This window comes from Cygnus olor, chromosome 16 (assembly GCF_009769625.2).
Source record: "Cygnus olor isolate bCygOlo1 chromosome 16, bCygOlo1.pri.v2, whole genome shotgun sequence".
Lineage (NCBI taxonomy): Eukaryota > Metazoa > Chordata > Aves > Anseriformes > Anatidae > Cygnus > Cygnus olor.
Genome location: NC_049184.1, coordinates 10,182,245 through 10,326,423, shown reverse-complemented (window position 1 = coordinate 10,326,423; position 144,179 = coordinate 10,182,245). Strand labels below are relative to the sequence as shown.

Genomic DNA, 144,179 nt, shown 5'->3' with positions numbered 1-144,179 from the left:
ACTATCTCGTGCAGCACATGACCGGCCCTGGCCAGCGATATGTGACCGGCATGCCACCGGTCCCTGCTGCAGGCAGTTGACTTTGTTATTCAAACTATTTAGTGATGGGTTTTTTAATCCCAGGCTTAAGTTTTTCTCTATCTTTCTTTCTTTTTTTTTTTTTTCTCTTTCCTTTTTTTTTTTTTTTTTTTTCTCTCTCTGAACAAGGGAATCTCTACGCTGGCAGGATTCAGAGAGGCACAAAGGAGGGAAAAACAGTTTCAGCCAGAAGCGGGAAAGAAAGAAAAGGATGCTGTTAGCATTCCCTGGATGCAAGGGGCAAAACAGTTTTGCTGTGAACTTTAATTTAAAGGGCAAGTGCCACCAGCGGCCCAGTTACTGCGCAAATAAATCCTGGGCTCGGCCTTTCCCTCTCAGCTGTGAAGTTTTGGCTTTGCCTTAGGAATGGGACTGAGGGTGGGCAATGCTGCAGTGCCCTGTTCCCCTGGGAATGCCACTGTCCCGTGCGAACCTGGGGGACTCCCCACCTGTCCCACGGCACCTGGGGCTGTCCCTGTGTGTTGCTGTGGGGCGGGACGGGAGCTGATGCCAGGCTCTTCCCAGGCTTTGGTGCTGGTATTTATGGTGATGATGTGCTCCAGCTCACACTGCTCACAGCTCACCTGGGCAGCCCCGATGTGCTGGGTCCTAGGGAAAACGTGAATTTGTCTTGCAAATGACCGGACCCAGCCCTGGGACACCTGTGCCCCACAGATGGTGCTGCTGGGGCTGCCCTGTCAAAACCACCCCCTCAAAACCATCCCCCTCCAAAAAAAAAAAAAAGCATCCTTGCCACTCTTCCTGCATCCCTCCGGCCACGCTTTGCCGCACCAAAGCTCCTACAGCAGTGCCCCAGCTCCCACCCTGTGCCCGCCCTGGCCACAGGAGTAGAGCTTTTCTTGCTTCATACCAGCACAATGAAATGAAATAAATAAAGTAATATAAATAAAATACAAAACGGAATGGAATGGAATGGAATGAATGGAATGGAATAAATAAAATAAATAAAATAAAATAAAATAAATAAATAAAATAATAAAATAAATTAAAATTAAATAAAACAAAACTTTTAAGCCATTGCAAGGCAATTTTTAAGCACTTTTCCCTGCTACCCAGACCAGCACTCAGCAGTCCTGTGGACTTTCCTGACTTCCCCAGCACTGGGTCAAGGAGGTGCTTGGGCCCTTTTTTGGGGACAATGCACGTGTCCCTCACTGCCTGCCCTCACAGCCATTGCACTCCCACTTCCACCCAGGAAGCTTGCTGGCGGATTTCATTATTATTCAGCCCGGCCACAACTTCCCAGTCGGGCTCTTCACCGGCAGGAAGCTGGCAGGTTGGCTGGGCCTGCTGGTCTGATGTGGTTGTTTCTCAAAATGAGCCCAGAGCAGGGCTGAGAGGGCTCCAGGATTCCCGCCCGGCCTGGCGGGCTGGGTGGCGAGGGAGGAAGGAGGGAGGAGGCGTGCTGTGCTGCTTCTCAGCGCCGCTGGTTGCCCTCGCTTTCTGGCAGTTTTGGCCACCTTTCAGGAAACCAGAGCCAGCTCGATGGAAACTCATCACTCTTTTCACTTCGAAACGCACTGGGCGCTTTCTTTTCATCAACAAATGGCTCTGAGAGGCCTCGGTCTCCCTGCTGGCTGGGGGAGAAGCGGGTCCCAGGTGCAGACGGCGGCCACGGAGCCCAGCGGGACCTTGCTGCGGCGCGGGGACAAGAACACCGCGGGGCCGGGGCTGGTGCTCCCCGGCAGCTCCCGGCACAGCCACCAGCCCTAAATCCTCCCCTACCTCCTCCGAACCACCCGTGACAGGGAGGAAAGAAGAATTGCTGAGCAATCCCCACCCCACAGGACTTCAAAGCCAGCGGCTGCTCAGGCCAGGCCCCTCTCCCGCCAGCCGGGCTGGATGCGGCTCGGCTCTTACTCCTTTGGCAGTCCCGCAGCCCTACACAGAAAGCAATTACTTAAAAAGGAAATAAATGTCACCCGCATGGCTCCAAGTAAAACCCCGGGCAGGCTAACAGAGCAACATCAGGCTCCACATTCTCATGCAACACGAACCAGGGAGGAATGAGCTGTTTCCATTCATCTAGATGGGCTGTTTACTCTGAGGCCTACTGATGACGTTGGACATGCCCCCCCATGTGCCTCCAGCTCCGCCAGGGCAGTTGATCAGACACAGAACCATGCTGCCTCTGCTTCCATCCCATGGCACCCTCTTCCCCCGTGCTGGCTTCAGGCATCATCCCCTGAGCAGTAACAAAGGTTGGTGCCAAAGACCAAGAGATGTCTTGGCACCAATTCTGCCGTAACCTTTGCAGAGATGAATAGATCACCGGCACGTTCAAATAGAATCGTTTTATTTACTTTTAAAAACAGATATTGGAAGTCAAAATCCGAAATCAAATCTCTAAAGCAGGATGGTGAGGTAAAGTCACACGTGGCCACAGGAGCAATGCTCAGGGGGTGCGGGTGCCCTGCAGCAGGCCCGGCGCTGCCCGCAGCCCTGACCAGGCCTGCCCGCCCCGAGGGAGCCTCAGCGACCCGACGCTAACCGAGAGAGGGCTTGGGCAGACCTCCAAACGGTGGATGGACTCCGTTTTGGAAAAAATAAAATAAAATCTTCCTCTGAGCAAGTAACAGAAGGAAAGGCCGCACGAGGTGCGGGCGCTGCTGCATCAGGATGGCAGCACTTTACCCGCTCTGCTCCACGCAGGCTGAGTGCTAGCACCAGGGTCGTGTGGCTCCAGCACGGTGCTCCAGGATCGCAATAGCCCCCAGCGCCAGAGCCACCGGTGACTCAGGAGATGCAGAGCCACCAACAGCGCATGGGACGTGTGTCCCAGCCCCCCGGCACGTTCATGGGCCAAGGCCAGTGCAGCTGCATCAGGTCGCTTTGCTACTCCCCCCTGCACTCCAGCCACGCAAACATGGTACCGTACAGTATCCGATCCTTTTAAAAGTTAAAATAGTTTATTGCTGTTCCTTGTAGAAATGCACTAACTTACATTGTCTTTTCTCTTCCTTTATTTGGCTGTTGCATTATAGGCATAAAAGGTTCCATTTACCCATTTGTTCAATGACTTAACACCTTTTTCCTTTTGCTCCACTCATGATATTCCCCTAAGCTTTGCTGGCCAACAGCCCCAAATCTCTTTACCATAAATACTGTAAATGTCTCCATAGTTTGCAGCATTGTAACAAAAAATCTACCAAAGTAGACAAAATGTTCGGTATTCTTGGTTGTTGGTTTTTTTGCATTTTAAAAATATACCTAAATTTGAGATAATCTTAACAGAGTAACAATTACAATAAGAAAATAGTACAGTGCGTTGACTAAAGGAATATTCTGCTCTCCTTCAAGCCAATATTCCCTTTTTGCATGTTGAAGTGATTCAGCAATTACTTAGGAACTTTTACCTACATACAATAATTTAGTAAAATGAGAATTAAACAAGGCAGATACTTACTTACTACTATTCTTCTGTCTGCAATTCACAGCTCATGCGAATAAAATCGCAATAAATATTAAAAAATAGTTTTTCTTTTTCTTTTTTTCTGTAAGGCATCTCTGAGTATTACAAAGTTTTTGTACAACCAAAAAATAAGATTGCTTTTCTCCATGTTCTCCGAGTACCTCTGTACCTCAACAGTAAATAAGAAGATTGCAGGTTTGATGAGGAGGGAGGGCTGGCGGGGCAACGGGCTGGGGGCTGGAAAGAAGACCATAGGTGATGGAAGCAGACTGTGATGTGTGCAAGAATCTGTAGTTTTCCTGTGAAACATTTCAGTCACTTTAAGAACATCTTCAAGACAGTATCTGTCCAGATCCAAAAAAAACTTACCCGAAGTCCTTTTTCATGAGCACAGTCAGACTGCAAGGGTTTGGGTTTGCCCTTAACACTATAAATAGCTTAGGTATTGATATGCACCTAAATAAACGGGATAAAGGGTCAGGGTGATTTTTTTTTCCTTTTTTTTTTGTTTATTTTGTGTTGTTTTTTATTTTTTTATTTTTTGCTGTTGCTTTCGTTGTCCTAGTCGTTCTCCTTCCCTCGCAAAAGATTGTCCCAGGTGGCAGCGGCGCGGGCAGGGCGCTCACTGCATGCGGTCAGGCTGCAGCTGCTGGGGCTGGTACTGCACGAAGGCGGTGGCGGGCGCCGCCGGGTTGCTGGCGGTGATGGGGGGCTGGACCGCGCCCGTGTAGCCGTATCCCACAAAGCTGGCAGCGGGGGAGGCAGCGTAGGGGTACTGGTCGTAGGCAGCTGTGGTGTACTGGGAATAGGCTTGGCTGGCGGCGGTGTAGTCGATGTAGGGAGACGTGATGGACTGCACGGGGGTAGGGATCACCACGCTGGGCTGAATGATAGCTTGGGGGTAAACATAGTGAGGCGTGAGTCTGCGGAGGCAAAGGGAGAGGGTCAGCGAGGGGTCTGCAACCTCCAGAATATGTGCCCGCCCCCCCGCCCCGAATTCACGTGCGTCGGCCGCAGGATGGTGCTGCCCCAGCGAGGGGTGCTGCTGCGGGGCGGGCGGGGAGGCAGAACTCCCCTAGAGCCCAGGGTGGAAGCAGCACAAGGCAAAGCAGGGATGGAGAGGGTGGCCACACGCCCTGCTCTCCACTCCTCCGCTCCCCATGGTGCTCCCCCCGTGTCAGATATCTGCTGCTACCCGGGCTGCCGGACCCCAGAACCCCTCCCCAGGTGACCACAGCACACAGACACCGCTCACCATCCCGTTCCATCCCTGGCGTGCCCGGCCTGTCCCCACCGGCCTCCAGCTCCACGCCTCCCCCTCCCTGTCCCAGCCACTCCTCCCCACGTCCCATTGCCGGGAACAGGGGAGGGCCTTCCCTGCTGTTATCAGTCACCACACATTGGGGCTGGTGTTTCCATAACACGGGATGTTTAGGGCAATGCTACAGGGTGTTTGTTGTAAAACACGAGGTATTAGTTCTGGCTTTCTTTCCCCCAGTAAGGCTCAAGCATCCCAGCTCTCGCAGCCGGTGCCTCCAGCGCTGCCTTTCTGCACCTGCCCCAAGGGTGCTGCAAAGAGGAACCAAACCACGCCACTGGGGATTAAAATTGAAGCATTCTGAGGTTGATTAAGGTCAGATTGCCCACTTATCGATAGGAAATGCTAACTTTTTTTTTTTTAACCAGCAAAATGGAAGGGTGTGTTTTCCAAAGGGCCCAGGGGAAGTCAGGCCTGAAGTAAGAGCAAGAGCTGCAGGTTCAGGTCTGTCCACCCAAACTGCCACGGTCCGTGGCCCAGACAGGAGGGGTGGGCGCTGGTGCAGCTCCAGGGCATGCACACAGCGGCTGCCCTGCACCGGGAGCTCCGTGGTGCGGGGCCTGACCGCTCTGGGGCTTGCAGAGGCGGTGGCTGGCGACCACTGAAGGGCAGAGCCACGGGCACCAAAAGCGCCTGCTGTGGGCAAGGGCTCTCCGGCCGGCTGCTTGCCCGACTGCAGTAACCAAAAGCCATCCTCCAGAGAGCCTCCAACCCCCTTATTTTGGTGAACAAAAAGCCAAGGTGAAACTCTGCACAGCACTTATGCATATTCAAACATTTGGGGATTTTTGTGTGGATGCGTGCGACAGCACATTTCCAAACACGACCACTTTTAAAAGCCTCCCACAGGCTTTTCACAAGCCGCAGGCTTGTACGTGCCTGAAGTGCTTCGCGGAGCGGAGCTCAGCTGCTCGGGGAAGGATCCGCTGCCCACTCGCCCATCTGATCCCCGTCAGGAGCACGAGAGGATGCGCAGCGCTGCCTGGCCGCGGGAAGACCCAGCCAGGAGCTGGAAGCTTCTCCTGGACCCGTCACTGGCCTCCCTCGTCCTGCCCAAGTGCCTGCCCCACATCTCAGCCAGTACCCGCAGCGTCCCAGGGCCCACCTGGGGCTGCTGCCCCTGTCCAGCAGCTGTGGGCTGTTCCCATTTGCTCCCCACCCAGCACTGGATGCTAAATTTAACCTGCTCTTTGGGCAGGAGAAAGGCTTCCCGTGAACCAGTGTGCATCTGAACTGGGTTTTCTCTTGTTTTCCCCGCTCACGCTTTTTTTTTTTTTTAGGCAATTTGCATTATGAGAGAATGACTGCTATCCTCCCCCCTCACAGCAACTCTGCCTCTGAAATCAGCATCCTCGGATGAAACGAGGCCGCCCAGAGGAGCAGCACCAGGGAGGGGGCAGGATGGATGGCACGCACAAACATTAATTGTAAGGCCACCTCCAGAGGCCAGAGCCGCCCCGGCGCAGCGCACAGGGGGGGAGCTCAGAGCCCTTCAGTCCATAAATACACGGCACCCGATATCACCCTGTGACTAACAGGAACGAAGTGAGGGGACAGAATTCACTGAATCATTTTTGTCGCAGCTCTGATCCAAGTTAAGGCCGGCACGGCTGAATCAGAACAAGAGCTCACGCCCAGGCTCCGACCTCGGGCCCAGCGTCTCGCGCCGGGCCGCAGCAGCAGGGGCCCTCAGCCGAGGAGCTGGGCACAGCCCGACCCCACGCTCCCTGGGCTCCGTCATCGAGCCCTCGCCTGCGAAACGAGCAGTGCTACTGCGGAGGCTGGGCTGACAGCCTCTTGGGAGCACAGCCTGAACATCACCCTGCGGGTTGCGTGCAACCAGGGACCCTGCACGTCGGTTCTGATCTTCTGCGTATGGGTCCCCCACTGTAGTTGCATGACCTGCTCCGAAAAGACAGCAAGTCCACAACATTCTAGACCACTTTTTCGTCAGGGAGGAAGAATGCCATCGCTTCGATGCCTCTCTGAATAGAAGACACCATTAACTAAGACGACAATAAGTATTCTTGCACTCCGTTTCCAGAAAACCCCCCAGCCCGATGCACACACAGGCACGTGTCTCACACCACCATTTGCCGCACTGAAAACACACCCTGCAACTCCAGGAGCTGCTCCTGTGTAAAAGCGGAGGCTCTTCTGCTCCGTGGGCTGTTAGTGTTTAGCTAGAAATTGCACTCGGGATATGACGCGGTTTGGACTTCTGGATTCAGTGGCCAGATGGCAACTCATTTATCGATCAAGACAAAACAGGCAGCCCAAGGTAAGGTCGCTGATTACTTGCAGCTACTGAGAAAACAGAAGCAGCGTGGTACGATGAAGTTACTGCTGGCTATGTTTAGCATCCACAGAAGGTCTTGAAATACTTTCCCCTCCTTTACTATTTCTGAAGATCTTTCAGAAAAAAAAAATGAAAAAAAGCTCTTTTCGAGTGCTGTCTTTTCAAAAAATCAGCAAGCTCTAATCTGAATTTCTACAGAATGAGTCACATCTGTTTTAAGATGCCTTCCCTCCCTCCCTGCAGTCCTCCTCCGGCTCCCACAGCGGGCCCTGCAAGCCAGAAGAGAACTTCACCTCCATACACAACGTGATTAGAAAACGGCCCCCAGCCATGGCAGGAGCTGGTTCTGCTGAGGTGGGGACAACTGCAGTCCTCTGACAAGAGGGGCACGGCACCACGCAAACACTCGGGAAACAAGGAGGGGCACAGGGCTCTTGGCAGCCTCACAGAGATCAGCACACAAATGCCACCACCACGACCAGCCCTTTATTCCCTGAAGAATAAAAGAAACAGAGCCCTTTGTGTCTGCCAACGAAGGCACAAACTGCAGCGTTTGAACCCCGGGAATTTGGCCTCCGTTTCCACCAGCACCGACCCGTCAGCTGCTGCAGGGACACCCACACGGCCACCACACGTGACGGCAGGACAGACGGATGTGTCGGAGCCCTCCGGACACACGGTACCAGCCAAGATGCCATGGGAGGCGATGCCGGGCTTCGTCTGGTGGGTGGTACAGCAGGATGAGCCGAGCACAGCCACAGCTGCGCACGACAGCGACACAAAACCGCCTGTGGTGAAGTGACACCTCCAACCACAGCCGGGGTGACAGGTTTGCAGAGAGGTATTCTGAAGCGGGGTCAGGAGTGTAAGTGCCTCAGACAGAAGTTGCTCTGGGAAATACCCCAGCACCGCCACGGAGAGCAGCAGCACTCCAGGAGCTCTCAGCTTCCGTTACCAGTGCTGCAACACCACCTCGGTGTCAGTGATGTGCAGACACAGCCGCATCCTGCCACAACTCGTGCCCCGGGAACATCATTCCTGAAGGACAACCCCAAGCCCTCGAGGAGCTGCCTGGGCACTTTAAGCCTGGGTGGAGCGTGGCGGTTGGGCAATACCTACAGCCACAAACGCCAGGCTGTAGAAACAGAGAAACTCAAGTCCTGCTCTCAAATCCAAGCACGATGCAGCGGCCAGGTCAGGCCGCGTCTGCCAACAAGGACTCCTGCTCGGAGGGGCCCCTGCGGGGTTTATTCACCAACGTGTGAATAAGCACAGCGCGGTGCACACCAGGGCATTCATTCTGCGCCGACCACTCCACAATCCATCAGCAGTTACTGACGGGGGCTGGGCTTCATCCACTGACATGACAAACCTCTGAATCCTGAAATGTCCCTATTAAAGCTGATTAAAGCATGCATTGAAATGTCAATGGGTTCTGCCTCATCAGCCAGCTATCTCAGCCAGCTTGAAAAAGGACAAGGATGAACCCTGCAGCTCCACGGTCCAATATTTACGCTCGCCTACTATATTATGACACAAACACAAAATAACATCAAAAAAAAACCCACAAATTTCTGCTCATCCTCTAACTAATTTGCCTGCCTTCTGCTCTTCCTCCTCTCGCCCTTTGGAAGATTTACACAGCAGCCCAGGCAAACAGGTACATGGTACACGACTGGGTTTCCTGCTTCCCTGCTGGGCCAAGGACTTCAGCGTACGGGGGGACAATGACCAAGGAACAACCTGCCATAACAGCCTGTCCCAGGTTGGAATCAGTACAAGAGAAAACATGGGTATATAAGAGGATTCAACGATAACTTCTACCAGTTGCTGAGCCTACAAAAATCATTGCCTGAGAAATACAAACGCCAACTTAGAGTACAAAAGCTATCCATGATTTCAATCTAATTTCATTTTGGCAGGAGAGAAAAAACGTAGGGCACAGGAAGCACTGCGGTAGCTGCGAATCTAACGCAGCCCAGCAATGCCATCGCTTCACAGCGTGAGCATAGCTCGACTTCATTGACGCAACAAACTAATGGAGGTGGATCCCACAGAAACAAATAAAAGGAAATGCCATCTACACCTTCCCCCAAGAAGCACAGCCAGTGTAGAGGTGGGGAAAAGGAAAAAAAAAAAAAAAAGAGGTTGCCTATCAAAGATGAGAGTGCATCTCCTCAAAGATCTAAACTTTTTTCTTAATTCAACCAAGAGCCTGAGATCAACATCCTGAGCTGGCCACCAGTTATCCAGGCTCACAATTTACAGCTTTATCCTCTGCATCTTGCTCCCCCACACCCAAAGGAAAAAAAAAAGGAAATAAAATAATAATAATCCCAACAAAGGCATGTTGGGCCAGACCAAAAATAGGCTGGAGAAACATGCTGAAAAACGCTCAGGTAGCAGAGCTGGAGATAACATCTGCCTGAAACAAGAGCCATCTGGCACCAAGGAAAAAGCCACATGGAAGTTTTACCCACAACTAGTCATCTATCCAGAGGGGTAAAAAGCCCTCCCCTTTCCAGTTATCAGCACAGCCAAAACAGACATGACTGCCAGACGAAATGGAAAGTGTCTCACAACCAATACACCGTAGCAGCCTGAGTCCTTCAGCATCAACGTGAGAATCCCAGGAGGACGCTAGATTCATCCTGCCCATGCAGGAGGAAAACAAGAGGCTTTCAGAGATTAATTCCCAGTAATTTCACCTTTAACTAAGCTTTCCCATTTCCTTCTGCAATTTGGAGGAAACCAAAGGCTGCAGAAACACCTTTAAAAACTTCCCAAGTACCTGACAAGTTTTGGTATAACAACATACATAAAGTTGTCTACTTTATCTGACTCAATTTTTTTAACAGACTTTTCTTTACACATGATTCTTCCGCTGATTTTTAAATTAAAATCATCAATACATCTGATTTACCAAAAAACTATTTCTTGGATCATTGGTATTTTGAAAGCAGAATGCTTTAACCACGGAAGATAGTTGAAATAGTTTTCTTTTATCAGAAACGGGTAACTGATAAAATAAGTGGTTCTCAGCCAAGGAAAGAAATTCAATTTTAAGAATTTCAGGGATCTCTACTGCCAGCAGTGCCTCTGTTGATCTAGAGGACCCAGGCACCCCTCTCCACCACCTCCATCCAGCAAAGCAGGAGCAGCCAGGGGTGCGTGCCAGTGGCACGGGAGAGCCGACACGCACAGGGAAAAGGGCAGGGCAGCGTGGTCCTGTCTGCAGGATGGATGAGACCGAGAAACAGGATACTCGGTTTAACTCTGAGAGTCCAAGACTTTTCATCTTTTGCAATCATAGAGTACTATTTAGCCTGGTATGTAGCCTGCTCCCATCTGCGGGGAACAAGTCTTCACGTAAGTCATATTTAGAAGTGACCCAGTGTCCTTGCCACCGAATTATCAGCACAACTGTCTGAGTTCCCTCTCTGGTGTCCCCAGCTCAGAGGCAGGCTGCTCAGAGCTGCATTTATCATTCAATTACTGGGCACGCGTTTAATACTACCAAAGTTAGGGACCAGCGTGCCAGCAGCTGCGCAAAAGAAAGATGAGATCAAGTACAGGCTGGACTGCTCTGAAAATTCAGGCGCGTGCACGGATCTGCCGCTGGGATTAAAGCGGCACCAGAACGGGAGCACCTTACATCTGCTGCTCCCCGGCTCCCTGCAGCCAGGGGAAAAGGACCTGGGTCGCTGCTCTGCAGAGGGCAAAGAGCAAATCCACTGAATGCCGTGGGACCACACCGAGGAGAAGCACTTCTCCTCGTGATTTCCTTTTACGTTGTTCTATAGGATGATACAAGACGTGGACACGAGCAAATTGTACCCAGAACCACAGTACCAAGCCCTTGGGTGCAATACCAGCGCTGCAACCTCGAAGTAAAATGACCAAGAAAACAACTGCAAAGCCGTTGGATCTGTTTTATAAATACACGTCTATTCTTAAAAACTAAAAAGCTCTCTCTGACTTGCAAGCGTTCGGTCTGAATAGCAGCGAGCATGCCTGAGAACTAGCAGCTGAAGCCATTTGGAAAATGGATTTGAATGTTACTTAGGAAATCCCCCCCCCGAAAGCTTTCATGTTATTGCACACGACAAACAACAGGTGCCGGGTGAGCCATCCCCATGGGAGCCGCTTGTGACCGGCGGAGCGCCCGGGTCCTGCAGCAAGCCAGCTTTTTGATAAGTGGTGAAATAGGAAGTGGAGCACGGGGGATGCCAGCTGACAGAGACCGAGCAGAGCAAGGACAGCTGCGCCTTTCTATAAGCATAACCACAGAAAAGATTAAAGTTTGTTTCCTTTTATTTTTAAACCCAATAGAGAAGTTTTAAGGATAAACAGCTGCAAGGGAGGGTGTGGCTGACACAAAGAGGGACTTTCTTCACTTCCTAGCTGCAGCACCATCAGTACATAAAATGTTAAACTCAGAGAGATTTAACCACTTCCAATGCTGCCTGACACCAAACACAGGCTGAAATAAGCAGCTACAGGCCGGGAGGTGGGGTCTCAGGAGCAACGACAGCCCATGTGCAGATATGGAAAGAGCTGGATCCTGCTGCAAGGACAGCGATAGTTTCCAAGAGCTCAGTCACTTACTCAGCCACGGGTAGATCTCCCACACAGATAGCTCCTTCGCTGAGGCACAGCCACAGGAATGCATCTCCCATGCACTGCCTGCATCCAGAGCTGAAAGCATGGCTGGGGGGGAGAAGAATCAGGGAATCCCCCGTTCCCTGCCCGGGCTCACGCCTGCTTTGGGTGCCAGGGGCCCAGAAGAGAAGACCACGAGGGGTGCACAAAGCAGCTCTGCGGCACCACCACGAACTCCTGGCCAAGTGGTCTACATAGGTGCTCCTCGCAGCTTGCAAGAAGTTTGATGTTTCTCCAAACTTCTTTAAAGGGACACTGCTGCAGTAAGAGACAGCTCCATTTGCAGAGTCTCTCCTCCTCTAGTCTCATAAATACAACGCTACGCCGGCCAGCAACTGCAGGCAAATGCTGTGGCATTCCCACCTGCCTCCAAGCAAAGCGCAACCTGTAAGCTACAGACTGAGCCCGCAGGCCTGATGTTGCTTCCCTTAACCCAGAAGCCAGATCTCCGAGTCACCCTGACACAGGACACATCCTTCGCCTTGCATTACTGTTAAGATCTCCTGGTTACGACAGCCTAGAGACTGCTTTTCAAAACAGGATTTACTACCGACCTCCGTGCTGTCCTGCCGTGCATGTGCCTCCCCTGCCAGGACAGCAGGAGGAAGGAGAGAGGCTCTTCATGGTTTCTCTTTCTGTTCCGCATACCCCAGGCATATTTACAGCTGCATTTGGGTCCCTGGGCTGGGGAAGCCTTCAGTTTTATAATAATCTTCACTAATGTTTGGGTAATTTTCATAGTTTCCATTCATTTTAAGTTTCACCAAAACTTGCATTTGTGGCTTTGTAGCTCAAATGGTGACTGGCCTGGTCTTCTCTCCTTAACTGCCTAGCAGTCCGCGGTTGGTTCATTCATTTCTTCCTGTGCCAAGTCCAGCTTGCACACCATAGCACCCCGTGCCCCATAACAATCGTCTTTCAGAAACTGCGTGCCAGTGCATGTGATGCAAACACTTTGCAGAGAGAGAAGAAACTGTGGGAGGGAGAGCCCTGCGAGTCTTACGTGTGGCAACGCAGACAAGCCAGAGACCTTTATTTGGGGAAGCTCAGGATCCGCCCCACAAGGTGCACAGCAAACGGGCAACAGCAGGTTGGTCACGCTTCCCAAGTCGGCAACAGACCCTGACAAACTCCTCATCTACCCTCAAATCCCCAGAGGGCAACGGAAATTGTGGCTTCAAGGGAATGAATAGCAGAGCCTGGCACGCTCTTACTTCTGCTGGTCTCCTGACAAGACAAAGAGGGAACCGGCAGCCAAGCTCCGCTGCTTGACTGAGCACCTGATGCTTTGCTCAGAAGCCACAGAGCAGCCCCAGCCACGGTGCTCAGTTAAACGGCTCCACGTTTGCCAAACCCACATTTCTAGTGATCCTGCTCCAGCAATGTCTGAATGCAATGAAATTCGTGTTTACCGAGCTTGCAAATAATGATATATAATCCGCTCCCTCCAGTCCTCCTGGTTCCTGTCTCTTGGCAACTGGATAAATAATTTACAGTGCTCTCTGCTGTATGTGCTCACTGCAGCTCTGCTGGTTTAATGACGGAATCAATGCCGGAGAACTGGAACAGTAACTGTCTAGATCAAAAGGAACACCTAGTCAGGTTGATCCCACACTCCTCTGTACATGAAACTAAGAGTAAACTGTTCAAAAGAAAACCCACGTTTTTTCACAGCTGCAGCGCTGTGGCTGCTGGGTAGGAACAGCACATGCGGGAAGAGCAGATTATCTGCAAGGGGAGCTGGCGCGAGCTGACGCTACCTGCCAGCACTAGGGGCTTTAACCCGCCTTCACCATTTTGCTCTTTTCTGGTGGGCATGCGTGGTAACCTCGTAACATGCTGGGTTTTTATCACAACTTCTATTGTGTGCTCTTGTGCGATTTGGAAAGCCCTCTGGTGTTTGCATCTTGGAGCTGCTGCCTGCCTCTGAGGCTAGAAAAGCTGCTGTAGCTCCCATGCGAGGAGAACCGTTGAAGAGCAGCAGCTTGTCTACCTGGACTATTGTGGCTCTTGCACCAAAAAAACCCTCCTCGTTCATGACAGATTGCTCTCAAGTCTTTCCAACAGAGCCGTAACCACTTAGGAAAAATGGCATGTTGAACCGTACACAGCGCACATACACTGTGTGTGCACTATTGGGCAACAGAGTCTCTACATCCTAAACTCATTGGAAGAGATTACCCAGGCAGTTGGCAGAGGAGCGAAAGTTTCTGTTTTGTTGTTAGCTGCTCCCCCCACCCACCCCCAAAAAAAAAGAAAGAAAAGAAAAGAAAATGCTATGAACAGAGAACAGGGAATGGATGAAATATTTCTGTTGACAAAGGCAAAGATCCCATCTATTTATATTAGTCACATAAAAACCACAACAGAGCAGTTCTCAAAAGCTTTAAAAAATGCACCTACTTTCTTAATGCTCTTAGAAAATAATAATAAAAAACCCTATCAATATTCACTTTCTGAAATGTTGGAAAAAAAAAAGAACTGCATCAATCATTAAACAGTTAAATGAAGGCAGTATGACAGTCACTATTGTTCTCGTGAAGCACACTTGTCTTTTCCCGAGCAGCTGCCAGATCCTATTAGATGTATAAAAAGAGGACTTTTCTAACCGAGTAGGGATGGTATAAGCTATTGAAAACAGCAGACAAAAGCCCACTTTTGCAGACTATTCAAGCCTTGTATAACATCTGTCCAAAATCAATTTTTGACCTAATGTTATTTTCATTAAGTAACAGACTTTGTTTCCAATGCAATTTGTTTTCTAGGATAAAACTGTACCCTAAGCATTATTATGTGGGAAACGGCGGAGAGGAAGCAGAAGATCTTATTTGAGAAACATGAGAACAGAATTTGCTTAATTGTTTTGACACCTTAAGTACTGCAATAGAGAAACTATTTTCCATTTATTTGAATTCTTGTGAATTCTTGTAGCTGGCAAAGAAGAGAGCAATGCAGTGGGCTTATTATGGCTAAGATTTACTGAGGATAAAGGAGGATCTTTGGGAATTATATGAAAGCTGACAAATGCACAAAACTTCTGAAATCTTCACCAGAAATAAAGTACTCCACACATCAACAACAGCTGTTGAAACTGTCCACTCCTTACAGCTAAGGCTTTTTCATGCATTTTAAATAATGAGGAAGTTGATTCATGAATTTGATTTCAAACTGACTGTTAAGAAATGTGTCCACTTACCCAAAGGGTCTCTGAATAAAGGCTGGATGTAGCTGCTGCACACCTATGGTAAAACCTAAAAAAAAAGGGTTCAAAAAAAATGTTAATGAACGGCATCCACCATATCATTCAACTCACAATACACACACGTAACTACACCTCGGACCACACGTACATCCAGCCTGCTATGCATGTGAGCAAATTTAGAGTCCCATTTAGAAGCAGGTTAATTTTAATATGCATATGTGATATGCACAAAGGCCAGATGGGAGTTCAGATTAAAGAACAGTGCTCAAGTGCTGTTATCAGAACAGACAATGGGGATAATACCTTACTTTACACCAGGTACCGTGTGTAAAATTAAACCAAAGAGCAGAATGACGGAATGGATCTTAGCGCTAATACTGACGTAACAATGAAAGAGGAGAGCAGGAAATCAGATCAGCCGTGGAAGGAAACAGCTTTAACTCAGTTATACAAACTTTGGTGTACAATGCTAGCATAAGAGGGACGGGTAAGAAGATAGGGAAAAGAGGTAACTGGATGACAGTGTCCTCAGTCGACAAGCAAAACAAGGGGGGATAAGCACACATCTGATCAGATGAACCCAGCCCGAGTAACTCGTTTCCTCGCCTTACAAGTTATTCTAATAGCGAGAGATGGGATCTCCCGGATGCCTCACCAGTTTGAATACTCCTTGGTTTTGCTCCCAAATACGCCAGGTTCACATTTGCTTTCCTGCCATCGATGATGGGGTTGGGGTCTTTGCAGGCTCTTTCAGCTGCAGCTCTGTCTGCCATGGTCACCTGGAAGGAAGCACAGGCTCGTTTGTGGCAACGGCGCTGGGTGAAGGCTCCGGCAGCAGCAGGCACCAAGCGGGTGTGTTTATCATCTATTTTGACCCGGGAGCCAAACGCCGCTTCTCCAAACCACCCTTACACAGCGAGACTGGGGGGACCTGGCAGAAAAGCAGCTCCCCATGGCCGAGCTGCCCGGCGGGGGCTTTCACCAGCGGCCTCCCCTCTGCTCCCCGGACTTCTCCAAGTTAGCAGAGCCGGTCCCAAACCTCCCGACGGCGGAGGCTGGGACGAGGCAGGCAGCACCGGGGGGCTCGGGGCAGGGAGGTGCGGGGGTCCCGGCCCCCCCCCAGCTTTGTGCGGGCACTGCCACCCCTGTGAGGGCTCTGCCTCCCCCGGCCTCCCCTCCTGCCTCCCCGGTCCGGGCAGCGCGGCGGCGGCCGGGGCGCGGCACTTACGAAGCCGTATCCCCGGGATTTGCCCGTCTGCCGGTCGGTGATCACCACTGCCTCCTCGATGTCCCCGAAGACCTCGAAGTACTTCCTGAGGGAGGAGTCGGTGGTGTGGTAGGGCAGCCCCCGACGAAGATCTTGGTGAACGTGGTGTCCTTCTGCACGGTGTGCATGGTGCCCGGCGGCGACAAACACCCCACCGGGACCCCCACCCGGGGCCCCCCCGCTCTCCCCGAAGCGGTGACGGGGAGCTGCGGCGGCGGCGGCCTCCCGGGGCCCTAGAGCGGGCTCATGGCCGCGCTTTGTCCCGTCAGCGCGGGCGGCGCCGCGCCCTCCCGCCGGTACCGGGCAGTAGCGGCCGCCCGCCGCCGCCGCCGCCTTTGTAGGGCCGCGCCCGCCCCGCCCCGGCCCGCCCCGCCGCGCAGGGGAGCCCGGGGCGCGTAGTCCGGCAGCGGCACGGAGGGTCCCTGAGGGGAGGGGGGGGGTTAGGGGGTGTGGGGAGGGGATATGGGGTGTGGGGGGGGGATATGAGGGGGATAAGGAACCACAAGGATGTGGTCGTGGTGGGGACAAAGTGACAAAGGGGTGGTCTTCAGGAGGGAGACTAAGGTCCCTAAGTTCCCTAAGAAGGTCAGGAGGAAGAGCTGGGAGCTGAATTGTTCTAAGGAGGTCCCTAAGAAGGTTCTGAGGTTTCTGCTTGTCCCTCCCGCTCTTTAGACTGCGGTGGTTTCAGAGCAGCGAGGTGTTGGTCCCTGCAACAACAGGTTCCTCTCCTGGTCCCTCCTGGTCCCTCCAAGGCTGGCTAAGGTCCCTGTCCCTGGTCTGCCCCACTGTCTAAAGCCCGACCTGGACGTCCTGCCCAGGAGTGCAGCCCCACAGCCTGTTCCGTGCTCCCCTGTTCCTAACTGCTGGAAAAAAAAGCTGAAAAGCTACTTAGTGCCTCAAAATCCACCTTTCAGCTGTGGATTGCTCACAGCACTTTAATTCCTCTCCCCCCGGTGCTGGTTGGAGCCTGGGGTCTGGGAGGGGGTCCCAGACATCATCTCATTGCAGTTCCCATCACCCAGAAATTCATCAGCTAGAACGTCCAGAATTGCCCCAGTACCTAGGTTTATTGTGCCTTTACAGCACTATCAATTCGCAGAGAAAGAAGATTATTTTTTTTTTTTGCCATGTGATAAATGCAGAGGTAACATTTTAACAGAAAAAAAAAAAAAGCCATTGAAGTCTCTAAATCTCCATCTACTTTGGCTTCTGAACAACAGATTCAGTCTCTGCAGACATTTTTCTTCCACAGAGCCCACAGAGAAAAGCCAGTTATTTCAAGAGAAAGGAATGCATTAATGTCTGCACTCTGTAGTTATTCATTAATATTTTCTTGCACCACTTCCATAGTTCTAAACACCCTATACTTCATAAAAGAAAAAAAAAAGCCAAGGAAAACCATTAAGCTTTTCATTCCTAAAGCACCAGACTTCAAGACTAGGACATGTTTCCATTGACTACGGTGGAAGAAAGATGGAGCTGGGCCAGCAGTGCCCACATCACCGCAACATTAACACCCCTCCGAAACAGGGACGGTCACATCGGGACCTCTGGAGCCTGTGCTTTATGCAGGGATGTGTGATGTGCAACCAGCAGCTCCCCAGCCCGTCACAGCAACAAGCCCAGAATATACCTTCGGGGCAGAATACAGCCAGAGGCCTGGGCCTCTGCACCACTGAGTCACACCCCTTCTGTCTGCATGACTTCCAGCGCAAACTGCACATCAGCTGCTTCCTGGGCTGCCCAAGCTAGTGACAACCCAGTTGGCATTCATTCCCTGTCCCTTTACAGAGCTTCATTCTGCTCCACATGATGGCAAAGATTCAAATCATCCACACGGACTCCTGCTCCTCTGCAATGAAGGCAAGGTTCCCAGAGTTCTCAAAAGCTACCAAAGTATTTCAGTTCTCAATGCTTACACTCGTCAGGAGAAGAAAAACATCACATACTTTCTTCCTCTGTTCTCTTTTCCTTGTCATTGAGCCCCATCTCTCTAAAAGGAGGAATCCCAGTTCCTCTTCCTTACTAGAGATAGGAACAGAAGCTCTCTTACAGGCAGAACAGAAGAAAAAAATAGGGTAAATCCTGTTCTTAGTGAACACTTCAAGTCCCACAGTACCACTAGCATGGCTGGGGGGGGAGCATGCATTTGTTTTGCCACGCCCTGGAAAGCAGGATGGGAAATGAAATCTCCTGTCTCATGGTACAGCTATTATAAGCACAGGCTCTGATGAGCTCTTACCACAAACACAGCAGGAAAGAGAAGAGAAAATGAGTAACGGTGGCTTTACAAGAGTTTATATATATAAACTACCTCTCTCTAACAGATGTATTACACTTATGTATTTACATTTTATATAATATTTCTCCGCTCGTTCTTAGGATAAGTAGTCATCCTCCCCAAAACACCAACAGATTAAATCCAACCACTAGATCAAAACCGCAGGAGCTTGGCAGAGCTAGTTTTCTGACATCTTCCTGTGCTTTTACTCTGATGAGAAGAGTACCTGAGAAGAGCACATTTCAGGCTTCTGTGGTCAACGGGAGCTCCCACAGAGATGGATGTAATCTCAAACTATGAAGCTGCCTTGGGGAACACTGGACAACGCTTAGCATGAAGCTGAGGGGAGGCTGCAAGCAGCAAGTCATGGAAGACAGGAACCCAGATCTGGTAAGTGCCACTGTACAGCTGTATTTAGTTCTGTGTAGGTATTAAGAACTAAAACTGCACTGATCAATCAACAGGCTGAGAGAAAAATCATCTCTGGCACTGTCCTTCATTTATATGATTTGTATTGCAAACCCAGCACATCCTATTCTAATACTGATCAGGCAGATTAAATTTAAGATAATTCACATAGTTGAGAGAACTCACTGGCTTTTACTCACATTAATATATTTTACTTACGTTAATATATTCCTTGAGGCTTATGCAAAACTGATACCAAAGGCTCCTTCTGGGGACAGACTTCAGCAGGATTATCCAAGACCTGACACGGAGCAGCTGCAGATCACCAAACCAGGCACCCTGAATTCTGCTGAAACATCTTAGCAAAGGCACCGTAAGACCAAACGGGTACAGAACCACATTGAAGTGGTCCCTGTCTAAAGGAAGGAAAACAAATTATGGCCGAGGGGTGTGCACACCTGGGAGGACAAGAACAGGATTAGAAAACAGGAGAAAGAGTAGCAAATTCATTGCAGGAGTAAAGCTAGCCCTGTTCCTTCTTCGCTCCATAGTCTTTCCTGTTCTTGTCCTCCCTTAGCAGGGAGGGTAGAACAAATACCAGTGAAGCTCTGTGGTGCTCTTTTCACATACGTTTCTGCTTCTTCCTTTGGTGTCTTTGGAAGAATGTTGTGAGACATCACATCTGGCTTGAAAGCCATTGAAGAATGTCCCTCATTTCTTACAAAATTGATGGACTTTATTTTTAAAGTGGAGCAGGGCTACTGTGGAGCTCTGACCTTTTTCAGTTTCTGCTACTTGCGTAGCCAAGACTTCATTGCTGTAGGGCTGTGCCCTTGGATTTTGTCATGGATACCCGCTCACTGGTTATTGCAACAACAGTAGATGAAACATCCCTCTCAGATGCTCCACAGTTAAATAAGTTAGCTGAAGAGCAAGGAACTTTCTGTGGGAACTGTTTGGTTTGTTAGTTTTACTAATGCTCAGTCTGGATGCTGGCCACCAGCTAGGCTGTGAACAGTAGCGTACCAGGGAGATCTTGAGGGAAGCTGCATTCAGTGGCATTTGGTTTAGGTTATATCAGGAAATTCTGCATCTGGGCCCTTTGTCTGATTTCCTGCTTCGATGCCCTGAACACACCACGACCATTGCTTAACTCAGAGCTGCTGCTGAAATGAGAATTAAAAATAAAAATTCTTCCTCTTCAGGCCACTTTTAACAAAATATTTGAATAGATGATGTTCTTAATCAGTGCTCTTCGAACAGGCTTCTGCATTAGTAGGAATCTTCCAATAGGGTTTTTTTTTTTTCCTGAAATACTTCAGTACTGGGGATGCTAAGCAAGCTGTATTTCCTTTGCTGGCTACACTGGTTACATAGAGCCACTAGGTAATGTTAGGAATCAAAGTCCATTGGATGGTAAATGACTTTCAATCGCTACTGCTGGGTGCTGCCACTATTGGAGCTCCCTCTGCTCCCAGCTATAAGAACAGATGAGCTGTGACAGTAAGATTCCCCACTGGTACCACCACCATCGCTGTTTCCCACAAGTTTCCCGTCTGGGCTCAGCTACAACCCCATGGCTTGATGCTCTCTCTTCCACAAGCTTTTGCACTTAGCGTACATGTTGCAGATGATGTTCATGACTATCCTGGTGGACTGCTGACAGAGGGAAAATCATCAAGACAAGCTTACCCAGGAATAAGAGCTGGGGAGGAATGAACCACATTTGGGACCACTGATGTTTGGGTCAGCAAGGAAAAGAGCTTCCACTGGGCTCGTGGTGAAGGTGCTGCAGTGCACCTAGAGTAGTCAAACCTACACATTCATCCATACTGGTATCAGCAAACTGGTGCTGGTTATTCTGCTCTTGGGGAATGTCTCCTCCATGGTCTGTGTTTGTGCTGTTTATTGCAGGTTCCCCCCGCTCCTGGGAGCTGTGTGTATAAATGTCCCAGTCAACTAGACTGTCTAGTAGTCTATCCAACTGGTAGGCTCAGGTATCCCAAAATCTGAAGGGAAAGAGATGGAAGGAGGAAAGAAGGAAGAGAGATAGAGACCAAAAGAAAAAGTGGGGGTGTTCCTCCCTGATTTTTTATTTTTCGTAGAAAATACATTTCGTCTGAGTCAAACTGCCAAACTTACAGCTCAGACTAGTTTCAAAAAATGTTTCATTATTTACGTTTAATGTTTACTTAGGGAAAATGTTAATTGTATCTTCAATCTTTTGTTAGCATTTTAAAAACCATAAACTACATTTTAAAATGAGGAAGCAGCGATTTCATGTTCTTTAAAGGAAGGAAGCAGAAATTTTCAGGCATTTTGAAATATTTTTTCCCAAATATTTGCTGAGCTGCTATGTTAAAACTAAGTGGTATTTTCTGATTAGGAAAAAAAAAAAAAAAGAATATGCCAGAAGGTTCCTAACAATCTTTACCAGAGCTGACAGGCCCACATCCCATGCCCTTTTCATGGAATTGCACGTGACACCACAAAACAAACTGAGCAGGAACTGTCCACCCACTCCAACCACAGAATCGTTAGGATGAAGTAAAACATTCAAGAAGATGTCTCAGCTCTGCACAATTGTATGGGCACAGAAGACATTCTTAGCAGAAAAAGAAAAGTGAATTCAGAGCTGGAACACATCAACAGCACAGGCGTAGACCTCAGGTGGGCCCTTTCTATCCTGCTTCCCACAGGTGAACATGCTGGGTCTCTGCCACCTGGATTACCTCCTTAATCTGGTGGTGTTCTCTTTCCCAGATTGCTGTATTATAGATGTTAATCATACAGACTCTTCTCCCTTGCCACATCTAATAAGATAAATAATCCATATGCCCCAATATCCCCCTTCCAAGCTCTGATACTTCCGGAGGGTATTTAATGCCTGCAGAGAACCTGCCAAGTTCAGAATACTGTACACAAAAAAAGTAGATACCAGCATGAGGCCTAATTAACCTTCTTCAGAGATTTGGTTAGAAACACTTAGAGACTTGTAGTTGCCATGTTTACTCTATTCAAACACAAGGCAGAATTGGATTGAACTTCAGGCAGAATGATTCCAGCTTCTAGGTAATCTTGAATGGCCTGAAGTATGCCTTTTTCAAAAAACCATTACCACACTGCCAGGGAAGGCAGTCACAGGCCACAGAAGGTCAAAGCTCACGAGACGGTATCATCCAGCTCTTTACAGTCCAACACTTCATTCAGTCTCCTCCAGCATCATGGTCACTGATGAGGGGGAAAAACCATCAACAGCTTAACAGGCAATTGCCAGCAACATGATGTTCTTAACATTGCAACAGGACAGCGACATCAATGAACATGAGAACTGAAACACAGGGCGGGGGGACATTTCCTGCTAAATCTCATGGACTAGTTACTATATCATGGTTTTAGGTAGTGGATAAGCACACAGAGAAGAGCATAAGGTAATAAAGAGCGTACGTTACATATATTCTCAGAGAGAAAAAGGTTGATAGATCAGTTGATCCCTATTTGAAGTAAATTCAAGCTCAAGCATACGGGTTAGCATTCACCAGGAAATTCCCCTTCTTGGATAGGATTTCCATTTTGCCAGCCAGGAGCAGCAAGGCAAGTCCTACCTCAAAGGAGATTTTCATCAGCCTACAAGAATTAAAAACAACTCTATTGTTTCCGTTACCTTAAGGGCAGCTTTGACAGCACTGTCCACAAAAACAAGGAGGCCTAGTAAGAGCAAGATAGTAGCAAGCAAGTTCTCAGATGACTCTGTGACAGGAAAGTTACTAGTGGGGAACTTTTCCCTGAACCTAGCCATGTTCACAATAGTTTGGAGAGTTCAATAATCTTCTCTTTCATTTCCCCATCGCTGCTGGCAGGACCACCAAATAAAGGTGCTCAGATGATGAACTGGATGACCTAAGCCATTGTGAAAGACATGGGTCAGCATTAGAGAAGGCCTCGAATGGCAGCACGCAGCCTGTGTTTGAACAATAGCTCGATAGAAGAGAAAGGGTTCAATGGAAATGGTTTTGCTAAGCTGTTCTCTTTTAACAGACATTTCCCATCTTTCTGTGTTTTTGTGAAAAGCTATTTCAATCCAGTGAATGCACTTCTGAAATGCTGCACACTGTTTGATGTCTGACAACTTTCAACAGATGTAGAAGTTGTTCTTTACATACAGGGTACCATCGCATATATTAAACATTAACGCATAAACAACTAATTAATGATGTTGACAGCTTTAGACCACGAATGAACTTATGTAGAAGGTTTCCAAGGAAAAGAGTCAGATGTCTGCAGAAAGCAATTACCTGTCAGGTAAGTGATATCTGTTCTTCTGAGTCCGTATAAATCCCACTCAAGTGTTACATCAGGAGCAGGGCAGACAACCATCCTTCCAAAATAAATAAATAAATAAATATTGTATTTTTTAACTCTAGTTTTCATCATTTGAAATAAACATCCTTTTCTACAGCAGGTAGACAGCTAGATTCCAGTTTGAGTACTTTATTGAGTACAATAATTGTGGCCTTTTATAAGCAAAATGCATCTCCCTCTCTTGTAGATTAGATGCATTGTAGGCCAGCAGAGAAAGGACTGAGCCATTTGACAGTGGCTCAGAAAAGAGCATTTGAAATTAAACCTTTCTGGGAGAAGGCACAACTGTTATTAAATACTTTGGAAAGGCTTGAAGAAAATCTATTGAGTTTTACTTACACAGCGTTCCCAGGAAGTGAACATGATTATTCTCATCTGGTCCAGCAAACCAAAGAATGCAGCCCTATTAATGACTTGCATTTAAGAAACATTAACGGCAGGAAGCATTCTGTATCAAACTACAAAACATTTGTTAATACGCCATAAAGTAAGGAGACAGACTCAATCGACTCAGGTATTTAACCATCAGTTTTCAGCTTTTTCCTATTATTACAACAGGCTCATTATCATCTTAGTATATACACATTTCACGTATATAAAGCTGTTAAAGCCTGCAAAATATATACTGGATAGTAAAGGGTAAACATTCCCTTTTCAGAATTAAGAGCACTACCTTAATCTTTTATCTAGGCCTGCTTTTCAGCGGCACTTGATACGGGAGCTATACGAAACACTTCCTTGAATACATAAAGCCAGAGATTGAGTTACACATGATTCAAGATCTATGCCACTCGTAAGACAAAAGCTCCTATATTACCTGGCACATGCCTGCTAAATTATTGAAGTGCCTCTTCAAACTGAATATATTCACTGGATAATTAGTCAACAGAAGAAAACAGTCTCTCTTTACAAAGCCAATGTTGACAGGTATTGTATCTTTTACGCACCGTTTAAATGAAATATTTGCAGAACTGATGCAACACAAACATTTGGAATTGCTCTACCAACGTGAAACTTCCAGAGGCACATGGCCCCCTTTGTGTTACTGCCTCAACCTCCCACCGCCTTACGAGCAAATCCTCAATAGCGTGAACATTTTTTAACTGAAGCAGCGCTATCCCCATTTCAGAACCAGGTAAATGGCAGAAATAAATGGAGGTTTGCTTTGCATTTGAGGAACTAGCCTGATCCAAGTGAAATAGATACTTGTAATCCTCACTCCAGTCCTGTGCTGTGTCAGACTCTGCTGCTGCGTCAGGCAGGACTGAGCTGGGGCAATGCAGACAGCTTGCTGCCACTTTAACTCGTAGCACTTGCAGCCGCAGTATGCCAGCGTGCCACTCCTGTGCCTGCATTCTCACGAGCTTGTTTCCTGCTGCAGGTTGTTGGGAACACAGGCTACTCCACGGGTGCATGTTGCACAAGGAAAGCAACTAGCATCTGTCTGCTGAAACCGCCAGGGCCAGCCAGCTGATGTTGCTTTGTTTATTTTGACCTGGCAAGGGAAGAACAGTAGCAGTTTCCACAATTAAAATGGCTGTCCTACTGCTGGGAGCAGTGTGGTGGTCTCTCTATTGCCTATACTTAAGTTTACCTCAAAATAAGAATTAGATGGCTTTCAGCCCTGGCTTGAACATGAGCTGTAGGACAAAACAGTTCTACTAACTCTGACTCACAGCCTACGGTGTGCAAAGACGACATTCTGTCAATGCAGACTTTTCTATTTTTCTAAACTTGCCCCAGGGGCAAAATAGCTATGTGATGTAAACAAGCAATTAAAACCAAATACTGTAACTCCAGACTATTCCTCCCTTTCATTATCTCATGCATTTGACAGCTTTGAAAATGAAAATCCTAAAAATTTGAAATTCAATGTCTTTGAAGTGCACTTGTTTTTAAATAACTCATCACTGAAGCTTACCTGTTTGGTTTTACTGAAGTATTTCAATTAGCTTTTTTTTTTTTCCCTTCAAGAGAACCAGTTTAGAAAAACTAACAAACAAACAAAAAAAACCATCTTGCCAGTTTTCAACCTAGAGTCTCCTTTTATGGTCGAAGTTCATAAAATCTGGCTTAAAAAACTAAATTTATTCAAATGTTTGCAGCCAGTAATCCAGTTGATATGCTTGCTCACTCAGCTCCACCCTCACCTAATTCTCAACTCCTTAAACTTCTGGTCTCCAAACATACTATCAACACCTTTAATACTACTTAGGTTGCCAAAACTCAGGCAGCCGTACAGATGTGTCTCTTAGTAGCTAAGGGAACACCTCATAGTTTGTTCTAAAAATGTCTTAGTTTACACTTACGGAAAGGTATCACGTACACACCTGTAAAACTCAAATTGAAAAGAAAACATTGTCATCTTCTTGCATTCTGTATTTTGGGCTACCTTGATATTACAAATAATTTTGAAGTTTTTTTTTTTGGGGGGGGAGGGGGGGGTCGGTTTTGTTTTCAGCACCAGACCTAAGATTTCAAATGCATTTCAGCTAATACAGAGGCAAGAACTGTCGAAGGGGCACCATACCTCATCACCTAGCTCACATGCAGTAGCTCTGCCTTTTCTGCACAGAGAACTTCGGCGGAGCCCAGCAGGTGTGCAGCAGTTCCGGCTGCCCGCAATGCTTCTCCTGAAGCCATCAATGCTGCCACCTCCTGGCATAAACGGAGATTTACAGCAACAGGTTTAAATGACATTTAGGGCATTATATGCTTTACTGCAACTGCTGGTACAGAAAATTTTGTTAGGTAGTTGTTTTCATTCTGAGTTTATTCCATTCGCTATTTTTTGTTGCAGTACTAGTGATGAAGCGATGGTTCTCATTTGGCTGGTAAGCAGAAAAACCTCGGAGAAATGTACATGGCAGAGCACCATTAAAAACTATTCCTTCTTTTTAAGAAAGTACGAGCTATAGATCTTTCATACATTTTGCAGAACTCAGCATTTAATCACGACTAAATCCGACCAGGCATAAGCAGCAGTTTTCCTAAGATTTTGCACTTTTATCTAACACCACCCCCAACCCAAATTCACTCCTGGCCTAGGATACTAGGTTGGAGTACTCACCAACTCATCTATTGCATTTCCATCTGATACATTCTAAGTTAAGACACTCCCTGACTACTTGCAACTCTGCAAGCATGTCTTGCTTTCATTTGTCAGAGAAACTTTTTGTCAATTGCTTAATAAAGTATATTTCAGAAAACTTATACGTCAGTGGTCATGCATGTCAGTTTATGAGACTAGCAGGAGGAAGGTTAAGGTAGCTCATCTAAATATGTTTATAAAGGGTCCTGGTGAGTTTTTTGGAGCTTAAACTGAGTTGCTCTTTACTCCAAAAATAAATTTTCTGCAATGAAAACATGAACTTTTAATATTAAATTTTAAAAGTTACTTACCACTTTTTGTTAATAAATCTAGCATTCCTATGGTTGGCTTAGGGTGCACACATTAGAATCTTACATTCTTCTTCAAGATTTTTGGACATGCAACTGCCAGTGAATAGCAAGTTAATACATTTCTAGGATGTCTGTAACGTTGAATTGCAAATGAATAAGCTCTCACTTATGTTTGAGGCTTGAAGGGATACAGCTGTGTGTACTTTACACGAGAACATCACAATAATTCCAGGAAAGAGTAAATTGCCAATGCATTCTCTTAACTTATGTAATGGAAAACAAACCAGTTCAAAGTTTGAGTCTTGTCTTCCCAATTGAATATATCTGATGTGAATATATCTGATGTGCATAGCAACGTAATGGAAAATATGCTCTTCTAAAATTAGTCTGAACGATTAATGCAATGACTAAATAATTCTGAAGCCTCACTGAGAGATAAAAAGAAACTGAATCCAACAGGAGAATAAGTACTTATTAATACAAACTCTACTACCATACAAGAGACTTACCACTGCTAGCTCTGTAAGGAAAATATATTTTGGCTAAACTCAGTATCTTCTTAAGCAGGTGCAACTCCATGGGAACCACTGTAAGTGCACATGCTGAACTAGGATGAATCTATTTTCTCCTGACTTCATTCACATTATGTATTTAAAACAAAGAAACAGAATTTTTAAACAAAAGACAGATGATACATTCCATTCTTCCCTATTTACACCAGTGGGAGTTCTGCACACAGAATTTATTCCTTTTGCCATCAACAGTCGCACACACAACCTTGAGTATGCTAGCTGCTTGCTGGCATTCATTTGACTGAGAAGATTGGAAAAATGTGCTAATAGCCAAAAACTACAGCATAACAATCAAAACTGAAAAAAACAACACCCTCAACAAAAAACAAGATAGGTTTGAGCCAACAACCAGCCACTGCTGCAGCTGCTGGGAACTCTTTGCTATCTTAAAGAAAACGAATAGTCTCTGAACGTGAAAACTAAAACCACGTAAACATAGAAGTAGTAGGAAAAAAAGGCATCTTGAGAAACAAAGCCCAGAAAAGAGCATCTTTAAACAACAGCAGCATGGACTTTTCCTCAAATATACACCAACTAAGCGATGCACACTAAGCAGGAACTGATGAACACTGTAAAGAAACAAGTCTGAAGTTAAGGGGCCAGTAAGCCAGAGATTTTGAAGACAGTTATGATTCATTTGTACTAAAGACTAATTGTCAGGTGCACGGCTGTTGCGATAGAAGGAATTTGATTCATTCTCATAAAACAAAAAGCCTCTAACACTAGTCCTCTAAATTCTTTGCGGCAAAACCACAGGAATGATTTGTAATGAAACAGCAACTGGAAGCTGCATTAGATTTCCAGATAAGGCAGTTAGGGAAGAAGTACTTTACTTTTAGAAAATGTATCTGAGCTGCAGTGAAAGGACAAGAAGCTGCTTTTAGAAGCAAAGCACACTAGCTTATCCATGTGATTATAATAGAACTATTCAATATAAGAAAACGTTTAGTAAAAATTTTATTTGAAACATAGCATGTATCCATAACCACGTGTTACAGCATACAGTTTCACAGAGAATTTGTACAATATGACAAGTATTTTTATACATGCGGCATCCCCCCGCCCCCATTTTTTAGTCATCAGACAAAAAGAGTTAAACAGGAATAATAAGCATTCACTTCTAAAAAGAAACTTTGGCATGTATACAACTGGATAGTTAAAAGTAAACAGTGGTAGATTCAAGTCAGAGACGCACATTGTTGTAACTTTTCTTCACAGCATTTTTGATCAGCATTAACCTCACCAGCACTATTTTCTAGTTAATACAAAAATGATTATTCAGTCCAGAACCCCCTGTTAAGGGGCAAAAAGAGTTAATAGAGATGTAAAAGAACCAACTTTTAACTCTAAAAATATCAGTTTTAAAGCAGTTCAGGCCATACATTTTGCACTCCTTGGTTTGGTCATGAACAGAACAAAACCTTTAATGGATTGCTCATATTACTGAACTATACATCACTTGGCAAAACTGGCAGGGTCTCCTTTGGACTAGAATGAGTATTGTTGGTTCAAAAGTCATGTGCATTGCTGGAGTGTAAGAATAAAGGAAAGAAGAATTTGCACTGTGCCCATCTTCTGTCTTGAGTTTCTGTCACTGCTATTGGTCACTTACATACCTACCAAATTCATCCAAACAAAAGGGAAAACAATTTGCAAGGCATTTCTTCCTGGCATACAGCAGACAGTACTTCCACTTTAAAAATCTGAAAACAATGAAAGGACTCCTAAATACTAAGACACAACAAGCCTCCTTTGAAAGAGCTACTTGCAATTCTTCAAGTATTTAGAAAAAATACAGTATTTATATAACTTCTCCAGAACTATTATAATTAACATATTTTTATGTAGTACTAATTGAAAACAAATACAGAGATACAAATGGGTGAGCTTCTAAGCAGGAGCAACTGATGTTTAAAGTTTGCTGCAATTTCATTATTGCTGTGGAATAGACAGTGGTTAAATCCTGTGAACAGTAACCTCTCTCTTATGCACATCGAAGTATCTTATTTGAAAAAATGTCCTCCAGCAAGTCAGAACACATCTGATACAATTTTTAGAGATCCTGCTAAATGTCAGCGATCCAAAGTTGACTGAACCATGGTGCAACAGGGCACAAGTGGCAGAAGAGCAGTGGAATAGAGGCATGAATGGCAGAAAAACAGTAAACACAAGTCAGACTCATACTCACTACTTCTTATTCCGAGGCTTTAACTCTTCTGCTGCATTTCGCAGAAAAATGTAGTTTTTCTTTTGTGGGTTATAAAATTCATGACCCTAAAAAAAAGAAAAACCATCTCTGTTTACTCTCTTCAAAGAGAAAATACTAACATTATAATTTAAGGGACATTTGTCTACAAATACAAAAAAATACAAAAAAACTTCATTAAAAAAAGAAATCAAAAAGCATCTCCAAGCTTTGATTCATACATGCAACGTAAGAGCTCTGTGCTTTTTGTTTGTGTCAATCTAGGCAGAGAAGAAACCAAAACTTTAATGCATACTTAGTTTCACTTTGTGTTTTTGTTCCTATCTTTTATATGAAACAAGGTCACATTTATTTACAAAATGAAGCCCAAGTTCTGCAGGCAACTGCAATGCAAATACAATATTCTGCATATTGACATTATTTACATACATATTACAAACTCAATACACAAATATTCAAAAAGCAGGGAGAGTAAACAGTAATAAAGCTGTTAAAGTGCAATGCACAACTTGAAACTTACCAAATCTACTTCATAGAAATGGTTCCAGAAAATGAACTTAGTACCTACTGGTTAACAGATCTGAAAGGTACTGTGGTACATAGCTGCCACTGTAGTCTACCCAAGCATTTAGAACAGAATTCATCTGCCCCAGCATCTAACAAAGTTATCTTACTTTGTGCAGCATTCATAAGACTAAATACAAAGAAGTAAATTTAAATTTTACTCTCTTCGTGGCATGCAATAGAGCTCATTTGTGTGATTTCTGCACTCATTTCAGTCAAAAATGCTGTAACTGTCATCCTCAAATTTAACAGCACTAGTTATAACTATTCCATTATTAACTATTCGCCATTCCATTAAAACTCAGTTACATTTCACCCTTGCAGTCCCCTTCTTAAACAATTAAGAATTGATTCTCCACGTTATGGTTTGTTGATTCTCTTGCACCTCGATGATTTGTTTTTGACTCAAGTTTGGAAAATAAATAGGTAAGTGCCACCAGCAAGGCACACTGACTGGTTCTGGAAATTTAGTATATGAAATTCAAACACTGGCTTAAGTGTTTACAACCAAAGCTACGGCTTTTTTTTTTCCCTCCTTTTTTTTTTTTTTTTTTTTAAGTTAAAAAGAATCTGCATAAGCAGCAGAGACATGCATTTCAAGGATTTGTGAGAACCTGTTAGCATGCCATATTGCCTGGTGACTTTCCCCACAGCAGAATGTGTGAGCAACAAGAATGACTTCTGAATCATGTAATTTACATTTTGTTCACCCACATTTGCAAAATAGCCTTGTTTAGCATTCTTACACAACTGCTAAAAAACAAAGAATGCACTGCTTTGGTGTTACATTTCATCAGATTTCTGCCTACAACGACCACTGTACATTTTCTTGCAAGCCTATGAAGCTAGAAAGACTCTACCACTATTTATAAAGAACAGTAAAAGCCTCCTGTGAAAAGGAATAGTCTTCTTAGTTGTTAACTGCCAATGTGAACATGCGTCTACACCTCTCTTACCTTTGACCAATCGTAACTGGAAGCATATGCAAATATATTCCCATTATGGTTGAAACAACAAGCAGATATTGGCTGGTCAAGTTGTTCCGATGTTTTTAGCTTTGTTCGTGCATCTTTATCCCAGAAGCTGAATCTACCATCAGATCCTACTGTTGCAAGAGTACCGTGGACAGGATGAAATGCTATCCCGTTTACCTGCAGAATCATACAAAATACCACGTAAAGCACCACACATGTACACAGATGATCAGAACACTCACAACATGTGCTGAATCCTGAAAGTAAATACAACTACAGATAGCTCTTATCTTTTTAAAGCGTTTCAACAAGATATGAATCAGAATCAGATATTTTTTGAAACAAAACACTGAAGCAACAAGGAAAGAATCTTTACTGTAGTACCTAAAACTTCAATGGATATTACAGAATATACTAACGATTGGTTCAAGAATCAGCAAAATTAACAAGCGTAATCTCCACCAAGATGATGTAATGAGTAGCTGATTTGGCTTTTGTTTTAAAGGAATTGCAAAAGTTTCTCTTTCCTCTTCAAGTATGGCCATGACTGCACTTTAAGCATTAAGTCTAAGATAACTTTATACAAAATGCATGTTGACGGAGAACAAATAATTCACAGCAGGTTTTACATTAAAAACATATGCTACCCTATCGACATATTCTCAGTACTTACTGCATAGATATCCTGAGGTGCTGATGTGTTTGTTCCATTGGAGCGATGACATTTGAAAGTGAAATTATCTTTTGCACTGAAAAGGAAAAAAAAAAAAGGGAAGTCTTTTTATATTCTTCACTGTAAACTGAGCAATAAATAAAGGATGATTTAATAAGCAATACTCACGGATTTGGGGGGTTGATATAATGAATAGCTACTCTTCCTTCAATACTTCCAAGGGCAAATCCAGTAGGTTTGTTCACTTTGTCTTTAAAAATAGCAACACAGCGATGCTAAATTTGAGAAAGAAAGTATTTCAGAAGCTTGAAGGACAGATCTTCTGAACGCTGTTTTGCACAGGCACGCAAAACGCTACGTACAACAATGCAAAGTAAAGCACAAACAGAACACGTCAAGAGGAGTGAGTCAAATTCTACTCAGAATTTGGGCCATGTTATTTACATTTCTGAATCCTTATGGAGATCAGATATAGAAACTTCCTCATGAGAAAAAATAAAGTCTATATACTTAACAACTCAAGTGAAGAAAAGACCTAAAACATTATGAATAGTAGATGACCCAAACTTAAAATCCACAAACATCTATTTTATTTCTATGTTTCATTCGAATACCAGATATTAATGAAATATAATCAATCCCACCTTCATGGAATACAATTGTCATTGTACTTGTAGGCTATAACTATTTGCAAAATTTCAAACAACCAATAAGAAACAAAATCATGAGTTATAATACAGACTCAATAGCAGGTTGTCTTCCAAACTCTCTTTCTAACTCTTGCAAAGGCCCTGCACAGAACGGGTCTGCAGGACATGACAAGACTCAATTTTAATGCTGTGCACATGAGTATATCAATTTATTTATAGCTGAAATAATTTTGCGATTCTTAGGCAAAATGTAGATTTGTATTAAATAAATTGTATTTGTATTAAATAAATTTGTATTTCTCTAATGAATGTTTCCGAAATTATTTGTACTTCGTATACAATAGATTTAGATAAAGATCAATGAAGGAGGAAGGAAAAAGGTCATCTCAAAACACTTTTGATGAACTCAGGGGTACTGCATGAAACTCGTTTCAATCCATGCAATCCCACCATGGGAAGCAAACAGACTCAAACGTGTAGGCAGCGGTATTTTATTTTAATATACCACCATAACAGAAGTCAAAGTAGGCCGTGTGCCATACTAAGATAAAGGACGCCATCTTTGAAACAGCTTTTTAGCAAAACCAGCAAGTCCAGAATTTCAATCTGTATAAATACACTTGTAATAAATATAATCATTTACCTGGTGTTTAAGAGGCGATTCTATTCTTCTAAATTCAGATGGTTGGTTCTCTAACTGATAAACTATCAAACCCCTTTCAGCAGTGGCCACAGCAGCCATAGGATGAACCTAGGTAAGGTTATAAAACAGGTTGGAAGAGAGGCAGTTGTGTTCACAGCATGACATAAAACTCACGACAAAGTACGACAGTTTATTATTTTGCAGAAATCCCTGAAGAATTTAAAGGAATCAGACTATTTTCGGGGCAGGTGGGAGGGAAAGTGTTCACCTATAGGCTTATTTTATAACAAAACAAATCAGTTCTTCCCTACCACTGAGAACCATATCAAAAATCTTCTAATTATTAGATGACTTTTCCAATACAAATTGCAATAGTGGTACACAACCTCATCCACAAATATGGGTAGGTCAGTTCTAATGTTGACTTGTCTTCGTGATGTTAAAAAGATTCCAAGCCTACTTTGCATGATGCAAGTACCTGTTTTCCAGAAATTTGATCAAGAACATCAACGTATGTTTTATGATTAAGATTACAAAGAGATCAAATGCTAGGTCTGCATTTAGCGCTAACCTACAGAAGCCTCAAAGACTACCAGACAACCTACTGACACCAGTTTACTCTATTTCATGGCTTACCACATCTGCACAGTAACATCTTTCAGGGAGCTGCAGTGTCATCATAGGTGTTGGTGAGCGGGTATCCCAGAACTGATGGAAATAAAAACAAACAAATTTAGGCTTGGAGTTGAGGATACACCATGCAAACTACTTTAGTAAAGAGGAAGTATTACCAAGTTGTTTCATTCCTGTCTATAGTCAGAGAGCTTACTTCACTCTTTGTGAAGAAAGCTTCAGTGTGTTTAACAAAATATTTTCACATTAGACTAATTTTCATAAAAAGATTATTAGCATGCTTTGTGTCCATTTGTTCATGTAAAAATCACACCTTCAAAGTTTTATCCCAGCTTCCTGTCATCACACAGCTATAATTTGGTGCTTTAATCCAGTGGATAGTCTTCACAGGAGCGTCATGCTGAAGAAGAAAAAAGACAAAATACACATACTAAGGTAACAGCCCACATTTCTTGTTTACGTTTCTCATATTTTTGCATGTATTTACACTTTTTAAACCATTCAAGAAAAACAATTATTTTAGTCACAGCACTTAGGATAAAGGTTGCAGGTCGTGACCTTACTGTGTTCTTTAGCGTTGCAAAATCATCCACAAAGGAAAAAAATGACTCCTGAAGCAAAGAACTACAAACAAGTCACCCTATACAGGAAGTTAATCAAAGCAGAAATACAAACTATGAAAAGAAGAATTTTCTATTTATTTATGAAGTACATTACCCACCATGTTAAGGAAAAAAAACTTTTGTTTTTTTCCTCTTCTGACAATGAGTACAGAAGAGAGGCCTTCGTTAATTAAACCAACAAGATTTTAAAATCAAGGATAAGATATCAGCAAAAAGCTGGTATTTGTGAAAGTAAATTCAACAGTGTTTTATTATTTTCTTTACCCTATAATTTTTAAGTGGAAAAAGGAAGGCTAAACCAATCTATAACGAAATCAGGAGATAAGCGATAGCAGGTACTAGGCACCTAAAACAATGCAAGATATCTGAAAAAAACATGTAGGCTCAGACTGTGTAATCAGCATGCAGCAGGGTGACTTAGCAACATCACAGCGGTGATGGAAAGAGATCTCAGGTAAAGTAGAAGGAACAGCTGCACAGGCTACTCAAATCACTTTGATTGCTTATCTCCCTATCTATAACCACTTCAATATCTCAACAAAATAAAAGGCATTCTGCAATCTCTTTCTCATATAGCAGTATCTACTTTGTAAGCACTAGACGTTATCTTAATTAACTAACAAAGGCAGCTTTTAATAAAAACAGAGAAGAGAAAAAAATTATACCAATTAGCTTGGGACTTACTTGTGCAATCTGAATAGCTTGATTACTATTGAGATCCCACATTTTGGCAGTTTTATCACAGGAAGCAGTAAATACTTTACTTCCATCCTGAAAAAACAAGAAACAGCCCAAGAGATTAAATATATCTGCATCATGCAATACCTACCAGAAAATTTTCAGGTCTTATTCTAATACAATAACATTAATGTGACATACACAGGGATTGCAAAACGAAAGAAACATAATGGAAATTTCTTTACAATACTTAGAACAGTTCAAAACAAACTTCAGAACAGGTATTTCTTCATGCTTACCCATTACTGTTTCCTTATACCTATAGAGCAGTAACAAAGATAAGGTAAAATGCAAAAATAATGCAAAAATATTCAGTATGTAGTTAGAAAGCTTTTTGGGAGGAGACGGTTGCTTTTGTTACTGCCTTTTTTTTTTTCCTTGTACTTTGAAACATTATGTAAACAGTCCTGATAAAACCTTTAAACATTTTGCTGGTCAAGTCATGACTAGCCAATTTCAGACTGTGTACTTTTGCTGTAAAAATACTTCTGCAGAATTCCATGGGCATGGTAAAATCTTATAAGAAACACATTCTATATTGTGAAAAATACACATTCAATGAAAATTCAGCTTAAAATACAGTTTCAGATTTAAGGTTCTTCATTCGAGACCTTTTCTAAATTTTGTTTTAAACCAAACAAGAAAACTGTGCTAGCTATTACCTAGCTTTAAATAAGTCCTTAAACACTTTTACCCATCTCATCTGCCCACATCAATCTATTCTATTAGAACATGTTTAGCACACATTTACAGTCATACAGGTCTATACAATAACCAGAGGATTTATCACACGTGGCACTTGTGTCTCTGGAAACCACATGCCAACTTATTCAGGTTTATAGTTAACACTGATTGTTTATTTTTAAATAGGGACATACATCGCTCCAGCAGCCGTCTAGTACAGGCCCTGTGTGCATCTGCTGAGCCTTTGGAATTGTCTGTCCATTATCCTGAACCTCCCAGCAGCGAACCTGGAACAGGAGACACAGATATAGATGTAACATATTAGTACTATCAACTTCTCATCGTGAAGATCCCAGCCTTAGTTTATTATATGATTACAAACACCAAACTGTTTTTTGAACCAACTGAAACCTTGTTTCCGCTATGTTCCCTTCACCTAAACAACCATCCACACTCAGCCCCACAATTCCACTGCTGAAGCGCCTTATGCGTGCCTCACGTAACACCTCACAGTGCTCTACTGGGGAACCCTTAACTGTTAGCTGCAAGCTGACGATTGCAGGGCACCAGCCAACAGACCAAACAGAACAGTTAAAAGCTGCAATCAATTTTTGTTTTCCCCTCCCTGATTGCGTCAGTTGGGATCAAACACTTGGATCCAAACAGAAATTTCAGCAAGGCTATAGGAGCTTAATTTTTTTTGAGACTATCCTGTCAAACCAGCTAAGATTTACCACTGCATGCATCGTTCTTCCACTGGGAAAATTATAACTATGTCAGTCTAATTCTATAAGAAAACGAAGCTGAGAAAGAAAAGTTAGAAAAAAGCAAACAACAAAGTAATAAAAACCTAACAGGAATAACATTAATTACATATTCTGAGCAGAACTTTAAAACCATAGGCAGAGGAACGACTTATACAAATATCACAACGCAGTCTCTCAGATAAAGCTGCTGTGTCAAAATTTTTAGTGCCTAGGCATTCAGAAACAAATCTGCAACTGCAGAGAAAGATCTTCAGTTGCCCTAGCCTAAGTCTTTAGGACATTTTGCACTTTAGGCACTAATGCTTTCACTTTATTCATCTGTAGGCCTCACTGCGAGTACTTACATCGTTTGCCCACGATCCTGCTATTAGGAAGTTACCCGGCAGTGTCGGTGGACTAAATGCTAAACAAGATATGCTGTCATCAGGTGGAGACGTTACTTCAATATCCTGTAAAGGACAGGAGACAAAATAAAATTAGCCATACTTGAAAACTGTGTCACTGAGCTCCTGTGACTCCTCCGGGATGAGTTAGGTCGCACTGCTGCGACACACCACGACGCAGCGGTGCTCCCACAGGGGTTAACACACGTACCTTCATCGGGTTATGGTTATCCGCAGTGGTACTGCCAAACATGCTGGTACCGCCCGTCCCGAACCCCGAGGTTGATCCAAAAAGACTCATCCTTGCTCTGCAAATGAGAAAACGTCCCTCTAAGATCCACAAGGCCCACGGGCACCCCTCACGCTGCGTCCCACCACAGCCACCACGCGCACAACACCCTTCACCCCAGCCAGGAGGCAGCCAAATATACAAAAACACGGGAAAATCCAAATGAGAAAAAAAGGCATTTCTGGCTGCAGCCGAGTCCCCGCCACCCCCCCGGCAGGCCCCGGCCGCAGCCCCCCTCCAGCCGCAACCCCGCCGAGCGCCCGGCCCGCAGCCCCCAGCCCGCAGCCCCCCTGCGGGGCCCGGCCTACGCCGCGGCCCGCGGGGCAGGCAGGAGGCCCCGCGGGCGGGACAGCGCCATGTCGCGGCGGTCCCGGCGCCCCGCGGCCGTCCGGGGGCCCCGTTAGAACCGGCCCCAGGCCGTTGCGGGGCTCGGGGCGCAGCCCGCGCTCACCGAGGGGCACCTCCCCGTGCAGGCCGCGCCGAGCCGCGCAGGCGCCGCGGACAGCGGGGAGGTGGCGGCGCCTGCGCCCAGAGCGGGCCGGGCCCGGGGGCGGGCAGCGGGGCCCCGCTAAGGGGGCTCGGGGCCGAGGGGTGTGGGAGCTCGGTTACCGCACCTGCGGGGGGGCCGCGGGGCTTGTGGGTGGGCTCTGACGCCGCGCTGGGCGGTGCTTTGCTTGTGAGGTGTTTGTTTGTTTGTTTGTTTGTTTGTTTTCCCCGAGGAGGAGGGATTTAAGGAGGGCAGGCGGGTGGAAGCGGTTCCAGCTCCGCCTAAATACTGCAGGGACACTAAATGCAGCTAGTGGTAGGAGGTGGGGAAACCCGACACGTTTAAATTCAAGTGGAGTTAGGCGGTGGGAGAAGCTTCTGCGAGGATTGTGGAAACTCACTCAGTGTCATGAAAACAGTCTTATATAAGGCCAGGTGTAGAACCACAGAATTGTTAGGTTGGAAAAGACTTCCAAGTTCATCTGGTCCAACCATCCCCCTACCACCAATGTCACCCACTGAACCATGTCCCTAAGCACCATGTCCAACATTTCCCTGAACACCCCCAGGGACGGTGACCCCACCACCTCCCTGAGCAACCCCTTCCAATGTCTGACTGCTCTTTCTGAGAAGAAATGTCTCCTCATTTCCAACCCGAACCTCCCCTGGCACAACTTGAGGCCATTCCTTCTAGTCCTATCGCTAGTTACCTGTGAGAAGAGGCCAACCCCCAGCTCCCCACAACTTCTTTTAAAGTTCTTCCCTGAGTCTCCTCTTTTCCAGACTAAACCCCAGTTCCCTCAGTGGCTCCTCACAGGACTTGTGTTCCAGGCCCTTCACCAGCTTCGTAGCCCTTCTCTGGACACGCTCCAGGGCCTCGATGTCCTTCTTGTACTGAGGGGCCCAAAACTGAACACAGCACTCGAGGTGCAGCCTCACCCAGACTACTTGTCTCCTAATCTTGCCCTCTTACAGCAATGACTGTCATGTTCTTGTTGCTTCTGCTGGTGTATTACTTGTGGATCGAGATTGTTTGTGCACCCAGACACTGGAAGTTGCTAGTAGGCAGTAACACTGCTACAGTGCAGAAAATAAAAGGGAATTCGAGTTCCTTTTGAATTGGATGCTGGTGGAGCAGTAGTAAAATATAAAGTCTACTGAAAATATTATTCGATGACGCTGTGGATCAGTTTTAGAGATATTTTCTATGTACTCAGTTTGGTTTCTTCATGTAAAATATGTTATACGCTTTAATCACTGCAGTTTCCGGCTTCTTTTTACTGTTTTAGGGCCAACTTAAAAAAAAAAAAACACGAACAAGGGATTTTGTTATGATGTGCATCATTAACAGGATTGTTTATTAAATTCTTAATCAGTAACATCTGCTTGCTTACTTGTTCATTGAAAACAAATAGCAGTTTGGTTGCTGGAACATTTATAGCTGCTTGAGATATGCAGTAATGAAGAACTATCTCTGACTTTTAGGTCTGAGTTTACAGTGAACACAAAATACCACAGCACTGTACTTAAAATTATTTCCAGAAGGAGACATTTACAAAAAATTGTTAACAAAGCCTTTTACTCTTCAAAAATTAAAAGGACTGTACAGCATCAATTTCTGCTTTAACAGAAGGCAAAATAATTCCTTGATACAATTTTAACAAGCAGGTACAACTTAATATTCTCTAGCTAGGAAGAACATACTTCAGTATCCTGTTATGTATGTACCACTGCATTTGAAATCATTAGTGCAGAAGGCACAGAGTGGAATAAACAATATTCTGTAAAAGAGTTGTAATTTCTTTTATAGTTTGAAAGAGAAAGAATAGGTAAGCATAATCTAGCTGTAATGATAAACTGAACAAGAAGTGGTCAAGAAAGTATTATCAAGAAAAACAGTTAATTGGCAAACAAGCATTCATAACCACCCACCAAATTGCAATTTGTTTGGTAAATAGACTCTGGAAAGGTAATCTGATGAAAGAGAAGTTAAAGCTTGAATTTCAGCCTTCATTTTAGATGCTGCCATAATTTCCAGCTAAAAAAAGAACAAAATTTGTGATGCTGTAACCACCTCATCTTATTATTTAAATAAGAATTACAGTTGTTGAATGTGAATATAGAGCTGTAAAGTTAGTATTACTGTAAATGGTGCTGCAAAATCCCTGTCACTGAGCTGAGATTATTTATGTTCATTGTGTACCTCATAGTAACACAAATAACTTATAAGGTGAGTATAAACAGCAAGGAGAAGGTACACAATACTTTTTCTTCCTTTCCAACCATTTCACACAATAGATGATTTAAAAGTTACAGGCAAGATCAGAGGACAAGTACAGAATAAGAAACTGTTTTAAGTGTTCCCCTATTTCTAAGTATGTAATATATTCTGCAATATTTAGGAAAACAGTAAAATCCCATGTACAGCTTATGATCATCAGATGACTAATAGCAGGAAGGCTAAAAAAGCTGCCAGTCCTGGCCTGTGAACCATTGAGCCCCAGTGATTCAGAGAGACAGTGAACATGAACTTATCAATCTTGCTGCCTTTTAGTGCTGCAAAACCTTTCTGCTATACTAAGAGTTTATAAAAATAAAGAGAAACAGGATTGCAGATGACAGGATTTGTTTTGTGGGGAGTAAGAAACAAGAAACATTAGGTTTATACATGCCTCTTTCTTCCACATTGGCTGACAAGCAATATAAGGCCTCTTCTGTATACTTGCTAACTTATTTTGATCTTGCTTTGTAAGTGGAATCAGGACATCTTTGCATACATTTAATCTGAAAAGTAAATAAAGTTGTTAAATTTTCTCATATTTCAGAAATACTGATTCCAATTTACTTCTTTATAATAAGCCAAAAATAATGTATGAAAACAATAATGGATGTCAGTTTTTTGTTTGTGCATTAAGTCAGATTGTATTTACTATCTATGAAATAGAAGAAGAATACTTCTGTTTCTTTTGGATAATAACTAACCTCTTCAGATCAGATGGAAGGAGACCAAGCCACTTTACAGATGGAACAGTGAGATGATGGGCCTCAAAAGACATTGACTGAAATAAGAAGAATCAACTACAACATTCAGTGACTTTTGTTTAAATCATTTGAGATATATGCCTTCCTAGATCACAGATTTTATTACAGAGGTGGTTAGTTTTATTATTATTAGTAGTAGTATTATTATTAGTAGTATTATTATTATTATCAGAATGCTACATGAGAAAATGGTGCAACTAGAGTTTACCATATCCCTTTACTGAAAATAGATTCTCCTTTAAGGCTTGCACTCTTCAGCCACAAGAGATTCTAGTCTGAATAGGTTTTGATTTTTGTTTGTTTGTTTTTCACAGTCAGTATGAGTCTCCCAAACAAAACTGAAGCCAGGAGAAGCAATGACAATTACAACTGGAAATTTCTGATATTTTCTGCTGGAAAGTATTACATTATATAAAAATAGCCCAAAGATGAGGGCACCTGACCTGGTATCATGGCTACAGTAAATATCTAAGGGAAAAGTGTAAAAAACAAATACACAATAAACGATACTTCTCAGAATGCTCCTCTTGCTCCCAGCAGTTTGTGACTCCAACTTTCTGGGCCAGAATTGGTGGTATAGTATTTAGTAGTGTTTGATTTTGTCTGATTGCTTTTAGAGTCCATGAAAACTTCTGAAACCTATAGCACACTACAGCAAAGTGGATCTGATGATTTTAGAGGTCTTCTCCAACCTAAATGATTCTGTGATTCTGTGATTTAAATTACACGTTGTGCAAAGGAATACTTCCACTCTTGGTAATGGAATTGGCATATTTGAGTTTCAGTTTGATACATGTGTTACTCTGTAATTGAACAAAATAAACTTTTAAAGGAACCTAAGGATTTAGTTTAATCCTGGAAGATGGCGTTCTATTAGTTTACATGCATTTCTAAGGCTAAAAGCCTGACAGGTCACCTGAAAACTTGGGAATTCTGGCTCCATGTATGTCCATGAGACATATGATATGACATATATTTGACCTTGGACATCATTGTCTGACAATTTTCTGAAGGGTTTTATGTGTTTTGTTTTGTGTGTGAGTTTTTACATTTGTTTGTTTGTTTTTAACTTTGGATGTTTTCTCCATTGGTCTCCCAAACAGTTCACCCATCTGCTCCTGCTCTCTGCCCTCCCCTTAGTCTGCCTGCCTTTCATATTGTCTTCTGTACCTCATCTTTTAGCAATGTATTACAATATGCGTTCTTATTCCCTTTGCTTCTTCCTCCATAATGTTCCACACTAAAACATGTATCCGTAACTTCTCACCCCAAAATAAAATCTTTACCAAGATAACAAGATTTTATGGAGAATCAAGCAGTTCACCCATCTCACAAGTTACGTTCTTTTCCTCCCTAGCCTTCATTTGTCTTCCAAAGCAGAAACAAAAGAAAATGAAGAACAATTTTCTATTTGGACTTCCTGAAAACTACCTGTACGGCAGGAAAAAACTGTGAAACGTAGTTAAATGAAACACCTGACATTATTATCCAGTTTCTTTTTGTTTCAGGAAGAAGCTGTTTTTGCAGTTACACAAGGCCTAAAAACTGTGTCTGTGCTGAAACAAAATGCTAAAGGCAGTTACTATTCTAACTCATCATACATTCAAGCTTCAAGGCAGGACTAAAAACTAATATATTTTGAAATGGAAAAATTGTACTCACCACAGATCCATATTTGTAGATGCACATTATTTCTACACCTAGGTTGGAGAATATGAAATATCAAATGTCTGTTTATCGCCACGCTTAAGAAGACTGCATTAAGAATTCACTTTTATGGCATAACAGTTATGACATTATGATTAGTGAGGTTCTTTAAGGTTTACAATTATTTTTAGTGTATGTCAAAATAATCAGAATTTGATGTATCATCTATTAATTCATCTTTATATAGTAAAATGTTTCACACTGTCCATGCATAGTCATTTCAGAAGCAAGGATAATCAGCTCTTATACACATTGTCCAACATCGGCCAGGAAAATTGTCTTTTTTTTTTTTTTTCATTAATCCTGTGTAATCCATATCTCTTAACACTATTGCTTTATAGCAAAATTATAGCAATTACTTTCTTAAAGTTCCTGATAAAAATGTCATGCACTTCAGCTTGGTCAAAATTTCAGTTACGAAATGTTAGAGAGCTTGAAAAAAAAAAGCAAAAAACCAACAACCCACCCAGCTGTGTATTCAGGCTTTGTTAAAACACTGTGTGTACTTTACTTATTTCATACTTAAAACATATTTTCCATTTAAGCAATTCCATTAATTGTCAGCAGCGCAGACTTTGATATGCCTAAAGTCTTTAGTGTTTTATTGTTGTAAAGAACTGAACTTGCTTCAGTACAGAATGGTCTAGTGTTTATTTTCCTTTCATAAGCCCATTTTACACATTTTTTGTGAAATAAAACTATGCCTATCAGATTTATTTTCTGATTTGATAACTTATTTTTCTTTTTAAACAGAGCTACTCTGCTCAAATTTTCTGCAATAAAAACAAAAGAAAAAAAAAGTACATTTACTAACATTTACCAGATATTTACTAACATTTACCAGATATTTACTAACATTTACCAGATATTTGAATAGTGCAAATATGCATTAATTAATGCAGTTTTTTGATGTATGCTGAAGAGTACCACCAATTCTTGTTTTTAGCTTAAAATTCAGTTATTTATCTTGAACTACAGACACCAGAGACTGTGGTTTAAAGCATACCAGCTACAACTCTGTAAGTTTTTTCACCATTGCTGTTTTCTCCTTAAGTATTTCTTCACAACAAAGGGCTCAGTCAGTATCCTAAACATCTCTAATTTTTAATTGGTTGAACCAAGAAATAATTTACATATAGTTGCATTTCAAAGAGTATTTACAAAACCAAGTGTATGCTATCAAGCTGTTCTGCAGTTGAATCATCAGAACAAGGTTTTGAAGCTTATTTCACACAGCAGCAACAACATATAACCTTCAGGAAGTCTGACGCTTCTTAACTTCCCCCCATCATGGCCACAGAAAAATAAAGACAAACAGTATTCCACGATATGTTCAGTCTGGTCATGTTGCCTCTCAGACAGCAGGAATGAAAGTGTGCAAAATAATCCAGATTTCATGCCACATTCCCACTTCTTACAGGGGAAAAAAAAATCTGCCACTGTGATAATTCTGATATGGCATGGTGAAAATTATAAACCATTTACTTTTCAGTAACAAAGGAAGTTCCAGATTAGTCTATATGTAGGATTTGCATTTTGGCTTTTGGGCAGATGATTCATATAGATAGCCTGTGGACTATTTTTTGATACAGGTAAATTTTTGATTACAGATAAATTCTGCAAATTTTGCTAAGTTAAGACTGACCATTGAGTATTCCGTTCATGACTGTTCATGTTCTCAGTAGAAAACAAGAAAACAAACAACCCCACCCAAAACTATGAGATGTGAAATATTTCCAGTATGTCCAATGCAGCAATATCCAGGTAACTATTTTGAGATGAGTCCTCATATCTTTAGCTTTATACTCTCATTTGCAAGCACAGCCTTCATTTTAGGATTAATTCTGTTCCTGCTGGCATCCCACTAGTAGTTTCTAGATTTCACTGCATAAACTATTGACATTATGAGTGCTGAATTATTAATATAAGAGTATATAAACTACTTTAAAAATCAATAAAATACTCACTTTGCTCAAAAATACAATTTTCTTAATATCTGTCTACCCTATGAATAATAACATTTCCAAAAATTCTGTTTATACCAAACTGAGCAAAGTTTACAGAAGTTCCTGGTATTTCTTTTGGTTTTACAAAAGGAGCAGTTTAGCCAACTGCTAGAACTCCTATCAGAGCTACATTTTCAAAGGTATTTAGCTAGGACCTCCTGAGACTTTAAATAGCAGTCAGGTGCATAACTCTTATTAAAATCAGTGGAATTGTGCAATGGGTCGTAAAATTCCATTCTACTAATTCTCATTTTTAGGCCCACAGGTACTGTGAAAATCTAGCTCTAATATGACCTACAAATTGTATAAAAAATATTTTTCTTTTTTTAGGTACAAGCTAAGATTTTATTAAGACCTCAGAGCACAGCAAATCATCACAGATAGTAAGAGTACACTGAGTGGGGATCAGGCCAGTACTGATGTCTCCATTAAACTTCTGCACTCCTAGACATATTCTGCATAAATCAGAAACTTTCTGATTGTATTGGATTGTCCACTCTATGCCATAAGTACCTTCCCATAAAAGAGAGAAATTAGATTCTAAACAAATTTTGCTTTCTTTTTATGTTATTGAACCTCTAAAGATTTACCATGTGGATCGGCATCCATAAGGGCAAAAACAGGAATTTGAAATGTATCCCACAGCTTTCTGACCAAAAGTCGTGTATTCAAATCTGGTATGCCTCTTCCCTAAGGAAATAAAATAAAGCAGACAGTTTTAAATTAATTAAAACAACATCTGGCTACATATGTGTTTACATTTGCCATTTAAAACAAGCAAACAAAATGCTTGCAGGAATGTTTTTCCAGCAGCTATCTGACAGGGAAAATGGTATACTCTTATTTTGTCTCTGTGGGAAGGGAAGAAGGAACAGGGGTTTGGGAGCAGCACTGCAGATGTCCTGGATTATAGGCCCTGTAGAAGTATCATACATTCCTCTGTGTAAGGTCCGGGAGCTGGCACACAGATGTACTCCAGTATCTGTATAAGCTGGCATAAAAAGAAAAAGGCCACTTGTTTCTTCTCAAAAATACTTAAGGCACTAAAGAAACAATATAAAACAAGTTCTTGATATGACTGACTATAACTGGTAGCTGATACATACATAGATGTCTGTATAGTATAAAGTCTTCTCGATTCTTATGTCTAACACGATGATATGAAATGTAAGTTGCATACCGTAATCATTATACATGGGGACAATTTAATGCAGAAGTCATCATCCAGGAGTCTCTGAAAAGTTGCATCTTTTTCTACGATTAATATAAATTTGGCATGTGAGTTTAAATCTTTTATGTTAAGGCTACCTGTATGTAAAATGATCCATCGCACCAATTAATTCAAAGCGAATGCTCTAAAATACGTACTCTGGAGCCAAAAGCAGTGTTCGTGACTCAATTTCAGAGCCAAAAAGCAGAGAAAAAATTACCAGAACACTGTTTAACTTGGAATATTCTTTGTTTTTACTTTATTTTTTCAGTCTACAATGAGAGTTTTAGCTCAAAGGATACTTTTAATTCCTTGAACATTAGATGGCACAGTGACTGCCTAAAACAACAAAAATGAAATTAATCATTTATAATAGAGAAACCGATACATTTTAAAATAACAACATTAGGTAATGAAGGACACAATTACATTCTAAAACAACCATTCATCTTCTTATATACAAGATTGATCTTGATGTTTTCACTGTTTTATAACCACATTCAACCATTTATATCCTGTTCTATTGTATGGTCGTATAGAAGTCCTCCTGTTATAACAAGATGGTTTTCAAAAGCACGTTTGTGCTACTGTCACAGAAGATTGTTCATCGTATGGGCATTACAGAGATAACAATGTCCTGATTTGTTTTGTATCTGTTTTAGCCAGAAGAAAAGTCATCTTGGTGTGAAAATTGCAAATTTAATACAGGTTTAAAACATCTAGGCATTCTTTTTGGAAGAGCATTTAATCCTTTCTTTTATTAACCTATAACCTGTTTTTATAACTATCTTGGAGCAACAGTATTAAGACACAGTAATGTTTACTTTACACCTCATATTAGGATTGGCTCAATGTGGCAAGCATATGGATGTGGAAAAGGAACTGGAGGAAGAACTTGGCAAAAAAGTATGTATATATTGAAGTGTGTGGTCTGCTTTTACTCCTGACTGCTAAATCACCTCCGGTGCCAGTGTGGAACAACTCAACAAATAAAACTATGAAGAGCAGTAGAAGAGTATTAATAACAGGGGTCTTTACGCTTTGCTTTAAGACAAAGTATAATAGGCAGCTAAGGTCATCTTTCCATTTTGAAATCACCAGCTTAGGCTTACAATGAATAGATTTTCCAGGAAGTCATGACAACAGTCGGCAAGTCTGAGTCCTGCTCCTGCTTTCATAATCTGCTCATCTATGGGAAATCTTTTAGGACCAGATTAGTTGAATCTCATCTCCTCAAAACACTTCTGGCCCTTGACTACTTATCAAACTGTGGATATAGACTTCTCTTTAGCTCAGTACTGACTTTGATAACCTCTCCCCAAGTCCACACCATATATACAGACCCGTCCTCTTTATATCTGTTTCCTTCTCCTTCACATACCCTAGACAGTGTCCACAGCTCTCACTCATGCTCTTTACCTAGCACACAGTGAGAGGGAGCATAAGCTGTGCCTGGGTTAGAGTCAGGCATGTGCAGACTCACTGGCTGGTAGCTGCATAAGTAGCAGGCAGCCCACCAAACAGTTGAGCAACACTTATCATCTCCATGTTTTTTTTTTTTTTTTTTTTTTACTCAGCTTGTAATGGCTCAATTTGCCACAAGCACAGGTATGTATAATAAATGTATACAGCAACCTGAGCTACAAGAAGTGCAGTCCACAAAGGTAGATGATGATCTATGTAAGTCCCTTCCAACTGAAACTATTCTATTTATTCTAATTACTGTTATTGTTATATAATACATACTGTTGCACCACAGGTACAATTCACTTTTGTACCATCTTCCTCAGTATAACTTAAATTACCAGCAACAAAACCTTTAGTTGTAGACAGCTGAAAAAAAATAATAAGTTGTATACAGTAAATTGTAAGTTATATGCTTTTATTTTACTGCATTACACAGGCAAAACAAGAAACTTCTGGGGGAAGAAAAAAAAGAAAAAGGAACAACAGAGTAAGCAGTTATCAACTAGGACCAACCTTTTAAAAAACGAAACAACATTATCATCATCTTGTATATAAAGGTGTATTTAAAATAAATTATGTTAGCAACTGCCTTTATGGATACAAATGAATTCTTGTAAGCATGAAATAAAAGTAAATTCAAACCTTACACTTCTGACTCACCTGAAATTTTCACTTAAACCACAAGTTAGCAAATCATTCAAGTATAAACTGTGAAACAGATGTCTTGTAGTCTATGAATTTTCTCTGAAGAAAGGAACCTTTTGAGTATTCAAAACCTAATAAGGTTTCATTTGCACAAATAACACCTTTTATTTTAACTACTTATTTCCTAATGATCACTTTTTTTCTTGATATTTCAGCTGTCAGTATGACCTATATGATTTGGAAATAATGACAGAATCAAAACATTAATAATAAGCCACTTACTATATGTAGACTTCTCCGAGGTATCTTAAGCATACAAGAAATGTCATTGATTATATTGTCCACAACACTCTGGCTACCAAACAGTTGTGTATCTGAGTAATATATATCTCTATCAAGACAAAATATTTATTTGTAATTGCAATACTGATAAAGCTGTCAGATTATGAGAACAGAGAATAACATTTTACTGAGGGCATGGATAATGAAATCAGTGTAAAGCGTTTCACACAGAGAAATCTGTTATCCTAAAGGTATACATCCTAGAGGCTCTTTGTTTTTCACAGTGGCATTCTTGAAATAAAACTTTATTTGAAATTATAGAAATGCACTGTTACCTTTTAGTTGCATAAGTATTGCTCTGCACCATCTTGTAGATCATAGATAATATTTTGAGCATCAGAGCTGAAAAAATACACTTCAAAAATTTTAATTGTATCAATTTTCAGAAATGCACATACCATAATTTTTGTTTATATTGACCCATATTTGTGTCTCATAACATAAAACACTGAAACATGAATACTATTTGTGCATGCATTGTAACATGCCGCGAAAATACAGAGAGATTGTGCTAACAGACTCAATAATTTCTAGCATAATTAGAAAAAAATATGGTGGAGTTAAGTTAGGGAATATATGCCTTGTTATCAAGGCCAAGAAATTAATTGACAGATTTAGAAAAATAAATTAGCTTATTGTCCATATTCCAAGATCACTTTACCAGTTAGCTTTTTGAAGAATGGTTATATTTTTGTATGACAACCTTGTGTATATGCCGTCAGCTGATATTCAGTCAGGGAGGGTAGAAACTGTAAGATCTTTGTATTGATTTCACTGTCACACCATAATTTAATAGAGAAAAGCTGAAGGGCTGGTCATAATTGCAAGTTTTATTAGTCTTACACTCCTAAAGCACAAGACAAAAAATATTTCTTTTACAAAGTTTCAAACTAAAATACAAGAAAAAAAAAGTTAAGAATTCTGATTTTGAACTTTTGTTTTTTTAACTTACCAAACTTTGGTGCTGATCTAGGGCAGTCACTTCTTATTTGTTTTGTAGTACAATATGGTATCATCTGTAGACCTACAGAATCTTTAAATCTGATACATTGCAAAATACAGTAAAACTGTAAACTTGTGAAGTGAGGATGTGTAAATTACTCTATCTAAGATAATTCAGATGAAGACCCTTTTCCTAAAATCATATATGCTAGCTCTATTTTCAAACTCAGTACAGACTACTAACAAAAGAATACACAACACAGGAAAAAATGTGATTCATTATTAATATACAAGTCAAATTTAACACAGTAACTTTCTGATGTAGAATGTACAAGAAAGTGTAATTATTTAATATTACAATAATATGATCTGACTTATGCCCTTATTATCAAAATAATTAGATTTCATTTTTGGAATTTTGGAAATAAAAATGGGGGGCATCCTATTCTCTAAACAGTTCACTCGTCTAAATGAGCTCTACCATTTAATTTTTAACCATTTCATACCTGAAGGTAGACATTTCACCAAAAGAATCACTTGTTTTCTTAACAACAGCTCATTCTAGTGTCCTATTTTAATGGCTGTCCTCTCTATAATGCACTGTTTTTCATTTTAGAGTTCTGTACATGCTTTTAAAAAGTACTGATGGTACAATGACCATTATTTTATACAAAGCCACATAATGTTTTTAAATTTTTCTTTGTCAAAGGTTTTGCTCCATGCATCCTTTGGGTGGCAGAACACACCACAGCGCTGTGTAAGGCACAGGAGCAGCAAACAGCACAGTGTAGCATCTGCCTTTCCGCTTCAAAGCAACTTTCTTGCCTTTGTACTGCAACATTGAAAACGTGTGTATGCCTTGTTCCCTACACTGTAACTGCACCGAATGAAACTTTGCCCATTGCTCTGTTAGGGTAAATAAGGAACGCTTCATTTTAGAAACATTATACTCAAGAACCTGATCAGTTTGACTCCCACAGGTAACTCACAAAGAAAACCTTAACCTAACTGTATATCAGATACCCAGAGATTTTTCCTAGTGCTGCATTTATCCCAACAGAACGGTTTTCTGTAAAATCTTTCCACTCCAGGAAAACTGTATTTATTTATTTATTTTAACAGAAATTTGCTCAGCGGAAACCAATTGTACTGCTTTAGGCCTGGCATTCTCACCGATTGACCTCATTCTCAGGTAAATATCTCTCTGGGTATCTACAAATGTTTACAAGGCACGTTTCAAACATGAAATAATTCTCTCATTTCTACAAGCTCCTGCCCCGCAGATTCCAGTTGTGCAGATTAGGAATGGAAATGCTGCCTAAATAAGGAAAAATATGCCCCACTAACTACATTTTCTATCATTCCTATTACATTAGGGGGAGGGGTGTTTTTATTTTTATTTGCTTATTTATTTTTATTTTAATCTTCTCAGAAATCCTGTTGTATTAAACCAGTATGCACATCATTTTTCAATGGAATGAATATGTAAGTTTACATTTCTCCACCATAAATAATGTTTCAACTTTTTAAATTTGATTGATGTGTCTTATTTTTAACATACTGTGATGTTAACTTGTTTTAATATGAACATTTTTCCCCCTACGTGTTCTGATGGCAAATAACATCTCACATTTGTTTTTCTAGCCTGAAATGCCATTTTCTCCAAGACTGCCAAAAATTGCAAAGCTTTGTTATAGTATTTTAATTTTACAGACATCTGAGTGAAACAGTTTTTGTCAAGCTACCAGGGCAGAAATGACTAAATTCACAAGCATTTCAGTTAACTGATTACCTTCAGGCCCTTCAGGTTTCTGATTGACAGAAATTTATTGTTCTCATTAAATGAGTATTTCACCGAAGTGTAATGCTTGGGAGGTTTGCTGTGCTTTTGCAATCTGAATGTTTGTAATGTGCCCACTTACAAGCACCTCTGCAATCTTATTGATCTAAATATCCTTTAACCCACTGATGCCCAAAGCCATTACAAGACAAGAAATAGATTTGTTCCTTCCTTTATCCTTTTGCCTCCATATTATAGAAAACAATTACTTTCTCAGTTTCAGGTATTTCAATTGAGACGAGTGCCCTGGAAAAATACTGTTGCACAGGCAACTTCTACAGCTCTGTGTTATAAAGGACAGATTGCTTTTCCTCTGATCCTGTGTGGGTAAGCTGGCATGAGATATGAAATTTAGACAACAATTCAGAAACTTGTTTTACTTTATTTGGCTAGTGATGGACTTGAAAAGTATACGGACACAACGGCAAGGTAAGAGAACAGTATCTTCTCTGAAGAATACAAAGAGGATAAGTTTATCATTATCATTTGAAAAAATAAGATACCATAAAGAAAAGCAGAGAAAAAGAAAACAGGAAGCACAAAAAGTTGATTGGAAAATGAAATTGCTAGCAATTGTTTCCAGCCTAAAAGAGATTTTTTTTAATCAAATACAACTTATTATTTCTGTTTTCTACTGCACCCAGAAAGTGAATGCATATAGGTCCTCTTTCCTTTCTGACCCCTTTTAAACAAGTTTTGCATTCCCCTTTATGTTAGTGGTCTGCTGTTATTTGACTAAACGCACAATGCCTGTCTATGCAGATTGAGTACTAAGCATCACTTTTTATTTGCCCATTATTTTTTTAAGAAGCCAAACTATTTATTGACTCTAATACTTACAGAACTACATAAGATTAACTTTTCTAGACATTATACAATCAAATTTATATTCATGGCATTTATAATGATATAAGGCAGGACTTTAAAATATATAAAACTTACTCAATATTCCTCCAATCTGATCTCCTAGTTACTGTGAGAACAGGTGCTTGTTTTTTGGACAAGCTTTCAAGTACATCTTGAATAACATTTTCAATTGCTTCAAGAACTTCAGAACTGAAAGAAAGAAAATTAATGATACAATTCATACGATTAAATATAGTTCTACTTTGCATTTTGATCATCTATCCTCATCCCTACAGAATCCATTTAATTCAAAACTGCTTTTAGAATATATTTGTTTCAAAAACATGGGGATCAAAAATGCTTGCTTTTGAATTTTCTTTTCCTTAGTTTCCCTAAAATATTTGATTTTCTATTCTAGATGCATAACTGAGAACATAATTAAACGTACATTTCTATTCAATCCTTAAACCATCAAATTTTTCACCAGATGAACTTTTAGACCAACTGGCTGCTTCATGAGTAATGATTAATGTTTTACTTTAAATGATGTAATATTGGCTTTGGCTACGATTTGAGCTAAGTTGTTTTTAAATGCTGTAAATTTAAAAAATGTTCAACAGTACAAATACATCCTGTTGTACCATTGCACATTAACCTTTTGATCTGTTGCCCTAAACAAACTGTTAAGGGTTTTAATTATACGAAGGCTTCATCTCAACAGATGCACTGTGAAAAGAACAAAATCTGTATCTTTCACCTAAAAAGACAAAGTAACCTTGCAAGCAGATCCCTTACATCAAAACTGCAGGCTGGTCTTAGTGTTATGACAGATGCTTTTTATTTTCATAAGCAATCTGATGCCAACATTTCAGCTGTCCTTAAAATTACAGTTGTACTATATTCCCTTGTAAATGTAAGTAGGAATTAAAAGAGTAGGAAAAAAAATATATTTTAGTTCAAAGATTTATCAGCAAAGTCCAATTTTGTTTTTAAGTAATATACTAAGAAAAGGAGAGTCAATACCAGTGCAGACCACACTGAATGAATTATCCTACTGTTACAAAATCAGCAAGAATAATTTTTAAACCTAGCTATGAGTCTCCTTAAACAATAATGAGGTGTCATTAAAGCTCTCTTCTATCAGCTGAATATACTTCTTCCATTTTGTAGCTCATCTTCCACTTACTATTTGTTCTCAAAAAAAAAAAAAAAAAAAAAGAGAGAGAGAGAATCCAGTTTTAGCAGAATAATTTCTGGAAAGTATTAACCTTTTCTTTTAAAACATTATTCATAGTAGTATCTGCATATTAAATGAAACTACTAGTATTACTAACATTTTTGTCCAATAAGATTACATTGTTCAATGAACACAATGAAAGATATTTTTCTGTATTCAGATGAATAATCGCAAACACAGAGAGACAAGATACCCTGACTCTCAGACTCATGGTCTGTTCCTTCATCTTAAAATCCTACATATTACTGCTATATCCAAAATAGACATTCTATTAAGTGGAGAGGAAATGGTCTGCTGGTCAGCAAAGCTGAATACAATACAAGTCAACTTAACAAAAATTAGAGTTAAGGATAACAAAAATATGTAGAGGCAGATGGCTGAAAGAATGGATAGGCTGCTAGGAAATCTAAACCATGCCATTGTTTTGATACTCATAAGTATCTTATTTATTCATTCCATTCACTGTAACTGTCTTAAAATTCCATAGGCATTTCAAAGTTCACTACAGGATTTGAAAGTTGAGTTTGCTGTTCCCATCAAAGTTTCTTCATTTCTTGGCCAACAGAAGCTGTAAATGTGACAAAGTAGGAAGAGGACAGCAATTTTCTTTGTACCCCTTACTGATATTTCATCTCCTTTTGCAGAGATTAATTGAATTTTAATAAGCAAACACGCAATACCAGCCAAGTATGCCTACTTAAAATACACTCTGGTTTAGTTAATGGTGAAATCTGAGCTGAGAAGGGCAGGCCCTGTATATCTCATAGGGTTTCTCTGTTCATTTCTCACAGGTTGTGGCATGAATAGATACTAGTTTCTGTATAGCAGAGGAAACCAACTTCAACATTAATAGCATAAATGACTGATTTTATAGTACCTGTAGTGAGCAAGCATAATAAAAATACACAAGAGAAACAGTTACAAATAAAAATCTGCAATGTTCCAAAATCCAGAACTGTAAATGGCTAGAACCATTTCCCATACCCTGCCACAAAGACCAAGAACTGTCCAAGTCGTTTTATTATTATTGTCATCCTTTTGCTCTTAAAATACTTCTAAGATGTTCCCTGTCTCTTTTAGCCTCAGGGGCTGACACTGTGCATGGGAGCAGTCTTTTTTTGTTAGTGACATTCAATGTGTTTGTTTTGTCATTATTTTCGGCATTTCCATCTGTACCTACAGACTTTTTGAGAAGTCTGAGGAAACAGAGACGCTGCTTGCACAGCACGAAAGCTGCTTCTCCCTGGTGTTTTTGTAGTAGGGTGTGTTTTTCACTTTTGCACAAGCACTACCAACTTTACCACCACAGAAAGTTAGCACGAGTGCTGCTTTTCACAACTTTTACCTAGGGACATGGCTCCTATGAGCAGACACGCTTGTTTCCCCGAGGCCAGCCTCGTTCCCCGCTGGCACCGCAGAGGAACACACACTGTGGTCCTCCATGGCACCTGACGCAGACCAGCCCAACCTCCCCGGGAGGGATGAAGCCATTTTAAAGAAGGGACCAAGGAGACTGACAGATTAGAAAAGTCTATTCTGGCCACTGGACCTAAAACTCATTCTTTGAGGTCAAATTGAAGGGACAGCTGGTCAGGAAAAGCAGAGCATCACAGTAGAAACTAGTCAAAAACCAACTTTTCCTGGCCAACTGAGGCCTTTTCCCGCCCTTGCTAAGGGCCGGGAGCGGCCACGCCCGCCTGCGCTGACGAGGGACTATTCCCGCCTTTCCCGGCCGACCAATGTCCTTTCCCACTCTTTCTGACAGACAACAGCTGGCCCCGCCCTTCCTAACGGCTGGGGTCCTTTTCCCGCCCTTCCTGACTGACCGCCACAGCCGGAACCCCAAAATGGTGCTGGGGCCGCTGCGTGGGGCAGGTGTCTAAGCACAACATCTGTAGCACCCAAATGTTTGAGGCCATTGGGATAAATCTGGTCAGACTGGCCAGAAAGTGGCTGAATGGCTCATCGATACTTTTCTTGTCCTTTCTGGAAAAAAAAGTGTTTTTTTTTCCTTCCCTCAGTATCAAATGTCTCTTCCTGATTGTTCTCATTAGCTGGAAGAAGTCTGGAAAAGCCGAAAGTCCCAATACCAAGCTGAAAAAATCAGTTCCCTTCCTCTAAATGGAATTCAACTTCTAATGAGATTAAATATTTAGTATTATTTTTATAATTTGCCTCCAGCATTTGGAAGATTTAGAATAGACTTGGGATATATTTTCATACTTTTTTTTAATACACTGTCATAAACTTGTGTTCAGAACAAACACTCAATCTGAAATTCTAAGTGTTGTGAATCACTGGCTTCTGAGGAAGTCGAGATTTAAGACAAAAGTTGTTGAATGTTCTAAGACTTTTGGCCGAACAAGGACATTTCTGATTCATGTGGAGTCCTCAGCCAGAGGGCATCATTTTAAAATTGACAATACAAAGCGAGAGATAAACTGTGAATTTGAAAAGAAACCCCACATGTGATTATTATCTTGGTGCACTTCATGCCAGTTTTCTTTCGGCGTTTGCCTACAAAAATTCTAGTCTCTTTCTCATCAGAAATTCTTGTAGGCATTGTTTAAAGTTTAAAGAGAAAACGCAGTACTTCTTGGGAGACCTGAGGGTCCAAGGCGTGCACCAGTGCGAGGCCAGCTCCCATCCGATGGCCGAAGCCTACAGCCTTACCTTTGCAGTTCTTTTACGCCAAAGACTGTTCTCAACTCCTAACTATGTCATAGCAACTGACTGCCTGAAAGCAGTCATTCTGAGTATTAGCAGTAACTTAGGAGTTAAGCATCTTAAAGACTTGTTCTTTCCAGAGAAAATTTTAATAAGCCCACCACTGATAGCATTGTCTTTTACCCACAGCAGTCGGTAACGCTGGAAGCTGTGCTCTATCTAGCTCACCAACAGCACTTCTAAAGGTGTGATGGTTAGGCCTGTTGTTAGCAAGTTAGATGACATAGTACATAAAATGTTGAAGATGGCATGTTTCTCCTTCTGTTCTATTTCTTCTCTGGTACTGACAAGAGTAAGCAGTCCAACTCCAGCCTGAGTAGGTAATTAAAAAAATTATGCATTGATTTATTTGAGGAAAGCCTCAGGCTATGTAGATACGAATACAAGGTGCTTCAATTAACAGAGGCAAGCAAAAGAAAGGGGAATTAATAAATTGAATTTTTCATTTCTTTCATGTTAGATCTTTGGCCTTTAGGTACCTTGAGATCACTCCGGAAATATTTGTGTAAAAACTCTGTAGCTCTTTCCAACAATTCAACATCAAAATCAGATTTTTGTTTGATATAGGACTGACAACATTATATCCTGCCCCTAGCAACAGTTTGCAAACAAAACTATATATATCAACTTGAGAGAAACTAATTTAATGCCTTTCCCCTTTTTCAAAGCAGCAAACAGCAACTGGAAAAAAGCAGGACCAAAATTCTCAATGCTTATGCCAGAATTAACAAAGGAGAGAATAAAAAATATACAAATATATACATATACAAGCATACACATAAATATATATACATTTTTATATATGTATTAGTAAACACATAAACTAGTATCAAGAATATGACCAGTGTATGAACAACAATCAGTAAATGAACTAGCAGGTTCATTTACTAAAGACCTCTTTATTTATTTATTTCTCCTTTATAAACTCTGCTTTATTTTTTAAAAATGCTTTTCAATTAAAAATACTGACTGCTGTTTTATGTGAATTAGAGGGAGAATGACTAGGAAAACAAATACCAAAACATTATTAAATGTTAAGATGGAAAGAAAAATGTGAAAAAGCAGTACAACGAATGCAGTTTCAACTGCATTGCCTTGCTCCTACAAAGATGTGCAGTAGAGGGCACCACAGATGGCATACAGAAGATTACTACTTGGAAGCTGTTAAATCCTGCACTATAATTTCACATCTTTGATAAAGCAGATATGATAAGTAATGAAACACTTTCAGATTTGTTTTAAAAGACAGACTATTACCAATAATTCCCTTAGGATTGCCTCCTGTTATAAATGTATGCTCTTATCAGAATACTTTTGAAAAAACCTGTGTTGTGAAATTGTATGAGATGTCTAATGCCAATTTCTAAGTATGTTCTTTAACTGTTGAAGAGGAGCCTATCTGGATCAAAAGCTGTTGTAATCATTACATAGTACATAATAAAAGAGCTATATAGTACAAAAATGTGCATTTATTTAGTGCCAACTTATTAAATTGCTTGATTCTGACTTTTTATATACAAAGCACTGCATCAGCAGAACAAATATTATATAAAATATATAGAACCATATGTATGCTATTTCCTTTCCTTCACAGCATGACTTATCAGAAGATTTTTCCTCTTTTCATGTGTAGTTCATCTCTTACATTAAGTTTACATGATCATCATGTAAGTATTTCTCGCCAAATGGTCTGTCCTTAATTGTTCTAGTGGACTGGCAGACATACCAGTGGACCTGATAGGTTTATTTTCAATTAATGTCAAATCCTGTCTTTCACTCATGCTTAAAAAAAGACCTCTCCAAATTGTAGTGATTCAGTGCAAGCAGAAGTATTTGGGCCAGCTAGAAGTGTTAAGGAGATAGATGGAAGCTTAAAAACTACAGCGAGAACAGGAAAAACAAAATCCCCACCAGGCATTTAAGAGCTTCTTGGGAGTATGCCTACTATGTTCCAGCAAGCTTCAGTTTCTTTCCGGCTCCCTTGGCTGTGATCTGGACAATTGCTGGAAGGACAGACATTTTGTGAGCCAGCAGATTTTACTATGAATAAGTTAGGATGAAACAGGAGCCAGATCTATCACCTGCCAGTTACATGAAAAATTACTGATCTTTTTCAAATGAGCAAAGCCCAGAGGGAAAAAAAAAAAAGAAAGAAAGAAAGAAATTGAGAGAGATGTATAGTCATTCTCTGCTAACAGCTAACAACTTCAAATGGGATATCTCCTTTTAACTAACATGTTTGGTTAAATAAATTAATAAATAATAAAAATAAGTTAAAAAAAAAAAAAACAACTTTTACATATTTTCAGTTTACCTAGCTCTGGAGGGAGAAACACCTGCAAAATATTTATTGCAAAATATTTATTTATATCTCTCTGAAAGAGAGCCAAGTCACAATCATGAGAGGAAGTGGTTTTTTGTTACCATCCCTTTTCTTGTTGTTGTTTTATCTCTCAGACAGAAATAAACACTAACAGGCCTTTCTTAAAAGTAAAAGTAACTTTCATCTAATCTCTGTTACTGTGAATTTCAGATCCAGCATTTTCTAGTGCTCTTAGGGGCAATAATATATTTTGGGTGGCAGGACAAGACAGGTTTTTGAGACAAAGAAACACAAAGTGAAATGAATGAAAAGATGTCTTTTCATAATTCAGTATAAATGCCATAAGAGTTTCATTGACAATAATTAAGCTGCAAACAGAATTAGTTGTCTGAACATACAAAAACAAATTTTATGTGCTGAGAAGTTTGAGCTTGCCCCATACTGTCACAGCCATTATTTCTCAATCCTAAACTGGTCACACACTAAAATAGAGCACCCCTGAAGTTCTCCTGAATCCTTAGGGATTCTCCCTCTCTCTGTAGTCCAAGTTACTGTATCAACTTTTCATCCTTGCAGCAGTTTTAAAAAAAGGAACTGCACGCTGTAGGCATGTACCCTCCCTGGAAAAATAAAATAATAATAAAAAAATCAGCTGCAGCAGCTTTAAGGCTTGGAAAAGTTACATGAAAATGAGAATAGGATTTTATAATGGGAAGTTGGGCGTTCTACTACTTTTATTATTCTTTTGAAGAGCATGTTGTGAAGGAATATAAAGAGAGAAGATATTTTGAAACATCCAAGCCTCTATGGAAGTGACTCAGCTGAAAATAAAACAAAGATTGTTTTGCTGTTGAATAACCTACACGTCTCTCACATACAAATAATAAATATAATTGCAGGCAAAATGTTAAATTCTGCTGTATTCTGTATCAAAATCCCATGACAGCTGAATAATAAAAGAATCAGGCAAATAAACGGCACCACCCTTTACATCAACTACCTGTCTATTTCTAAAAGAGATAAATGCCTAACAGTTACCTATTGCCACATTTTCCATTGCTAGGAATGGGAATCAAATGAGAACGTGGGCTGAAGTTTCTACATATCAGCTAAATAAATAATTAGAGTTAAATGGCTGGGGGACTGTGAGTAACTTACAGCCAATTCCTTCCACTCTCTTTGGCAACTCCCAGTAATCAGATGCCACTATTGTCCATACGGTAAGAATCTGACAAAACCCACTTGGCAACAGTGGTAAGTTTTCAGGTAGCTACACATCATATCATGGAAGTGGTAATAGCATCTAATGAATTGATTTGTAAACATCTTTATACTTGTAAAATTCCAAATCTGGTTTAACTGAACATTGAATAAACATGTTATTAGGAAAAATTCTGATTATTAAAAAAATGTGTTAAAGGAAAAATATGTTGAAACAAACAAATGAAAGACATTTGTGTTAAAACGTAACTGGAAAGCAAGAATGTCTTCCATTCCATGTTGATGTGACAGCTTGGACATAGTAGTCAATAGAATACATTCTCAGAAACAGCTGCACCATTTTCTCTGGTTTTGAAAAAGGTAAAACATCTTGTTTATTTTTTATTTTCCTTTTGTTGGCAAAATCCTAGAGAGCACGAAAACTCAGGTGTGATTTTGCTCCTCAAACCCAAAAATGCCAGCTGCTGTATATTAAAAATACTTGAGCCAAAATCTGTTCTTTCACTTATGTGAATGCTCCACCACTGCTGTCCTGGCCCCAGATTTATGCCAACAGGTAAAACTTGGGATGGACTTTAGACCTTCATTATTAATTAATAACGCCTGGGGAAAATGAAGTAAGAGAGTGATGTAGGAGTCTATTTTGACACTGAGTACTGTGGGCCATATAAATATCAAAAAGGGTGGGGCAGCTGATTAACAGACTTCTGCTTCATTTTTGGAAGCCTAGATTAAAATCAGTTTTATGTCACCATTTAAAATGCATTTGGAGTTTTTATTTAAGGTATTACTGTTAATTAGTAACACAAAAATGCCAGGGGCACTGTGATGCAATTTTGGATAAATGGCAACCTTTGCTTTGGAGGGTCCTAAGGCTCAGTAAAATTGTACCAAATAAAAAAATAGCATAGATGTCTTGTCTCGGTCTGCTGTTTTCTGTTTGTTTGTTTTTTACTGGAGGAGAGAAGAAAACCCATGATCCAAATGTAAACAGGAATCCAACCAAAACATGCTTTACTGTGATGTTGTAAAAGCAATTCTGAATGCACTAAGATTAACTGGACTTTCATGAAGACTTCTCTGCACCTTTTTCTTGGATAAATTTTTAGTCTATTCAAACATTTTGTGAAGTCTTTCTATATATTTGTAGACAACTCTTTTCTCTGGGGAAACTCATACATGGATGTCACTGCTATAAGCCATCTTCTGTATTTGGGCATGGAGGAAGGTATGACATTTTGCTTTGTTTTGCTTTGATTCACTGCTGTTGGCAATGAAAACTACTAACCATCTAACCATCTTGAGCCTGGCTTGAGGGATATTCTTCCAGGCAACTTTCTGGCTTCTTTTAGGACCAGATTCTAGAAAGTACTGAGCCAGAAGAGCACTGAGGACATGCTGCAGCCAAAAATGTATACAGCTCACAGTTACAAGAAGGTGTTAATTAAATGTTTCATAAATAAAACTACAGAATCTGTGCACATAAATAAAAAACTTCTGTAATATAAAGCTCTCCCTGGCTGATCCCAAAGGGACTTCAGTGCTTAAAGAATAGAATAGAACAAATTTATACTGTTCTCTAAAGACAAGATCTTCTGGCACAAACAAGAGTTTGGAGCTGTGGACTAAGGAGTTTTTCTACACTGGAAAATTGACTGGAATTGCTATTGCAGAGTAAGCTATTCTGCAACAGCTTACTGTCTGACCCGTGACTTTTCCAGACTAGAATATCCACACAGGGAGCTATTATGGAACAGTTTATTCAGAAATAGCTATTGTGGTTAGTCTTCCTGCACAGATAAATGCACAGTATCCATGCATATCTATAGTAAGGAAAAAAAAATGTGGGGGGGTATTTTATTATTTTTATTACTATTATTATTATTATATATTACAGAATACTATCTAAAGTCTGAAATATAATATGTGGCAAAATGGTAGACAAGGAACTTTTGGTCAGATCCTGATGCAATTAAGATCCCTTATTGAATTTGCTAACATAAGATATATTATTATAACTTACTATAATCATTTACTTACATGCTAGGAACATCTCTACATCTGCAAGGCTACATCCATTACAGGATGTTGCATCAGCTTAACTAAATAATTAAGAACATACCTAATTAAGTTAGGGAAAAATATTAACAAAATATATTTGTTGCAGTCTCTGATTGAAAGAACTCACATCTCACTCATCAGTCTTAATAACATAAATGCACGATGTTAGACAGAAATATACAACAGTTTCAAACCTCTGTGATAGCCAAGCTTTTTTGATGGTAGCCCATTAATTTGAATAAATAAATAACAAATAGCCACATGCTGTCAGCAGTACCTCTTCTAGGCACTGGAAAAAAATTCCTGTCTGCGCCTTAGGCATAGGTGGATGACAGGTGGGACAAGCACTTGTTACCAGAGACAGAGTTCCTTTCTAAAAAAAATGGTGCAGTGTTAATTTATTATTTCATTATTTTTCTGCATGTCCTCCACTCTGGAATGTTAAAGGGTCTCTCATGCATTGTGCTGGAATGCTTCCATACTGGATCCATTCACTGGGAGTTTTGAGTGCCAGGAATGCGAGATTGGGACCTTACCATGTCAAGCAAAGTGAAAAATAATCGGTACATAAAGGGTGTTGCTGAAGATACTATCATCTGTCCATTTAGTAATATTTAAAGCTTTCTTTATGAATTAAGCTGAAGATTTTCTTTCAGCCTTTTAATAAAGTTTGATGCTTCACCAGAAGGAAAACTAACCTTCACGTCAACCAACCTAGATTCTTACTTGGTGTGGAGAGCTGGATGAGATCATATCCTCAGCAAAATTATAGAATGCTAAGAAGGGAATCAGGAGTGCCAATTCCTAACTCTCATTTTAATGACAGGGTGCCTCATATTAGTGATGTAATGTAAGCAAATAATAGATGTTGCTGAACAGCTGCTATTACACTCTGTTGGCTCTTCTCTCAGAGATTCAAATAGGGGAGAACTGGTCCTTTAAATTTTAAGTACTTTGATTTTCTAGATTTTCACCCATATTATGATGGCCAACACATCAAAATCTTCATTTTGATCAAAAAGAATTTTTAAAATTCTTCTGTTAAAAACTAGTTGAGTTTTATAAAACAAATTTATTCTATAGAAACTAAATTTTCTGAAATGCAAATTTACTTCCAGTAAACTGTATTTGCTGAAATATATGCACAAATTATATCACAAAATGTAAGGACAGTAGTTAGAAAAACAAAATGATGTGTCTTGAATACCTTTAAAATACTTTTGTCTTTATATAGTTTTTCAAGGACTCAGTTATAAAGTTTTACCTCATAAAATAAATATTAATATATGATTACATTCATATATAGCTTGCATAGTCTGACAGAGAAAGGCAACACTTTATACAAAGTCAGCTTTGCCAATTACACCACACCAGTTGTCTGGAGGGACCCAAATAACTTCACAGATTTGCGTATGTACTGGGATTACTGACACCCTATCGAAATGTTGTAAGAACTTACAACTGTTGTAAGACGTGCTGTGCTGACGGCACGTTTTCTGGAAATCATGGGCCTGCTCCTGGGAACTGATGGGAATCCCACTGTCTCCTCACACTGACAGAATGAATGGCCACAGGAACAATTTTGTATAATCTCCCTGGGGAGGTAAAAAAGCTGTGGCAAAAGGATTCCCAGGGAGTCCTGGGAAAGAAGAAATGAGGTTTCATTCTGGGCCAGCAATCCATTACAAGATTATTACCTAAATCCTTTCATGTCACTGTTGCACTGGAAAGTACCGAAAGAGTGGCAAGGAGGAAGAAAACAATAAATGAGAAGCCAAACTAGACAAATCTCAGGCTACAATTTGGAAGAAATAAGACAAAAAAAGGGTCAGAATAGGAGAAAACAGCTAAGCATCAGGAGGATTTATGAAGAAATTATCTTTTTTTTTTTTTTTTTTCCCCCAATTGGAATGTGTTTTAACAAACTAGGGGATAACCTTCAAACTCAGAGACTCTAGGTCCGAAAGATGACTGACTGAAATGTTTTCCTAACACTCTGTGCCCTCGTCTTGATTTTGGTAGTGGGCCTCCCTCAGAAACATACTTCACATTTGTATTGTACATATTCTCCTTGTGTGGAGGAAGAAATAACACACCACAAACTAAAGAGGTTACTGTACTTGTGACAGATTTAGTCAGTAATAATGTAGAATAAGAGAAAAAAAAATCAAATCATTTACATGATACAAAAGACAGCATTTATGGAGACTCTCAACAATTTCCACTCCCAGTGGAAAACATCTAATTTCAAAAATTAAATGTTACCAGCTTCACAATGTAAACCCTTGCAGAATATATAGCCATGATCCTAATCCATATTAGTTTTCCATTATGATGGGGCAACAGGAACAGAATGTTTTTCCTGCATTACACAACATTCAGTCTTTTGCTGGAGATTTAAACCAAGAAAACTTTTACTTTGACAAGATACATTTGTTTCCGTGTTTTATGACACACTTATAATAAATATATTAAGCAATACACTGAGGTCAGACGTGCTGAAACACTGTAATAAAAATACTTTTACGATGAGTGTCTGAGAAATTATCAATAACTTTTCAAGTCCTCATAACTGTTAAATCAGTAAATGGACTCGAGAAATTTGAGAAATATTTCTGTGTAACACATGCATATTTTTATCTTAATTTTCAAAAACAAAATCAGTGCTGTAAGTTTTGCCAACTGCCCTTCTAGGTAAGATTCTTGCCTATAAATGCACTGAGGCAGAATGACGCTAATGAGATGTAAAGTTCATCTCTGTGCTCCCTTCACTCTCTGGCAAGACCAGCAATAGCATATCTACAGTGAGCTATACTAGCTATTTACAGTCCCCAGGGCACAGATGCAGAAGTTATTCAGCCATGGAAAAACCTGTCATACTCTCCATCTCTCTACTCATGCCCCTTATCTGTGTGCTGCTACCAGAGTGCCTGGCTGGCACTTAGAGAGGTGCTGGCCACGTGCCCCTCGGTAGGCAGTGTTGTATGACGGCACCAGGAGCGATGGCCATACAGCGTCGCATGGGTGGGCTCAGCTGAAATTAGAAAACAATGTTATGTGCTTTTCAGGCATTCCTTGTGGGGAGGGGGGAACAAAACCTCAACAACTACAAAAACAACACCTCGGTAAAATTACAATTGAAGAACCTAATATATAATAATAATAATACAAAAAAAAAAAAATCATTTTCTGGTTTCTTACTCTTTCAGATCATCTCCTAGCTTCAATATTACATATATTGCACTACTACACACATTTTATTATACACGTATGCAACATATATATGTTACCTGTATGCTACATTTTTCATTAAATTTCTTTGTGTTCAACTACTAGTTGACAGAATACTATTTTTGTGAGGAATGAGTTTTCTTTGTACCAGTGAAAAACAGAAATGCTTAATCTGAAATATAATATGGACTGTCATCTCATAAAAAAAATTATAGATAACAAATAAAGATTATCTTTTCGTAATTAATTAATTGACTTGTTTGGGAACCATTGCACCACTTTGTCTAGAGGCATAAAGAAAAATGTTTGTAAGAAAAGAAAAACTATTGAAAGGAAACTGCAAAAATCCATCAGACCAAACAATGTTGAGTATACAAATGAACAAGCTGCAGTTACTTGAATAATGAAGACAGGTTATTTCTTGTATTTATTACAGGCACTTTCAGGTATTTATTGCATCAGCTGAGATATTTATCTAATCATCTGTTTAAAAGACCATATTGGAATATGCACTAGAATAAAGGGGTTAATTCTGATTGTTGAAACTGCAGACATTCTATATAATGCACTTTGTGGCACCCAGAAGTTTTCAACTTTACCTTAGGTTTTTAAACCTACGAGCATTTTTCAGATGGCTTTCACTAATTTTAGTGCCTCTCAAATCCAGTACCAACCATTCAGCTTTTCAGCACTCAGTTAAAAAATTGATTTTCTTCCTTTGTGTTTTTTTCCATTTCCACTAACGTGTGGTTAGCATTTTCAATACAGACTTTCCATCTGAGAAGCACAAAATGTTTACAGCATGGGTGACACAGTGACCTCTACAATGCTAAAACCTGAAGTGTGAACTCACCTACATGCAAACCGAGGATTTCTGACTATTTGATTACTGTGTCCACAGAAATTTTAAATAGTAAGCATAATGTAAAATTTCTGGAGTTATATGGATAGTGGTTCATGCTTTATCAGATCAACTAGTGTTTGAAACTTTTTTTTTTTTTGCAAAGGCATCCCAGAGAGTTCACTCCCATTATACTGAATTCATTAGTTTTAATCTAATTTAATCTCTGTGCTTCAACATATTGCTAAAAGGATTCACAAACTGCTACATACATTCCCATGATGAGAGCTTTTGTATGAGCTTTTCAGAGCAGTCAGCGACAAAAGACACGAAACATCTATTGTGTCTCCCAAGACTGGTCTAAGGTTGAAGAGTAGGAGAGCAAACACCACAGTACTTTGCAGTCCTGTTTTGACCACTTTGAATTGCCTCCTGCCTCCTATTCTTAATAAAAAGCATAGGAAGTATCACACTCGTTAATTCAAAGTTCACTTATCCTAATGTTCTGCTTCTGACAGCAAGCAATACTGGGCATCGTGAGAAGAGTATAAGCATACAGCGATGCTTTCCCAGCACGCTTTCCCAGTGTCCTGTTTATGAATCAAGGGCTTCTGGAACCAGGGGCAGTGACTTTGTATTCAGAGACTATTTTCTTCTATGGATTTGTACATGCCATGTCTAACATGCAAAACGTCCTGTGACAGGGAGTTCCACAGATTAACTACTCACTGCTGAAGATGGGTCTCCTTTTGTTTGCCTTCAACCTGCAGTCTGCGAGTCTCTTTTGAAGCCCCTTGCTGTGTTGAAAGACAGCGAAGGATCAATGATACCTACTGCCACAGATCAGGTAGGAGAGGGGAACACAGTGCTAAGGATGCCTGCAGCATGACAATCGGGTAAGAGCTTATTAGCAGGTAAATAGATTGGGAACAAACACACAAGAAGAAGAGTAGAAATCATGAAATGAAAGCAGCAGGTGAGAATTCCATGTAAAACCATCTGTCTTGTCTTGGCTAATACAGGTATCAAGATTCAGAAACAATTTTGGCCTTCTGAACAAGGCTGGAAGCTACACACACCCTCTATTCCTTTCTTTCCCCATAAATGTCAGTTCTACAATCAAATGAAAAAAAAAAAAAAGGTTTTAAATTCCTTAACATTTGGGCACACACAGGCAGGCTTCACCTCCCTTCTACTCCCCGCAGTCCCACTGATGTCAGCCCAGGGGAAGCTGAGGTCATAGTTTGGCTCCAAGGAAACCCAAAGCACAGAAGTACCTCAGGGAGATATACCATCTTTTCTTGCCACCGGAGGGAATTTTTTTTGCCTTAGCTTGAAAAAGAACTTGGTTGTGATTGAGATAAAATAGATTGTGGAGAATTTGATCTACGTGTAAATGTCTCCAGATATTTAATCAATGGGGAAGCAGTGGAACAGGTTTGGGCAGCCTACTGTTTGATGACCTGTTCCGATAAAACCTGGCTGGACTATAGAAGTCATTCAATATCCATCCTTGCTGATGTTTCTCATGGCCAGCTAGCTACATGGAGCTCAGCTTCCTGATTTTATTAGAATTTAGCTTCCCACCCTCATACAGGTTTTTGCACTAGGATATAAGAAAGCAATCTGAAAGGAACGTTGAAGTTTTACCTATTAAAAAAATATATATATCTACATTATGTACCCAGATGGGGATGGAGAGGAAGAGAGTATGTAAGAAATATTGGCTACGAGTCCTACTATATGCATAGACATGAAATCTTGGCTGCCCACTGTATGAGCTAAAATGTTGGATAGTAACAGTGCTCCAGAAAAGATTGAACCCTGGGGCTTACTGCTAGGCAATGATGGATTTAATTAGCAGGGTGTGTCTAGAGGGAACGAAGGAGATTCTTCTCAGGACTTGCCTACACTTGAAACTGTGTGTTTTTTATGCATCTCTGTTAAATTGTTTGCAAAATCCATTGTATGATCAATGCACACACACCACACCATGATGTTCTTATTTTCTGTCACTGCAGTTCTTCGTGCAATAACAGCATCCCTTTAATGAGCTTAGTTTAATTTCTTGTCATGTTCAAACTCCTTTCGTGTTTTGTGCTATTTCCTACATGTTCAGCTGTGAATAATTTCCCACCTTTTCAATTACAAATAGCATAAAAACTGGCAGATTAGTGTGCAACCATGTATCTGAAAAAAAAAAATACCCAGTGAAAATTGTAATGCTATGTTTTTTCCTCTGATCAACAACTACATTGAATTTCCACTTATAGGATTCTGTCTGTCAATGGATCTATGGAATCTTAGAGGAAAGACAATCATACAGAAGTTTTGTTTCAGGGAATGAATTTATACTAAGAGATTCAGTCTCTTAATTTAAAAGATCTAGTGTTTGTGTACCACTTAGCAGTTTTAATTATTCTTTAATTTGCAGGAGGCTGTACTAGGAAATAATTTAATAAAATGCCAAGAGGACAGGGATGTGCAGACCAGAAACAGGGTTTAATGAGCTATGCTACGAGCTGTGACTCTTACAGACCTCAGATCTCTCAACATTTATGCGTTAGTTGCTATGCCTGTGAAATGGAAATAGAGCACTTGGTTAATCTCACATAACTGCCTCTAGTATGGGCACCGATAGAATGTGCAGTTGGTAAGTGCACTACTGATGTTACGTGTGTAACTAAATCAAAGAAAGCAGGATTAGATTTCATGGATGGGAAACGCTGCATTAACAAGAGCCTTTTTCACATGTCTTTATCTTCTGACAAAAGACAAGGAAATTACTATTAAATGCATTATATTATATTACAGGAGAGAAAAAAAAAAAAAGCCATCTTTATATTTCGCCGAGAGGAGGAAAACGGCACTGACCTATGTTATGTACAAAAATGTTTGCGTACTGAGAGCGATGCTGTACCCAGCTTGTGTCCTAGTGTGGGAATTTCGTTTGCAAAAGAACTGCAGGGATTGTTCTGCAAGGAGTATGCAAGCCTACAGACCCCCCTGCCTTTCCCAGGAGCTCTCGCTGCTTCGCTTACTCTTTCTGGCTGTGAAGTCTGAAAAGAGTTCACAGAGGAGCAACAGGATCAGACTTCCCCTCTCACCTTTTGTTGCAAAAAAAGAAAAGAGTTTGGTCAGGTCCCCTAAAACTACTTCAGACTGAATTAGACCACAAAAATAAATAAATAAATAATGAAATTACACACAAAATGTACACTCACAATAAATGTAAAAATGTCATCTTCCCAACTCCTGTGGTTAAATCTTTTAGAGCTGCCATTTACAACTAAATATATTCAAATATCTTTAAGACCTAATACAGATGATACTGCCACAACCATTTGCTATTACTTAAAAAGTGTTTACAGGTCTGATTTCAGCTTCCATTGAACAGCGGTGTAAGGAACCAGCGCCCGTGGACGCACAGACATGCACACAAGCACATATTTCATCCAACCCACCACGACCAGCTCCAGGTCACACTGATTAACACTTTTCACATAAACACACTTTTTCTTACTTGAAATGTTAATGCCTGCTTAGTGCAAGGTGAAAGTCTATCCAACGATAGAATCCCTTAAGAGTGTTAATTAAACAGGACAATAATAATCCACTGGTGATTTATAGTGAGGTGGATTACTAGACGATAGTGGTTGGTCTGATAGGCATTTATTGCCTACTTAACCATTTAAGTATAACAAAAAAAATCATTGTGGTACAAAAGGTGATGAATGTTTCTGCTAAAACAGTCCATTAAGATGATTCATTAACATTACAAAGAGGTCTGCAGCCTGTGTGCCACTTGGAGCCTGTAAAAGTCTGGGAAAGTGAGAGACATTACCATAGGAAATGCTTTATGCTAAACGTGCACTGATAGAATCTAAAGTCCACTTTCTGCAGATAACATCGCGTTTTACATTTTGCACTACAAGGTCTAAGGCTGCTTTGTACTTCTCATTTCTACAGCTAGAGAATGTATCTTCCTAACAGAGAAGTGCGGGAGGAGAGGAGTAATAAAAGTCACAATGCTCTGGCATACATTTGAGTCTTTCATACTCCCCTTTGAACTGATGTTACTGGAATGCCGAATCGCTGGTTACACCACTGAGGAATGACTGAGAGTCATGAGTTATAGTCACAATGGCTACAACTTTATTAAATGCACACCAAATAAAGCTAACATAATGATCTTTTCGGGTCAAATAACAACAGATTCCTGCTGTGTAGCAGCAAGGAGGTATACCACGTACAACCAATACATGGAATTGTAGAAGGGTTAAATCAGAGTGAAAAAATATCTAAAAATGCCCAAACTAAGATCTCAATACTTTCCTAACAAATTATTCCCAGAAAAGTGGACATAATGAAGCTTGATCCCTTACTGATTTATGTCACAACTCTCACACCTCCCTATCCCAACAACCCCAGCTGTCCCCATGCCCTCTACCGCAGTCACACTGCAACACCCCAAGCCTCCCTCAGCCTTCCCGACTCTCCCCCACACCAAGAACATTTATTTTTCACTGAGGACTACCCTGGCGTGCCCTGGCATCCCTCCCCTAGCCATCACCAGACTGTTTTGATTTGGCAGCTCAATAAAACAGTGCATTTGCTAAGGAGTATCAGAGTAATCTGCAAATTAGTTAAATCATTTGCTGTTGTCAACCACAATGAAGAATTGCTAAATTCTCCCTTCTTCTCAATGGGAATATTAATAAGAATTCCTTCCTCTCCTTAGGTGCTAATTCCTGCAGTACTGGTAAGGACAGTATCTCTGAAGCATCTACGTAACCTGTGACAAACGTGTCAGCATACTGGAAACTGGGTCAGACAAATAACACGATTGTGCAAGTATTTTCCCTAGGGAACCAGACTGAGAGGCTTGATAGGATCTCCGCTGACCAGAAGTCAGTAGAATCTTGTTTATGTGTTTTGTCTAAACTAGAGCATCACCCAGAGCTTCCTAAATTACAGGAAGTGCGCACAGCACCTGTTCAGACTACCTGAGGTAGCTCCAAACAGGCTCGACCAGGTTCTGGGAGCAGAACAAGGCACTTGCACCAGAGCTAATAAATTTTGCTTCCAGGTAGGTAATTGGCCTACTTTATTTCTCTGTAGGTGAATTGGCACAGCTATACTACATCCTGGTCTGGAGACAGCTTATATGGTTTTGCTGTCACTGCATGGTATTTGTTTTCACTTATCGACACTTGAATTGTTCAGAAGAGAGCGTTAAAAGCAAAACATTAAGGGTACTGAGTCTGTACAGGGGAAAGGAGCTGAGAGGCAGATGTAATATCAAATGCTGTTACCCCCAATATTGTTTAATGATTTAACTGCTTGGCGAATTGGGTAAACCGCGTTTAATATCTGATGCAAACTATATTTCCACTTTGTTCTTCTACGAAAAGAAGGCATTGACTGCATACATGATCTGCAATAACGCTTTATTACAAGGCATGCCAAAGTTTGTTGACTTCATCTACAGTAATGGGACAACTGTTTTCATTAACCCTGTAATAATCTTTCTAATAACCATCTGCAGAAATGGTAAATTCTTTAAAATTAACTATGCTGATTAATGAATTGAGAGCACTGAGGCACGGAGAGAGCGTGCTGTTGAAATGCAGGCATTTCCACCTTGATGCACACCTTTTGATTCCCAGGACACTTTCAAGTCCCAGTTCTTAGTCAATAATGCCCAAGGGTGCACAGTGCTAAGGAAGTGCATTGACGGTCGGATCAGGGTAGCCTGTAAGAAAGACCGCAGGAAGGAAGGAATATGAAATAGTGGGAGGTTGGCAGGAGCAGAGGCTAAACCAGAAAGAGAAACTGAACACGTGTGTCCAGTAGAGCCTAGATTGCAAGATCCACGTCTGCAAAGCAAAGGAGAAGAACTGAAATTTCACCCCAGCACATTTTCTGTCTTATCCCCACACACAACTTAACTTAGTTTCAGTATTAGCTGAGAGACAGTCATCAACATCTTTTTATATTTTGCTCTACATATTCCTTATGAATTTATGAATTTCCCTACAACCAAATAGCGTGGTGTCTAAGCCACACCTACAAAATACGAGACTCCAACTAAGCTCTTTTTCAATCCACTTCAGAGCCCAAATTTGTCTGACAAAAATAATGTTGAAAACATTATGTCAAATGTCTGCTCCAAATCCCATAAAGCACTGCTTGGAAATGGCCCAAGTAAATACCCTGGCCACTGGATGTTGGCTATTCTGGGATGTCTCATTCTTTCTATTCATGTTTTGTTTTTTAAATCATTCTGTGACAAATCTAAAACAAATGTCAAAACCGTTAAATTTTTTTTTTTTTACATACTAGATTTTTTTTTTGTTTGTTTCTGGACAACCCTAATTCTCAGTGCACCACCCTTAACTCTTCGATTCATTTTTGTCTCTTATAACTTCATCCAAGTTGCTGCCCTTTAGATGAGACACATTTCCCTTTTGCATAGGCAAAAATAATTTGATTTGTGCTTTCTATATTCTCCTACATCAATGTTTTTAAAGTGTGTTTTACTAGGTTTTGGGGCCCATGAACTGCTTTTACAGGGATCCAAAAAGGTAAAGAAGACAGATGGCTTTGATATGACATAAAGAATTGGCTGCCTCCAAGGTGTGCAGATCAGAAAATTTTAAAGACAACTGTTTTATACCAATATACCTGTGTCTTATTGTTGCTATTATAAGGTAGAAAGCTTGCAATAAACATTTATATGCACTGGAATAAACAACAACTAACAATATTAAAATCTAAGAGAATCACAAAACTGCACAAAAGGCAGTATCACTGTTTAAGAATACTTTGGCTCAGAAGATTCATGTATAACCACATTCATCACATTCAAGAGAAAGCAATTTTGCATCAAAGTTAATATGAAGTCCGTGTTGTTACCTTTATCCTCATCATTATCCTAATGCAATCACATGAAAACTAGGGAAAAAAATTTTTGAGACTGTTGTTCTCCATAATTAACAATTACGACATCTCTAATATGACCCCTAAACATTACAGTTTCTAGTAAAATCATTAAATAAAATCTGTTTTACATGACATTGAAAACAGAAATCCATATGTTCTTTTATTCCAATAAATTAATTCCTACGAGTCTCTGTAGATGAATTCAGAAAACAAGGTGTTTTTTTTCAGCCCATCCACCTGGCATTTTCAACTAGGAAGTCTGTGAGCTAAAGGCAGCAGATTTTAGTCAGATACATTTAACCCTTTTTCAGAATTTTTCAGTAAAAGCAATCCTTAAATGCAGATTTTTGTGGAAAGATGTGATGAAATTAATTCTGTACAGTCGTGCTATCAAATTAGTTACATATTTAGTGCTGAAAACATGATCTCCATCACTCAGTACAATGCCTACATGCATAGACATAAGAATAAAATTGCATTCATGGAACAGATCTGCACATACTCGTGGACCTATGCTAAGCTGCAGTGAAAACCAATCCTTTTCCACAAAAGGCCAGGTCAAGCCTCAGTTGTTCTTCCTCAGAATTGTCCTTTAACAGAAATATTTTCTCTGTCCCTAGCGCACTGACACAGAGTGCAGGGGAGGGATGAATTAGACTCTGCATTTTATTAGCTCCCTCAATGTCCAAACTGCTCTTCCATACATACCAAATATAGTAAGCAGTAAGTGCTCCACGTTTTGTTCTTGCCTCAAGGCTGAGAACAATTCTGTACAACTTGTAAACCCTCTCAATTCATTTTACATCCCCATTCCTCCTATTAGGCTTGCTAACAGCATCTTTCACAAAGATCCTTTTGTTTCTACTGGAAATTTCTTAAAGATTTCCTTGACGTTTCTCTTTCTCTCAGTATCCTGCTCCTACCCAGATCCTTCCTCTTTCCCAGGCACGCTGAAACCTTCCATCCCAACCTCCTGTGAAGGAAGAGTGGGGTCACTGTGCCCACGCGCAGAGAGGAGAAGCCCAAAGCTGGAACCAGCTCAGCACTTCCCACAAATTACAGGGTGCCCCCAGCCCTCCACAGCACTGTGGAGACTTGGGGGTGTTCTGGATCTTGTAGGAGGAACGTCTCTGTGATTTAGCCTTTACTCAGAATACGTGGTTCTTGTCTTAATGGATGTTCTCTCTTCTCCTTCCATGATCCCTTCCTATCCGTTTGCAACTGATGCAGTAGTCTGTGCACTGTTAGAAATATCCCTAGTAAATCAGATATCAGAACACAAATTCCAGCTTCTTTCAGAAGAAACTGACATTTCTATTCGCAAATGTAATCGATGTAATTCCCAAATCACCGAGTCTTGCTGTCTGACCTATCAACACTTCCCAATTACATACAATGTAATCTGTAATGCTCTGTAAATAGGTTTTTGTTTAAATGGAAGGTCTTCCATGCTACTGTTCTGATGCATTCAGGACGCAGAAATAGGGACAGAACTAATCAGGAAATGATTCATAGTCTCCATAGCCTTCAACTGCATGAAGACACACTCTATGCTACAGTCATCTATATGGAGCATCCGACAGTTACCTACATAAAAGAACAGGAGTTTTGTTTTTAGTGGTTTCAATCTTTCACCATAGCTCCAATTTCTCTAAACATTAAGCAACAGAAACCTCTCCCCTGCTCAGAGCTCATGACAAGCACACATCATTCCCAAAGATAATTTTTACCCCCAGAAAAATGCAAGGATCTTACTGGAGCGTACAAATCTTAATTTCTTTGGACTTTGTTTTTATTTTCATATGAGATTAGCAGGTAAATTAACTAACCTCCTCCTCCAAAATAATGATGATGATGATGATAATAATAATAAATCTTTTGTACGGAGTTCATGAGAATACTTTATAGCCCCTTGATTTAAGTAAACAAACAAGCAAACAAACTGTTTCCTTCTGCTCTTTTCCGGACAATCCAAATATTTAATAGTCTTTATAGGATGCTAATTGTGGAAATTCATGCTTTTAAATTATTATTTTTGGGTGTCTCGGACAACAAAAACAACAGATTCTCTCTTGTGGTCAGACCACCAAGGCGGAGCAAAGTGCAGTAACTCTCTGAGAGTTTCTGCCCCATGTTCTGCTCTGCTTGTCCTTTTGAAAGGGGTCTCAATGAAGAGCCTTGTTGAGACCTCCGCTGGTGCCACTGTTTATAGAGGGGGTCATTAGGAACAGTTTAGTCAGAACAAAAGGGGTTTTGTTTCTATTGTCCTGCTTGCAGTTTGGCGATGTCTTAACTGAAAAATTATCTTAATAGTCTAACAGTATATACGTGCCTATGGGGCTCAGGCAACTGTAGAAAAGGCTTCGGATGAATGCTGAAAGGATGCACTTTACAAAGCAAACTCAGGGCATGCTAAGCACCGCCTAGTAAGCAGAAACGTTTCTGATTGAAAACCTAGAAGTCCCAGTCTCAGAAAAGTAAACCATTACAGTGATACACGTACAACTGAAGTCTCTGCCACGAAAAGATCAGCGGTAATACCAACTACTCTGTGTACTGGAACGACCCAGTTAGTTCCTCTGCTGGTGTAAATAAGCACACTTCTGTTTTCTCAAATGGTGCTATGCCAATTTACACCAGCAGAGGATACAGTCCCTTCATATTATTTTAAAATCCTCCAGCATAAACTTCTGATTGATGATTTTCTGCTGCTAAAGCCCTGAGAGATTGCCGCCTGCTCCTCACGCTGCACAGAGCTGGGGCAGAACAGCGAACCGGGTTTGGTGATCACAACAGTGCAGAGACACCCCTACAAAGTATCACAGATATAAAGGAAGTTATTTTAGGGGCAGAATCAGAGACAAAAAAATGCACATTGTATCTCTGCAGCCCAACGAGGCTCCGAATTGGCAGCACAGATTTCCAATCTGAGCAGCTCTAAGCTTCAAAATAAACTACTAAAATAATTGTTCCTATGGAAATGAAATAAATAAAAGTAGAAGCCGAGACCAAATTAAGATAAAGTTGGACCAAATTCTGTTTCCTGCTCATGTGAACGCACAAGTGAGATAAGGCTCAACAGGAGAAAAATTGTGGGGTGCAGCTGTTGTGTGTAATCTTGCTTTCCTCCTGACCTGTAAAATCCAGCCTCCAAAAACCTCTCTGCTCCAGCAACAGAAGTTTTATGATTCAGGGGCATGGTACATATGGTTTAGCATACACACCCCAATTTTCCATGCAACCTCCCCTGCTAGGATTACTAATACTTGTGGCATGAGTAGTTTGTACAGCAGCTGTGCAAGGGTTATGCAAGCATTTATGTACACATTGGAATAAAGACACAAAATAATGGTTCTTTTGAGGTATTACTCTGCACCTGCCTGGAGAGAAAAAGTAAAGCCATCCAAATGTGTCTCATTGCATTTTACAGGTCAGAATCAGCTCTTATTGTTCACTTTGGAAACAATGAATAGATTTTACATGCTTTTAGTTGATAGCTGATTGAAAAATAAATAAATATCCCTAGTGAAAACAAACAGCAGAGAACTAAAAATACTCTTGAAGAAATAGATATATGTTAATAAGAAGAGTCCTGATAATCTGATGATGAGCTGTTGAAGCAAAGACCACCCTTTATTGTAAGAAAACATGACATCTAGGCAGACTTTCAGAGCCCCATTTCCAAGAAGCTGCAGCACGGCTTAAGCCTGCTCCTAACATGTGAGTATATCCTCAGCACCGACTTTCACAAATCCAAGCCTAGGATCTCAGATGTTCCGATTACATTGTTACCAGTGAAGGAAATACCTGGTTTTATGCCAAAAGCTTTGACCAAATCAAGTGAACGAAGAATAATTTAATAGTGCAAAATTAAATTCAATTTTGTTTGTGCGGCTTTGGCAATACACAGACCTAAAAGCAGTCCTGCATCAAACAATATTCACATGCACCTCTATGCGACAGAAATATAGTACTTACGTACGTATAAAGACATTATTGAAGTATACTGCTGGATGCACGCATATTCAGACCAATATACAAACAGCTGCATACAAACACCCATAAGATATAATATAGGCCTACACAAGCCCATACAAACTGTACATAGATTTGTGACAAATATTATACTACAAATGTTTCAATGTTATAAACTCAATTCTAATGTTCTCTGAAGTAAATAATAATAGAAGAACCTCCAAGGAGATGTAGTTTTGTGAGGAGAAGAACTCTGAAGTACTGAACTTTGTCCGCCTTATGCAGTTGTTGAATTCAGCATCAGTCCCATTTCATAAATGCAAAATTATTTTGTTATCACTACTGTCTCAGAGGTAGTGATGTCCCTCACACCCAGAAACACAAGTTTCATTTCTGACTCTCCTCTGACCGGTAGCAGTGAGGATCCATACCTGATTTTTACACCAAAATCACTATAGTCCGACTCAGCACAGTGCAACCCCAATCTGTTTAAATTTCTGGATTAGAGCTAATACAATGGCTTACCCATAATGCGATTACTTTCATCTTGGTGAATATGCTCTCAGCAATAATGCTGAGGAGATGAATAGAAACATTTGATAAGGATAATCCAATATGGCATAATTAAAGATGTAAGCTAATTATGCATTCTTATACAAATAATAATGCTATTATTTTTGTTATATAAGTGTTTTGCATGTGCAGGGCCCAGAGGAACAATTCAAAATTCCCCAAGCACATGCTATTTTAGTGGGAACATTTGGAAGAAGAAAAAAGTTTGCTATAATTTAGGGCTCGCACTTTGTTCAAGACAAATGAGAGAAGATGCAAAACAGAATGGGAAAGAAACATGGTTAAAGTTAAAAAGGGGACATCAAAGTAGGAAGGCAAGGAGCTTGAAACTGATTCAGCAAAAATGAGGAAAAAATGCTTTGTGTCCGATTTCTGAAAGCAGTCACGAAATGAGTTGGTGAGCAGAACCTATACTTTTTAGTGCCCATATGTTAAAACTGAATGCAAATGGCCCAATTCTGCCACTGGCACATTGCCTAATATGAGCACATGATGATATCAGCGCATACAAATTCATCAAGCACATACCTGTACATTTCATGTCTTAAAACCAGCCTCTTTATCTCCTAAAGGGATACTTCCAAGTATACCGGCTTCTACACAAACAAAAACAATGGCAGCAGTTGGTACAAAAATCAGATAAGGGCACACACGCAATGCTCAAAGAGATCAAAAAGTTGCTCAATTCGTAATGCGGCTCACACAGAACCTCAAGAAACAGAGGGAGTTTGTTTTTACAGAAATTATCTGAAGCAACAAGTGCCAACGACCAGGGATTACTTCATCAGAAGCATTTACTTTTCCTTCTCAAGAAGAGCAGGAAGGAGAAGACAAGCAGAGAAGAGCAAGAGGAAAAACTGGTTTCTTAATTGATCCAGGAAGGAGGAGGAAGAAGGCGATGGCACAAGGGTGCCAATATTTCACCAGTCTACATGGAACCGACCCTGCGGGAAGCAGGACTGAGCTCACGCAGGGGGAAGAAAGGAGGGAAGAGGAGGATGTTGTCCACGAGAAAGACAATCCAGTTTGTACCTTTCTTGTTTGAAAGGAATTTGAAATTCAAGCCTAGATCTGAGGAGTGAAGCACTGCAGTTTGAGCTACACCATCCTTTATTGTATGCAGCAGAATAAATGCTGCTTTGTTGTGCCCCAAAGTGAGCTGAAGTCAATAGCCGTGAACCTCACATTCATAAAAAATGATTCTTTAGCAGATTCCCTTTCTCATCTCACACTCACAGATGGTGTTTGTGTTGTGCCTTTTAAAGCATATATGCAAGGAGTACCCCCATTGCAAACTACCGTGTGTTTGTTTAGTGCTGCGCTTGGTGCTACAGGATCATAGAAAACACAGCTAGAAGGGATTATCAGCTATCCCTATGAAAGCAGAGGATACAGTTTTAGTATTTTCCCATCTTTAAAGAACATATCCTGAATTAAATCAGGAACCATCTCATCTTGGACAAAACTAGATTGCTTCAGCAGGAAGGAAATAGATTCAAACACCACATTTTCAAGAAATCTGTCAAATCAAGAGGTTTCAAGGTTTACATTTCTCCCTCTGCTGCTTCTTCCATGACACATATTGCTTCAACACCCTAAGGTGCTGAGCCAGGATCCAAAACTCTCAAACTGTATTTTTCTTCCCCCCCCCCCCCCCCTCAAAGAGCAATGTCATTTCGAAGCACAACACTGACCTGAAGCTTATTCAATTTGAAAACACATGCTACCAGCACTTTGGGTGTAAGTAGCTCTGCAAGCAGGGACACCTGCTCTTGGGTCCACTGCTCCGTCCTTACAGATTTTTTAATCTCCTTGTCCACACAGAAGGCAAGTCTCCTTGCCCCACTGCGTGCCCAAGGACCAACACTCAAAACTCAGAAGAACCAACTGCCTACAAGGAACAAAAAGAAAGTGAAATCAAGTTATCTGCAGCTGAAAGGCAGAAAGATGCTGAATCATCTCCCTGCCCTTCCACAACCGGTTTAAGCCAATCTAAGGCAGCCCAGCCCGGACACCCTCTCCTTGCCCCCAGCTGTGCATTCCTGTGGCCTCCTGGGTTCCAGCGCAATCCCATATGTAGTCAGTCAGATCAAGGAGCTGATCCAGCAGAAAATTAACTCAACAAAAACAAATAAGAAATGGTTTAAGAAAGATTATTTAAAAAAAAAACAAAACCAGAATCGGCTTCCTGACCTGTGTGCGGATGTAAGTGTCAGTATCAGGTCCAGGTTGGGGTGGGAGGAGGAAAAGGCATCTTTCTCAGCTGGAGCTTGGATTTAGATCAGGCTAAATTGGTCAAAAACCACACCCTAGGCAAGAGAGAAATTTAGGCAAATACCTGCCTGGTTAAGAGCAGGTTAGTGCTGCTCCTCAGGAAGTACAGAAGATGTTAGAGTTTGATGTTAGCTGGGCATCCAAAACACTGCTACTTGGGTTTGGGGTTGTCATTAGCGGGGAGCAAAGGGAAGGCAGCTATGGGGGTGTCATCTGAGCCCTCCTGTTAGCACCTCCGAGTGCTCTTGTGTTATCTAACGTGGCTGTGGCTGCACAGCCCTCTCTTCTCCCACCAACCCCTGGGCTTAGTTCATTCCTAAACATGTCTTAGGACCGAGCTGGGAGTTTAATGCTGGTTCCACCACTATTTCAATAGCTCTGAGTCATTTCAATGTCATCCCTCAGTTTCCCTGTTATTAAGAGGCACACATGGACGTGCACAAACACTCTAAATCATTCAGTGCGTTTCCCATGCACCTCTGGACTAGTTACCTGACATTTATGCAAGGAATCTAATCATAATGAGCTAAGAGAAGGGCTGAATTTTACTTTTCCAGAATAGATGTAGGATCTGGTGCTGGATACTGCTGGATATTTCTCACCTGAAAACACCAGATGAACGAGCTATCAAATAAACAACAGTGCTGACCTCCTTTTTCCCTTGCCCCTCTTCTTCCTCCTTTGCCTAAGGAATGAATCTTAATGTTGGCATAAACTTACTGCATATGCATGGTTCCTGAAATTACCTTGGGCTGGATTCAGTGTCACTGATAAACCCTTCCATCCTGCTTTCCCCTTGCTTTCCAAGTAAGATTTAGGAAGCAGTAGCCTTATCTGGGATTGTTATGTACTGCTGCAGTAAGACGTCTACCCAGACTAAACAGGGCGGGGACTCCATTATTGTAGATGTTTTATGCACTGAGTTAAAATAAGACAAAAATACACACAGTGAAATCACTGCTTTAAAAAGTTGACAAGTTTCAAACCGGTTTGCCACAAAGCTGTGTGCCAGGCAGCAGAAGAACAGGGGATGGCGACAGCAGGTTACTGCAGTGGTGTACGGTACCCCTGCGCAGGTTGATGGGTCCAAACCATGTAAACGCAGCTCTTTTCATGATGCTTAAATGATAAGCCCCCTCAGCCCTGGGTTTCTAATCCTTCTCCAGTAACTCTCCTTGCTGCCAGTTGGAAAAAGTGACCGGGGCTGTGTGCGCACAGCCACACACGTCTGTGTGCCTGGGTACATCTCCATCACTGCGTCTGAAGCACTTTGCTCTTGTTGGGTTTGTCCTGGCCAGACTCTCCGCAACCGTGCTCCAGAAAGAAAAAAAGAAAAAGAGGGGGTGTGTGCGTGCGGTGTGGGCACAGTGGCGATGTGCTCGCCCCTTCCCTGCGCCCTCCCGGCGTGTCCTCCCCTTAGTGCCATTCCCCGCAACGCACCCACTCGGGGCCGGCTCCCTTTCCCCCCCCCGAGCCGCCAGCCTCGGCGACCCTCCCGACAAAGCAACCTGATGGGCTGTTCCTCCTCTAGGCAGCGCCGGGGATTTTCCTCTCCCCGGCGCTTTGCAGCGGGCTAGAGAGCGCCTGGCTGCCCCAGCCTGCTCCTCCCACCAGAGCCACCCTCCCGCTGCCTCTCCGCCGAGCACCACTGCGCGCACGGCCACAGCTCGCCGCTGCCGCCCTCCCTCCCCTCCCCTCCTCTCCTCTCCTTCCCTCTCCTCTCCGCTCCGTCCCATGGGCCGGGACCACCGGGCAGCCCCCTGCGGGCCATGAGCCGGCTGCGGAGCCTCCCGGGGGGCCGCCGGCCGCCGCAGTGAGCATCCGTCCCGCACCGTGCTCCGGCCCCCGGCGGCGCGCATGGTGGAGGGCAGCGCCCCTCGGCGGGGCAGCCCCGAGCCCCCCGAGCCCCCCGAGCCCCCCGCGGCTCCCCGGGGCCGCCGGCCAGCCGCGATGCGGGCGGCGGGGCGCGGGCAGCCCGCCTCCTGGCTCCTGGTGCTGGGCGCCGCCGCCCCCGCGCTCTGGCTGCGCTGCGTCCTGGCCGACTTCACGGTGGACAACGAGGTGCACTCCAGCTTCATCCACCGCCGGCTGCGCGGCCCCGAGCGCCGCGAGATGCAGCGGGAGATCCTCTCCATCCTCGGCCTGCCGCACCGCCCGCGGCCCCACCTCCACGGCAAGCACAACTCGGCCCCCATGTTCATGCTGGACCTCTACAATGCCATGGCCGGCGAGGAGGGGGCGGCGGGGGCCGGGGCCGAGGAGGGAGAGGGCTTCTCCTACCCCTACAAGCCCATCTTCAGCACCCAGGGGCCGCCCCTGGCCAGCCTGCAGGACAGCAACTTCCTCACCGAGGCTGACATGGTCATGAGCTTCGTCAACTTGGGTGAGTGCCTGCCCTCGGTGAGGCTGAACGCGGGGGGACCGGGCGGGGGGAGGCCAGCGCAGAGCCCCAGACGCGGGTGGGAGGCACAGGTGGCCCGCTGAGGCCGGAGGGAGCTGTTGGCACAGGGCGAGGACGGGCAGGTAGCGGCCCTCGGACAGGCGACGTCTTGGCGAGGCCAAGCAGCGGTGCGCAGAGCGCCCCGTCCTTCCACCGTGGCGCTTGGACAGCCACTGGCGCTCACCGCGCTCCACCCTACGTGCTGACACGCCACGTTCTTTTGTTGTCTTCTCCCTTCGAGAGTTACGTGCCGCACCTCAGAAATGGGATTTGCAGGTATGAGCTGAACAGGACAATTAGCGGGGCCGTTCCGCATCCCGCACCACCAAGGAAGACGGCAAAGCCAGGCAGGAGCATGGGGCATGGCGCCGCTCGTGGCCCTGGGGACACGGAGCCACCGGGGCTGCCCAGGTGCTCGGCACCCAATGGTGTCCTGGCGCAGCCTTCCCCGGGCTGAAGGGGCTGAGCTGCTCGCACGTTTTCCCCTAACGGCTCAAGAGGGATTCCACAGTAAATCCTTATTTACTCTTGCAGCTTTTTCTGTTGACCCCGGTTTATGCAGCGAACTTGCCTCTTTTCACAAGCACATGTGGATGGGTTTATGCAAATGATACAAAAGTTGGCATGCTTTGTATGCGGCTTGCTAGGCCTCTCTAATTGGATGCCACGGCCCAATCTGATTTCTATTTGCTTGCTGTAGATCGCACACCCGTTTGGACTGACTTGGCCGGATTTGAGTAAAACACTGTCAGGACGAGCGTTCTATTTTAAATATATAATTATAGACCCTGGTTCACTCTATCCATTTTTAGACCTCATCATGCGCAGCTCTGAAACCACCATGCGTACAGATTGGGTGCCTGCAAGTTCAAGACAGAACGCGAATAGCATTTGCAAAACAAGATCAACTCAAACTTTGCCCCAAACCAAGACAAGAGCAAGAGGAGCGCACCTCTAGCACGTAACCCGCCAGGCACTGCAGGCACACCCCTCATCGATAAATCCATTACCGCCTTTGTGGAGGTCGCTGTTCCGACACTTTGGCTGTCTGGAGCTTCCGAGGCAGTGCACATTAAACCACCACCCCTCTAATCCCCGCGCGTTGACTAACTGAAAACTGTCAGTAGCTGCAAAGGCTCCGTGACACACGTTAGTAATTGCTGGCCATGGTAGCCATCCCAGCACAGTTCTTGCGTGATACGGAGACAGCACCGTGCGAGAGCTCCAGTTTGCGTGAGCTGCACCTCCTTATTACATGCCATAAGCTTCACAGCAGGAACCCGATTTACATTTGGCCCGAGGACTGCCGTCTTGGAGAGTGCTGATACTTTCCATTTACAATTATCATGTTTGCCTAATCACTGCTAGATACTTAAGCTGATAGGCAATGATACATTTAAATTATCAAATATTTGAGCAGCCAGAAGTACAAATGGCAGTCAAATATTTAACTTTGGAGATAAGAGTGATCTTGCAGACATTGTTGCCTGTGGTCCTTGGGTCCTACACCATGTACACCCAGAGTGCAGGGAGACTCCCCGACACAAGACAAAGGACTGGAAGTAACTACAGCAAAATTCACGCTTCTGTGAATTTCAGTAGAGTGGAGCGTTTGTGAAATATGGAAGTACCTGGTGGGAGGAAGTTTAGCTCTGGGGAAGCAGCTGTGCCCCTCCTGCGTGGAGCTATTCACTGCAGACCTTTCGTCGGTAAAACTGCAGCGCTTCAGTCTCACACCTCCTACATCAGGAGAAGCCTTCTTGCAGCCTGTGGGAGTTTTACATACAAGGAGTTAATGTTCAGGTCCCAGGTTACTTTGAATACAAAGGGTTTGTGATTGGAGTTGGAATCGATCCATAAGCTGCAAAGTAAAAATTACAATATTGGATGTGTTTAAGTTAGAATGTTTTATGGAGCAGGTTGTACCTGTATAAAGTGTTCACACTCGAAGTCCCGATGTGATGTGATGATGGTAGTGGATAGATGCATTTTGACCTGTTGGGCTTTGTAGTTGGCTTAGAAATCTGAAAGCATTATTTCAGATCCTTAATTATCATTTTACTTACTCATTCCCAGCATGGTCAGAGAGTAGAAAGCGCAAGCAAAACCCAATAGTTTTAAAAAAGACAGGTGGAATTATTACCAGCAAGGCGCATTTCAGCGGTTTATCTGTACTGTTTTGTTCCCTTGTCAACAGTGCATGCCAGGACGAGTTTAAAAAGGACAGAGATCTATAATAGCTTTCTTCATCACCGTGCACACCTTTCATCCCATTATAGTCATCGGTCTTTCATCTCTATAGGACAAAGACAGGCTTGTTTATGGACATTTTAATGAGTTAGACCAGCCACTCGCTCCATACATAGTAAAATACAACACCTGCTTCAGTATGTGCAGATTTCTATGCCATTCAGGGAAAATAAGATCTATTATAGGATCGATATTTTTCTGGAGACTCTCTGCAATGATCCCTTTTACACCAGAACTGAGTTGCTAAATGAGACTGTAGTAAGTTGTGTCCTAGTTTTGTAAAAGATACTGTGAGCACGGCATTTCGCAGGTAGGCTTTTATTACCATAGGAGAGCCATCACAATGAGGAAGTGGCACAGCTTAATAAACTTTCATCTTAGTAATGGAGGAAGTAAAAATGAGTAAAGAAATAATATAGAAATTTCAATAAACTAAACATGTTATTCCAGGCTTCCAAATGCTAATCTATATATATATATGTATTTATTCATATTCCCTACCTACTTGTACAGTTTTAGAGGAAAAAAAAATACAAAAATAAAGATTTACATTGAAAGATTTACTGCACTACATAGTACAAAAAAAAAAAAAAAAAAAAAAAAAAAAAAACTCCAACCCAACAACAAAAAAAATACACAGTGATTTCTATGGAGATTCTGTGTATATTTATTCCAAAGAATTTATAGTGGGTATTGGTAGGGAGGAACCCAAATACAGGTGCTCCATTTCAGGGTTATGTTGCAGGGAGCTTTATACTAAGCTTGTAATATCACTGTAAAATCCTGACAATTAATTAGATTTAGATTTATAACCAGTTAATTCACAGGCTATGTTTCGTCTTAACTTACACCTGTGCTAAGATGGATGAGGAATGTATTTGTGTCAAGAATGAAGTTACATGTAAATTAAAAGAGAATTTAGCCACAGTGGTCTGATGAAGTTAGTCAGTTAATTACCGTCTAATTTTATAAAATTTATTACTCTAATTTCATTAGCTGGAATTCCACTTCAGACCCTGTCCAAATAAAGTTTACAAACTGATCCATTTTAAGCACTGAAAAGACACAAAACATTTTTTGCACGAGTTTAAATTTCAAGTTTATAAACAGCAGCTAAGGAGTAAACATCCTCCACATTACTTAGACCCTCTCTTCTAAAAATAATTGAGTTGTCCTTATGTGGGTAATCTTGACTTGGTAAACAGACTTGCTTAGAATATTTTTTTAAAAGAGTCGGCACAAGTGATATGCAATTTGTTAATTTGTCTCATGGTTGATTATAAAATGAACAACATTGTTTAATCCTGGCAAAAAAATGGGGGGGGGGGGGGGAATTAGTCATTCTTGGAAGGAGCACATGAAAGTGGCTTTTGTTAATGTAAATCAAGAAGCTGAAGAGCCCCCAAGTTTCCTTTTATTTCATACCATCTGGCTATCCTTTTTGTTGACAAGTGTTTGGCATAGAGAACCATCTCTTTGCCCTTTAATAACAGGCTTTAACACTGTAGGGTATTAGAAAAAGATTCTATAACAGTTAAAAAATTTCCTTCGGGGAATACTTTATAAAGTGAGCACGGGCTGCAGGCATTTGCAGCTGTAACCTGGCTTGTGTTAAAATTTGGAAGGGGCTGCCTTGCATTCCAGCTCACTACAGGCCTTCATTGGTGTACAGCCAAAGGTTAATATAGATGTCACACAGTTTTTCTTTGGAGAGCCTCAGATATAAGAGTACGCGTACAGCTGTGTTTTTAGTAACCCTTTCATAATCACTTCTTTTAAACCTCATTTTCCTGCTTATATAAATCAAAGATTTTCAAGGATATTTGACCTGGATTTGAACTTATTTGATCTTCACATATTTCCCACTTGAAAAAAAAGCAGATTAAATGCTAGCCCTGAATGCCTGGTCATGATCACATGGGTCTGTCCATACATTAGGCCAAGCCCTTGGCTTTTTCTTTCTCCTCCACCTAGTGCTGTTACAGCCTCTCAAGCCCAAACAGGTACATCCTGTAATTGTTTTAGACAGTATGGATATATACGGTGCTTGGTGGTACAAGAATGGCTACGGTAGAAAGCCTGCAGCAAACAACACTTAGGAACTGCACTGACTGTGGCATGGAACTAGCAGGTATTCCCTCAATGTCCGGCCAGTTGTAGAGAGAAATTCCTTCCTTTCCAAATCGCCGGGCGCAAGATGGCAAAACAGCAGCAGCGAGCGATTTACCTGCGTCCTGTGGCTGCAGTGGTAGCAGAGAAGCTGTCAGCCAAGGATTGAGGTAGCCAAGGAGAGATGTCCTCGCGCTAGGAAAAAATAATATGTGGAAATTGTCCCCCTTTGCTCGCCTGCCTTTGTGGGGCGTCTGCCAGAAGAGCAGGGGCTCCGCACTGCTCCCACGCAGGCTCTCCTGGGGAGGCGAGGCCCCCACCAGCATCTGTGGTCTGAAAGCCAAAGCACGACGGCTTGTAAAGTGCTTTGAAGGAGACCGGCCTTGATGGCCAAGTCTTGTGATGCTTGTAACAGGAGCTGGGCACAAGTGAAGCGTGCAGGACCCGCTCCTCTCTGAGCACCCAGCCCTGTTTGCCGTCGGCTTTGGTTGCGTGCCCGTGTGTGCGTCCCCACCGCTCCTTTTGCAAAGGAGGTTTAGTGGCCCCTGGGCAGGCAGCACGAAGCCAGGCGTTACGTTTTCTTCTGTAAATAAGCTTGAAACGCTTTTTCGGGTAGGGGGGAGAGATGTGGGAGGGAAGGTTACACAAGTGGTTGGAAACATTAATTAAAAACAAGATTATAACTATTAAAGCCTAGTTGGGGCTGTTGACAGGCTCCTTTTAAATAGGACGCTGCTATGTTTTAGTTTAATACATTCTGGCAGTGTCACCGGGGTTAAGGCTAATACTGGGATGTGTGGATCCTGTCATGTTATTGTCAGGAGGAATGCAGGGATTAGGTTTAAAAGTGGCGGTGGGTGAGTGGTGCAGCTGTGTATACTTATTATAAAAGATTTAAGTCCCACTGGTAAAATCAATATATTAAATTGCAAGAGCCTCTGTTTTTAATTAGTTTAAATCAAATATACTGTTAGTGCCATTATGGCTTCAATCCTTGGACCAAGTGAGGAAATGCTAATATTTACACAGAAACTGTTAATTTGTGGTTAAAATGATAACAAATTTAGATTTACACATATAAATTGTTCTAACTTGATGAATACCAGTGAGAAGTTGCAATGATGGATGAAGTCATCTGAGCAAGACCACAAGTAAGCCAATTTTGATAGCAGGCCAGATAAAGAGACTACCTGTTAATATCAAGCATTAAGAGACCATGATATTTTAAGCACCTTCCAGTAGTAGTCATCCTCTCTGAGGCCTGCATCAAAATATCCACTTGGAATTAATTACATAGATATAGAAGCTTTTATATAAAAATATATTTCTTTTCTAAAAGGAAGGAACTTCTAAGGAAACCAGTGAGCTTTTGGAATTAGTTTCAGGGTTAAGATCCTCATTCTACAAATGTTTGAAATAAATGGGACTACTCACTAGGACTAATCACATGGATAAGCTTTGCACATGCACATGTTTGGAAAATGGAAACCCAAGAGAAAATTCTTGGCTAGGTCTTCATTTGGTGTAAATTGTCGAATTTCTACTGAAGCTGGCCCTATGGTCTCATTTATACAACTCTGTGTCCAAAGTAATTCCAATAAACTCCCTCTTGATTTACACTAGCACAATTGAGAACAGAATTGGGCCAAAGAAATGCCCCTGTGTTGAAATAATGAGCATGCGGTAGTTTCTGCTACAGCTTCAAACAGTTTTCTCTCCTAATCTTGAAATTGTTTTTGAGGGAGGTTTTCTTTACTGCAAACAATCAAAACAAGAGCTAGTTCCTATTAGTCACTGCTTATCATTATTAGCCGAACCCTTGTTGTTGAACTACAGCTGAATTCCCATTTATGCAACAAACAGAATTTAACAAATAATGTTTGACAAAAATGTGAAACTGATATTTCTTAATACAAGACATATTTCATATGGAGAAACTTCAGCGATGAAAGATTCCTGGTATCAAAATATCTGAATCACAGTACAAATAAACAATGTGTTGTAAAGACTGCGGGGCCAAATTCCATGCTGGAGTAATTCCATTGAAGGCAGTGGAACTGCGCCAGGAGATAAACTGCCATCTAGATTTTTTTTTGGTGCACATGTGAAAACCAGAAGTGTTTAAGATTTTGTCAGTAAACATCTTTGCTAAGAGAAAGCTGCAGGTAGCAAAATTCAAGCCAATTCTAATTCGAATATCTCTTTCTGAAATCCTTATTTTGTTGACGAAAACTAGTTTGCTGAGGCGCTGTTTATTTGGGGATACGTTGTACAGTCCCATTATTTATACACGGTCCCGATTTACAGCAGGTTACATATAAGCCATCTTGGGTGAGAGCTCATATGTACAAGCCTGCAGGATCCGGCCCTGCAATAATGTGCCATACAGGCTCTTTTAAACATTTGTGTCGACTGCATGTTGGAGTCAGTGAAAATCCTTTAGTGATCCAGATTGAGTGGATTGAATTAATGGCAACTTTGAGACTACAAGTTTTAGTATAATTGCTTTATTGTTTTGGAACCAAGATGCTTACAATCCGGTTCCTGTGCAAACATGTTTAACGTGTGTTAATGTGTTTCAAAACCAGACCCTCTCCGCAAAATTCTGCTTTTCATTAATTGACATCAGTAGCATGGTACAGTATTTCAAAGCACTGGCCAAATATAAACTGTGTTTCTAATTTCCTTACTTTCCTGTGTTTGGAATGCCAATGTTAATTTGTTCCCATGGAAGAGTGAGAGCTGCCAACCACAGTTTTATATAAATGGCTTTACAGTGCAGGGCTGCCAACATTAAATGATACTTAGGAATTTTCATGACATTTTGTATTTAATTCTTGTGTGTGTATGTGAGAGAAATAGAGACAGATATATGGGATGCTGAACAACTGCACAAACACTGATGATCAAGGCAAATGCTTGCAGTAATTTATCCTTTGCTTAGCTATTACTTCATGCTTCTTCTAAGTTTTTTTTTAATAGTCTATCAGATATTACATAGCATTTTCCCTGTGCCTAGAAAAAGCTATTTTGCAGTGAATTTTGTTGCTGACCATCCAGCTAGCTCTATGGTTCCCCCCACCTCCCACAATGTTAGTTATTTATTAATAGATTGGCAGAAGGGCTTTTGTTTATGTTGTTCTTCTCGCCATTATGCACTATATCGTAAGAATGTGCTATTACTCAGCATGAGAAAGCGGGGAAGTAAAAAAAGCTCCCACAACTATGTACAGGAGGATTAACTGATTTTGATTAAAACTGCCAATATTTTTGCTTAAAAGAACAGGCGCAGCTAGATAAAATCATTTGATTTCTTAAAGAAATTCAAGCACAATCATAGTTTCTTCAGTGGCACATAGTGTCTTCATACCTGAAACAAATGTGAAGTTCCATTTAACAAATTAATTTTAAACTGATGATGGTGAAAACAAGGTCTGTTTATGTACTTCTCTTTTTATTCCTGGAAGATATTCAAAATACAAATTGTTCATGTTTCAGTAGATTCCTGTTAATGAGCGCTATGGTTTATCTCCCAATTTTCCCATTTTATTGGAACAGGTGCAGTGTCTGCCATCTGTGCCAGCGCTGCGCTATACCAACAAACAAAGTGTTGTTTTGGTTCACTGGATTTAAAAGTCTCCTGAGAGTAAAGAAATGAAAGAGAAAGAATTTAGAAAGTGCCTAGTGAAGGAAAGGCACTTCAAGTAATGTGCTTTGTCACTCAAGTCTTTCCGTAAATTACCTTAAACTATTTCTAAACTGTTTGAAAAATTTTATCCGTAGAGTGTTAAGTTTCTGTTGCATCTCGGAGGTCACACGCTATTCTTTATCATCTTTATCTTTCTGCAATAGCTTCCAAGCTAGACTCTTCTGTTATCAGGGTGAATTAAATTTTACAGGAGTAAAAATTCTGCCGTGTCTTAAAGTGGAAGAACTGTAAACTTTCAGATTTGGACTGTTTCTGATTCTGCCTTATTAAAAAGATACTGCAAATAACCCAAGTTTAAAGAAGATTATGTTGTAATTAGACAGACAAACTCATAATTATTTAAGGGCTAAAACAACAACAACAACCCTTTCAGGTTCATTTTGACAGTGTTTATCCAGTGTATCTGGAAAGGCTTACAATTAAAGTGCCTGAAGGGTGGGGATGAGATTTTTCAGCATGCAGTCAGTACTATCAGGTCCACCTGGCCTGGGAAACTATGCAGGCTTTGTAGTAGAGAAAATCCTTTAACTTAGATCTTCATGGCAAGCTCTTAAAAGCTACCTTCCTTTTAAAAAGAAAAAAAAAAAAAAAAAAAAAAAGGGACTGGGGGGAGAGAGAGGGGGCACTGCTTCCCTCTAAATAATAATTAAAACAAGCCAGTGCCTTGAGAGGCTATTTATGATGAGGGGACACAATCACGTTGATCAGGCTGATAGTCTTGCGGTGCACCATGTTTTAAAGTTTTGTCTGTTGTGCGCAAGTGCCTTTCAAGTGAGCAAAAAGTTTCCTCTCATTAGGCTGCAGCCACCCAGTGCACAATGCTGGTCTGAATTACACCTTCACGAGGAGCCCCCGATGACATCAGCTGGAGCAGGCTGGCACAAGGCCACCGCAGCAGTCAAGTCACCGCAATTGACACCATCTGAGGATCTGGCACGATGTCTTCACCAGGTTTTGTAAATCTGGTCGAGCTTTGACTCTTACTGTGGCCACTGGGCCAGATTCTGCCTTCAGCCACCTCGCTTTGTTGGCACCGCTGCAGCTGCCTTGGTCCTCCGATTTTACCAATTGTTCTTTCCACAGTAGAATGGCAGTAAAACTTTTTAAAAGAGACCAAAAGAACCCTGGGAGATCTACTAAAAAATGCTCATAAAATAATACAGCATCAGTAGTTGGGGGCTGTAATTCAGACGTAGAGAAAAGCCTCTTACCGGGTGAGGGCTGGGAGCAGGGCTGGCAGCACTTCCCTACTCGTGTACCTGAAACACCCGCTGGCTTAAGGAGTCCTTTGGCACCCCAAAGGAAAGCAAATTCAGGTTTATCGGTTAAATGGAAGACAAAAAAAAAATAGGATAATTAAGAAATTCTGAATTATGGTGCTTACCAGTTAGCAGTGTTCAAATGTTTTTGTACCAACATGCGAACAACAATTTATTTACACCAGCCAAGTGCCTATAATAGCATGAACAACAATCCTCCACCATGACCCGCGATCAATTCCTAACAATACCTGTTCTACATGCAGGTAGGTGCTGGCAATCTGCTCCTTCCCTGGTTGTCAGGGCTAAAACTTATTGCTTCTATCATTCAAAATATTCTGAACGTTTTATCTCGCTACTTTTGTTTATTACTGTGCAGTAATTATAATCCCACAGGGACTTTTCAGACTTTTATAAAGAGTTCTGCACATCCCTTTTGCTGAAGCTTGTGTGGCACTATAAACAACATGCTGAGTGTAAGTTCCCCTTTCTGACCATATCCTTAAAAAATCCAGCATTCATTAAGAGAAAGGAGGGGATTTTTTCTATTTAAGAAAAAGAAATGGGGGGGGGAGGGGGGGGGAAGAAGTAACTTTAGCCTCATGATCTGCTAGCTACATAAAGCAGTAAATGTTCAGCTGAGACAGGGAAAAACCAGAACTGCTGGAGATTGGTTGTTTCCTTTTGGAGGAAACAATAAATGTGCCCACTTGTATTTTAACAACATTACTACTGGGCCCCCTAATTACACAAATATACTTGTAATAAACTGCAGAAGAGAAGAGCTAAAAAAAGAATCACTCAGCATAGGACTTGCTCTTCAACTCAGAAAGAAGCTTTTAGGAACCAGTCTTTAAATCTCGGGCCGAATCAGAAGATTAAGATATTTCAGCGCTCTGTGATGAGTCATTTGTCTTCCAAGACATGTGAAAAGGAGAAGGTAATCGGACATGTGGTGCAAAACCTCTCTCGTTGGTGTGAACACAGCTTTGACCTCTGCACACAAAGTTCTTGCAACTCAGTGGCATGCATTATAATCAAATTACAAGAATATTGGGCTCCGTAGCCCCAGATCTCTGACCATTATGCTACATTAAAACCTAGCACAGGGGACACAGAAGTACATGAGAGAATCCAGAAACATGCTCAAGTAAACCCCAAATATTTCTTTAGAAAACAGTAACTGTCATTGTGCTCATTAGTCCACAACCATACCATGGGAGTTGTTTCACTGAAAATATGGCAGAGTTGGGGAAAACCATAAATCAGCGTGTCTGATGGTCTGAAAGTTTTTCCTCCCCATATTGGCAGCTGTAGTCCAGCACAAAAACAGTGACTGGTGGGCAAGAGACTGAGCTGGAGAAGAGTGATCTGTGTGCCTGCTTCTTGGGAGACACTTTTTTAAATGCCACACTCATCTCTGTGCTATTTTTAAGAATTGCACTCAACAGGATGGGAACTGTGTTCTCTTCATTCATACCAAAGCGATGTGAAGACGTGAGTGTATATTACGCCAGCTGATCTTTTACCCCAGAACTGCAATTGCAAAATTGTGTTTGAAGACAAAAAAAAAAGAACACCACAAAACAAAACAGCAAATGCTGTTGTTAGGGGCTGACTCAGGAGGCCTGCATGGCTCAGTCCTAGCGGGAGGCTCAGCGTAAGGAATCCAGCACCACGCTACACGAGTGTGGTATGCAGGGCTAGGTGCTGCTGATGGCACTCATGGTGTTATCTCGTAAAAAAATTCCTCTTGTATAATGCAGATGGTGGGTGGGAATTAAACGGAAGATAAATCTCCTAACCCCCAGATGATTTTATGCCTGGAGCGCTGACCACCAACATTTGTAGCGTAAAGGAGACACGCACGCATTCTCTACACGTGTACTTATGTCTTCTGAGCACATTTCTGAAATAACAAACTTGCCATCACTCAAGGACAGTAGCACGTTACATCTACCAGCAGAACTATATATGGACGTCGTCCATCCACTTACAGATCTTTAATATTCATGGTTCTTAGCCCCATATACCACATTATTAAAAGACTAAGCAATCCCCTGCCTGTTTCTCAGTAAAATTGTCTTGCACAGAAACCTTCCTAGAAAGCCAAAAGGCCATGTGCATAAGCTGTGAGTCCCACTGCAGCCAACAAGACAGGGAGCCGCTGTACCATGCCGGGTAGGAAGGATCAGTTCACTGTTGGGCAATGACCTTGTCCCCAGTTCCCATGCTTCAAAAGCAGGAAAATGCCACAGTGCCCCACCTGCTCTGAGCTAGCTTGGCAGCACGTAGGAAACACGATGATCTTAAAGAAAAACGTGAAATGGGTCATGAAGCACTCTGGAATATCTGTTTAAGCAGTAATTGACGTCTCTGAGCATTATTTTCCAAAATGTTTCCTCCCATGCCCCCAAACACTGTATTTCTATCTCACAATCCAGCCTTACAAACTGTGTTCATATCCCCAGACCTCCCATATGCAGAACACCTGAAAAATATGCAACAGAGCTAACAGTATGGGCACAAGAGAAGAGCTGTGCTCTGGCAGGGTTTTCCCCTCCAGGGCTCGTGGACCTTTCTCCTGAATAGTTTTTGCCCCCACCACAGGCAGCAGCTCTCCTCTCCCAGCACTTGCCCGCCCGAGAAATGTGCAGACGTTTGTTATTGCATAGGCAAGCTCAAGAGGTCCTGCCCATTGCGGTCTTACGGCACGGAACGGATTGTGTACATTCCACCTCAAAATTGTTCTGATTGCAATCGAAGGCTGAGATTCTTATCTGACGGTCGAACGGCTGATATCTGCTGGTTATTTTGTAATATCCCACAAATTCCTTTCTCAACAAAACCAGAATCTGGGATTTAAGCTAAGAAATCCAGCAAGTCATATGCTTTCAAACCTGGAAGACTGGTTCCTGGATTATTTTCTTTTACCAGAGTAAGCCACAAAAAAGGCTCGGTTCCCAGCACGTGACTCTCACCGTGTTCCTCCCGGGAAGCCTGTGCAGCTGTAGACCCAAACTTTGGGATATTTGGGGAGCTGCTGGTATTGTGGCAATACATTACTAAAGGAGGATTAATTAGATTTACGTTATTTATTTGGGCAGCTGTTCAGTAGATAAAAGGAAGCCTGATGCAAATGAAATGAATAAGCACTAAGAGGCCAATTTGCAGTCGTTTCTCTGCTTGTGTCCCTTATCACGGCCAGCGAAGAAGCGGGCACATTCCTTCGACAAAAATGAGGCATTTGAAGATTCCATCAGCTGAACGTTCTCTTTCAAGTGCTGCCAGTAGATGCACAATGTATACATGTGCTTTTAAAAGACTTTTATTTTGAACTTAAGATGTGAATCTATGGTATTAAGAAAAGCAGAACAATCCTTTATTTAGCTGCACCTGCACCTTAATGCCTAATGAGTTTAGTCTGATGGAATCCAGACCTCAGGAAGGATTATAAATTCTCATTTGATTTCATTTACTTCTAAAATACCTTAAACCAGCTGTACCAGTCTAGAATCCAGTCCTTCCTTCTATATCAGTTTTGCAAATGTTGAATCTTTTGCTGTATTAAGTAACTTTATGCTCTATAATAACACACCAATAGTAATAAGGACCAGAAGGCAACTTGAAAAAATCATGTAGTGGAAAGATAATTAGCAGCAATAGAAGCTTGAAAAGCGTTGGTTTACAAGCACGACTTTTAGAAAGTTCTTCTTGCTCTGGAAGCAAAATTTGGAAAAGAGTTGAACCTAAGCTAGCAGCCAATATCCTGTCTCTCTGGCCTGCCCTGGCAAACGGTGGGTGCCCACGTTCCTCCGTGTGCTAGCGGTACATCGGCCATTTCTGTCTGCTTTGTGCAAACACATCAGGGATGCTTGGGCAGTGACCTTCCCAAGATTACTGACTCAAGCTGTTTATTATGAACAGTACCTAATTTATCAAATACAACTGAAGCCTTCTTAGTGTGCCCCAGTGTCATTACTGGAATGCAAGAGCATATTGTGATGCTGTCGCATCCCTGCAAGATCAAATCACTGCATCAAAGAATTGTTATATCTTTGTTTGTTTGTTTGTTTTTCTTTGCATGTCCTATGCTTGTGCCTTCTGCAGATCAAGGTGCCCATGCTGCATGCTCCCAGCTTCCTGCAGAGAGGCTCACACCTCCCCTTGTACACGCACCCTCAGAAGAGCAGGACACTTTGAGCACTGCTGCCCTCGCGCTCCCAGGCTGAGCGCTCTGCCAGGCTGCCGGGCACCAGCGAGCTGCCTTCCCTTACCTGAGGCTACCTTAGAGCTGGCTGAAACATGTCATGTTTCTTCCCTTCACCCTAAACTGAAATTTGGTCACAGCTGAAGAAAGGCTTTGCACTTGGAATCTATCAAGAACGACCTTTCTATTTCACAATTTGCATTTCAACCCAAATAGCCCATTTTAGGTTTCCCTGCAGTAGTCTCCCGTGCTGCCTCTTATCTTCCCTGGCTGAATGCAGACGATTTCTGCCCAGATCTGTTCAGCCGCTTGTCTCTCCTTCCTTGGGCCCGGCGATTTGTTTCCATTTGCTCAGTGCTGTGTGTACAAGCAGACAGAGCCGACTGCTGGTTTTTGCATCAGTGACTTTTTGAGAGGCCCCCAGCCTCCGAGCAGATTACAGGAAGCACCTTGAGCCCCATTTGTCTGCTGCCTGGACTGGGGGATTATTTTCCTCAATGAGCCATATTGTCATTAACTTTGCTCCCTGTTTGTGCTCTGCAGCCCCCTCCCAGCTGAGACACCCATCGCCCTGCTCGCTTCTCCAGCCCAGTGCTGCCCTGTCCCACGCTGTGGCTGCCACCATCCTGCCCCTGGTCTGTGGTTCCTCCCCCTCCTCCCCAGGTTGCCACTATCTCCTTGACCCTTGGATGCGCTGGCAAAATGTGTGACTTGGAGTTCACACCTAACGCTGGCGCAGCTTCCTGCTGAGGTTAGCCTCACCAGATACATCTCATGGATTTCACAGCACCATGAGAGCAGCCTTGCCGTCCCCTGAATTACAAAGAGAAAGAAAAAGGTATAATGTAGCACTCAGCTGTGTTCAAAGAGGGAAAAGAAAAATATATTCGTACATCTCCACAAACCTCTGATAGCCACATCCAGAGGACTCAGGTTTTAGGGGATGTATTAGCAGCGCACCTCTGCTCTTAGGCTGCATTACTGCATGCTATGCGTTACAGTGCAGACAAAGACGAGAAGGCAGGAGTAATGATGAGCTTCTGCCTCTCCCTTTGCTCGCTGCTCAGTTTGGCTGCAGGAACATTTCTAGAGGAGGGTGCAGAGAAGTGCTAAGATTGCCTTTGGTAGGCAGCAAACTTGGCAGCTGCCCCTCCCGGGCAGTGCAGGGTGCCTGCAGGGAGCTGCAGGAGTCCCTGGCTTGGAGCTGCTGCCCAGTGCATCCCCAGCTGTGCAGAGGGAGGCAACGGTCCCAGGCTGCTGCAGGCTGGCATGGCTAAATACCAGTGTCACCTAACCACGCTCCCACTGATCACATGAGAACTTGAGACGTTTTGAGATGGCCACAGTGCTGCTCATCTGGGAGGACACAGGAGGAGCCAGGTTCTGCAGCATCACTGCAGTCCCCAGCTCACCTCCCTGGCTCTCTGGATAAAATGCCACCCCTAAGGTGCTGGGAAGGGCGAGCTGCTGGATGCGAAGCCCCAGCTCAGCACTGTCCTGGATCCCCGCTTCTCAGTGTAGGGAGGAAAGAAACAAGGAGGTTTGAGATACTCAGGAGATGAAGGTAGAAGTAGAGGGAGTCTGTGTAAAGGAACAACTTCATTCCCATTTCTTTCTTTCTTCTCTCATCCCCCTTTTTCTCTATTCCACCATGTACCCCCAGTCCCGTACAAATACTGTGTTACAGCAGCTGCTGACTGATTGCAGCACTGTGTGCTGCTGTGTTTTGCCTGCTAAGGAGGTGAATAAGGTATTCTGAAGAAACGCAACTCTTCCCTGCTTATTTAACTTCGCTTTCCCCAGATACAAGTTCAGACACTACAAGCTCAGCATCAGGATTCACACCACGGTCAGTCTGTTTACTATTAGGAGAGTTCCATGTTCACAGCACAGTCCCACGTGTAAATTTTTCACAATACCTTTCATCTAGTCTGGCTCTGATTTCAGCAGAGAAACCACAGCGTAAACGGGTTCTGATCGGGGTATGCTCAGAAAGAAAACGGATTACCTGTGCGTGACCTGCCCAGATATTTCACGGGTGTTCTTCAAGCAGAAATAGCTTCACCACCCAGCATTGCCTCTAAGTGCCTACAACGTCTCCAAACGCAGAGGGCAGCACACATACTTCTCTCTGTCCATCCCCTCCCAGTTATTATCTTTCCCCTTTGCCATCTATCATTCCAAGGAATTTTAAATGAAGTCTCCTGGGTGCCCCACAGGGCAACAGCAGCAGCATCCTCTCACCCCACCGTGCTCCTTGGCAGCAGGGCTCCCCGGGGAGCAGGTGGCTCAGCATCATTCCCCGAGCTCTGTGTGAAGCAACTGCGATGCTAAACCTAACATCAGAAGAATCTCAGAAAGGGCCCAGCATTTTGTTAGAGAAACCCTAATCTCTGCTCTGAGCCGTCCTTGCTAGCTGAAGTTCAGCTTAGTCAGGAAGAACTTGCTGCTGCTTCGGAGATAATTAAACCCATCTTCCCTCAACCCGCTGTTTGTACACGCACAATGATACCATTGTTCGGAGTCATGCAACACATATGCTGACATTAAAGTGTTTAATCTTGTAGTACAGTATTCCATTATTTTTTGGACATCTGTACATGATAGAAAGGGTACGTATTAAGGGATTTGTTGACAAAGAAATGGCTAATGCTGATACATGTGTGGACTGAAAGGATCTTTCCAAGTTGTGTTCAGCAACGGGGAGAGCGCTCCTTCCCAGGCCCGAAGCCTGGCACAGATGTGATATGCACTGCTGCTATTACCACTTCTGAATTTATAACAAGGAGTCAGTGTTTAGAAGAATTTTGGAAGCTCCCTGCTGGGTTTGTGGCTAGGTGGTCTTGCTGGCAACACCACCTTCATGCTGAAAGCTAAAAAAATGAAGTGATGGTTAAAGGAAGAATATTAACTCCAGAGGGCTTTTTTCCCCCTCTCAGGGCAAAAATGTTGACCCTGGATTGCTCTGCAGCCATGAGCCCAGAAGAATTTCGAATCCCCCTGTTTCTAACCTCTGGGACGGGGGATCAGGATTTATGCAGCCTGGTTTTCATCTTGTTTGAAATTAATGCACTAGTTCTGCTTGACACCAGCGGACAGGCCAGGACTTTGCCCTGCCACATACTGAATTTACTGTGCTCCAAGGAGCTCATCACCTTCACCTCCCTTTGCCCAGGTGTAAAATGGGTGCATGAGCACCAAGCATCTGGGTGCGAGTTACCCAAAACAGTTCCCTCTGCTGAGCATCGCCCTGGCCCTGAGCAGCCCCTCCTGAGCTGGGCAGGTGGGGACAAGACCATCAGGACAGGGCTTTGGGAGGTGAGCCCAGAGCCCCGCAACTGCCTGGGGGTCTTGGGCCAGAGGCCGAAGGACAGAGTGCCCCTGGTTCTGCATCCTCCCCCCAGACTGTTTGCACGGCCTTTGCCCCCACCTGAGCCACCCCCCAAAATGTGAAAGTCTATCTCCCAGCAGCATTCCCACACAGCCAGATGAGGGCACGCAGTAAGGAAGTGTAAATAAGCCCTCCAAATACTGTTTTTGCCACTCTTAAAAAATAAGAAATCTCATCAGTTACGGACAGCCCAGGACATTTGCATCCATACGGCTCCCAATTTATGATCTTCAGCTATTTCTCCAAGCATTTCTTTAACTGCTGCTTCAGCTGCCTAATGTCAGCATGTAAATCTTTTAGCTGAGAGGACGAAGCAAATGAAAACCAATCACAGAACTTCACATTCCCAAATTCTTGCCATTATAAATTTACTGCAACTGCCCCTGTAGCTCTTGCTGTCACGCACAATGAGGAGGGAAACATGGGCCTTAGCAGGCTGTGGCTTGGCATGACATTATTGTAGTCTTTATTATACTCCCTCTCCTCCTTAGAAAAATATAGGGACTGACCTTGCACTTCTTGCTCAATGAGGAGTCCCGCTGGGCCCAGTAGGCCCTTTCAGCTGCAGAGACTGCTGGATCCTTCCCCTAATTGCTTTCCTCCTTCTTGAACCTCACCAACATAAGGAGAAAAGGCCTATATTTCATAAATGACATGATTTTATCCACCAATTTAGAGACAAAGGAGTACAATTTATAGAGGGAACATTTAATCCCTGTTAATTAGGATCCCATCAAGAGCTCTCACATTTGGCATCCTGAAAATTTACAGCGCAGTTTCACAACCGCAGCGGGTCCAGAGTTGAAGGGAGAGCCCTGCCCTGCCTCCTGCTGCTGCCTCTCTGGGCCAGGTGAGGATGGGACCCAGCTCAAAGCCCCTCTGGGGAAGGGAAAAATACTTTCCAGCTGAATCCTCTTCCCAGGAAATACACAGGTAGGAGCAGGCCATCCCTTTGAAAGCAGTAACGTACGTAGGCTGAAAATGTTTGTGGATCTCCAGCTGAGCTGGTGGTCCCTGGGCAGCCAGTGTCTGGGAATCCTGTGCTCTATGCAGAAAGGAGGCAAGAAAGTTTCTGAAGTTTTGGTTTAGGATCTCTAGGGGCAGTTATGGGAGGAATTAAAGGTAATTTTTCTAAAATTCAACCAAGACTTTGCACTGCTGGATGTGTAAATCAGCATAATTTGCCCTTTTTTGTGAAAACTAGTGTTTTGTGAAAACTAGTGGCCAAAATCCACAGGCTTACTGGACCAACCTGCCAGCCCTCAGCCATCTCTGCAGAAACTGCTCATTTTCTGTAGCTCTGCAGCTATCAGAGGAAAGGGAGACAAAGACTTTGCTATCCACTACCCTCACCTATGTGACTCCTTCAGTCCCTGGGGTCAGGCAGGCGCAGGTAGACTCTGAAAACCAGTTAGACATCGCTCCTGGAGTGTGGCGGATTTTTTTTTGGCATCTAAATCTCCGGTGGGTTTCACAGGCAACTGCTGATGCCTCTGCAGTTGAGTCTCCTGCGTGGCTGAGGCTGAGGCGAGGGGGTGTTGTCTTTTGGAATCTATTTTCCTTTGACTTATCTTTCAGTCTCAGGAATTCAGGACCTTTAATCTATTTGAGATTAAAGTTCTTTACAAATCCCTTCTGGCCTTTTTGGGGAGTGAAGAAGTTAAAGACACCCTACTACACATTCCTTTTGGTGCTTTTTTTTTTTTCATTGTAAATTAGAAACAAGTAGTGTTCCGACTTCTGCGATCACTAGAATAAATGAGACAACAACTCAAAGCATCTTGTAAAAAACCTAACACATTATCAGGTGAAAGTGTTAACAGGAAATTTTAAATTTTTACCTGTTTAAATATTCAAAATGTATTCTAAATACATCCTCCATATGTGCCAGGGGGAAGGAGGCATAGAATTACCAAAGCTTTCACAATTTGGCAGCCTGAGCACAGAATCTATTCATCTGGTGTTTACTTTGCATGTGAAAAAGAAATTTTTTACATCTCCAGAAAACAAGAATGTAAAAATACTTAGGTAAGTAGACTGGCAAAAGTAAGGCCTCCTGCGAAACCTATTGAAATTAGTGGAAATATTCCTGTTGACTTCCCTGGGGGGTTGGCTTAGCCCTTTTAACGCTACTGTTATAATTATTTTTAACAGCTATTCTTGAAAAATTATTGCTGTGATTCACTGGTTCTTTGCTTGATACATGGAGTTAATGACTGACACTGTGCTACTGTGCTTGGTACAGAGGCTGAAAAACTGTACGGTTTCTTTGGTATGTGTGGGCACAAATAACAGCTATTGCAAGCTACATCTCAACATAATCATGGCTGTCATGTTTCATGCCTTGACTACCATCAATCCATATTACAAAACCAGTGGCCTAACCAGTGTTTACAGAATTAGCTCGGATCAGCTTTCCATTTACCAGTAGTGATTTACAAAGAAGCTGAGAATAGCTGGGGCTCTTATTTCCAGTCTCAACATATTTTGCTGTGAAAATGACCAAAAATGGGATCAGTTCAAGTTTCCCAGCTTTCTGCTGATGTATCATTTGCTTTAGAAGTTTGATACCCTGGGGTATTATATCAGGATCACAAGCTTCTCTGTCCAATATTACTTTTTTTGGTACTGGTGTCAACTGTATTGCCACAAGTTCTGGATGTCAACCACTACAATTTTTCATCCCTGTATCTTAATGTTTTCAAGTTTTGTATCTGAAAAGAGTACATGTCAAAACAAATGCCAAAGATTTGTTGACATTTTATCTTCAGCTTTCCCATATTTTTGGATCTGGTACTTGGCTACTTTACACCTGATCGCGTGTATCCATCGCGTTTTCTTCTAATCATCCCTGTTGTTGCACAACCGTGCCACCCTGCCTCCTCTTGCATCACTACAACGCCACAACAGAGTTGGTTGGGAGAAACAAAAGACTTCAGAGAGCTTGGAGCCCTATCTGTATCAGATAGACGGCTGCAGCCTGTGCAGCACTCAGATCGTGGACAGATAGTCAAGGCTGGACTTTCAAAGATGCCAAGCTTACTTGCATATTTGCAACAGAGGTGTGGCAAATTTACTGACAACCACTAACCAAAGATATGTGCTTGTTTTGTTCACATCACCTTAATTGTCCTGCACACTTTTTCTTGTTTTATTTTCTCAAGAATCTGCTGTCCACCTCCATGCTACAGCTCTCAGGCTCCATCGTCTCGGCCTTTCCTTTCCCACAGGACTACGCCCAAGGGAGTGCCTGATGATCCCCACCTGCAGTAGCTGCAATTAACTGCCACACTTGCTATGCCACTCTTGACCCTAGAGTTATTTTGCACCAACAGATTTTGAGCTGTGTGTTAAATTAGTTCATAATTTGTCTACAGAGCTTGTGCTTCCAAAACAGAGACCACGTCTAGAAATGAGAAGAGGTGTGCATTTACACGTGCATCGCTTGTGGACGGATTATTTTGTTAGGGGGCGAGATCCACTGTTTTCCCACAGCTAAGGCACACCGTCTGTTTCACAGCAGAATTATTTTTCAAGGGTGTTCTTCCTTTTCATATTTTACGCCCTTCGATTGCACATCCAGAGCCTTGGCTTCCTCTCCAAGCAGCTGCCTTGCCAAGGCATTTGAATTGTGACAGTTTCTGAGCTGGAATTTCCAACATTTCAAATTAGGAACTGGGCTAAAACTGTTCTCCAAAAGCCTTGGGGTTGTAGTGATTTGTAAGAACTATGAGCCTAGGACAAACACAAGTTCATGTTCTTTGGGCTGTTAACTATACCCAGCAAACAATCATACTGTGTTTTGACTTTTAAGTGAGCATTTAACACACGATGGCTGACAAACAGCTGAGATTAAGTCCATCAAAAATGACCAAAAGCTTCTCATTACGGTAGGTTATGTCAATAAGGATCACAGATTTTATAGACCTAACAGAGAAACTGCAGCCACATTCAAAGAGCTGTAGCAATTCCCTCGATTGTTTCACTGAACACTCGAAATACCATTCCCCTCTTTAAACGCCCCCCAACCTTATTCAAACTCCTCAGGTAATTAATTGGAAACAACCCTGTTGCAGAATTGTCAAAGGTCTGACTAACACCCATCAAACCCAGGAAACTCGGACTCCTTGAGCACTCCCCTGCTTACCTCATGCTGTTGTGCTTAAGGTATTACTGGGGACTACAAAAAGTGCACGATCATATATACTGTACCATATGTTCACAAATACCAAAGCACAGCAGCATGAATTAAGGATAGGATTTCAGTCCTCATAATGAAGAGTCTTGCTTTTATGAGTTCAAGTCAGACCCTTAACGTTATTTTAACATAGATTTTGGTGTTTAATTATGTAATAAGATTTACTGCAGTCATCTAACAGATGTTGATTCAGGGTCAGTGTTTCTCATAAATTAGTTCTGAAAGGATTTGTTACTTCTGGGTCAGCAGATAGGACCAGAGTGCAAAGAAAAAGGGGAAAAACAATAAACACTGAGTTGAAGGGTTTCTTGGGATTCTTTCTTCAGTTACATATCCACATATTTTCATGATCTTAATGACTATAGCCACAGGAATGTTTGCTTTAACACTAAAGATGGCTCAGCCCAAAACCCTATATCCAAACATCTGCAAAGCATGGGAAAGTTCAAACTCTGGGGCTTTTTATTTTATGACCCTGGCCATTAATTTCTCACACTAATATGACACATTTTTTCTAGTGCTCTGCAGTGGGAATCGCTGCGAACTCTTAGCAGCACCCAGAAAAGTTTCATCTTCATGTGTCTGTTGTCAGACTGTGTGTGAAGTGCATACACCAGCATTGACTGATTATTTGTCATCAAGTGTGTAACACTGAAAAGGTACACCCACCTTCCTTCAAAAATTCAGCCTTCTCATGTCTTTGGAAGCAAATCTCTCTGTACATCCTACAGTTTGACCTATCTGTAATCCACCCTGCTGGTGATGTTATCCATAATATAATTAAAACCACACAACATTATATTCATTCTTCTATAGTTGTGGTTAAAAGAGATATTACATATTAAAATATTTTTCCATTCCTCTGTAATTTAGGTGCAAACAAATTCCTCTGAGACTGAAATCATACTCTTTATATCTTTTTCTGCTGAGAATATCTTGGAGGGAAGGGATTGAGGCATATTTAATAGGATTGCTAGCGCTTACAGGGCAGTTTTAGCCTGCCAACTGTGTTACAAAAGCTGGTGACTACTCACAATTCTCACACCTCAGGGTATGAGGGAGTGAGCCATCTTCCTGAGGCTGCACTAGATGTTATAGCTGGAGGTGGAACAATAACTCTGTTCACTCAGTGCACGCGAAGACTGCCCAAACTATAAAACCATTTGCTGAACTTAATCGCCTCTGTCTTGGAAAGTTTAGGGGTTTCATACCTAAAAAACTCCTCTAAGACAAATCCCAGCTATTAGTAAGAGCGCTGAGGTATTTCCCTGAGCAGCAATCATACAGTGGCAAACTGCGAGCCCTGGACTGCTTGCAGAAACGTTGCGCGAGAGGAGGAAGAGCCCACAGCCAGCTGCTGACCGCCGGCCAGCAAAGCTGGGCTGGACCCGCTCCGTGCGAGCGGCCGGACACAGCCCCGCTCCCGGGGACTCCCCGTGCTCCGTCCCTGCCACCAGGGAGCCCCCCGAGGTACGTTCGTGCCGTGCAGCGCCGTAAATTTAAATAGCACTTCCCAGTCTCAGGCTGAAACTCCTCTTTTTCAGGAGTAATTCCATTTAAGTCAATGGATTTACACAATGGATTTACTGCTGCCAGAAGAGAATCAGGCCTGTAGAAAGACGCGCATTCTTTGCCAAGAAAACCTCAGAGCTAACTACTTGAATTGTGCAGTCGAGCTGCAGGGAGGTCAAGTGGACAGACAACAGGACCGGGACGCACGGGAAGGCCCTGGTTCAAACCTCGGCCCTCTGAACGCCGTGCGGCGTGACCTCTGGCGAGTCCGTGCGTCCCCTTGTACCTCTGTTTCCCCATTTTCCTTTGTCTGAATTGTCTGTTTAATTTGGAATTTGTTCGAAGAAGGGCACTGCACTTTGTGTGTTCAGATGGGGCACTGACACCTCTCCTCCCCTTGCTGCAGCTTGCTAGGGGACAAGCTCGAGGTCTTTGTCTCCTCAGCACAGTGCCCCTCTGCTCCACCACTACCGGCAGCGCTGCACGAGCCCATCAGCCATACATCAGCGGCAGGCAGATCCATCAGGGGCACAACACGCCATCCCAGTGCTGTCTCGGGAGGAATCTGGCACTTCTTGCTATTTCAAAGTCACTGTTGATACATGGAAGTGAACGTTTGCTTCACAGCCTGGATCGCTAAAGATGCCTCAAAACAGCAGCTCCAACCCTTGAGCGGCACTGAGAATCTGTAATGAGTTCAGCTGGCAACAAATGTGGGTCAGCGGTGTGAAAAGCCCCAAGGACTGGAATTTGCCAGCACTCCTGCAAAGCCCCCCATTTCTTTCGGCCCCTTCCCACAGCAGCCCGGCCGTTATCAGTGGCAAATGTCCAGAGTCACTTGTCAAACACAGACCTGCCAAAAATCATTAAAACGCAACAGTCACTTGCATCCTGTGCCAGCCAGTTGTAAAACTGTTTCAAAGACAGCCTAGTAAGCACCTACGTCCTTCTAGTAGCCTAGATAGAGGCTTTGTGTCCTGTGTGCTTTAACGAACCGAACGGCAGCGTGAGATGCTGCAATCAGATATTCTTGCCCTTTGCTGTTGTGGCAACTCGCAAGCTTGTTTGATGGTGAGGGGAAAGGGAACAAAGCAGGTGGCTAATGGGCTGTTTTTCTGTTTCAGTGGAGCATGACAGAGAGTTTCACCATCAGCGCTGCCACTACCGAGAGTTCAGGTTTGATCTCTCCAGAATCCCAGAGGGGGAAGCAGTGACAGCCGCCGAGTTCAGGATATATAAGGATTACATCCGCGAACGCTTTGATAATGAAACGTTCCAGATTAGTGTCTACCAGGTCCTCCAGGAGCACCCAGGAAGGTGAGTGACCCTCAGGGAAATCCTGATGTGAGCACAGCAGGTGCCTTCAAGGGCTTATGCCCGATGTTTTCACAAATACTGGTGCTATCAGCAGAAGGGGCTTTAGGCACACGGGCTGTCCCGTGAAATCTCGGTCGATGCTAATGCAGCTGCTGCGTGTGCTCAGCCATCAAGGCACGGGGTGAAGGTGTGAAGGTGCCCAGGAGCCTCAAGGTGCCCCGAGAGCACCCAGCAGCTGAGGAGTGAGCGAGGGGCAGGGGCTGTGCGCCTGGCTGTGTTATAGTGCGGGAGGAGGCCACAGGCTCAAAGTGTTTCAAGATTTCTGGCAGACATAGCCTCTTCTTCTTGCTGCTTATGGATCCTGAGGTGGCAAAACCACATCTGAACGCTTCCTTTCTAGTTGGAACTTAATTACTAGCCCTTATTACCAAAGGCATTTGAGATCCCTAATTAACAAAGACAGACGACACCATGCTCTTTATATTGACTGATTGTTTTGTGTGTGCACAACTACAAGATGAGCTATTAAATCCATTCCAGGGAATTATTAATGTATGCCAAACTCCCTGACAAATCCTCCAGGGAACTTGAATAAGAACATATGTTTAATTTTCTCATCTGTTCTTGGTTCCAATTAATCAGCAATCCCAAACCGCTTATCAAAGGCACTTAGTTTCATTTGCACATTTCTTCTAAATACAAAGCCTACCAAAAGACTGCATTTATTTACATGAAAAGTATTTACAATCACATGCTAGTCAGAAGTTATTCTCTAGGACTACTAAATATGAGGCAATAACACTACAGACCTAATTTAAGTTTATGAAAAGAGAAACACCAGGGATTTAAAATGGGGGAAGTCCAAAAGGGTAAGAAACAATAGTGTAATCAGGATTGTGGCTTTATAGTTTTAAAAGAGGTAATAAAAAGGCAAAAATATATATAGTTTTGCATTTTTGATCCATTAAAATGTGACAGGAAACCTTATCAACAGTTCTAAATGGTGAGACTTTCTACCAGCTTTGCTGTATGGTAAAAGTTTAAACACTGGCATGTGGGTATAAAACTCGTGGTTCTCTCAACATTTCGAATGACAATTATTTACAAGGTTTGAGGGACTACGCTAGTATTAATCTATTTTTATTAAACAATGATAACTCAAGCATTTTAACTAGGGTTTCTTAAAGGAGAAGGCAACAAGCCATAAACATGCATAGGACCTGTTAGATCCTGCCTACTACAAGTATTTAAGTTCCTTCCATCTTCAGCCCTCACGGACACAAAGGCCTCCCTTTGCTATATTTCTTAAGTTATATAGATAAAAGCTTGCGGGGATAACTTCTCATTCATGGGAAAAGCAGAAAAAGGATATGTGCTGGCAGATGCCCAGTGTGCCAGGACAGTAGGGAGTTGCCAGAAACATATCCTTGGAGTAAATGTCCTTTGTCACCACAGGAATGGATGCCAGGGAAATTCTCCTTCAGACCCTGATTAGTGAGGTTCCAGCAAGGAAATTTACTGACAGAGTTAGCATGACATTCAGCTCCTTAATTTTAAGATGATACATCCACAGGTTTGTTACAAGGATCTGTAGAGAGGGCTGCAAGGTACTTCCTGGGTGGGTTCTGTGTCTACAACTGCGTGGAGCAGCCTTTCTTTAAGCTGTCTCCTTCACAAGCTCTTATTCCTAAAGGAAAAAATGCATGCAAAGGCCAGGCATATACATGAACCACTGGGTGGAAGAGGTGAGGAATACTGCTAATTATACAGATGTTCCAGCTACAAGATTAGATGCAGTTTTACTGCATCACATTCACCACAGGAACAGCTTTTTTTTTTTTAATGAGTGTTCATGCATATTCGCCCTTTGCATACATTTTGGCACAGGCACTGTTGAGTTTTGAACAGTTCGTACTGAAAAAAAAAAAAATATTCCTGTTGGTTTGGATTGACCAAAGGTAAAAATATTGTCACTAGCATTTGTAAAAATATTTGCTCTTTTTGTGCGTTTTTCCACTGACATTTTCCAACCAGCTCTGTCACAGACCAGTCATCCAAGTTAGTGTGTCATTGGGCAAGTGGAGAAAGAAAACAAACTCTCTGCAGTGTTGATCAAAAAACACCCGTTCACTTTGATGCTTCCTTGGCTGTTTGTCTCATCCTGAGCAGGCTGGAAAGTCAGACCCATCCGATGTTGCTAGCAACAAGAGCAAAACAAAGCCAAGCCCTCCCCCTGCACCGCGAGAAACCTTTGCTCACATTTTGCTTTGTCGGTGCCTTCCCCTAGAGCACGGCAGGTACGATGGCCAACGAAATAACAGATGGGTTTCCTTCTCCCCCTGCTCTCATGATGATAAAACAGCAGTGGCATCTCCCAGCAGATTACTGGAATTGCTTTCCTGAGACATCAGATATTCCCCAAGCTTTTGCTCGCCCACGGAGCATACCTCGTGCTCGGGCGCACCAACATGCAGAAACGCACTGCCAGCCTCCCCGAGGCAGCGGTGGGATCAGGTCGCCTCCTGCACCACACGGTGACACACAGGAGGGGCCAGGACAGCTCCTGGGGCCCCCAAACAGCACAGCATTCATCTGAAAAGAAAGTTGTGGCTGACTGGAGGTCTTTTCCTTGAGGGTGAAGGGACCACTGGCTGTGCTGGAGTCTTGATTTCCAGCTAAACCTCAGATAAGCCTCCAGTTCTGAGGGCGTGCTGGTGTGCCCTCGGTTCAGATAAACCACGAGCACCAGCAGCTCAGCAATTCAGTACTTGTGTTACGAGTTCAGGCAGGCTGGCAGATAGCTAACCAGCAACATCTCTGTTTGCAACTTACTGTGGGTGAAAAACACAGGTCTAGGTCTTTCCAGGCAGACAGCTGCCCCCACCGCAGACATTGCTGAAGGTGTGCCCCTCGGTAACAGGGACGTTTGAACATAGGATGGATGCTGCCATCCATCCGCCTGCGCAGCTGTGGGCAGACACGTGCCTAACCGCCGTGGCAGCAAGAACGAGAGCACAGCTCCATCCTCTGTAGCAGACTGGGTGCCCCTCTGGACTTTGACTAAGAAATTATCTCTGTCAAAATGAAGATACAAATACAGGAGTCTTTAGGAAAGCAGACTAAATAATCAAATATTCTTTCTGCACTTTCCGAATCTCTGAACTCATTGCAAGGCAAGCTTTTCAAACTGACAACATCTCGGTTATAAAAAAGCATGCACAGCATTCTTGAGGCACAAAGCACCAGTTATTCACTTTAAGCAAACAAGTACATTCACGAACAAAAATGTTCCTAATATCATAAACACTGTGAAAACAGCTGAAGTTTTGACTAAAATAACATGTCTTGAAGCCTTCACATGCACAACCTAAGGTCCAGTGACTCCTGTCCACCTTCTCTTTGGTCTTCATGGTTCCCTCACCCAAAAGCTTGGGAAAGAGCTTTGCAAAGCCACCAGCTGTGTTGAGAAGGGTGCTGAGCAGTGGGTCACTGAGTCCCTGCTTGTGGTAAGGAACCCGCGGTGGGAAGCACAGGTTGCCACCAGGGAGCCAGGTGCTGGCCAAGCCCCCATCTCCTCCTGCCTGGGTGCTGTGAGAGCACAAAGCTGCTCCAAGCTGCTCCCTTCCTCTCCAGAGCGAGGGAGCGCACACCACGGGGCTTGCTGCAGGGCATTGAAAGTCATTTGTTTCAGGCACCAAAGCAGGAAACGTGTTAAAACAAGGCTTGTGGAGAGGAGCCTGAGAAAAATGAACTTTGTTGCTTTTACAGAGAGGTCGTGAAAATAGTTTGTGAGGCACTTTGGAAAGGAAATATCCGTTACCTTTTTCCACCGGTGTTCCAAGCGATGGCCAAAGCAACAACTCCAAAGGGACCTCGGTGCCTAACAGACACACGGGTGCTTAATGGGGTTTCTAGCAGCAGGTTTGATACCTAACTCTTATTGTAGTTGATATGAACTTGTGTACTTTCACAAAGTACCCATGCAGTTCTGGGCAGGCTGTCAGCTGGGGCATCATCCTCAATTTATTAACATGAAGCTAGAGAAAAAAATGCAGGCTGTGTAATTCTCCTCAACAGCAGAGCTCGATCCCACCCATCTGTCTGCACCTTCTGCAGCTGAAATACCTCATCGCAGAATTTCATCTCCTGTTTCAGTGGACCCAGCACTCGCACTGTGGAGTAAATCCCAACCCCTTTGAAGTGTATGGGAGTTTTGTTACTGGACAGAATAAAGCCAGGTACTTGACCAGCCTTTGGTAATTGTAATGGAGTTGCTACATGTTCACTTTGTGCCCATTATGGGCTTCACAGGCTTCAAAGGCAGTGAATGATGTGGATGCTCATGTTACCAGCCCTACAGAAAAAAAAGATCTTGCACGATGCATTCCTGGGTTTGACTTGCAGCTGGAATGCTTTAGTTTGTGTTTCAAACTACGCCACTTCTGCACCCAGATCAAACCTGAGCCCCTCTCCAGACCCCTTTCCCTTGTTCATTGGGGTCTGTTTCCATGTTGTGGGTTGAAACATGTAATTCTAGTAACTAAGAAAGGCTTAGGCCCACCCAACAGGCAAAGCAGATGTCTCCTCTTTTTGGAGCTTTAGAAAATAACTGTTGTGATTGTTCCAGGGGTTGTGCAGTGAAGAAAGATACAGTTTGTTTTAATGTTGTGCCCCAGCACCACGGCTGTATCCACAAGCACTCTAACAGCATCTAGGAAGGTACTGACAATAGTTTTTGTTTTTATTACATTTTCTGCACATAGGTTGGTAACTGTTCTCATCCTGATATGCTCTTGGGCACAGCAGCAGGGAACTTGAGCATGGAAACCCCGCAGCCCCCCAAGAGCAGCGCTGCATTCAGTTCTCTCTTTCAGACCATTCCTCAAAGCCACTGCAAAAACCTCTGACAAGTCTTGAAGTCACTCAGCGAGGCACGACTCTTCACAGGCACTCGAGTAGCTGCAGGAAGCATTTTGCATACCCCAGCAGGCTCTTCCTCAGCTAAGTGATGCACTAACGAACAGCGATTCAATACCGAACAGAAACATCTGCACAGAGTGTCAGGGATACGTACATAACCTCATTTCTCTCAGCACGGCTGTTACAGGAGGCTTCCTATTTAGGAAACATGTTGCATCTCTCTGCAACAAACTCTCCCATTGCCACTTTTAATCAGTCTTTGAATCCTAGATGATGACCTCAAGCACTACACAGGAAGGGGAGCACGGCTACTGGGGACAAATGAGGTAGAACTAGGAACATGAGGAAATTTTAAAGCGAATTTAATTTCTCCCAAGCTTCAACAGAATTTACACAGATCTGTCTCACCATCATCACAGCCAGTTTTCAGGCCACCTCCAGCAGTCTGTGCCTTCACCTGGAGGACCCCCGGGCTGGGCTCGCTGGCAGCTCGGCAGGGAGAGGGGGGATCCAAGGCGCAGGGAAGGGGAGGTGTGGGAGGAGGGCTGCATCGGGGCCGTGTACAGAGGGTGTTGCAAACGTGCCAGGGAGAGGCCCAGGGAGATCCTGGGGCCCTCTCAGAGTAGGAAAGTCTGAAAAATATTTTCCTAAGCTTGTCTTTGGACAGCTGCAGCCAACTTTAAGTAATGACACCAAGCAAAGTGGAATCTGGATGCTGCAGTTTTTTAATCCAAACAGATGTCTTCCAACCCAAGACCTCCTCCCTGGATGCTCTTTCTGCCTTCTCCTCCCTCCACCTGCTCAAACCTGGACGTGAATTGCCCACAATCCCCCTGCCACCTCTGTCTTTGGGCTACCTTGCAGTTAATTTGCCAGCTTGCACCGTGCCTGTGGCCCAAACAGCTCCTCTAAGGTTATAATACCAGTCAAGAGGATAGGATTATGCTCCTGTGGTTTACAAGCTGAGTCAGTAAGCCATTTAACGTATCTGTGCCTCCAGTGTTTCCCACTTTAAAACGGACGTGGGAGGACTGACCCATATTTGTAAAGCAATTCAAGTCTACTGCTGCAAGGTGTCACAATATGGTTATTGTTTAAAACACTGCTAGATCTGTAATTCCTCAAACTAGCAGGTAGGGATTAGAGCTGTGCAGTGGCCAGACAGCCTCAGTGTGCTCTTTGGGCCAGCAGATGCCTGAAAGGCAGACAGGGGACAGCAGGACCTGCTGGCAGTGCCCTGGGCTGGCTGCTGCCAGGACATGGACAGGAGAGCCACCAAGGCTCCAAGGTGCTCACAGCCCGGAGTGCCAGCACATCACAGCCATCAGCTCGTTTTGCAATGTAAGGAGAGCTGCCAAGAGTCACCTTGTCTTCTGCTGCCTGTGTTTCTTCCCATTTATTTTTATCCCATTTGGAATTGCTCACTAGTGTTTACTACCACTTGTCAACCAGCAGCTTGAAATAACAGAGCTGACAAGGGGGATGGGGAAAGCGAGGGAAGAAAACAGACGCAAAAGGAGGTGCTGCTTGCTAAGAGGGCTATGCTGCAGAACTACAGACCTTAGAGCATTATGGTTTTTATTGGTGGAGTTTCATCTACTGTTCTCCCTTGCTATTGCAGAACCAATGACTTTCAATTTCACAGTCTCCCTCTCTCACGTCCTTGCTCTTCCCTGTGGTTCCCACCAGGTCAGGTGGCTAGGAGAGATGCTGCACTTTTGATTTAGCATTTATGGCTACAAACCAGATCATATCCAAGAGGCTGAAAAAATACCCCAACAAAAAGCAAAGTGCCCATACTTGCTATTTCCATGAAGCTGCCTGGTTGCCAATAATTTCTCTTAGAACTTCGGGGGTTGCAACACAGCAACTCTCTTCCTCACTCTTCCCTTTCAGGATGCTTTTACTTGCATTTTCTTTCTCTTATTTCTCCACTCATTGCCATAAACCTCACTTTTTCCAGTCCTTTCTCTTCCACTGATCACCCTTTCTTAGCCCTCTCATGCCACCAGCCCTCCACTTCCCTGCTCACACCCAGCCCTTTAGCAGCTTCAGCCCTTCCACATCCATAGCTCCAGCTGCTTTCCAGACACAATCTCACATGCATCGTCCCCAGCCAGCCTCGCTTTGCAATCCTTGTTATTCAACCTTCAGTCCAGAAAACACTGAGTTAGTAAAGGAAGTTTTATAGACCACACAGCAACTATATGACCTGCAGACAAACTTTCAGCAGTACTTTCTACCAGGAGGTGTGTCTCCTTTCTGGTGTCCAACACCAGACACTACTGAAACAGTCAGCAGACAAGTGCCAACCTCCCGTCCTCAGCTCAGGCTGCTGCAGCAACAGCCTGTTGCTTGAGAAAACTGATCTGAAAACCCTGAGTTTTATCATCACTAAAAGCTTTGACACTCCTACTGATCTAAGTACTTTGAATGCTGAGGCATTTTGATGTGGTCTCAACAAAACATACTTGTGGTCTGGATCCAGACTTCATCATTTATGTAACTCTAATCTAGACATTAATGTTTCCATGTTCCAGCTTAATTTTCTGTAAAATGAGGATCGTGTTCCTTTTCATATCCTTAGTCTGGTAGAAGGCTCAGTAAAGTTTGTGACATGCTCTGAAGTTCTTAAATGAAGGGACTGAAAGAACAAGGAACCAAAGTGGTTCTCTGCCTCCTGGTTGTAAAACCATCATTGACATTGCTCCAAGAACGCTCTAAATGTGTATACAGTCACTAGGTAAGGTACCAGCGGTTGAGATGTGCACTAGGAACCTCTTCCCTTTGTGCTTAGATCTTTATCTCAAATCTAAAATCCAAACCAGCCATATCAGCTAGACTTAACTAGCACTAACTCTTGTAACAACTCATTAGACAGGAGCCCTCAGAACAAATTTTGTGTAAGGCTAAGCAGAATAACATCTCTTCGCTCTGCTTATTATGACTTATCCAGCAACGATGTCTGAAGGACTCGCTGTCTGTTAGCTAGTGATTCAATGTTGTTTTGCCATAAGTCTTTGGGGAGCAGGGCATTTTACTTCATGGGAGGTTGTTCTTTTTAAGAGAACGGGAGGTTTCTTTTCATTAGAACAGGCGCCACAACCTCAGGAGCCTCAGATGCTCTGCCTGCAACGCCAGTCAGGTTTTTGCATCCCAACCCTGGCCGCTGCTGGTGGGCCGGGGTGGAAAGTGCAAATCCAGGAGTGCTTGAACCTCTCCAGGGAGCATCTGACACGAGGCCTTTTTGGGTCCAAATGTTCCAAGTGTGTGTGGGAAGGACATTTCCCTTTAGTGGGTCCCTTTGATCTCTCTCACTTCGGGCTTCCCCTCCAGGCCTATTGTTTGCACATTGCTGTAACTACAGGAAAACAAACGCATTATACAATTTCCCAGCCTGACTCACCCTGGTACTTGATGCCTCATGTTGTCTGGTTACCCCGATTGCATCATGTCAGCATGGGAAGCTTGAAGGCTGGTTTTTCTGAGTAATAACGCTGCAGTTGAGCAGTAGCTTAAAAAAAAAAAAAAAAAAGTTATCATTATTGTTATTATCTTCAACCTGCAAACTACAAGGGAGAAAAACCAAGCAAGCCAAGTCCCTATTAACCAAACGTTGTGTGAATCATGAGTTCCAGTCAGGGGCCATGCTTAAATGATGCAGTATGTGAATATAAAAGCCCTTTACTTCTGGAAACTTGGACTCAGCCATTGGAACGGGCCAATCCGTACTACTCCCTCGTCCCCAGCTCCCCTGGGACGCGTTCTGTTCCACACGCTGTAAACAGGGAAGGGCGGGAGGTGTCCGTGCGGCTGCGTCATGTGCTGTGGGCACATGGCCATAGCTCCTGGGTGGGGATGAAACCCCAGGAAATCTGCCCCCCCGGCTTGTGCTCAAGCATCATACCTTCCCGTAACTAGCGCACACATGGAGGGAGGGTTGATCTGCACCATTTGTCTTCAGCTGTCCTGGATGCACCGAGTGGAGATGGCTGAACAAATCCCAGCACCTGGGCTGAGCCTCTCCATCGCCTGCACCACGGCCCCTTCCTGAGCCGTGGCTGCCCAAACATCCACCAAAATACTCCTTGTAGAACCCACTATGTGCTGGCAAGGAAGTGTTGCAGCAAGGTCAGTTCTGATGTAGGGCTTCTTCCACAGACCAAAACTTTGTTTAAAGGAAAGCAAAATGCTTTCTTTTAAAAATGAAGTGCTGGGAAAACAACAGAACCTCCTTTTACACGTGCTCGATGACGTGCTCACGTGCTCTGCAGGAACTAATTTCAGAAGTTTAATTTCTTGTAAGCCCACACAGAGCCAGAGGCAGTGACACCTACCAGCTCACGGAGGAAAGCCATCATCTCTTACACACCCCAGCCCACAAAGGTTGAAAGGATAGATAGCAAAAACCATCGCAATAAAACTGCTTCTGTTTTGAGTCAGCTCTGTGAGACAAAAGCCTCTAATTTCTTGGTATCTCACAGGGAAAATAATTGCTAAAATCTGAGAGACAAAAGCCTCTATGTTGACAGCTCTTCTGGGACTCAATTCTGATCACTTGATATTATGTGCAAACAAGAGGCACCGAGTAAATAAAATTAGAAATATATATGTATTTGCACTGACAAATCAATAGCGACAAAATTAGTAAGGCTTTCTTGAAGCTTTGAGGACACAATTAAAGGGTTTTCCAAGGATATTTCTTCACTCAAAAGGATATAATTACACTTAAACAAGTTATCATGTTTGTGCACTACAAGTACAGAAGCAGCCCTTACAGGACTTGTCTAGACTCTTCCACCGGGTTTCTTTGTTCTCCTTGTAAAGTTGTTGCTTTTTTTTTTAAATAAAGAAACTGCACCACCATCCAATTCTGCTACTATTTTCATCAAGTTTTACCTCTTTCTTAATTCCTGATAAGAGAAGGCTCCTTCCTTTACAGAACCTGTGTTTTCTCAAATTTTCATTTTACAGAAATTTGCCAGGAAATATTTTGTAAATCCAGAATGATTTCACTCTTTTTAAATGCAAGAAATCCTCTCTATTCCCAATCTTTCTCAGCTTCTGTTTTCATTTCTCCAACCAGAATAATCCAGCAGTGGCCTTTTAAAGATGTAAGCAACAAATTGAAAGGAAATTGCCACCCAACATTATGCAGACCTGTGACTGTGCAGAGGGTTATTGCCTCAATCAATTATCTGTAACCTCAGATGAACAAATTTAAAAAACCATTACATATGTTAATATATGCACAACAGTGTTCCAGCTGGCTTGCGCCAGTGCTACAATTATGCGTAAAAGTCAGGAAATTATGTGTGGAAAGGATAATGAGCAGCATTGTCTGCCCAATTACTAAGTTTGCATATGCAAACAATAATTTTGCAAATCTGTGCCTGGCAAGCATTTCTTCTGAAGTTGCATCAGCAGCTCTAAGGTTAACTGCAGCAGCAAAGTAATCCAAAACCACCTCAACTCTGCTTCAACCCATCCTCCCTTTTTTAAAGAGAGAAGAAAAGCACTTCATGTGAAGGTGATTAGGTAGGAAAGCACGCCAGCCCAGCTCCAGCATCGTGTCTGTTCCTGAACGGCTGACCGAGTGTGTTGCTTAACGCGGGCATGTGAGTGTTGTAGAGACCCCAGTGGAAAGCCCAGGTAACAAGAAATTGCACTTCTTTTTTTCAGGGACTCAGATTTGTTCCTGCTCGACTCTCGAACAATTTGGGCTGCAGAAGAAGGGTGGCTGGTGTTTGACATTACTGCAACCAGTAATCACTGGGTGGTGAATCCACAGCACAATCTTGGCCTGCAGCTATCTGTGGAAAGCATAGACGGTGAGTTTCAGACAGCAACATCAAGGAGTCTCCGTTTCGGGCAGATGATCTCAACCAGGGGAAGCCTTAAGCATTCAGTTTTCTTTTCTTTGAATAGGATTTCGTGAGTATGTTTTTCCTGAATTTGCTTAAGGCACAAATAATGATTAAAAAATTAAGTCTGCAGACATATTTCAGGTTAAGGATGTACTCAAATGCTTTAACAGACTGGGAATCTGTTGTGCAGCCATGTCAGCATTAGCTGTGTACACATCCCCATCACAGGGTGTATACGCTGCTGGCAGCAGAGCACAACAGAACCACTCCTGCGTTTCTCCAGCCATGCTCCCCATGCCCACCGCTTCAGATTTTTCTGAGTGAGACAATTCCAGTCGAGGAGAGAGGAAGAAACTTTGCTATGTGTAGAAAGACAAAGCTGAGTGATGTAAAAGGCTGGCTTCAACTGGCACAGAAGTACTTTCAGATTCAGAAAATATTTAGGAACCATTTTCATATCCTCTCTAGCAGTAGAGATTCATTCTCCAGATATGCATCTTTGATAACATTTACTATTGCTTTTTATGAACATTTCCAGTGGGTAGTACTTTGCAAAGCGATTTTGAAATAGGCAAGCTAACAGCCATTACATGAAAGGGCGATTTTACTCTTGTGAGACCTGTGCACTGAGAGGTGCCCAGGGTTTGTTTTAACCTGCCCTCTCTGGGCTCCTGCATTCACAGATCATTCAAACAGAGGCACAAAGCAGGAGCTTCTCCATGGAAGTTACCGGTCCCCACCCTAATGACAGATGCCTTTTGCCATCTTTGCACAAAGATTCAAATTCAGCCTGGTTTACAAGATAATCTTAACACTTCAAGCTAAAATAGTAAGGAAAACGAACAGCCAAGACAAGCTTACCTGTTTTCAAGCACTCGTCCTTGCTTTTAGCTTTCCCTTTGCCTCCTAAAGGAAATAGTTGGGATTACAGATGTTGTGTCCAGTCACGACACATCCAATTCTTGTTCACACAGAGGAAAACCACCAAGACCCAGGCTGGAGTCCACAGAAAAGCACTAGCTGGAAGTAGGCTTAATATCTCTTAAACACTACAGATAATACAGCGTCACTCTCACACTCTTCTACTCATAAAACCTTATCACTCCGTCCTCCCCAGTCCTCAGCTAGTGATTTTACAGCAAAGGTCAATCCCTTTTTTCAGCATTAAGGAAGCCAGCTATTTATTTATATGCTACGGATTTCAACCAAGGCTTTTCAGGGTCCTGCACACAGGGAAATGCTGCAACCACACAGTCCCAGGAGCTGCTCTGCTGGAGCAACCAGAAGTGGGCTTTTTTAAAAGCATACAGCCCAATCTGTCATGGGGAGAGCCTTCAAAATGGGAAATTCTCAGTTTCAGTAATAACTGCGTTCTCATCTGTATAGGACTCAGTGAGAATTAGGACTGTAGTTTATACTCCTGAAAAATCCAGCACTGTTTGTAAACATGTTCGAAGCAATATAAAAAGTAACTGGCTGCTTTCTCAAAAGAGATTAACAAAATGCTTAAATCGGCCTGTCGCTGAAGTTAGGAAAGCCAACTCCAACATTTAAAAAGTAAATACAGAGATATAGGGCCTGATTGTCTGCCTGGCTTCTGTGACTGAGTCTCCTGGCAGCACACCTTTGCTCTCACGTTTCTCTACAGTACACGTGAATATTTCTTTCTATTTTGAATGGCAAGGATATGTCCTTCCTTGCTCCCCAAGTTTCATTTTGGGTTTAGACCAACTGCATGCTAACGAGAAAACTGCTTTTACACCTGGACTTCATATGAAAATCATATGCTGCAAACACAGCAGGACTTTGATGCAACACTATATGCTTGGACAACCCCCAATACTTTAAGTGAATTGTGAAAAAGATCTTTCCTTTGTAGCTGTCCCTACATACAGAGATCTCCAAGCATGAAGCCAGTACAGTGTTAAAAAAAAGAAAGAAAAAGCCGTCATGAGTACTGTCCAGATGAAATTATACAAAAGAAATTAACCGGTCTTTGTATTTCTTTACAATCTTGCCAAATAAGTCTATCAACGTGTATAACTAGGGTGGAATCACAGGGGAGGTTTTTGCTCTTAGAAAATGGGGATCAGCTCGAGCTGCAAGCAACAAAACATCTGGGTGAGTCAGTAGCCTGCAGCAAGCTCTCAGCCCAGCACCAGTACGCCTTGCTCAGCGTCTGCACATGGGAACAGCAAGCACCCACTTGGGTTTACTTAGTTTATTACTTGAGATCCCATATTTGACAGTTTTAAAAAAGCAGCTTCATAAAAGCATATAAGGCTGTGCCCTCTGGTTCAAGAGCACAGCTTTAGTTCTTTTGGGACAAACTTATCATTGTCTAATGGGGACTATATACATGTCCTTGTGTTAAACCTCACTTTCTGCCTGCATAGGAAAGTTAGAACCAAGGAGTGCATTTTTTCCACCTTTATACACTACTCGTACAGAGTACTGCATGCCTCTTTTCCCCTAAGGAAACATTGTACTGGTCTTTAACACAGTGGTGTTAAATGAGGAATTCATCGGTCAGATGCTACTTACTGCCATGCTAATGAAAATCCATTAAACATACCCGTGTGAAGTCGGGTCCCCTGCATACCACTGGCCCAATCTCCAGAGACACTGCAAAGGTGAAATAACTTTCTCTGGAAAAACCACAGCCAGAGATGTACTTGGAAGTTTAAACAACTCGGAGAAGCAAAAGACTTCTTTGAGGGGGCAAGAAAAGCCATAGGAAGAGTATTCAGTGAGCTCCTTCAGCTGAGCTTGTTTTCAGGAAGTAAGGCTTCGATCTGGCAAAGCCCGAGCACAAGTGGAACTACTTACATATTTATCATTAGCTACTTGCTTAAGCACTTTGTGGGCTTGGCCTCAAATGTTTAAAATGAAAACTGTTTGGACAGGTTTCCAGCAAGGAGCTTCAGCTGAAGCTGAAGAAGTTGATGCATGTCCACATAGAAATCTACATACACAAATTTCTGCACTTGCTTTTTTATCCTGAGCTTTCCTGGTGCCCTGTCCCAATATTTGTTTTGCTTTATCTGGTTTGCAAGGCCTGGCCCTGCTCCCCTGCCCATGGCATGCTGTGGGACCTGGTCACACCAGGCAGTCCCATAAAACCCCCTCCTGAGCCCGTTCTTTCCACAAATCCCAAATATTGCAGCTTGGCACTTGCTCACTGGGCTGCAGGCTTTTAGAAAAATAGGGAATGGACTGCAGCTGAGGCTGCTCCACTTCTTGGCCTAGACCTTTGACCACAGCCTCTTTTTCTGGGGTCCATCACATTTACCAACCTTTGGCTGTATACAAGAGCTAAGATGAAGACATTTCCCTAAATACAGTATTTTTTAAATCTGCTATAGGCCACTCCCTTGGCATTTACTTTATTCATTTTAAAAACAGGAGTTGTAGAAAATTACCTACAAATATTTCACGTTACCAGGTTCTTTTTACACCATAGTCCGAAGCCAGTAAGGTAAGGAGATTTTTGTTAGGGACTCTAGAGTCCCTCACCTGCTCTCCATGGTCAGGTGCCTTTCAGGGCTTCTCTCAGAAACTTTCGGCCATCCTTTGGCTTATTTGATTTGTGGCTGACAAGACCCAGCTCTGTCCTTAGCAAAAACAATCACAAAAACTATTGATGTAACTTAACTTCAGTCCTCAGTAGAACTGGACATCACCCTTCCATTTCACAACAGCACCCAGACACTCTTGGAGAGAACGGGGAAAAATGTTCAATATCACTCTGCCACCTGCTCCTCGCATCTTTTGTGAACAATGATTTCATTCTACAGCAAAACCACCTAATGAACTTTCAACAAAAATAAAATTAATTTAGAAGTCCAGGATGAAGGAAGCACACATGGCAATCAATGGCTTTGAAACAAGGTTATCGGGTACAGTAGTGCTGAGACACAACAATAAGTGTGACATCTTCCAATATCTGAACTATTTGTTTCTCTCAGCTGCGGTATATCTAGAACTCTGACAACATTTCCTATAAGGCATTTTTATTTTAAGTTAATAACCTTCCAGTGGGAATTTAGTGTTCCTATGGGCTGAGTTTTATGGTTCCTTTTACAGGCTCACTTCAAATTATAGGCTGGTGAACTTAAAGAAACCCCTCTAAAGAATGCAGGAAAAGTTAATGCTAAGCGGATTTAGGGTAAAATAATTATATGTAGAAGCATTTTATGTAACTTTTACATGCAGATATAAGATGAAGTTAGCTGTGCTAAGCTGCTCTTGTCAGAAGCAGCTTTGTCGATTAAGTCCAGGCCCTTGGTGGCTACGGACGTGCCTAGGAATCATCGTTATGGACCAGACAGCAGCTCTCCTCCTTGGTGTATTTACCATGCCTGCTGAAAATGGGAAGTTACCGCAATCCTGATTAACTCTGTTTTGTTTTTAAGGGCAAAGCATCAACCCCAAACTGGCAGGTCTAATTGGGAGGCATGGCCCACAGAACAAGCAGCCATTCACTGTAGCCTTCTTCAAAGCCACTGAGGTTCATCTCCGGAGCATTCGCTCCACGGGAGGGAAGCAAAGGAGCCAGAATCGATCCAAAACGCCAAAGAACCAGGAAGCTTTCCGGGTGTCGAACATTGCAGGTACAGGGAGGTTTGCTGGGTTTGTGTTTGCAGGTGTGGGATAACACTCTGCTAGATTTGACACTAGATAGGAACAGTTTCGCCCATACTCAACGCTGTTTGTTGTCTCTTTGGTCTACCACTCATTTTCTGTTGCTGATCTGAAACTACTTGGGATTAGGGATTATTCCAAAAAAATTAGAAATGTTTCTTTGAAACAGTGTTCAACTGAAGGATATCCTAATCCAATTAAAACAGACAAACAAAAAAAGCCATCTAAACAATCTCCCATATAAATTCTTATCATGAAATTTAAGATAATTACTTTAAAACAAATAAATGATTGTTACAGTAAGGTATTTCAGTGGATCTGAATCAAAATGCTGTACATTTTCAAGAGGCTGCAATTTTAAATTCAGCCCCCAAAAGCTTAGTAATTCCAGAAGTTTTGCCTGGAACAGGAAAGCCCATTCCTTGCTCAGGATAACTGCAGCCATTCCATGGGGAGCTGCGTGTCCTAGTATGGAAGAAAAGCGCCAGGCATTTAAAATAGAAACGTGGCTTAATTACGAGACACCTCGGAGTAGCAGGCCCTTGGTGACGTCCCCAGCAGGAGCCGCAGCACGGGGCGAGCTCCTCTGAGGGCAGTGGCAAATTCCAGCTCTGCTCCTCGAGCATTTTGCCGAATGGAAAGGGAGCTTGCAAGAGAGGGAAGGAGAAGGACCCCCGGGGCACAAGGTGTGATGTCAGGCTATATGCCTAGGATGAACACAACGTTAAAACAACACTGACAGCTGTGGATGCTCAGATCCCTGGTTCTGACCCATGCTTTGTTCTTTGGCCTCGCCACGAAGCGCTGTCACCGGCTGTACTCCAGTTGCAGCTGCACGAACAGGTTTTGTATTATTTTCATATCATCATGTTGCCTTTGCAGGCCTGAAGGTGCAATTATCACGCACAGCTCAGAATGCAGAGAAGAGTTAAAGGTTGCTTTTCCCCAACACTCCTTGCACAAGTTCTCCTTAATACAGCAGGCAATCATCTGAGATACCCGGGTTTTTCCAACATAAGGTCAAAGGAAGCTGGGAGGGAGAGGGTGTTCTCTGGGTGTCTTTGGCTTTTTGCACTTTATATTTTATGATTAAAGCACGAGAAACTGAAAATGATTAAAAGAAAGCAGCAAGCACAACAGCTGAGCAGCGCCGCCTGCTCCCTGTTGGGTGCTGCCGAGGGCTGGGGGCAGCCCAGGCTGACAGCCCCGCTCCCCACAGAAAACAGCAGCAGCGACCAGCGGCAGGCCTGCAAGAAGCACGAGCTCTACGTCAGCTTCAGGGACCTGGGGTGGCAGGTAAGGGCTCTGCTTCACCAGTGCCAGCTGGGCTGCACGTCCCTTGGCAGGCTGCTAGAGATCAAGCCAATGTGTGGACTCCCCCCACCCATGCCCCCGGGAAGAAATTATGTATTGATCGTAGCATGCTTAAGAAGCGCTTCTGCAAAGTTAGGGTATAGGAGTACTTTAGAATCACAGAATCATTAAGGTTGGAAAAGACCTCCAAGATCATCTGGTCCAACCACCACCCTACCACCAATGTCACCCACTGAACCATGTCCCTAGGCACCTCGTCCAGCCTTTCCCTGAACACCCCCAGGGATGGCGATGCCACCCGATGAAGAGCAGCTGCTTTAGAGGTGTATAGGACAGCACTAGAAAGGCCATTGTGCCAGATTTTTGTTTTGCAAGCTCCTGTAATTGTATGCAGACATATGAATTGATAGATTTATGTGTCATTCTACTTTGTGTTTCACTGCACAATATTTCTGTCTTTCTCCACGATCTAATGTCTTCAATTAATCAAGGACTGGATCATCGCTCCAGAGGGCTATGCTGCGTACTACTGTGAAGGAGAATGTGCTTTCCCCTTGAATTCGTACATGAATGCTACAAATCACGCCATTGTGCAGACACTGGTAGGTGTCACGGAGCTTGTAGTACAGTTATTTCTGCTAGGTGCTACTCAGCAATAAGTTTATACCAAAAAGGACCTCTGAGCTAACACCAGAAGGAAGGTCTGCATTAGCTCTTTAAGATGCCTGCAGCATCTGGCTAAACATGTCTAGCCAAGTGGCCTGAATTAATAGTTGGCTAGGAATTACCCTCTCTTTGCTGCAAGCATTGACATGCTCTCTCTAGTTTAAAGGGGCCCTGTGATAGGCATCTTAATGGTGGTATAGTCCCACTGCACGGGGAGGGAAGAGCAGGATGTGAGACCCATTATCAGCATCTCCTGGAAAAACTCTGTAAGGACGCACACCGTGTGCTGCCGCCAGAAATGGATTTGGGAGCAGGCTGAGGAAGGGGTCAGTGAATCCCGAAATTCCACAGCCCAGCTGCTCTGTGGGTGTATTTGTTTTATGAAGTTGTGCAAAGACGTCCAGATGGGAGCCCCGAGCCAGCGCTTTCACATGACAGCGCCAGCGCTTTGGGAGACCCTCGGCGGCCCCAGCTGCTTCCCCAAAGCCATGCACCACAGCAGCTGGCAGGGCCAGGGGACACGCCAGCCCCCAGCACCCTGGCTGGGCAGCAGCCCTAGCTGTCCTGCTCGGAATCCCTCCTGGCACAGCCCCAGTCCCCTGCCCATGTCTGTAGGGCACAAGGAGGCTCGCTCCGCTTTTTCATCCACGTCCTGTGCCCTGTGCACATCTAGGGACAGCATTGCAGAAAACATTAGGGAAACTAGAAACGTCTACATATCCAAGGAAAGAAAATTCAGTGCTTTTCTCCTGGAGGATTGGTTTTTAGTCACTTTCCCCCCTCTCCTCAGAGGTCCTGCAGCTGGGGACCTGGAGCCCTTGGTGCCGGCCGGGTCTCGGTGCTGCCCATGGGGTTGCTCACAAAACCTCGCCCGCACGTCCCACAGAGTTTATCGTAACTGGTACGCTTCTGCAGAACTCTGACTGCTCTGACAAATGGGAATTTTCTAATGAAAACCTGTTTCACTGAAAGATTTCCAACTAGATCTGACTTCGGTGTGTGTGTCAGCCTCCATACGTGCAGGGGACATCTCAAGACATTTGTACACAAAGCCAGGTGTTCAAAACATGTCTGAGTGAGCGGGCTGCCTGGGGAAGAGAAACCTGGGGGAGGAGAAGGGAAAATACATCTTAACATGCCTCTACTTTAATTCCCCAGGTTCACTTTATAAACCCAGAGACCGTGCCGAAACCCTGCTGTGCTCCTACCCAACTCAATGCCATCTCAGTGCTCTACTTCGATGACAGCTCCAACGTTATCTTAAAAAAATACAGGAACATGGTGGTACGAGCATGTGGCTGTCATTAGATTTGTAAGACAGAAAAAAAAAGAAAGAGAAAAGTGATTTGTAAAGAGTGGGTTTCGTTCGGATCGCTGGGGGAGGGGAAAAGGTTAGCACTGCAGCAGCGGGCTTAAAAAATCCCAAACAGTTTTTAGGACTGGGCTTCTGAAAGTTCAGACAATGGAACAGTTTCTGCATCTAAGTGGCATTTGAACACATTTTGTTTTAGTTTATTACAGACAATGAGCTTGTAAACTGAAACAAGTCAGACAAACCATTTAAAACCAAATCTGCCTACAAAATTGGCTCCTACAGTACATACTTCTGCAAACGAGTCTTTCAGAAGATTGCAAACACACCAGTGTTGATTATGAATTAAAAATTAATAATCTATCCAAGGTGAGAATGTGCCGTGACTATTAAACATCTGTAGTTCCTGTAACACACGGTTTGCAATAAAATAAGTGAGCAAAACATACCTGGATTGAACAGGTATTTTGTTAGAGAATTCTTACTTCCATCCCTCTGCTTCAATTTCATAAGCAGAAGCAAAGATTAATTAGAAGCAAGTTCCAGTTTTAAACTGCAGCAGTAAAAGCTATATCTGGATTGATTCAAGTTCAAAGGCCAAATCAGTTTAAGAGAAAATAAAAAATTTTCTAATTGGCAAGCAAAAGAACTGAAGAAAATAATTCCCAAGAGCAAGACTTTGGGGATATACTTTTTTTCTTTTTTTTTTTTTGTCAACACGGGAAAATTTCCTCTAGCAACCAGAAAGAATTTGAATTTGCTATGAACTTGAAACAGGAAAGCAGCAGAATGTTAATAAATGTTTTGGGATTAAACCTAGGGTTTAGCTGGGGTATCCTAAGCAGTTACAGAGTTGTGAAAGACAGATGAAGGTCCTGCTCCTGTTTGGAAAATATCCATTGACTTCAATGACAGAACAAGTTCCAACACTTTTACAAAAATGCGGAGGCTGGCGTACAGAAGGTGCTGTAAGCTGGGATGTACACCCAGCACCACGAAACCCGACAGGAAACCTTACTTCCCAAGGCCACTGATTGTGATACAAAGACACTGCTCTACTATTGGTTTCACCTCTAACAAAATAAAAATAAAGAATCACTTTCAGTAGCCACATCTACAAGATGAAACCAGGGGCAGGAAAACATCCCCTCGAGGCTCTTCTTTTTCCTTCTTTTAAGTCACGGGTTACACAAACATCACACCTACGTAATTACAACTCGATTAAAGTTGTTGCGATAAGACCAGAGAGGAGCAGTAACCAGTCGCAAACTGATCCAAAACTTTATCATACATCGAGATAACAAAAGCAGGACTGGCATGAGCTTCACCAGGGAGATAAAAAAAGAAAATTCTGCCCTATTAAAGGCCAGGTCCTCAACACATTCAGCTCTAAATCCCAAACTTCAAAAAGCTGAACCTCTAACAGATGGGTGCAGAACATAAATGCCTGGACTTGGGTTTCTATGCACACCGAGGGGATGGGGTGATGCAGCCTCAGTGGGAACTTGGCCCTGGATCGCTCTGTAGAGCAAAAAGTTTATTTGCTATGAAATAAATCGGAAACTTGTTTCTGGTTGTTTAATTCTAATCGCATTCAAGTCAATTGGTGTTTGTCCAGCAGTTTTCCTGGCAGCAGGATTAGGCTTATGGGAAAGTGGAAGTCTCTCCATGGCACTGGTAGCTTTTGGACTGCCAGGTGTGCCCTGCTTCCAAACCAGGCAACTCAAACACCTGAAGGACCCGCAGCACACACACTGCAAGCTCAACTCTGGCAAGCTTCCTCCTACCTGGTGTGAGGTGAGACTTTGGCCAATAGTTACAGCCAATGCCAGGACAACAGCTGACGCCAAAAGAGCATCTCTCCTAGCAGCCTGCAGACGAGACCTCTCCACCAAACTGCCAAGTCAAAACTGCCCCCAGGGCATCTTTTATTTAGAGTGAGGCATTGAAATCACACAGATCAGAAGCGCCTTTTGCCATTGTACACGCATACACAGCAGTGCTTCTGTAAACCTCCTAAAGGAAGTTAAGGTGCTGCCTGCGAAGTGCGAAGCTAATCAGGCCTCAACTTCCACTATTTAGTAGACAAGGGTTAGTTTTTCTTGTGGGTGTTTCAGTGTTGGTGGTCACTGCATCGGTGTATTGCATTTTTAACTTGGACCACGGTATCTTGCTGTATAGGATTCATATATTAAATATTACATGGGGAGTGTTTGTTTTGGTTTTGCTTTTTTTTTTTTAAACATAATAGGATTTCTGTTGCTAGGTTCAACATCAGCTTCACTGTTTGTACATTTTTATGTAAATAGTTGTCACAAAAGCGGAAGAAGAATTATTTATTTCCATCTCTGAATTCCTTTTCAGTCACATCCAGGAAAAATGATTCTCAGTTCCTAAGAACATTTGTTTCCTTATTTAAGAAGATATTTATTAACAGTTGGCAAAAATGCATACACATTTCTGGTTCTTTTCATAGAGCAGTTGTCAGAAGCCTTTTGTACAAACTAGTAAAATAAATCATTGCAATTTTACAAAAGATATCCCAACAACATTGTGTATCTGTGTGGTTATTCTCCCTTTATTCAAAGAACCTTTTTGGCCGGGCAATATTTCACCTGGATCCTCTGTTTTCATGTAGATCAACCCCTATGTACTGGCAAAATCAGCACGTCACTGTTGGGTGCAGCGCCTCCAGTCCAAACACAGAGGAAAGAATATGAAAAAAATATGAATATGTTTTGCAGCCTGCACTGCAAAGATCCGTGATTGAATTATAGTGCAGCTGTCAGCAGCTGTTTCAAAGAAGCGGGGGGTAAATTAGTTCTGTTTACTGCTAACATAGTTCAGAGATTTAGTCATCCCAATAAAATTTAGAGGCACAAGAAAGGAAAGAAGAAACTCCAAAGGAACATCAGCCAAGAAGCTGACATTTTCTAATTTAGATTGTTTTAGCATATTTCAGAGATGCTGCTGGCATGAGGTTTCCTACTGTGGATACCACACTGCATTGCTATGGAGGCAGCTGAAAAAAAATAATGGTCTAAATCCCTGTATTAACTAAACATTACATCTTCAGGGCAAAGCAGCAATTTTTGGGTTCTTGTTTACTTTGAACTGTGAGCAGAGTTGTGCCAATTTACATAAATGTATTTGCTGGTCCAGTGACTTAAATCATCAGCTTTCTGAAGCTGCACTGCCATCTTCCACAAGTGATTATAGATCATAAGTAAATGTTTCATGTGCTGATCCAAAGTCCAGCAAAGTGTCAGTGGAAAGGCCTTATTGACCTAACTGAAGTCTGTCCAGACTTTGTATGTCTAGAGTAGTTTTAGGAGTGCCTTCTGGTATTTCTCAGTATGGACCAAATTCTCCACATTTAAGCCCACTTTAAGTCAGAGGTGGTTCCAGCAAGGGGAAGAAAAATAAGAAATCATTGTCTTACAGCACCAGTCTTAACTACAGAGCAGCCAAGAGCAGCTTTACCACCAACTTCAACACATCCAGCCTTACATCGTGAAATACCAGTTGGTTTCCAGCTCTGCCACAAACGCACACAATTTGCTGGATATGCTCCGTAGCAGCTTTCCCAGCCTGGGAGCCAAAACTCTGTTCCCAAGTTCCTTGCAGCCTCCCGTCAGTCCACAGCGCTACTGTGGCTTTGTCTCTTCATCTACTGTTTTGGAAGAGGAATTCTTGACATGAATACGTACACAGCCATAAACGGGCAGGGCCATAAAACTGGAGTGAGCCAGCTTCAAAACTGCTAGATTTATCTGAGTAATGACATTTTAAAGCACATTTATAACATTTCATAGATCAGTTATTTTAACTTCTTTCAGGCCAAACTTTGAGGATGTTATGTTTGCTTAATTGAGCTGTTTTAATTCTGTTCCAGTGCTGACAATAGGACCCTTGGTCCTTACACAGAAAGCTGCCTCTGCTGCTGCCAAGGTTCATATAATAAAAGATAATGATTTAAGAAAGCTTTAGTGTAATCTTAAGATTTCTGATTTTTTATGGAAGTGTCAGCTGTAAAGCCTAAAAACAGAGGGAGAGCAGGGCTAGCACAAGCAGAGCTCAGTGGTGGTGCCAAGGACCACGGGATTTCCTCTACGGCTTCATTCAATCCATTCAGCCCTGCCAGCAATGGGAACAGAAACTTCTGGATGAAGTAAAACCAACAAGACTCATCTTTTGAGTTCAGGATTTGCATCCTCTGTAAGTTTCCATCCAAATACCCTGCTTGCTGACTTCCACTGCTGCCACAAACACATTACTCACTGTATTCAGCCTTCCTTTGGAGAGAAATTCTACCCAATTAAAGTAAAAAGAGCCTGTTTGAAGTTTTTATTTATCAGGTAATGATTGACAAGAGCTTGAGGCAAAAACTAGAACCGCTTTATACTACAGTCATTCATTACCCCAGTACAAAAGCAACATGGGTTATTATGACCACTTTGAGTTACTCTGTTTTAAATAAAAGTATCTAGTCCCTTCTGCTTAATGCAGCAGAATTCATACTCCTAAGTCAGCAGTAAAACCAGAAGTTTGTGATAACACGTTTAACACACTGGTTTGTTTCCCAACATGCACGCTGTTGTTTCCACAGGGCCTGTTCACTGACCAGGCAATAGGTGAGGACTGAATTTTAACATTTTGAGACTTATTTTGATACTGTGATGTTTGCCACCTGATGGTTGGATTAATTCCATCAATGAAGAAAGCGCAGTCTTTAGACAGCTGAAGTTTGGGCTTATATTTATTAGTTTCTCTTCCAGAGAAAAGTACGGTGGAAACTAGGGGAGAAAAAGGAACTTCAAGTCTCAGTCCCACAAACCCTTAGAAAGGTAGCTTCACACTTTAACTTTAGACCATTTTGCCTAGTTAAGCATTTAACCATTTGCAGGATAAAGCTCTATGGAGTGCTGCTTGAATTAACCTCACCCCCCAAAAATTGGCTTTGCTTGTCTGCAATAAAACCCAATCCCAGGCAGTCAGCGGTAATTTGGGGAATGAAGCATTTGTGTCTGGGGGGTGAGTGGCTGTATTCGCTGCAACATCCACATAATTAGAAACATGCACTTACCCTTTCTGAACTGGGAGCTGAAGGGACTCCAGAATTAACAGCTCTGGGTTGCTGATAACTCTGGCCTAATGGTCTTATTTTAGGCAGCTCTTAAGAGAAAAAGGAGGGGGATGCCTGGACCTCAGATCTGTCATGCTTCAGTGCGTCAGCACCTGTAGCTCACGCCCGGAACTTCAGGCTGATGCTAGATTTCCAAGTCAGCACATTCAGATTGGGGAAGTTACCGTGGTTGCAGGGTACAAAAAGCCCCATTAGAGGCACCAGGAGCCTTTTATCCCTGTTCCTGCCTCTCACCTCCATTGCATGAGCTTTCCACTAAGGCCTGTGGCAGGCAACAGCCTCGGTAGTGGCCAGACACCAGCGGTGACACCAGCAGCGTGACCTTTGCCTTGGCTAATGAAGGCAAACTGCTCTGGGCTGCTGGATTTACTCCGGCATTATTTGTCGCTGCTGTGTCAGGTGCTTCATATGAAATACATGGAAGCAAGGTTCGGTGTCTGGATTCTGTTATGAAGGGTCAGAGCTCAAAGATATCTTTTCTCAAGTCCCAACAATTTAAGCCATTTTGTTCAGTGTTTGTAACAAGCTGTAGACAAGAGCAGAGAGGTCGCTGGCTCTACATCTGTCTCACTTGTGCAGAAGCACTAGTCAGCCTCTCAAAGAAGATAGTTGGGCAATTGCTTAATGAGAACAAATTCCTCATCGCAGCTTCCATCTTTGACTATATTCTATGCATACAAGAAGGCAGCACAAATCAACGTACTCCACTACCCCAAAACAGACAAAATGAAGAGTTTTGTTCCCAGTTTCTTTACTCATTTCTCAGTGATCTGCTGGCACCACTGACCAGTACTTGGATCCTGAAGCTAAAATCTAGCTCTTAAATCCAGTGAATTGCATTGTTTGTTCTTCCTTAACAGGGAACAACCTGGCTGGACTTCAGTTTTAGGACGTAGTTACTCCAAGGCCTTGTTTTATGAAACCTCAGGGCTAAGCCTCTGAGCAAACAGCAAGCAGAGGTGGAACAAGGCATTTGTGAGAAGTGCACAGCTGCTCATGTTGTGACTGCACAACCAGCCAGTAAAATCTCCCAGGGTTCTCCTGCAAACCTGGCCAGTGGTCTTGGGGAGAAGTACAGTGCTCATGGAGGTTGAGCCACTGTTGACTTGAAGGAATTTGAATCAAGCAATCTTCTTCCTAACAGCAAGACAGAGATCCCCCTCCCCTTTTTCCTTTTTTTTTTTTTTTGGAAATTGAAGTAACGCACAAGCAATTTCAAGTTCAGCCCATCAGTTGTTTTGGTTTCACATGACTACTGAGAAATCAACTGTAAGAGCTGGTGCAGTAACATACACATACCATGCGCAGAACGTGGACTATAAATACTGGCAGGGAGTCTGGTTTAAGAAGCTGCAGTTAATGTTGTGTCAGAACAGCCCTTGGAACCCCCATTTCCAGAGATTTATATTGCAGGGGGGTGGGGAGGGAATAAATCCGATTTTGCTGGAATATTGCCCATAACTTCTCAGCCATAAAACCTTTATTTATGGCTGCTACACAGCATGAAGGATTCAATTTGTCCTTTGTTATGAATTTCAGTGGATCATATAACTGTTTATTTCCAGATATTTTAAAAAGTTTGCATTTTTGGGTTGCAGAAAAACAAAGCTCTTCATAGCCCATACCAGTGGGGATGTGCTCAGACCACACTCGATAAAGACAGTACAGTGTGGTCCCAAGGTCCAACAATTTCTACTGGGTCTACAGGTGAGAGAGAAGCAATAATGAACTTCCCTGAGGTCAGTGTGCTTGGGGATGAAGACTAGGCTCTAGACTGAAGTACTCCTGCCCAAACCTCCTCTACCTTGCTTGGCTGGTGCTTGTTGCTGAGTCACAATCCTGCAACCAGTTCAGTCCTTAGTTAGGTACAGCAACCAGCTCCCCTCGAAGAGCTGCTGCAATACCTGCAGCATCACAGTGATAGGTGGAAAGCATAACCAATGCAAGGCACGAACTGTATCAGCTCATCCCAGCTTTTTTTTTTTTTTTCCTGCTCCTAGTAGCAGCTGAGAGCAAGATGCTCAATAAAAAAAACATCTCAACAAGGGCAAGCTGTGCATCTTCAGAGACACAGAGCACTCGACAGCCTGATTCCCCTGCAGTAGCAATGTGGAGTCACAGTGACAGTCCCATTAATTAGCACTTGCAAAACACCATCTTCAAAGCCGTTTCATTGGTATAGTTAAAAAGGAGGACAACTGAATTTTGCATTAACCTATTTCATGTTTCTCACGTGGCTCAAGAACAAGCCTTGAGAAACCTGTTGCTTGGGCAAGAGGTAAGAGCCTCAAGTTAAAAGAGATGGAGACTTCTTCCTGGGAGATGCAGGAGACTAACAGCAAATTAAACCCATAGGTCAATTCTTCTGTTCTCCAGATGGGAGTGACAGTCTTTGAGGAAGCAGATCTGCTTTTCTGCTGCAACACCTCTCAGGCAGTAAAGAAACGGAAAACATTGCCACCAACACTGCAGGATACTGGAGCTGCTTTTGCTTCATTTGCAGACCATGTGCCAGACATACTCTGATGTCTTCTCACATGCATCCTCTTTCCCTTTCTGAAAAGGAGTAGAAGACCAGGGAAATATCAACACGGTGGTTCACCTACCTCCTCTTAAAATATCCTCAGTAGATGGAGAGCTGAGCAGGCCAGGAGGATTGCTGCCATCGAGGTCAGTCCCTGGCCGATCTATCAAGCACAGGACTGATATTCTGTGGCTCCTTACAAGCTGAACATCTGTGCTATGCTTTTAGCATACTGATAGAGTAAGCCACATGCTTTCATGAAAAGACATGGGGTGCTGATGTCCCTACAGTAAAAGAACAAATATGAGCACAGTATCTGGCTGCAGCAGCCCTCCTTTATTACAAGGGTAACTCTTTTTCCGGTAAGACTCTAAGGTTGAAGGTAATATTTTCTATTTCTCATTAACAAAGAAAGCATTAATGAGCTTTGCTGTTCCTACTGCTCCTTGATGGCAGCAGAATGCAGTTCCCCCATTGCCAGGGGAAGCAGTAAAACTGACCACAGGCTACCAAGCCTCTGGGGCCCTTAATGAAGCAGTGATAGCATCAAGGATAGAGCTGTTACAGAGTGTGCTTCACGATACTGTTCAGAAGAAGAGGAATTTCAGACAGCATGGAGGTCTGCTGGACACCGGCGAGGAAAGAGACATCCAAGACAGTCAAGGGGCTGATTGGGAAACATTTGTTGTACTGGGTGGCTGCAGAGCAGAGGACTAGACTCTGGGGAAGCAGGCACTTTTCGACACTTGCAAATAAGCTTGCTTCAACCCTTCTGATGTTTATTTCTCCAGCACTAATGTTGAGTCGTCTTCCTGAACTGCCAGAGATTTTCCAGCTATTGGTCTGCTTTGGCAAGACCTCACTGCTGCTGTGCTTTGAATACCTTTGCAGTCATATACATGTTTACTTGTTTTGTTTGTTTTTAATAAGTGTGTACATATAATTAAGAAAAGTAAGGTAGCTTGACTTAGTAGTCAAGCTAAGAATCTTCTCCCAAGAACTGGAGAGTTGAACTCCCCACTAGGTTTGGGAAAGGGCTTCATCACCTATGATAGCTTCAAGCAAAGCCTGGAAAGTCGCAAATGGGAGGGGGAAAAAAAAAGGAATAAGCATACTCTCCTATAGCCAGATAACATATTTCTGTGGATCAAACTGGAGATGCAACTGCCCTGAATTACAAGTACATACAAAGGTGAAACATACCCAACATATCTGCTATACCTCCAAAACACCTTCCACAGTGCTTCCATGCATACATCATCTACAGGTATCACAGACACAAGCAATTTGGCCCTCACTGGTCCTGCTGCCACCTGGGCTTTGGCAAGCCTGTTTGATGCTTCCTGCTTCTGGAGCCAAGTGACAGCAGTATTTAATTTTTTTTTCGCTTTAGCTTTCAGATCTCCGGGATGTAGCAGAAAACCTGCACACACATTATCACAAAAAAAGTTGATAACTCTTTACACACCAATTCTGAATTCAGCTAGATTTCAGTAAGAATTTATTGCATTACCAGGAATATACTACTTCCCATATACACTAGAGACACAAACATCCTGGACATGACGTGCTGAATATTGAGCAGTTCGTTCCTGCAATCTTCAATGCATTGTGTGGTCACAGTATCAGAAAGACTGTATTTACTGCTCTTACTGCTTAAAACTGAAGAAAGTGATTTGGGAAAACATTGTTGGTATGACAGTAGTTACCTCAAGGGTTAATTCCCAGCTCAGGATCCCCCAGTTTTGTCAGCCCCTACTCAAAAATACGCAGGCTAATTGTACCAAGGCATGGCAAATCCTTCCACCCCTATTCCTTGCCTCTGAAGGGAGGGTGGGATTGAACAGCTTGCCACACATCTCAGAAGCACACACCAATTTGAAGAGGGTTCTGGGTCAGGGACTGAGCAGGTTTTCATACTAGAATATTTGTCACAAACCATATAATCAACATCTGCTCCTCCCACCCTCCTCTACATACAAGAATCTTCTGAGGAAAAATAGCAGTCACTCAATCAGCACACAAAAATATTGAGCTACAGCTCTTCCCTCTTCAAACTGAGGGAAAACCTCTGTACAGTGACGACTGATAAACACCGTGCCCTATACTTTAAGTCTTCATTGCTGGTGCCTACCTTAATTGTCACTTCCCATTTGCTTTGGCCTCTTCTCAAAGCAAGCAGCACACATAATTGCACACCAAGGGAGAAGTCTGCCTCTGATCTGTCTGACCAGTTTCTCCCAGCAGTAATTGAGCACTGTCTCCATCAGTAGTCGACTTAACCAGCAAATGAGAGCAGCTTTAGGGTTCAGCCACTTCCAGAAACAGAAGAAATTTCTCTGTTCAATAGGATTTTGTCAGATTTGGCTGCCAAAACTGTTTGCTGTGAGTTGTAGGCCAAGATGAAGATCAATTTTTTCATTAGGTTGTTGCCTTGTACTCATTGAGGCTCTCTCACCCTTAAGAGAAAGCTGTCCTAATCCCAAGAGCTAACTCGTAGGGAGCAACAGAGCAACCCAGAGCTTGGCCAGGCACTGGCAGCTCACCCCTGCAGGGACCACCCATCCTGCACACCACAGCACCAAACCATGGGTTTCCTCACTGTGCTTTGGGCTCTTTTGCCACTGCCCAGTATGTCTAGCTCCAGGGAAAAGCCCAGCATATCCAGAACCACTCAGCAATTTAAGGAGCCTTTGCTAGCACACACCCAGATCCCCAAAGGTGCCTGGCCATACAGCCAGCCCATGCCCACAGCCACCTACCAGGCTCCCCCTCTGCCCCTTCCCTTTCCTTCCCTGTTTATCTGATTGCATTAACATGAAGAGTAACAGAAAGTTTGTGGCAATGGGACTGGATTTTCTCAGTCAAGTCCACTTAAATACATCTAGAATACTATATATCCACCAGGCTATATATAGATATCGCTACATTACAGAGGAAAAGCCCTGTACTTCTGCAAGCCGCAAGGCCACGAGGATAGATTATCTGAATTACTGTCATTACCAAAATTGTTAGCTAAAGAAGAAACTTCCAAGGGGAATGCATTGCTCTAGCAGTTTGACTATAGGAACCACTGTAATTACACAAAGTATTTTAAATTGTGCCAGTACAAACAAGATCTGGAAATGGAAAATACCGTGCTAGTCACTGCATCTGGAAACTAATGGTTGGCATGGAAATGCATGGAACTGGTTACTCACACTGAGCAGTGGGCAACAGTGAAGTCACGTCCACCAACGCTCCCTACTACCTTTGACTACAGGCAAAGGTTATTTCCACAGGCTCACCCACACTTCTGGCAGCCTCCAAAAGCAAGTCCTGCTTCTCACAGGCTGAGCTGGCATTGCTGCGAGGGGAACCTCAGCTCATAACATCCATGAGTGCCAAGAAAGGGGCAATGTGAAAAGACTGCAGAACAACACAAGCCACTCCAGCTCTGCTTCAAGCAGTCAGTAGGTGTCCTCCACCCTGCTGGACAGCCCATACAGAAGGGCCCAACTCACCCTGAGATGTAGCGGATTCCTGGCGAGGACCAGTTCTCAGACTCATGGTGACTCACATCCAACATAGCTCATCCATGTAGAATATTTTGATTGCCTCTAAAAGCTTCGAGAAGAATCTTTTTTCCTAATGAAAATGTATATATCTGACAGGTTTTTGCGATCCCTGCAGGAAGCCCAAAGCCAACACTGCCACAGATGCTTACCTTGAGCTAATGCTGTCATTCTCACAAGACCAAAGCAACATTTAAGTCATATCATGCCCCAAATGGCATTTTAGTGAGTCTATTTGGAATAACAAGTTAAGAACCCTTACTGAAAACTTTCTCCTGAGAGAAGAGTTTGTAATTGAGATTTTTCCATTAAAGAAAAATAATATAGATCTTTACTTTGCAGCAACCTCCAGATTCAGCAATGAGTTCCCCCTGCATCCATCTGCCCACACACACCTGGGGTTTAAGAGGCAAGAACAGCCTTTCTCCCCAGCCTCCCTAGAAGGAAATAGTTGTGAGTGTAAAGCAGAGAGGGACAAAAGAGTTTTGTCTATTTACATCACACCTAGCACACTACAGCCCTGACACACGAGCAGACACTTCCTTCCCCAGCCCTGCTAATCTGGCTGCAGGTGCACATGCCAACAGGACTATTGTGCCTTCGTGGCTGAGCTCCTCATTGCGCAATGTCCTGAGGACTCATCTCCAAACACAATCAGCCTGCAGAGTGGCTGTCCTTATCTATCACAGAGCAGCTGTTGTGGATTTCTGTCTACAAGATCAAAGGAAAGCTTACTCCCATAAAAGAGCATTAGTCAGAAAGCTGGAATCAGCTTGCTCCAGGATCAAGCTCAGCACATCCTGCCCAGGGTTGGTGCGCAGAGCGGCACTAGAGCTCCAGCCAGAACTGCAGGCTGAGCTCTGCTGTCCCAAGAACAAGAGCAAATAAGCTCTCAAAGGCAGAATATCAGCTGCCAGCTTCTACTCTTGGCTTAGATGTTGTCTGTTGCAAGTGGTGCTCTTAGCCTCCTGCAAGGATAAAGCAAAACTCACTCTGCCTTAAAGGACATGCTCGTGCTCCAATGGCTAAACTTGGAAGTCCAGGACTCTGTTGTCTGTTGAGTGGGAAAAGCTTGCAGGAGTATTCCCTGCTCTGCTGTGATCCCCTGTAATTTTCTGCATAGCACTCAACCAGCAGGCAGAGCAGAAAGGGCAGCAGTAGAACAAAGTACCAAACACAGAGATATTTGCCAGCCACAACAAGCGAGGCAAATACCTAGCTTGCATGTGTACACAGACAGCCCTGATGCCCAGATGCAACCGAGAAGGTGAAACCATAATAAGCCAGGCAGCTGAATAATAATTTAAGTAATAAATAACATTAGGCAAAGAACACTGCACAAAAACTCCTCTCACAGGTTTAAGCTACGCTCCAGTCTGTGATCAGCCCCAACGTCCTGACCCCTTATAAAGGTATCTCACAGAAGAGGCTGTTTGCGTGCTACATCCTGCACAAGATGGCAGCAAGGACATGCCTTCCCCAAGAATTCCTGCAGGTTGGACTCCTTCAGGCCCTGCTTTTTGGCCTTTCACCCCCACTACTGCGTTTCTCAGTCATTCCTGATTACCACACCGCATTATTTAAGGCTACAAGAGATAAAGCTTACCTTTCCAGTACCAGATTTCAGCTTTTTCATTTCTGTCCCACAAACACTGCCCAAGAGAAGCATGTTGCAGCACCAGAGGTTGCACCAGCACTTCATCCTTCCAGCAAAAAGCATGCTCACATCTTCCCAAAGTCACCAAAGCACCAAAGGCCATTTTTCACCTTCTCAGGAGGAGCCTTACCCTCTCCAGACAGGTCTCTACCACTGAGCTCTCAGCTCAACTCAACTTCTCAACAAAAAGCTTGAAATGCTGCAACCCCTCTTTGAGATCTTCTGATTTTCACCTCATTTGGCGATAATTTACCCATCAGGTTTTCTCAATCAGAAGGCATCATTTTCTTTCCCCCAGGTGGTACAGCTTTGGAACGGAGGGGCCTGCACCTGCGCTTGCCAAGGCCCAGCCCCAAAGAGCTCACCAATGAAGCAATCATCTGTGTGCTGAGTACATGCTGGTGTTCACCTTCACCTAACCGTACTGTGCTTTTACACAACAGCCACAAGAAGACACCCACGTGCCTGGCCCCGCTGTGGGGACCGGGAGGCACCCGCCTCCATCCTGCCTTCCTCTCCCAGGCCACCAGCAGGAGAGGCAGGAGGCCAGGCATGCCTCCATGGGGGCTTGGGCTGCTTGCAGGTGGCAGGTGGGCAGAAACTGCAAAAACTGCAGAAACTGGGGGGAGAAGCAGTTGCTGGATCTGCAGGAGTGCCTAGGTCTATGTTTGGACCAGCTTGTGCTTGGACAAGCAACAAAATCAACGACCTGACCAGCAGCGCTCACCTGAGAGCACCCATTTCTGCAGGGCAGAGGCCTACCTGGCTCCTTCCTGGGTTTGTTTCTGACATGTATCTCAGCAGTGCTTTAGAGTCATTTGTAAGGTAACTTGGGATGATTCCAGTGAAATCACTGGTCACTGGAGAGCCCATTGTAAAAAAGGTGGATTTTTCACATCTCATGACCAGTTTGTAATACGGATGGCTCCCAGGATGGTCCTCTCTCAAGCCTGCCTGGAAAGCCGGAGGGGCCGACGTCTGGAGAGGGGTGGGAGCCCTGCACACGCATGCAGAAGGATGTGCGTGGTCTCACATGCCCAAGGCCTCACACAAGGATGTTTGGTAGAGTCACAGAAACCTTTTCCCCCTCGCACATTATTTGAAAAGGCAATTGGAGGCTGCGCTATCTTTCCCCCAGTCCCATATCAGCCTCCCAAGCACTTCCGCATCTTCCTCTAAAACCAGAGCTTGTATGATTAGCATTACTTTAATGTGGTCTTTGTTATTTTTGCATCTGGATTCCACATTTAGGAATTCAGCACTTTGTTTACCAGTTCCCGTTTTCTGCATAGAGATTTCCCTCCAGTTTAGGTTGATATGCAGAGCTTCCCACACTCCAGCAAGGCTATGTTTTAACAGCGAATTCATGAGCGTAAGGATTACATTAAAGCACACGATGTCACAATGCAGCCTTTGCTGTATCTTAAGTGATTAACACGATGGGGTATCTAAAAGGCTGCTGCAGAAAAGGTTCCTATCTTGAGCTTTGATATTTGCCACATTCACTTCTGTACACTGAACAAGACAGAACTCAGAATGATGTGGAAGGAGCTGGATCTGGGGTCTTGATCTCTATTTTTCATCATCCACTGCGTAACGTTGGGTAGGAGACATCACCACCAGTGCCTCAATTTTCCCGTTTGTAAAATGAGGGCAGTGACACATTTTTATTTTGCAGATGTGGCAGGACTTTTCAAGGAACCTATACAACAAAATGGGCTGCAAAGCACGGAAAGCCCTGGCACTGCTTACAGGAGGGCACACTTAATGTCGGGGGACCTGGCGAGGGGTAAGCCCCCCAGTGAGCAGCCCAGCACCAAGGGGCCGTAGGACCTGTCCCATCCAGCTGCCCCGCAGCAGGGACCAGACTGCCTGGGGTGGGTCACCTCCAGAGCAATAACAAATGGGAAAACACGTAGCAGGTCAGAAACTGGTAAGGATTTGGCCATCACCCACCTATGCTCACACAGGCAATTAAATTGCTTTCTCTCTGCTACTCTGTTGAATGGGAAATGTCTCCTCTCCAGATATTTGGGATGTGTCAGGTCTCAGCCTGGCGGACAGGCAGATCTGCCAGCTGAGGATTTTATAGTCCCATCAGGGAGAAGAAGGGAGCGAGCTGATCCCATGGCTATGGAGAAATAATTACGAGTTTTTGTTGAGTAAGATGCAGGAAACAAAAAAGTGGAAATTTCTGAGTGTCTTAATTGAAACAAATTTCATGTTTTCCATTTTATCAATAATTGTCTTCTTCTCTACTGAAAAACACCTCTTCAATTAAAAAAAAAACAACTATGAAAAGGGTGTTGTATAAGTGAAGTACAGATATCAGGCATGGGGAAGAATGATTTTACGTTTAACTTTTGTCAAAATTTGAAGGAAAGATGTGTAAAGCATTTTTAGAACATACGCATTTTTATCAGAACTTTATGTTAAAATGTAGTTGCCATTTTTCAGCCTGTCTTCCACAACTGATAAATTTTAAATTTCAGAGAAATTTCACAGAAATTCTTTCCAGAAACCAAATTTAAGTGTAGGTCTAACACAACAAGTACAAGGTGAGGGAAAGGGGCTGCTTGCAGGAGGGAGCACGGCGGGATGGCAGGAGCAGCATCTGCCGATAGCAAGGGCTAAAACAGCAGTTATCTTAAACTCCTGTCAGGGGAAAAACAAAGCTCTTGTTCGGCTGAGTTCAGGGATGGAAGAAGATTTTGGCTCATTCCTTAACTGTTTAAGGGATTCATTCATTCATAGAAAACAGCAGGTCTGCATGGGTCAGCGAGTTAGGAAACAGGGGTATCCCTGCTGGCTGCAGGCGGCGAGGCGGGCGGCAGGCACAGCTCTAACTGATTTAGCTGCAGCGCACCGAAAGGGCCGAGTATCCAGCAAAATTAAGAACAAAGAGGTCTAAAGAGGCTGTCGAGTGGAGCCGGGGAGATCTGAGGATCCAGTGGGACTTTCCTGTCACTCCTTTTTGCGTCTGCATGACAGTGATCTGGGACAGACCTAAATCATCCTCCTGGTTTCCTACTGCCTTGTACTTGTTCCTGAGTTCACATTTCTCAAAGAAAGTTGATGCTGCTTTGAAAGCTTGCCTTGTTTTCTCTAATTCAATCCGGAAAACATTCATATTAATACCAACAGATACCGCCCACACGCAAATCAGAAAAATTAAAGGGCATTGCAAAAGTGACTGTTTCCAGTGGTCAGATTAGCTGCAGACGGAAGCAATTCGAGATGCATTAAAACTAACAGGCTGTAATTGTCCAGAGGCATTGTCTCACAGTGCAACACTTCTCTTTGGCTCTTCAGAGATATTTCTTGGATTTTTTTCAAACGCTCTTCTGCTTGAAAGATAAGCTGCGTTTCAGGTCTTTCCTTTCTGTGTCACAAGAGAACGAGCTAAAAGTTCATCAACAGCCTATGGCAACGTCTCAGTGGAGAAAGTTGAAGTCATTTCTTAATGCCATTTCTTATTAGCTATCATTATAGTGTAAATGTTGCGAGTACCAGAGAGCAGGAGGTCTGCTGTTAATCATTACAAACCTTGGTTTCTCTCTGCCTAGCAGTTAAACCTTCAGAATCATTTTGTTTCTTTAAAATATACAGAAAATGGGCTTCTCCCAGAGTCTTGGGTGTCCTGGTGAATAGTTGCAGGAACTTAGTTCTCAACCAGCTTTCTTTAGTTAGTTAGTTAGTTAGCTGGTTAGATCTTCTATTTAAAGATAAGTTCCATCCCACCCTTCTGCAATCTGGTTATGATTACTGGTTACTGCCACCCGCAGACTGATAAACTTATAACAGCTGCATTGCAGGAAATCACCTCCAATTCAACCCTGATGTTGTATGGATGTCTTTAGTTAGCTTAAATAGGCTTTTAACATTCATTTTTTTTTGTGTGCAAAACACCTATCATTAATTTTGACTCGAGAGATCAAACAGTTAACAATGTGTTGATCCTAGCTTACTTTCAAGTGATGTATTGTATCATTTCTGAGAGTTATGAGGGGTTGATATTTTCTTTTACTAATGCATCAAAGTTGATAAGTGAATGGGGCAAACCTGCGTCCTGGGAAAGGAAGCTATTAACAGCTCCGCTCGGAAGGTTCTGAGGGCCACATTGCGTCATAGCCCTCGAGTTTATTGAATGTTAACTCTTTTTTTTTTCCTTAACCAAAGGAAATGAGTTTCTATAATCCTCTGCTTTGAGCTGCATCCTCAGTGGGGTAATGAAAAATGACCTACGCCATTTGATAGCACACTACTTTGCACACAATAGATCTTCACAAGAGCAAGCACAACGCAACCCCAGCTTTTGCTTTTTCTTCTTGCTGAAACACACAATGAATTTATTTATTGCTGATCTAAAAGGCACTAGAACAGAACGGGCACAGCAGAAGAATTGCCCGAGTTTAACTTGGCATAGTAAGAAAGCAGTCCCAGAGAAAATGACCAATGTGCAGACCTGGGAGAACAGAACATTTTTATAAGGAGGATCTTGAAACGGTGGGTTCATGTACACACAGAGAGCGAGGCAAATTGGTTCCAAGAACAAGGCATCTGCTTCCTTGAAAACTTTTTTTTTTTTTTTTTTGGCAGAATTTGTATGCAAGTTGGGCATGTTGAGTGATTTATGGGGCCATTAAACATACACTAAATCAATCTCTATTAGGAAAAAAAAAAGTGCCATGTACTTAAAAAAGGCCCTCGAGCTAGATTTCTGAACCCAAGGTCTGATGTTGCAAGGCAAATGGTCATTGGTAATTTGGGAGATGTAACATGAACTCAGTCAGTCAATTGGGATATGATAGTTTTTAATGTTCCATGAATCTAGCAAAATGTGTATCCAATTAACTACTACTAAAGGACCTTATTTATAAAATAATACTTTTGCGGTCAGGTTGCGCTTTTTCCATTCATTTCTGTACACAGTTCAGGTTGCAGATTGTGTGTGTATGATTAATAAAGACAAACATCAGTTTTGTGCTGGCCACTACTGGCACCTTGGGGGCGGAGAGGAAGGGGAGAGCAGGACTGTGAAAAATCAGTTTTGTCCCTATTATCATGGTTTTAGACTGAGAACTGAGATAGGAGAAGGGTCTCCTGCTGGAACTAGGCAGTGAGAATTAAAGGAAGAGGTTGTCCTTTAACAAGGGAACTCTCTACAGGGAAGATATAAGTGCTGGAAACACTGAATTGTCCAAAACCTCAGCTGTTTACTTAGTGCTGTTTTGAAGCTAAAAAAATTAGCAGGTGGTACAAATGCATCCTTCAGTCCATAGGAAAAACATCCTCCTTTGAAAACATATCCGAGTTATTTAAAGGGCATGCGCAAAATGTATGCATCCCAAATAGTTCCTTTTCCAATGTAATTTCATTTTAAGCACGTGCAGTGGGCAGAAATTCACGAATTCAGGCAAAAGGGGGTTTTATGAACTCCTCTGTGAATTGCCTATGTAAACAAGCATAACATTCAAACAGAAGCAGGCCAAAAGCATTTTGTGAATAGAGCATTAAGGTATTTTCTTTTGACACGGTTAGGGTTGGAAAATCTCTAGCAACGCCCTACAGCTTTTCAGAGAAAATTCTCATATGTATATGTACACTTCTGCGTGTGTGTGTGTACGGAGCAACATGTAACGTTTCTGACACTACAAGATGAGATGGTGGAAACTGAGGAATGCTTTGCAAATCCAATGGCATTTCTTGCCCAAGCTCAGTTTTCCGGTTCCAGCTGTTCTCTAGTATTGTACTCAGTTACATTATTTTCTGATTTCAAACCAAAAATAAGTGTGAAGTGTCTGAGTTTCAAAATGGGAAAACAACTTGAAAAAAAAGCAGCAAAACAATGTGCTTGGTAAAAACAGAGGCACTAGGAGGTAAGTTTTAAATCCCATACATGGCTATAGATTCAAGAGTAGTGACAGCTGAAGACAATATAACAAGGAAGTCTAAAAGAGGTGATTATTTTGGCAACACAATTTAATTAGAAGGGAAACAGGTCAATACGGGACTTCTCCTTAGTATATGCAAGGAGATGTTACAGCTTGTTTTCCAGTATTTTGGCAATCAAGTGCATGCTCATGAGAATCACATTTCTAAAAATTACGTCCTGGGGGAAGTAAATTTTCTCCAATGGGTGCTCTCTAAAGACTGATACAACTACGACAGCATCAAGATTTGGTATTAAAAAAAAAAAAAAAGGAATTACAGGGATGTGCAAGGTGCTCCTAAAACTGTAGCTGACATATTTGCAGCAGCAGAGTGATGGAAACAGAAACAGGGCAAACCACAGGAGAAAACTTGAGGCTGAAAGACGTCTTGAGGAAATCTAGAGAAAACACCAAATTTGTAGGCACTTCTCAGAGCTGAGTGAGAAGCCAGATTCAATCGGATCTTCTCAGAAAGTTTAAATTGTCCCAGGATGCCCACCCTCACCTCTCACCGCTTCACCCCAATGCTGGCCTGCCCCCCTCCTGCCCTCTGGCCAGCCTCAGGGGGACCGGAGAGGCCCTGGTCGGAGCAGGGACAGTTGTGTGAACGGGGTGCCAGGATGTGCCTTGCCTTCCCAGGCACTCACACATGGATAGGGCAAGGACGGTGCTGTGCACCCTTGGCTCACCACCAGCAGGACCGACTGTGTGAGCTAATGGTCATTAGAGCGAGCAGAGCCCCCAGGAGCCTTTGCTATTTAAAGGGAATTGAAAATAATTGAAAAGAAGACACTTGTCTGGAAACTGTTCCTTGTCAACTTTGCTTCCTGCATGAAGGAGGCTCCAGGGAACGCGGCACGTACATATGCCTCTGTCTTCCCAAGAGCTCCTAACTTTTCAACCTGCTGGTTAGCATTTACCATGTCCAACAGCGGGGATTTTCAAGAGCTAAACAAGAGAGTTGGTCAGGCACCTCAGGGGTGCTCCCGGCTTGCTGGCCAGGGCAATGCCCTTAGGGCGAGGCAGGCACCGCTGCAGGCATTGCTCACAGCCCACCTGTGCTGGGGGACAACAGCCCAGGGGAGATGCAGTGCCCTTAGCTCAGGGATTTGCAGCCTCTACGCTACATCTATCGCTGCAGGGGCTCTTTGCACCCAAGCTTTCCTGCCACTGCAGTCCAGGCAGGAACTGTCCC

At 42.8% G+C, this 144,179-nt stretch overlaps 4 protein-coding genes and 1 long non-coding RNA gene across 9 annotated transcripts; 2 read left to right on the top strand and 3 right to left on the bottom strand.

The window, feature by feature from the left end:
- Positions 1–2,994: 2,994 nt before the first annotated feature.
- RBM38 (RNA binding motif protein 38) lies at positions 2,995–16,494 on the bottom strand. Its single transcript, XM_040575739.1, is given in 5 exon segments — positions 2,995–4,434; positions 14,987–15,041; positions 15,648–15,771; positions 16,221–16,336; positions 16,339–16,494. Coding segments are annotated over 5 exon segments (645 nt in total). The 5' UTR covers positions 16,388–16,494; the 3' UTR covers positions 2,995–4,133.
- Positions 16,495–18,276: 1,782 nt separating this feature from the next.
- On the top strand, positions 18,277–25,207 carry LOC121078979. Its single transcript, XR_005824815.1, has 3 exons — positions 18,277–18,930; positions 23,172–23,250; positions 24,692–25,207. It is a non-coding gene; the product is annotated as an uncharacterized LOC121078979 (long non-coding RNA).
- A 3,021-nt stretch (positions 25,208–28,228) lies between these two features.
- Positions 28,229–37,692, bottom strand: RAE1 (ribonucleic acid export 1). 3 transcript variants are annotated; one of them, XM_040575738.1, is made up of 13 exons: positions 37,563–37,692; positions 37,034–37,130; positions 36,784–36,888; positions 35,867–35,959; positions 34,935–35,021; positions 33,941–34,027; positions 33,631–33,702; positions 32,995–33,102; positions 31,870–31,976; positions 31,702–31,777; positions 31,011–31,205; positions 29,473–29,558; positions 28,229–28,987 (listed from the first exon to the last, which is right to left on the bottom strand). In XM_040575738.1, coding segments are annotated over exons 2-13 (1,107 nt in total). In that variant the 5' UTR covers positions 37,124–37,130; positions 37,563–37,692; the 3' UTR covers positions 28,229–28,986. The 3 variants fall into 3 exon arrangements, with proteins under 3 accessions (XP_040431672.1, XP_040431670.1, XP_040431671.1); XM_040575736.1 differs by having other exon boundaries at positions 37,420–37,609; XM_040575737.1 differs by lacking the exons at positions 28,229–28,987; positions 37,563–37,692 and adding an exon at positions 37,420–37,438 and having other exon boundaries at positions 29,472–29,558.
- Positions 37,693–38,921: 1,229 nt separating this feature from the next.
- Positions 38,922–79,084, bottom strand: SPO11 (SPO11 initiator of meiotic double stranded breaks). 3 transcript variants are annotated; one of them, XM_040575644.1, is made up of 14 exons: positions 78,972–79,084; positions 77,307–77,374; positions 51,741–51,854; positions 48,969–49,057; positions 48,292–48,358; positions 47,957–48,065; positions 47,309–47,395; positions 45,865–45,901; positions 45,533–45,642; positions 44,943–45,042; positions 42,302–42,339; positions 40,580–40,656; positions 40,270–40,381; positions 38,922–39,635 (listed from the first exon to the last, which is right to left on the bottom strand). In XM_040575644.1, the coding sequence occupies exons 2-14, from the start codon at positions 77,312–77,314 to the stop codon at positions 39,516–39,518; spliced, it is 1,068 nt and encodes a 355-aa protein (XP_040431578.1). In that variant the 5' UTR covers positions 77,315–77,374; positions 78,972–79,084; the 3' UTR covers positions 38,922–39,515. The 3 variants fall into 3 exon arrangements, 2 of the variants coding, with proteins under 2 accessions (XP_040431578.1, XP_040431577.1); XM_040575643.1 differs by lacking the exons at positions 77,307–77,374; positions 78,972–79,084 and adding an exon at positions 54,227–54,691; XR_005824800.1 differs by lacking the exons at positions 40,580–40,656; positions 77,307–77,374; positions 78,972–79,084 and adding an exon at positions 54,227–54,701 and having other exon boundaries at positions 39,508–39,635.
- Positions 79,085–80,487: 1,403 nt separating this feature from the next.
- On the top strand, positions 80,488–126,707 carry BMP7 (bone morphogenetic protein 7). Its single transcript, XM_040575642.1, has 7 exons — positions 80,488–81,435; positions 105,255–105,447; positions 116,050–116,198; positions 120,650–120,847; positions 122,098–122,174; positions 122,684–122,794; positions 124,017–126,707. Exons 1-7 carry the CDS (start codon positions 80,910–80,912, stop codon positions 124,164–124,166), a joined length of 1,404 nt encoding a protein of 467 aa, XP_040431576.1. The 5' UTR covers positions 80,488–80,909; the 3' UTR covers positions 124,167–126,707.
- The last annotated feature ends 17,472 nt before the right edge of the window (positions 126,708–144,179 follow it).

Bases quoted from the DNA above. Each gene is read 5' to 3' on its own strand.
- RAE1 (XM_040575736.1), bottom strand. From the start codon at position 37,469: ATGGCGCTGTCCCGCCCGCGGGGCCTCCTGCCTGCCCCGCGGGCCGCG. The intron at 35,960-36,783 runs GTAAGTACTCGC...CTCCTGTTCCAG, and splicing joins CAGGATCGTGGGCAAACGAT to GTTCGCTGCTGGGAGGTTCA. The intron at 33,103-33,630 runs GTAAGCCATGAA...AACCTTACCTAG, and splicing joins GATGTTACTGTGCAGATGTG to GTTCATCCTATGGCTGCTGT.
- SPO11 (XM_040575643.1), bottom strand. From the start codon at position 54,372: ATGGCTTCATCCCTCCCGGGGAGGTTGGGCTGGTCTGCGTCAGGTGCC. The intron at 51,855-54,226 runs GTAAAAGTTGTG...TCTTTCTTTCAG, and splicing joins CATAGGAGCCATGTCCCTAG to TTCTGAAGTTCTTGAAGCAA. The intron at 45,043-45,532 runs GTATGCAACTTA...TTATTTCCTTAG, and splicing joins CCCCATGTATAATGATTACG to GGAAGAGGCATACCAGATTT.
- BMP7 (XM_040575642.1), top strand. From the start codon at position 80,910: ATGGTGGAGGGCAGCGCCCCTCGGCGGGGCAGCCCCGAGCCCCCCGAG. The intron at 81,436-105,254 runs GTGAGTGCCTGC...TTTCTGTTTCAG, and splicing joins CATGAGCTTCGTCAACTTGG to TGGAGCATGACAGAGAGTTT. The intron at 120,848-122,097 runs GTACAGGGAGGT...CGCTCCCCACAG, and splicing joins CCGGGTGTCGAACATTGCAG to AAAACAGCAGCAGCGACCAG.